The sequence below is a fragment of the Vicugna pacos genome, chromosome 3 (assembly GCF_048564905.1).
Source record: "Vicugna pacos chromosome 3, VicPac4, whole genome shotgun sequence".
NCBI lineage: Eukaryota > Metazoa > Chordata > Mammalia > Artiodactyla > Camelidae > Vicugna > Vicugna pacos.
In genome coordinates this window covers 4,689,043-4,830,605 of record NC_132989.1, presented here as the reverse complement: position 1 = coordinate 4,830,605, position 141,563 = coordinate 4,689,043, and the positions used below count along the sequence as shown (strand labels likewise).

The window sequence follows — 141,563 nt, the reverse complement described above, 5'->3', positions numbered from 1 at the left end:
ATATAAGTGGGGGACTGAAAGCTGATGGATTTACATTTTGAGTCAGAGGCAAGAGCAGATGCTGAGCATGAGAGGGAATCCCCCAGACGATGGGTCAGAGAGAGAGGGAATGCCTTGGAAAGCCTCAGGAATAAAGGACTAATGGAAGAGCTTTCCTTTGGTTTTTATTTTGAAAGGATGTGGGACTAAATGTGTCAAAGACGTCAAAAATGCTAGCCTTATTATGTGGCATCTGGGAGAGGCATCGCGTGCAAGCTTACTCTGGCCTTTGGCGTATGTGACATTGCCATGACCATCGCTGTTCCCTTGCCCACAGAAATCAGTCACAGCAGCCTGGCCACTGGTGTCAACAGCTTGTACTAGAGTCCTGATGAAAAGAGGCAAATACAGGCCAACATATGGGCATTCACTCCTTGGCTTTCTTCTCCAACATCACAGGGATAGTAGATTCTATCAAGGGAGGAGGACTCCTCCCAGGGCTGTTGCTTCCTAAGGGGTTTAAAGGTAGAGCTGGACCAGAGGAGTTGCTGGTGTGTTGACCAGCATGATCAACAGTGATTTTTGTGGTGCTTTGGGATTTTTTGACTCCCCTCTAATCTCTACTTAAACTTGGGAAGATTGACAAAGACAAGCGCCAGTCTTTGGTCTTTTCTTTCTGCATACTACCAGACAAAGGAGCTCACACTCCTGGGTAACGTGAGTTCACAGGTTAGAAGAAATAAACATCTGATAACTAAGAGAGCAACAACAAAGTGGACAGGACGTGCTACCTGATGCATAATGACCAGAATAGACTGTCAATCTTAATATCTATTAAAATATGCCATTTCTAGCAACATGGATGAACCTAGAAATTATCATGGTAGGGGAATTTGTAGACGAATATTACATGGTATCACTTATATGTGGAGTCTTTAAAAAAAGGACATAAATAAATTTATTTATAAAACAAAAAGATTCAGAGGCATAGAAAACCAACTTATGGTTACCAAATGGGAAAGGGTTGGGGGAAGGATAAATTAGGAGTTTGGGATTAGGAAATACAAACTACTATATACAAAATAGATAAACAAGAAGGTCCTACTGTATAGCACAGGGAACTATATTAAATAGATTGTAATAACTGATAATGAAAAAGAATATATATTTATGTACAACAGAATCTCTGCACTATACACTAGAAACTAACAACATTGTAAACCAACTCTACTTCAATTAAAAAGACGATCAAAATAGAATGTAAGACAAAAATATAATGAATAAAGATGTGGCTTACTGGCATAATAGAATGATTAATTCAATATCAACATATATCAAACAATAATAGATGGAACTTCAGGAGGAAATGAATACACAGACAAATCTTGTTGGAGAGTTAATCTTAGAAATTGCTGGATCAAGCAGGAAAAAATAAACAGATATCCAAGACCCTAACAGTTAATCATTTATCAGCTTCTGTTTATCTGGTTATGTCTTCATTTCTCCCTCTATTTTTGAAGAACGTTTTGCCAGATATGGTTGACTTTTTTTTTTTTCTTTTTAGCACTTTGAATATATTGGCCTGCTGTCTTCTGGACTCCAAAATTTCTGATGAGAAATCAGACAATCTTCTTGAGGATCTCTTGTATATAATAAATTGCTTCTCCCGCTGCTTTCAAGATTTGTTCTTTGTCTTTGCCTTTCGAAAGTGTGATTACAATGTGTCTTGATGTGGGTCTCTGAGTTCATCTCACTAGGAGTTTGTTAAGCACCTTGGATGAGTATATTCATGTCTTCAAATTTGGAAAGTTTTCAGTCATTATTTCTTCAAATGTTCTCTATGCCCTTTTTTCCTCTCTCTTCTTCTGGGATTCCCATGATGCACAAATTGGTCTTTTTGAGGCTGCCCCACAGATCTCTTAGACTTGGATTGCATTTCTTTAATCTTCTTTTCCTGTTCCTCAGTCTCAATGATTTCCATCATCCTATCTTAAAGGACTGCTGATTTTTTCTTCAGCCAACTCAAATCTGCCTTTGAATCCCTCTAGTGAAATTTTCATTTCAGTTATTGTACTTTTCAGCTCCACCAGTTTTTAGATTTCTTTTTAGGTTTCCTATGTCTTTATTGGTATTTCCAGTTGGTTCACACATCATTTGCTTGACTTTCTATACATCTTCCTTTAGTTCTTTGAGCATCTTTAGGACGGTTGTTTATTAAAGTCTTTGTCTAATATATCTGCCACTAAGTCTTTTTCAGGGATAGATTCTGTTGAATTTATTTTTTTCCTTTGAATGGGCCATGCTTTCCTGTTTCTTTGTTTGCCTTGTGGTTTTTATGTTGAAAACTGGACATTTGAATCTAATAATGTGGTAACTTTGGAAACAAAATTCCTCTCCATCCCATGCAAGGTTTTCTGTTTTATTATTATTTTCAATTTATTTATTTATTTACTTATTTATTTACTTATTTAATTTGTGTAGGCTGCCTCTGAACTAAGTTTTAGCCTGAGGTATAAACCTAATGTTTTCTTATAACTTTTCTGGGCCCTTTCTTGGGTCTGCATAGTCATTTTCTAAGTTTCTCCAATGTGCAGTTGTTTTTAAATACCCTAATCTTTTTTTCTTTAATACCCTAATCTTTAATGTCTGTCTCCTGAAAGGGGAAAAGCAAAAAAAAAAAAAAAAAGGGGATAACAAAAGGGTGCTGGCCCTTTTAAATCTGGTAGTCACTTGAGCAGGCGTGGGGAGAGGCTTGCAACAGTTGGGTGAGATTCAAGGCCAATGGCAGCCCACTTCCTTGCACTTCTGTGATTAGAAGCAGCAATCAGACCACAGATCCCTGATATTTGGAGAATAGGGTCCTTTTCACCCACCCTAGTTTCTACAAGCTGTGTGAAAACTGCTCCAGGGATTTGTGTACAGCTGCCTGCCATGTGGTTGGGGGATGGCAGGGAATGCGTAGTGGTTAGTATACAAAGAGCCAGAATTGCCTGAAATTTTCCACAATTTACCATCCAGATTTTCCCCCGGAAGCACAAGTCTTCTGCACACTCCAGCATTCCAAAATAGTTGCATCAGATGAATTCTGACACTACATTTGCTGTCTAGGTGGGGAGATAAGATTCCTGGTGCTTCAAGTCTACTCCTCCATCTTCCCCAGACCTTCAACTTTTAACATTTCTTGCAAGGTAGATCTAATGGCAACAAACTCCTTCAATTTTTTTGTTTGTCTGAAAAAGTATTTTTCCTTCACTTTTTTTTTTTTTTTTGCCTTTTAGTACTTTTCTAAAATTTGATTTTTAAAAGTTTCCTTCACTTTTGAAGATAATTTCTCGGGGTATGTCACCAACCAGTACCTCAGGTACTCCATAAGAGAAGGAGCAACTGGAAAGGGTGCAAATACCCCTATTCTGGCAGGTGACTCACTAGTTTTCAGGATCCAAAGTTTCCAGGACAAGGCAACTTTAATATCCTGTTAGTGGCACCTGGTGTTTGTCAGACTACTGACAGCTTCAGGAAGAGATACAATCACCAATCGGCTTGACCTAACCAGAGCCTGATTGCGAGGTCACTGTGTGTAGATGAATTGAGAAGTGTCCAAAGGTTAGCTTTGCTTCATTTAAATGCTAAAATGTCCCCACCCCTGGTAGGTGGAGCTTAAGCCTCATTAACATAATATATGATATATGTAAAGGCATGTTTCCAAACCACACCTATGTGAGATGACTTCTGCCTCCATGTAATGGCAAGGCTTTCCTGTTTAAGTATTCATCCTCTGTCCCAATAAAAGAACCAACTTTCCCGTGTTCAGGGAGATGCTGCTTTGGGGATTATTCCCAGTGTTCTCCTTGCTTGTGTGCCTGAAATAAAATTTCTAGATTCATAACTCACATGGTTGGTACCTATATGACTGGCTTTAGCTACCAAGCGAATGGACCCTTTGTCCTGCTACAGGTACAGAATTTTAGATTGGTGGGGGTTTTTTTCCTTCTCTTAATACCTTCAGTATTTTCACTCCATGCCCCTCTTGCTTGCACTGTTTCTGAGAAGTTGGATATAATTCTTATCTTTGCTCCTCTGTAGGTACGGTGTTTTTGCCTCTGGCTTGTTTCAGGTTTTGGGGGGGCAAGGTGGGGCCAGTGTCTTGGGCGGTAAAAGGATGAAAATAGAAAGGGGTTTATTAAGTTACACCGTCATAGACAACAGTAGGCACATTGAAGAAAGCTGCCTGTTTGAGCCCCGAGGGTCGGTTGTTGGGGTGTTTTATAAGGTCAGGTCACAAGGTGCCTGGTCGGCATGTGCACAAGTCTCTGATTGGTTGTAGGTGAGGTAAGAAGTTTAGGGTCTGTGAAGGGCGGTGGGGGTTATGGCTCTGATAAGGTGGGCTGAAGCAAGCCAGCCTGAGCTATTGTGAGATTAAGCATTACGTGGGGCTATTAGTTTGTTAGGGCATTTTGAAAATGAGTGGGCACATTCTGCTGTGCTATGATTAGGTCTCAGTGTTACGGTGAGCTAGGGCTTCTGCCCTGTGAATTTCACTCCTGCTTCTAAGCCCCGACTCCCCACTCCCCTTTAGGTGCGACAGGATGGCTAGAGCAGGCTGGACGTGGTTATTTCCCTTCCCCTGGGTCAGTTAGGCTCTGATAAGTTCCAGCAGGTGAGGCTCTGGTTAAATAGTTTCTCCTGACAGCAGACCTTGATAAGGAGAACCGAATGCTCTGATATATTGCAAAATGGTTCCCTTTCCTTTCCTTTCCCCCTGCTGGAAACATGGGGGGGATTTTTTTTTTCCTCTGAAATTCTTTATGATAACCTGGTTGAGTTCCAGGAGGTAATACAAAATTATGTGTGTAGGGCCCCAGGTAACTCGGTCCCTCTAAAGTTTTTATCGCTCGGACTTGTCCACATGGAGCCTGCAGCAATTCATCAATTACAGTTCAGGTCTCCACACCCCACCACTGGTTCTTGTAGACATTTCTGATCATGGATCTCTGCTCTGGTAAGTGTTGGGGGACACTGGGCAGGGCCGGTGACGCAGGCTGGTAGAAAGAGTACCAAAAGCAAGGGAAAGATTAAGAACATAGCAAAGTTTAATAGTTATGTTGCTATAGGCAACAGTGGGCCACGCAGGTGCGGGGAGCCCGCGTGTCCACCAAGTGTGAACGTGCAGGGTCTTCTACTGGGGAAGGGGCTGGGAACACAAAGGGATAGGGGAACAGCCTTCTGATCAGCTCTAAGTGAGGTAAGGGGCTTTGGTACATGGGAGGATAGTGGATTTATGACTCCACTAAGATGGAGACGTGAGCTGACACAAGCAAGGCAGTGAAATTCATGACTCAGGTAAGGGGGAGATGTGGGCTGTGACAAGTCAGCCGGAGCTGCGGTGAGACTAGCTATTTCCCAGGGCTGTTAATTGTGCTAAGGCAGACACCCATCAGGAGTTTACCTCCTGAAGAGGAGCAGGCAGATGCCCAAGGGCTGGTAGTTTGGGGGCCGCACGGCCTCAGCAGGCACCAGTCGGCACTGCAGTAAGTTGGGGTTCTCTATGTCTGCTGAAATAAATGCGCAGCCTACTAGTTGAGTTACGTTTTATTTGGCCGGAGGACTCGAGCCGGGATGACAGCCCCTCAGATGGCTCTGAGGGACTGCTCCGAAGAGGTAGGGGAGGAGCAGGATATATAGAAGTTTTATAACAAAGGCCAGGTAGTTGGAACAATAAAAGATTACTTGTTATCTAAAGAAAACTAGGCATCTCAAGTTAAAGAATTTAGGGCTTTTCTATGTATGGGAGGAAGCAAACTTTTGGGCTCACTGAATTCATCCCTTTGACAAGCACCTAGCTATCTAGGGCCAGTGTCCTGTCTTTTCTTATTCTGAGTCCCCTCAGAGGGCACCATTGTGAGTGGCTGCAGGGGGCCGGGCTGCAGGCCTGTCCTCACTGTGGGGTGGCGGCAGCCGCTGAGGACTTGATGGCTTCAGCATTCTTTGTTCACTGATATGGTTTGCAGTATTTTTCCGTTCACATCTGTATTACCTCCCAGTCTCTCCTGTTTTGCCCTGTGAACTCTCTTCTTTTATAGATCTAAGGAGCTGTTGAATTTTTAGTTTGTTTAGCTTTTTACTTGCTTGGATGGAGCAGTGATTTCCAATAGTATAGTTGATATACAATATTATGTAAGTTGCAGGTATACAGTATAGTGATTCACAATTTTAAAGGTTATATTCCATTTACAGTTATAAAATATTCACTATCCTCCCGGTGTTGTTCAATATATATATATCCCTGTAGCTTATTTTCTACCTAATAGTTTGTCCCTCTTAATCCCCTACCCTTATATTGGCCTCCCTCCCCCTCCCCGCCGGAAACCACTAGGTTGTTTTCTGTTGCAGTGAGTCTGCTGCCTTTTTGTTACACAGACTAATTTGTTAAATTTTAAGATCTCACAAATAAGTGAGGTCATACAGTATTTGCCTTTTTCTGTCTGAGTTACTTCACTTAGCATAATGCCCTCCAAGTCCATCCATTTTTTTTCATAAATGGCAAAATCTCATTTTTATGGCTGGATAGTATTCCGTTGTGTGTGTGTATATATACATATATACACCACATCTTTTTTTTTTTATTGAGTTATAGTCAGTTTACAATGTTGTGTCAATTTCCAGTGTGGACCACAATTTTTCAGTTATACCTGAACACACGTATATTCATTGTCACGTTCTTTTTCACCGTGAGCTACCACAAGATCTTGTATGTATTTCCCTGTGCTGTACAGTACATTCTTGTTCACCTATTCTGCATATGCCTATCAGTATCTACACATTTCGAAGTCCAGTCTGTCCCTTCCCACCCCCCTGCCCCCCGGCAACCACAAGTTTGTGTTCTATGCCTATTCCATCGAACTCTTATCCTCCTCTTCAAAAAGCTTAGCCTGGCTGGTGAGGTCTGGTATCTCTTCGAATTGGCATGGAGACAAACACTGTCTTGGTAATTGCCTCTTTTGGCTACTTCAACATATGCTGCTCTATTTTAGTCTCTTTTCTGGAATGACGGAAACATGGGAGCTCACTCCTTTGCACAGCTGCGAAAAGCTAATATTTGACAGTTGGATTCTAGCCGATTTCAGTGAAAAATATACATCCATTTGAAAGGGAAAACTCTCCTGTTTTCTCCCTACTCAGAACATTTCTGACGCCAAATGTGTAGAGTTTTTATTTTTTCTGAACCAGGCAATGTTCCCATTCTTTGAAGACACCAGCTGGATGTCCTATAATTTCATTCAAGTCTGACCCTATCTACCTGGAGTTAGTGTCAGGTCCCACAGGTTAAAGGGCTCGGTACCACAAGACTGCCCCTCATGTCACAAACCAATCACAAGCCCCAGTTGCCCCTGTGCTGTATAGATCAGAGGTTCCCACAAAGCCCTCCTTGGGTCTGAAAATTTACTAGATTATCAGCTTGTTATAAAAGTATGTAATTCAGAAACAGCCAGATAGAAGAGGTGCACAGGACGAGGTATGTGGGGAGGCATGCGGAGCTCCCATGCCCTCTCTGGGCTGTGCCATCCTTCCACATCACGTGTTCACCAGCCAGGAAGCTCTCCAGACGCCCTCAGTTAGGAATGTTATGGAGGCTTTATTACATAGGCATAATTGGCCATTAATGATCAAGTCCATTTTCAGCCCCTCTCCCCTCCCACAAGGGCTAGAGATTGGGGTGGGGGACAAAACAGATTCCCTTCCCCAGAGTTTTGGCTCCTGCAGGGTTTTACGGGGGCCACTGCACTGCCACAGTGGTGCTGCCTGGGTGCACACGAGAACAGAGAAATAAAGGGGGAATGTCCACTCTCTGCATGTGAGGATTTCCCCTCTGCCTTTGAGCCTGAATGAAAGGGTTTCTTCTGGGGCCCTTTTATATTGCACCTTGGTGCCCGCTGCCAGGGGACACCAGAGGGGGAAAAGCGGCAAACTCCTGATCAATTCTGAGTTTAAACTCTGGTTTTCTTCCCCCATCTGTCTGCTATTATTTATTTCTCAAGTCTTCAAACAGCTGCCCCTTGCCTTCCGCCCAGGTTGTACAGATGGACTGAATACATGAAGTGCATCTTCCTGCAATGTGTGTTCAATGATGTCTCTGCTCGTTCTGTTTTGCCTGTTTTCATTTTTAAGCTTGATTCCCCAGGGATAGCCTATTTAGCTTAGTGTTCAGCCAACGACTGGGCAAAAGTCGTGTCCACTTCCTGCAGATGGATCTGAGTGTGAGCAGGGAGCACGCTCCAGTTTCAGGCTATTGTCAAATCAGTCCCCGCATTGACTTTCATATGTGCAGGTGCCATCAGCCAGGTGTGTATGGGCGGCCTGGTGTCCCTGTGGTGTCCGCCGCACGTGCACACAGCCTCCAGTGACCCCAGGAAGCGCTGAGAACTTACCAGGCCCTCTGTGACCGTTTCACCTCCCAGATCTTCGTGTTAAACGTGCCAGCCCACCTGCCAGGCCACTGCTTGCCCCGAGCAGCCCCAGAAGCTCCCTGTGTGCCTGCCACCAAGATCACCACTTACCCTGACTACACTCCAAGTCAAGTGAGCCCCAAAAAGGGAAAGTAAAACTTGATGTTTCCGTGGGAGTAGGGGGAACAGCACAGAAGAAAGGATGGAGACACCTGGTCTCACCATTCTTATTCGGAGTTCAGAAGTTTTCAGCTGTAGACTTTTATCAATTTGTCATGTGCCTTTGATTAAATTCCAGGGCATGGAAGAGTGTGTGTGTGTGGGTGTGTGGGGGTGTGTGTGTGTATGTGTTTTACATTGCCCAGCTCTCATGGAGGCTTTTTGGAGAGAGGATTTGTCAGCCTCCCTATTCCATTATGCCAGAAGCCAGAACGTCTGGTAGCTAAAAAGAATTTTTTCAATGCCCCCAAGATTTCAAGCCTTAATTCCCAGGACCTATGAATATGACCAAACAGCCCTACTCTGATTATAGCATTAAACACAGCCGAGCTTAGGATAAAGAGATTATCAGAGTGGGCCTAATCTAATCACACAAACCCCTTTAAAAGCGTAGTTTCCTTTGACTGGTGATGGAAGAGAAAGTTGAAGAGATTGCAAGCCTGAGAAAAGCTGGACACACCATTGCTGGCTTTCCAGGTGGAGGGGCGTCATGTAAGGAGAAACAGGACAGCCTCTAGATGGGAGGGAAGCCAGCCAACAACCGGGAAATGAGGACTTCTGTTCTATAACAGGAACTGAATTCTGCCAACAACCTTGGAAATAGATCCTCCCTCTGATTCTCCAAGTAAAAGCCCAGCTGGCCAGCGCCTAGATCTCAGCCTTGTGAGACCCTAAGCAGAGAACCCAGCTGAGCCCAGACAGAATCCATCTACAGAATTACCAGCTAACAAAATTATATTGCTTTATACCACTATGTTGTGATAACTTGTTACGCAGCAATAAAAAAAACAGTAACTGACACAATATTGTAAATTAACTATACATCAATAAATATATATATATAAAACCAATATGGAACTCATAAAAACAAGTTTTCATTGCTCATAACACCCACATGGGATTTTGATCCCCAGGAACTTCCTTGACCAGCACAGCCAAAATACCTTCCCCAAACTGGTAACAGTAGTCATAAAATCTGATTAAAGTCAGAAGTGCCTTGCCAGGAACTTATCAGAGTTGAACTTGGATTATGAACTTATCTCTAAAATTATCTTTATAAACTTCAAGATAATTATGACAATTCTTTTTTATTATAAACTCCTCCTTGCTCACCTCCCGTGGGTGGAGAAGAATTACAACAGACGTGGTAAGAAACAGATCAGGCTGAGAGATTGAGCAATGAGAAAATTCAGGAAAAGCCTATTCAACCAAGATGGGCGCTTTCTCAGCAAGGATGTAGAAGAGTTCAGCTGATGCCTAGAGAGAGCCCCTTCTTTCAGGCTTCTGGACCAAGGGGTATACCCTGGACAGATCCCAGGGATGAACGCCCAAGGAAGATGCTTCACCCCCAATGTTGCTTCCCTGCTGCTCTGAACAGCACTCTGCCTCCTAATAACTGGCTTCTGTTGGGGGAGGGTGTAGCTCAGTGGTAGAGCGCACGCTTAGCAGGCATGAGGTCCTGGGTTCAATCCCCAGTACCTGCACTAGAAAAATAAATAAATCTAATTTCTCTCTTCTCATAATAATAACAATAACTGTCTTTTCTTTACTAAATCTGTAGTCATGAGCTCTGCTGAGAGCCCCTAGAGCAGAGCTTATCAAACTTTTAGAAGGATAGGCATTTATTCACTAAGTGGATAGTTTGTTAATCAATTACCCCCAAGTGCGATCAGCCTGTTCCCTAAGAGATAAGAGATTCATACAGCTATTTCATCATAGATCCTCACTCTACTCTTCCCAGCCTTGTGGGAAAACCCTCCCAAAACCGTGTTAGGTCACTGTCAGTCCTTACCGGCCTTCCCTCTGCTTCAGAGTCTCCCGGAAGGAGGTGGGACCAGTGGGGGAACGTCGCAGCGGTCAGGCAGGGGCTCGCCGCGGTGTTAACGTGAGCCGTGCAGGCTGAGCGATTACAAATGAGCAGAGGCGTGAACAGCAGTGCATCCTGGAAACACTTCTTCTAATTTGCTTTTAGTAATCTGCGTGATACTAATGTCCGCTAGTTATTTGCAAAAAAAGAACTTCAGAATGATGTTTTAAAACCCGAAACAAAATGTATCACTTTAAGTACATATTTCCCAACTTTTAACTGAGCTATACTATTCCCATACAAACTTAAGTTTTAACTTTTGAGATTTTGTTGTTGTTTCGTGTACAAGTCAAAACAATTTAAACGTTTTGGGATAAAAATGAAAAATGCTTAACTTAATGCATGGGATTGAAGTATTCTATCTTCATTTACTATCCCTTTTCCTCCATTGCATATTCAGTCCATTAGATAATCTGTTGAATCTACTTTCAGAATATATCTAGAATCCTACTATTTTTACCATCCCCACTTTTACCATCCTGATGCAAGCCTGCATCTCTATCTCTCACCTGCAGAATTACAATAGCCCTAAATGCTCTTGGTTCTCTTGAGCTTGCTCTACTCAGCAGACAGTCATCTTACATAACATCCCTCTTGTCTTCAAAATCCTCCAGCATTGGAGGCTTAACCCTCCCAGACTTCAGACAATGCTACAGAGCTACAATAATCAAAACAGTGTGGTATTGGCACAAGACAGACACATGGATCAATGGAACAGAACGGAGAACCCAGAAATAAACCCACACACCTCTGCTCAACTAATCTTCAACAAAGGAGGCAAGAATATGCAGTGGAGAAAAGACAGTCTCTTCAGCAAGTGGTGTTGGGAAAACTGGACAGCAGCATGTAAATCAATGAAGTTAGAACACTCCCTCACACCATACACAAAAATACACTCAAAATGGCTTAAAGGCTTAAACATAAGACAGGACACCATAAATCTCTAGAAGAGAGCATAGATAAAACAGTCTCTGACACAAAATATACCAATGTTTTCTTAGGTCAGGCAAGGCAAAAGAAATAAAGCAAAAATAAACAAATGGGACCTAATCAAACTTACAAGCTTTTGCATAACAAAGAAACCATCAACAAAGTAAAAAAACAACCTACCTTCTGGGAGAAAACATTTGCAAATGATGTAACCGACAAGGAATAATTTGCAAAATATACAAATAGCTCATGTAACTCAATAACAAAAAGCAAACAACCCAGTCAAAAAATGGGCAGAAGACCTAAACAGACAGTTCTCCAATGAAGACATACAGTTGACCAACGGGCAATGAAAAGATGCTTCGCGTCTCTAATTATCAGAGAACTGCAAATCAAAACTACAGTGAGGTATCGCCTCACACTGGTCAGAATGACCATCATTTAAAAGTCCACAAATGATAAATGCTAGAGAGAGTGTGGAGAAAAGGGAACCCTCCTACACTGTTGGTGGGAATGTAATTGGGTGCAGACACATACTATGGAAAATAGTATGGAAATTCCTTTAAAAACTAAAACTAGAGCTACAATATAATCCAGCAATCCCATTCCTGGGCATATACCTGGAGAAAACTAATTTGAAAAGGTACATGAACCCCAGTATTCATAGCATCACTGTTTACATGAAAGCAACCTAAATGTTCATCAGCAGCAATGGAATATTGCTCAGCCATAAAAAAGGATGCAATAATGTCATTTGCAGCAACATGGATAGACCTAGAGATTATCATATTAAGTCAGAAAGAGACAAATATTATAGGATATCACTTATATGTGGAATCTAAAGATATGACACAATGAAGTTATTTATAAAACAAGATTCACAGACATGGAAAAACAAACTTATAGTTGCCAAAGGGGAAAGGGTGGGAGAGGGATAAATTAGGAATTTGCAGATTAACAGACACATACTACTATATATAAAATAAACAGACAATAAGGTCCTTCAGTATAGCACAGGGAACTTATATCCAATACCTTGTAATGGCCTATAATAAAAAAAAATATGAAAAAGTATATACATACGTATAACTGAATCACTATGCTGTACACCAGAAACTAACACAACATTGTAGGTCAACTATACTTCAATCAATCAATCAATTAAATCCTCCAGCATTTCCCCACCTCACTCAGAAAAAAAGTCAAAGCCTGTTTAATCTGGACCTGCTATTCTTTGTCCATCTGCTCACTTTCTTGCTCACCTCCTGGATCTCCTCCTTGCTCACCTCCGTGCTCACTACACTCCAGCCCCAACTGGTCCTCTCATGCTCCTGAGCATCCAGGCTCCCCTCAAGGCCCTTGCATTGGCTGTTTCCTCTTCCTGGATCCCTCTTCTCCACGCCCACCCCCACATCCGCGGGACTCCCTCCCTACCCTTTCTTGAGGCCTTTACTCAAAAGTCACCTTCTCGATGAAGCCTTCCTTGGTCACCCTGCTGAAAACGTTTATTCCTTCCCGCACCAGCTCCCAAATTCTTACTCCAACTTTATTTAATTACATGGTCTAACTCCACCCATGTAAGCTCCTGGAACGGAGCCTCCGTGGAGGCAGGGAATTTTGTTCACTACCCTATCTTGAATAACTTGTCCGGTGCCTACTACACAGCGTGCACTGAAAGATATCAGTTGGGTTTGTGGTTGAATTCGTGTGAGGATGGGTGGCTGAACAAATGAAAACAGAACTTGGCTTAATTAGTAGTTATACCAAGCACGGCCACAAGATGGAGGTGTTCCTTATTAAAAGTTTATCCCCACTTGTCCCTTCTGTTTCTTTTCATTTTTTTTCCCCCTCTGTATTTACAGACCTTTACCTGGGTTTCTCACTAGTGTGTTTTGTGTGTATTTTTTCTTCTGTTTTGGATTTTGTGTCATTTCTTGTAGATTTGTATACGCTTTCTCTGTACACAGTCTCCATTTGCAGGATGGAACAACTTAGAACTGAAATAAATACCTCATTGTTTAACCTATTGGGTTTTTTTTTCTTTCTTTCTTTCTTTAATAAATGAATGATTTTTTCATTTTTAAATAAATAACACATTTGCATTTTGTCCTCATGAATTATTCTTATGAAGTTAACATAAATTCATTTGCTTTTTTGCTTCTGTGCCCTGAATAGGGTGTCTCCCCATCTCCGAGGGCAGTGGGTCTGAATGAAATAACAATTCAAATCTAATTATGTCCTTTTTATTGTGAAGAAAACTAGTGTCTTGTCTTGTGGCTTCTTCTTCAGAGGTAGCCAAGGCTCTCCTAGGGGAGAACGTCCCCCTTCCCCACTCAGGCAGCCGCGGGCAAGCCCACGTCTCACTGGCATTGCCTCCCTGCCACCAACTGAGCATCACATCCTGCTACGGACCTGCTGCCTTTTCTGTCCAAGTCTATTGGACATTTTACCTGGGATGAAAGCCTGTGAGTTACATCTCTGTAACAACAAAATACCCCACACAATGGGAGCTTATAAACAACAGAAATTTACTTCTCACAGTTCTGGAGGCTTTGGAAGTCCAAGATCAAGACACCGGCAGGTTCAGCGTCCAGTGAGGGTTTGCTTCCTGGGTGAGGGTTTGCTTCCTGGGTGGTAGACAGCCACCACCTTTCAGCATCTTCATGTAGCAGAAGAGTGAGGGAGCTCTCTGGGGCCCCTTTTATGAGAGCCCTAACCCCATCCATGAGGGTGTGAATGAAAAATATTGCTAGTCATATCAGTAAACAAAGGATGTGCGGCCATCAGGTCATCAACCGCTACTGCCCCATCCCCCCCAGGAAGGATGCGGACAAGCAGGTAGCCCAGCCTCTGCTGCCACCCCCAGTGGGGCACCCGGAGCGAACTCAGGATGGGAAAGAACGGGATACTGGCCCTAGAGAGCTAAGGTGCTTGTCAAAGGAATGATTTCAATTAGCCCAGAACTTTGCACCTTCAGATACATAAAAAAGTGCTAAATTCCTTAACTTGAGATGTCTTATGTTCTTTAATTAATGGTAACCTTCGATGTTCTGACGACCTGGTCTTTGTGGCAGAACTCACATATCCTGGCTCCTCCCCTGCCACTTTGGGGTGATGTGAGAAGCTGCCTTCCGGGTTCGAGTCCTCAGAAAGTCCACTGAATAAAACACAGCTCTCAGCTTACAGACTGCACATTTTATTTCCATCGAGAAGGGCTCCATCCTTATGACCTAATCACCTCCCAAATTTCCCATCTCCCAATCCCATTGACTTGGGAGTTAGGAGTCAGCATATGAATTTGGGGCTGACACAAATATTCAGTCTGTAACAGACACACACAAAAGAAGAACCATGTGAAGACGCAGGGACAAAGCAGCCATCTCTGAGCCCAAAGAAAGAGGCCTCAGAAGAAAGCAACCCCGATGGCACCTTGATCTCGGACTTCCAGCCTCCAGAACCGTGAGGAAATAAACGTCTCTTGCTTAAGGCACGCCGTCTGTGCGGCTTGGTTATGGCAGCCCCAGTGGATTCGTAATCCTGGGGTGCGGTGATTGATTGACAGGCAGTGGGCGCAGACCGTGCAGCCAGGTGGTCTGGGTCGGAGTCCCTGCCTTGCTGCTGCCTCTCCTGTCTGTAAAGTGTGTCTGGTGATAACGGTGCACCTTGCCCACTATAGCTGATGTGCCCTCTTCAAGAGTTAAACCAGCCCAGGGGTCCCCACAATTACCCCAAAGGTTTTCTTACAAAAGGCATCCTTAACTTACTTACTGCCTTTCTGGGGACTGAGGTGTTTACTTCCCACCTTACCTAGATGTGGGCTCCTCTTGCATACTCACCCCTCCCCCAAATCCTAGCTAGCTTTGCCTTTTTTTTTTTTTTTACATTTTTTTATTGAGTTATAGTCATTTTACAATGTTGTGTCAAATTCCAGTGTAGAGCACAATTTTTCAGTTATACATGAGCATACATACATTCATTATCACATTTTTTTTTTTGCTGTGAGCTACTGCAAGATCTTGTATATATTTCCCTGTGCTATACAGTATAATCTTGTTTATCTATTCTACATTTTGAAATCCCAGTCTGTCCCTTCCCACGCCTGGCCCCTTGGCAACCACAAGTTTGTATTCTATGTCTATGAGTCTGTTTCTGTTTTGTATTTATGTTCTTTTTTTCTTTTTTTTTTTTTAGATTCCACATATGAGCGATCTCATATGGTATTTTTCTTTCTCTTTCTGGCTTACTTCACTTAGAATGAAAATCTCCAGGAACATCCATGTTGCTACAAATGGCATTATGTTGTCAGTTTTTATGGCTGAGTAGTATTCCATTGTATAAATATACCACCTCTTCTTTATCCAGCCATCCGTTGATGGACATTTAGGCTGTTTCCATGTCTTGGCTATCGTAAATAATGCTGCTATGAACATTGGGGTGCAAGTGTCATCCTGAAGTAGGGTTCCTTCTGGATTTATGCCCAGGAGCAGGACTTACCGGATCATATGGTAAGTCTAGTCCTAGTCTTTTGAGGAATCTCCATACTGTTTCCCACAGTGGCTGCACCAAACTGCATTCCCACCAGCAGTGTAGGAGGGTTTCCCTTTCTCCACAGCTTCTCCAGCATTTGTCATTTGGGGACTTTTGAATGGTGGAGGTTGGCCACCCTTATGCACCAGCACTGACTACTTCCTCTCCCCGCCTCCCCTGCCCCCCCCCGATTATTTGTGCTCAGCCATCCACCCCATCACACACACCCCTGTCATTGTTCTCTGTGCATTAGCTCCTCATCCTTGAGAGAAGGGCGTATGTTTCACTGTTCACATCACTGTATTGGGCACACAATGGGAATGTGCATAAAATATGAGCCTAGTCAGTGAGTCCTGGGCAAATCGCCCCGCCCCTTGCCTCCTCAGCCCAGGGAAGAGAAAGCCCACGTAGGATTCAAGGAGCCTGTGCCTTGCTCTCTGGGGAGGGCTTCAAAGAGAAGGCAAAGCCCCAAGCCTTACGGGGCGCTATGCCCCAGGGTGAAACACACAACAGGCTGCTTCCGGAATTGTAGTCACTACAAGTGGGGCATTCTTTTCTGTTACACAACTTCACATGATAAGCTACCCCCTGTAGGAAGCTGAACTGGGAGAATCAGGGGGTCCATCTGAGCAGGCTAAGGCATGTCTCAGTCAGGCAGTCAGCACCGAAAGGACATCACAGAGTTTAGATCCTGTAAAGGCTCTCCCTGGACCCTCGGCTTCTTCAGAGGCACCCTATGAAGTGTGGCTGTGGCCCCCCGTGGTCAGGCACCCTGCTGTGTTGAGGACACAGCCCTCTGGACCCTCAGGACGTGCTCCTTCCTAGTCCTCAGCATTTAGACCAAACTTCACAGATCACTTCTGCCTGGAGCTTTCATCCCGGCACCTCTGCTCTGAGTGTGTGTCGCGTTTCCCAGGTGAAGAAGACACAGTTACACGTGGGACTTTACAAAGTGTGGGAAGGGCTCTTTTCGGGGGGCCCTGAATTGTTCACTCAAAAGCATTTTGGGGATGGGGAGCTAAGGATTAGGAGTGGAAATTGAGACATCTTTCTCAGGAAAGAGGTGTGTTCCGGGGCGGGGTGTGAGGAAGTCATCTCAGGCTTCCTCTGAAATGTGCTGCTTTGGGTGAGGAGAATGAATAGGATTTTTCCCTTGAAGCACTAACAAGTAATTATACACACACACACTTGAGTATCAACTCTAATTATCCTGCCATGTCTGGGAAATGTTAGGAAGGGGAGCCACCCGAGAACTCCAGCTTTTTCAGGTTTGTAGGATTATGGTTTGACAGGGCCTGAAAAATCAAAGCAAAACTTTGAGCAGAAAAAGACCAGTCAGCATCGATGAAGTGATAGGTGTCACCGGGGTGGCTGGATGGTTTCAGTAGCATAGCCAAAGGCAAAAGTCATAAATATAGGGCCATCTGCTAAGAGAAAAATCCAGAAGTTGGTCTTATCTCCCATCTGTCTCCTGTCCTAATCCACATCCTTTTCTATCTGCCTCCCTTGGAGGAGAAAAGGGTATTCAGTGCCCCAGAATCTCTGGCTTCTATTTTTAGCAAGAGAAGCAACAAACACAGCTCCCGCTCCGCTCCGTCCAGGGAGCAAACCTGGCTTCCCTCTGGTCCCGTTGTCTCCTCAGTTTCAGAGGGACCCCAGAGGTCCCCTACAATCTCAGATACACAGCTGAGACTGGGGTCCCTGTGCCCTGTGTCCTGGAGAGAGATGGCTGATACGGGGACGGGGGCTGGAGGTCAGAACTCATGTATTCAGCTAAAATGTTCCTGTGGCACCTGTTCTCTTCCTTTGCTTTGCTTCCTTGAGGAAACCAGAGGGAAGCAATGCAGACCTCCCCCCACCTTGAGATCAGGTTCTTTCTCCCCGGGGCTATGAAACTAAGGGCAGATTAGCATTGTGGAAACTCGTTACAGGTCTGTGCTTTGAAAGGCAAGTTGGAGTAGAGAGACTGACCCCTCCACCCACAGCCCCAGCCCTCCCCTGGATCCTTTGTGCCATCCCATTTTCCTCGCTCCTCCCCAACTCATCGCCAACTTACCTAGGCAAGGGGTGTCTCATCTGAGAGCCCTAAGCTCCCCTTCAGAATCTTCTCAAAAAAAGAAAAAGCATAACTTTCCTCCATTCCCACTGAAGTCTCTCTCTTAGCATTGAATCAGCTCCTAAAATACTACGAATCTTATGAACCCTTTTACAAGTTGATAGGAAACGAACTGATGGGGCCCCTTCTGGCTGTACAGTCCAATATTATGGTTATTTTCCCAATTTTTATCTGAATGGTACCGTCACTCTTTATCACAAATACATACTTTTATACCACTCAGGAAAATTACGCATCCTTCTGAAGATTTCAGAATGACACCATGCGAAAATTAAGTGTTTAATTATGGGATGGGGGTAACAGCAGTGACGGGAGTGATGATGAAAAACCAGACTTGACGTGTCACTCACTTCGTTGCCAGTGAGCCACGGCCCATTCTCCCCTCAGCTCCTCTCCCCTCCTGACAGATGGCTCCCTCCAAACCTTGGAGGGACAGCCAGCACTGGACTCTGGACCAGCCTTTGCTATACATGGTGGTTAGCCTCTGGGGTGGCCCCCATTGATTGCTATTTCCTGGTATTCATGCCCTTGTGTGGTTCCCTCCAATGCTGTATCAGAGGTGGTCTGTGCAACCAACAGGACACAGCAGAAGTGATGACATGTCACTTCTGAGATTAGATCATTAAAAAACTGCAGTTTTGCCCGCCCTCCCTCCCCTCCTCCTCCTCCTTTCCCCTCTTCTTCTCTGTCTTCTTTTTCTTTTTCAAATGATTGTTTTGTTTTACCCTGCCAAGTCTGGGACTAATTTGTTACACAGCGGTAAATAGTGAATTTATACTATATGCGCTTTAAGAAGATGAACGCCAGAATATCTGGGGATACACCCATGCCTGTGTCAAAAACCATGACACATTTTGTCTCTGTGCCACTGCAGGTGAGGAATACTGGCTCACAGGAAATGTCGTTCACAGTGTAGCAGGCGGGCCATTTAACGCCACTGGGAGGTGAGGACTTCTGAGGCGCTGAATGAAGAGAGAAAAATTTTTATCTTAAAGAATAAGTCAAAGAGCTGAAAACATTAGCCACCCCCGACCCAGATCATGATTATTCAAGGATTCCTGCCAACAACAACAACAAAAAAAATCAAACTTATTTACAACTGGAATGGCATGGAGGGTACAGGGGAGGTATTAAGTGGGAAGATGTAGCCAAAAGGATCTTATAGTAATTTGATGTTATCTTTTCCTCTCTGCCCTGGCTGGAGAAAGGTGCTTAGATAATGGAGAGAAGATAATCTGTGGTGTGAAGTGTACTGTTAAGAGAGTAAGGAATTAAATAGGTGAAGAATGACAACTTTTCAGCTCAAATGGGAAAGCAAATAATTTAAATCTACAGACTTACACTTAGAGTAAATCCCCAAGGCTAGTTTCAGCCACCCAGCTGTCATTCACCGTGCAGGAGGAGGACTTGTGTGCATCCATGCGCAGGGAGGAAAGGCAATCAGAGGGCATAATCAGTGGGCAGCTCAGAAGCAGAGAGATAGGTCATGGGAAGGTACTTAGAAGACAGAGACTTAGGGCAATGGGTTAGGAATCGGGTTGGAAATGAAGCGAGAGCAGAGATGCGTTGGCACTTCCCTTGGCATTCCCTTTGGTTACACATCTCATTTTGGCAGCATTGATGCTGGTTCCCAAACTCTGATGACTCCCCAGTGTTGCTGAGAAGACCGGTGGGACACACGGGCTTGAAGAACAGCCCTTCTCCTCGACAAATTGTGAGCTCCGCCCTGCAAAGAATCAAATCCTAGAAGGACTTTCCCCTCTGAGCCATAGAGTGATGCCTAAATGGGTAGCAAGTTATTAAAGAATTCTGTGCCTCCGAACACTTTGTTTTCACTCTTTCCACTTCTTCAAAAGAGTCTTTCTGCTTTGGTCCACGGAACGGACAAATGGAGGGATGGTTTGCTAGCATTTGTTAGAGTGGGAGTGTCATTTCTCAGTGAGGCTGAAGATGAATCAGGATCCTAGGATCGTCTATCCTTTTTCCTGGAACCTCCGTCCCTGCCACCTCCCATCACCCTACACGCCCAGCCCCATCCTGGTAGGACACTACATAGGGAAACAAGGTAAAATAGAAGATGCACAGGTGTAACAGAGAAGAACGAAAGTGACTCCACGCTGAAGCGGTTCCTTTAGCTCTAACCTTTGTGCCTGTTGCCTGTGCTAAGTCGTGCTGGTTCTGCAACGTCGTAAAAGAATGTTGCCTATGGCTTGACATATACATTATAGCCCATTCTCAAGGATCTGCCGCCCAGGCTTGACCTTTAAAGGTTTAAACATTTTTCTGTGCATCTAGAGATAAAAAGTTGCAGAACAGAAAATAATAATGTGATTTGTTGGAGATTTACAGGAACATCATGACCAGCTCTACACGGACAGTAAAAAGAACAAACCTCCAGGGTCTGGCCGGCACCAAGAAGTTTGCAAAAGCCAGCCCCCACCTCCCAATTTAGTATAAAAGAAGCTTGAATTTTAACTCCAGTAAGATGGTTTTTCAGGACACGAGTCCACCACCTTGTTGGTGGGCTGGCTTTCTGAATGAAGTCACCATTCTTTGCCCCAACACCTAGTCTCTCGATTTATTGGACGGTCATGCAGTATAAGGTTAGACTCTGTAACACAGGGAAGTGCGGAGCTGCCAAACACAGCAACCTCCTTCCCCCTAAGCATTTTCTTCATCTGTCCTGCGTGCCTGGCGGCGTGGGCGGGGGTCAGGCACAGATACCTGATGTCCTCAATTCTTGCCGGAAGCTGACTCAGCCTTGAGAGGCTTCGCAATTTATTTTGTCTGCGTGTCAGCACTGCACGTACAAAGGAAAAAGCTTGCACACTTGTAACTCTCAACGAAAAGAAATTAAAATTGTTCAAAAAGTCACTTAGGAATGAAGACTGTCGAGAATCACGGTTAATGTTTCCAGTAGCCAAACTTTCCTGAGAGTCGAGGAAGCCTGTTGTGAAATCTGTTGGCTGCTGGGCTGGAGGCCTGCCTCCCTCCCTTCAGTCCACAGTTCCTCCCCAAGGCCACCTAAGGCCCCACTCGTACATCTTCAGAAAACGACAAACATATTTTTCACACTCTGAATTTCATGTCTCATCTTCCATAATCACCATGAGACACCCCAAATAGTCTTGGGGGCAAAAAAAAAAGTTTGATACCTGCCCAAGAATAACTTCTAACCCCATTCTAAGCTTCTCCTCCTCAGTCTCTGACATGACCTCAAGATAATACATAAAAATCATGTGGTTGCTTTCTTTAAATAGAGGAAAAAGTTACTTTGCATGGCTTAATGCAGCAGGAACAGGCTTTGGGGCAAGGCCTTTCCCAGCTCTGTGGCTGAGTGCTGGTGACACAAGGTTCCAGTATTCAGAAACCTCAGTGTCCTGGTCTGTGCAGGGAAATAATGATGCCTGCTTTGCAAGGCGGAGGCGAAGGCTAAGGGCATGTGTGAAATGCCCATCAGGGTGCAAGCTTTGCCCCTGTCACACCAGCAACATGTGAGCAAAAAATGGACAGTTGTTTGGCAGAACAGGGCCAGTGTACCTGTCAACTTGTTGAAAGGCTGTGCACACATCAGTGTGATGAACATCTGAGAGCCAAATCATGAGATAAATGCTCACTGTGATTTGATTTCTGCCATCTCAACCCAGGAGCTGGCTGACAGGTGACCAGATGCCCAGAAGCACCCAGAGGCTTGGATTCTGGAGCCAGGAGATGTACAACAGGGTCCTCCCACACTTCAATAAAAAAAGGGTTGTATCTTTTTTTTTTTTTTCCTCTCCTCTAACTGGCATTTAGCCTTTCGTCCCATGGATGGAGTACACAAACCACAGCAAAACCACCCACTGTTAGAAATCACCGAGGTTTTCCTATTACATGTCATCTGGAGCAACTATTGTTTGTCCTCATCATCTACTTCCATATTATGTCCTTATCAGTCCCCTGCTGGAGCCTGGTGTCTGATATGTTAATAAAGAGTCGTATCTGTCACTATTCTCTACATTAGTAGAGGTTTATAACTGTATTTCAGTATAAAATTGACCCTTGAACAACAGGGATTCGGACTGCATGGGTCCACTTATAAGTGGATTGTTTTCGACAGTACTACACAACCAGTAGTTGGCTGAATCCATGGATGGGGAACTGTGGCTATGGAGGAGCTAAGGATTGGGAGGGACCACGTTTACAGAAGGCCAACTATAAATTGTAGACAGATTTTTTTGACTGCAGCTTAGAGTCAGTGTCCCTAACCCTCATGTTATTCAAAGGTCGACTATAATAATAAAACTATGTGGTTTAATTGTTTTCATGAGAAGGAGTCCATAGGTTCCTGCCCCGGTCCCCTATCACACACATGGTCACCCCCACTTCCGGAAATAGCGAAAGCAGGATCTCCCTTCCAAAGCGGCCCTCGGCCCTGATGCCCAGGAGGAAGGTGTGGTTCAAGGCTGTACATTTTATGATTCTCTTATTTCCTCAGCCCATTAAGCCTCTCCCTTTCTCCTAATGTTGCTGAGTCCAAACTCATTCTGTTCACTGCACGACAGGCCAATAAATCAGGAGACGAGGTGCTGGGGCAAAGAATAATGACTTTATTCAGAAAGCCATAAGACAGAGACAATGGGGGACTAACGTCCTGGAGAACCATCTTCCCCAAGTCAGAATTCAGGCTCCTTTTGTACTAAAAAGGGGAGGGGGTGTGGTTGGTTGTTGCAAACTTCTTGATGTCAGAATCCTTGGTTCTTTCAGCTGTCCATCTAGGTCAGGTCGTGATGTTCCTGTAAACCCCCGAAGACAAATGTTTTTCTCTGTTCTGCAACTTTTTATCTCTATGTGAATGGGAAAATTTTATACCTTTAAAGGTCAGAGCCTTGAGAATGGGCTCTCCTGTATGTTTCAGGCTATAGGCAACATTCTTTTTTTTTTTTTTTACAAAAGGTGCAGAACCAGCATGACTCAGCACAGGAACCAGAGCACAGGGTTACAGCTAAAGGAACACATCTAATACGGAGTCAGATTCGTTCTCATTAAGCTAATACTTCTTGCCCATGAATTCTTGACCAACTGAGGTGACTGGAGATAAGGATAGTTTCTGGCAGAGGTGGTGTGAGGCCTGAGGTCAAACAGTGTGGTCTTGGTCAAGAAGTTCACTAGTTAAATTCAACTGCCTGCTGGCCACCTGGCTCACAGTGTGGCCTCGCAACAGAAAAGAACAAATCAGACTCCATATGGGATCTGTTCCTTTGGCTTTAACCCTGTGCCCTGTTTTCTAGGCTTAGTCTTGCCGGCTCTGCACCTTTTGTAAAAGAATTTAACTTGAGGATGACAGCTGTCCACTGTCCTCTGGGAGCAGCTGTCAGCACCAGCACCAACTCCGTGTTTGTTCTCTTTACTCTTAAAAATCAGACAGTATTTATTATGATGCACTTGCTTCCTGACTAGACCCCTGGACTGTTCCAAGGGTCAGCCAAAGACTCCAAACCAGACCAACTGGTCACTGGGCTACAGGACTGCCTTTCTCAGAAGGCCGGTCACAAGAAGGTGGCAGCCCCTTTACCCAGACACGCTGTGGTCTCTCTCTGTGTCCTGGGGGAAGCCTGAGGTTGGAGGAGAGCTTCTGGCCCAGGGTGAACCCCAAGAAGCCCCTTCCTCGGATAATATCCTCCTCTTCTTGAGACATTTCCCCTGAGGGAGGAACTGGACACTTGAGCCACAAGTCCTCAGTGGGTCAAGGGAAAGGTGTGCTCCATCCCAGGAGGCGCCTGACACACGAAGATGTCAGAGCGGAGCCCCACGGGGGCTGATGCTCATTCGTAGTTTGTAGGGGAGACCTGGATTCCACCACAAGGCCGAGCACTCAGGAAGTGAACAGGCACAGTGAGCAGCCCCATTCCTAACAGACAGGAGACACTAAAGGAGGGCTGAGGAGAGATGGAGGCAGGAGCAGAGCGATGGGGACCAGTCCAGTCAGAGTGACCAACCAAGAGGGAATGACCCTCTGCTCTCACTTGGGCTGGATTCTATCCTTCGGGTTCAGCAAGAGGCCAGCACCCAGCCCCTGGTTAGGGCTTCAAGATTTGGGCCAGAAATGCTCTGAGCAGGTAGAGACAGAAACGACAGAAGGGTGGGTCTTCTGACAATGAAAGGTGCAGGCAGGGGGAGTGGGCATTGTTCTGGGAGGAAGGAGCAAACATCCGGTCTGTCATCCTGGTTTCTAGCGCCACATTGCTCAAGGATGCTGGGTGTGACCAGGAGGCCTGGGACGCTGGGTTTCAACTCAGCTTTTTCTTTCCTGGTCTTGTTTCGGTATGTGGTGTGTCAGAGACTCATTTGCTCCAGTGTGTGACCCTCGGTGAAGAATTACCCCCTGGGGCCCAGCCCTAAGCCCCTCGCTGACTGCCATGTTCAGTCAAGCAGCATGGGCGTGGCACCGTCACAGGATGGCAGACAAATGGCCCCTGCCCTCATCGCTTATCAGCCAGTTCCCTGTGAGCCTCAGGACAAATGGCACCCAAGTCTGACCCACCACCCATGCATGCGAGGCCATTGTCATGTTCAAGCAAGACATAAACACAGTCTCAGCCCTCCGACGGCTCCTCACCACCCTGCCCGTCCTCCCCATTACTGCCCTTGCTCTCATTCTTTGCTCTCTGGCTTCTTTCTCCAATCTCGGGGGAGCTCCAGAGTGTCACCTGCTCCCTTGATGAGGAAAATGCTGCAGTGAACACATTGAGAGCTCAGAGAGGAGGCCAGCCATGTGGAGCAGCTGTCACCTGCAAAAATATCAGAGTTTCAATGTGGCAGACCCCCCCATCCAAGGAGTGGGGGACAGATGGATGGAGTTCCAGGGCTGCCACCTGGGGCTTGCTTGACATTATACTTTCTAGAGTCATCCAGGGTACTTTGTCACTTTGGTTGATTCTGATGCCATGAGATTTGCCCTTAGAAACCCTGTCTCTACCTGCTGGCTATGATGTTAGAATGCCCATTTTCTGACCATGAGGCTGGTCCTGAGTGGGATGAGAGTGGCAGGCCCAAGTGTGAATCTTGCTCATCCCTCACCACTCCCTGGGTCCATAGTGTTGAGAAAGTTCAGACAGCATCCTGCTCCCTGGCCTAGGGATCGCGGAGTCAGACAGCCTAGGTTTGCATACTGGTTCTGCTCTGTGACCCTAGTCTGGTGACTCAACCTCTCTGTGCCTCAGGTTCCTCAATTATAAAACAAGGATAAGATGGAAGTGATCTTACGTGGCGGTTGCGAGGCTTACATGAATTAACGTATATACAGCACTCAGAGCAAACAACGCCTGATTCACTGAAAGTAGCGTTACCAAGTCCACACTCGTTCTGCTCGCTGCACGACAGGCCAATAAGTCGGGGGACAAGGGGCAAGGAATGGTGACTTTATTTGGAAAGCCGGCAGACCGAAAGGACAGCAGACTAATGTCTTGGAGAGCCATCCTTCTCCAGTCAGAATACAGGCCCCTTTTATTAAAAATAAAACAAAAGAAAAACAGGGGAGGAGGTGTGGTTAGCTGTTGCAAAATTCTTGCTGCAGGAATTCTCTGTTCCTGCAGCTGTCCACGTGGGCGAGGTCATGGTGCCCCTGTAAAACCTCCAACAAAACAAAGCTTGTTTTCTATTCTGCAACTTGTTATCTTTATGTAAGTGCAGAAGTGTTAATATCCTTAGAGGTCAGAGCCTTGAGAAAAGGCTCTCCTGTTTACCAGCCAGGCTAAAGGCAGCATTCATTTACAGAAGGTGCAGAGCCGGTAAGAATAAACCTAGAAAAGCAGGGCACAGTGGTTAAAGCTAAAGGAGCAGATCCAATATGGAGTCAGATCTGCTCTCCTCCATTACAGTAGCTACTATTATTTATCATCATCATTGAGCACCAGCTGTGTCTGAAATGCTAGGCAAGAGTGAATGCACACAGACCTTATCTTCAAAGAGGGAGAGTAAGAGAGAAGGACAAGGGAGTAGGTGAAGCTGTTCCCTGCGGATAAGGGGCACCCTAAGGAGGATGCTCACCCGGCCTGGGCACTGCCCACACACGGCGAAGCCTGTTGAGTCCTGTGAAGGAAGCCAGATTCACGTTCTCGGCTGCCACGTCCCAGGGGCAGGGCCAGTGGAAAGCACGTGTGCAGGTTTGAAACACAGCCTCAGAATCAGAAGCTCTGCCAGCCTCCCACAGGCAGGAGGAGCAGAGGGTTTTTCCTGGGGCCCATGAGGCCTGACAAAGCCCCCCGACCCCTGCCTCCAGGAAGGAAGCAGGAGGGTGCCCGGAGAACTCACTGCCCACAGGTCCAAGAATATCTGGGCTCCAGATGAACTGCCAGTAGCACTGGGCTCCAGGCCACCTCTGGGATAGACCAGAGCTGACCCAGGGAGGGACGGTCGCATCTTTAGCACCCAGGATGTGGATCTGTGGCTTCCTCAGCTGGGTGAAATTGTTGGGATGGGGACACTTGGCTGGGGTCCCTTGGGGCCAGATGCAGGAGCTGAGAGAGCAGGCGGGAAAGCTAGTGCCAGCCGGGCCGTCCTGGGGAGGGTGTGCTCTGCAGGGGACCCCACCTCCACTATCCTCCCCCCTCGGCTTTTCTCGCCTCTCTCTTTTTATGGCCCAGGCATGTGAGGTTTCACCCATGGGTTCTGAATAATGATTTTATTCTCTTCAGAAACCGAAAGCCAAATATCAGCAACTCATATGCAGGTCAAGGCAGAGAGCAAGTTCTGAGAGGTTTCACTTTTGTTCAAGCCCTTTGATCGTTTATGTATTAACACTTTGACATCTTCCCTAAAAGTTTATGACAGTCTATAAAACATACACATGTATAAAAGTCATATATAAAGATACTAATCTTTTGTCACATTACAGTTACGTGGTTCAAAGTCTGTTTTTTAACTTTCAATTTAGGGAATTTTTCCCATTAAAATGCCTTTGTTATCTAGAATAAAGTCTTGTAACTTCCTTTCTACAAGCTCCATGAGGTAGCATTTCTGTAACAAGAGAACAAATCTGACTGCATATTAGATCTGTTCCTGTGACTTTAACCCTGTGCCCTGTTTTCTAGGCTCAGTCTTGCAGGCTCTGCACCTTTTGTGAAACAGTGTTGCCTTCAGCCTGAAATAGACAGGAGAGCCTGTTCTCATGGCTCTCATCCTTAAGGATATGAACACTTTTGTGCCTATATAAAGATGACAAGTTGCAGAACAGAAAGTAACCTTTGTTTTGTTAGAGGTTTTGCAGGGACACCATGACCTGACCCACGTGGACGGCTGCAAGAACCAAGGATTCCTACACCAAGAAGTTTGCAACAACCAACCACACCTCCTCCCCTTTTTAGTATAAAAGGAGCCTGAATTCTGACTTGGGTAGGATGGTTCTCCAAAACATTAGTCTGCCACCTTCTTGGTCTGCTGGCTTTCCGAAGAAAGTCGTTATTCCTTGCCCCAGCACCTCATCTCCCAATTTATTGGCCTGTTGTGCAGGGAGCAGAACGAGTTTCCATTTGTAACTCAGTAACATTTCCATCCACTTTGTTTACTCTTGTGTTCTCAGCATCTTCAGTGCTGTTAGCGCTCAGTAATATTGGTGAATGAATATCCCTGTTATTCTTGATCTGAGAACACCAATTTTCTATTATTTTATGCTTCCTAGTTAACTCCTGAAACATGTACTCATCATGTGATGATAGATTGCAACTTTACAGGCCATATTTCCTGAGTTTAGCCTTTTCTTCCTTTAATAATACTTTGATATTTCTCTGAAAGAAGTATCAAATACGATCAGTTTCTGAATTCCTGAAAGGGGCTACTGTTACCTGCAATCATCAGGTTTTTCCTAACAGTCCTGACTTTGTAATTAGAAGCCAGCTGTATCCACTACAGACGTGGCCAGGTCTCCAGCTACACTGAGGGCGTTACAAACATACAGCTGTTCGGCTCCAGGCAAAGCACTCTACCCCACGGCCACCTCCAGCCTGAATTCCCTCAGTAGACATCCTCCCACAGCCCTGACAGCTCGGTATCTTGTCCGGCAAAGCAAACACGCAAATCTGAAATCTCCCCACTCCTTTCACCAGAGTCTGGAAAGTCTAAACAGGCAGGCACCTGACCCCTGACAGAACCGACAAGAACTGGGGTACTGCATGGAAAGACCTCTAGAAAGAGGTGTTCTCTCTACAGAGATATCAGAAAGCAGAGCAATACACACTCTCATACGCACTCACACACATGCACACACATTCACACACTCAGGAGATGAATTGGAAGGAAGGACGTGAGGAAGTCAGGGCAAACAGACCTTATGAAATAGGAAAACTTCACAAAATAAGAGAAAACCAATAAGAATAATGAGATGTAAAAGTGAGATGTTAAAAAATATATAAAGGTATATATGTATGCGTGTATATATATGTATGTATGTATGTGTGTGTGTGTGTATGTATATATATATATATATATATATATATATATATATATATATGAAAGAGGATGAGATGCGGCATGGAGGCAGAGGGAGGGAAAAATGCATCAGGAGGACCAGCCTTGCCCAGCCATCATCCTTGACCACACGACCAGCAAGGTGCCTGGAAAATGTTTGACTGAAAAGACAGGCACTATTTCTATTAAGGCCTAGACTTGCCCACTGTCCAAATAGGTCCAATCAGTCAATATTCAAGTGGCCCAAAAAGCCACCAAGTTGATCTTTGGGTCTTACAGGTCCTACAGCAAAATGCTCTGAAGCATCTGGGGTTGTGGTAGCCAGGAGCATGTTACAGGTGACAGTCTCCTGGCTTCCCTTTCAGGGAGATTGACTAGCCTGTTTGCAGAGGAGACTCAAATGTTGCATTTGGCTCTGAAATGTATGGTCTACACAATTACATGTGGACTTGTAGTCCCAGAATGCTGACAACCATGGGCAAGAAGGAAATTTAAACATGGAAGCAGGTTAAGATGTTGAATGTGCAACATCACTGATCGGCAACTTCAAGGTGGTCAGTCCCCTACTGAATGATTTTAGCAGGAGCCACAGACAGCAGCAGCTCAAGTTCCCCAAGGCATTAAGGGTTTTGGAATGTCCAGTCTACCTGGCGCTTCAAATTCAGCACCACATCTTGGATTTTACTCAGGCAGCTAAAGACTCTAGCCTTTCTCAACAAACTCCCAGATTCAATCCCATTTTAGTAACTTCAGCCACAAATATCCTAACTGGCCATAATTTATTTTCATATAGATGGTTTCCCTCCATCTGTATTAACAGTATGGAGGTAAATTTGATTTTATTAACACAACTGTATAGACGAGCAGCATTCTGGCTGGTGTCTCAGCTTAATCCTACGTACCCTCAAGAAATCTGTCTACCTTTCCAGCCTGAGGTCTGAACTCTTTGTCCCGCATCTAACCCAACAATCCAACAGCCAGGTCCGCAAAGCCACCAGACTTCTCATCCGTGCCCGTCAGCTCGCCATTTAGCCCACAACCACCAACAGTTCATCCAACTGGTAGCTCACAATCATCTGTGCATTAGTCAATATAATATTCAGAATATTTCAACAGACCCTCAAAACAAGACAGATTTAAATTAAATTTGAACCCCCCCCCCCAAAGAAATAATTCTTTAAAATGTCTGGGCTTTGAACCTCTAGCATTTCCTCTTTTGTCACCCACCAGTCTTTACTAGAAATCAGCCAACATTTACATAGCTGCCAGTCCCCAAATACTAATGAGGCAATGTCTTACAGTAGACATAAAGTCTGTATTTCAGATAAAGACACAAAGAGAGAACAGGTTATGTAGAATCAGCCCACACATCTCATATCTACAAAATCTGGACCCTCTGTTGCCTCCAAAAATACATCTGGACGAGTGATCACAGACTCTACCTTTATTTGTTGCCACATTTCCAGATGTCAAGTAATTGGCACCCACTCTACAACTTCTCCTCGAGCAATGGCCCCCCAGTTCAACACAAAACATCCTTTCAAAATTGCAGTTTCTGACCTGAACTTTTACCAACTGGTGTCCTCAATCTTTGAACTTTCTGAACCTTCAAATCTTCCAAACCTCCCTGATTGTTCAATACAGACAGAGTGTATACAAAAGCTCATAGGCCCAGTTTTCACACATGAAGGTAGACAAATAGAAGCATGGAACCTGAACATTACTGGTTGTTATAGGCTGTGTTATGTCCCTTAAAAATTCATATGTTGAAAACTTGATACCCATTACTCAAAATGTGACTATATTTGGAGATAGTGCCATGAAAGAGGTAGTTAAGTTAAAATGAGGTCATTAGAGTGGGTCCTAACCCAGTAAGACTGGTGTCCTTATAAGAAGAGGAGATTAGGACACAGACATACGCTGAAGGAAGACCGTGTGAAGACACAGGGAAAACACAGCTACCTACAAGTCAAGGAAAGGGATCGCAGAAGAAACCAACACTTTGATCTCACACTTCTAGCCTTCAGAATTGTGAGAAAATACACTCCTGTATTTCAAGCCATCTGTTCTGGACTCAAGACACAGAATATGGCAAGGGAACCCATTAACATTGTGCTTCTGCTACTTATGTGACCACCCAGCCTTAGTCCATTGTAAGTAGTGAGACCTGCCAAGGCATTTCTGAGCCAAAAGGCTCAATACGTTCTCTAAAGTCACATCCAAATTTAGGAGAAGTGACGTCATCACCATGGCAGAACAAGAGTTTTCTAACGTCTTCCCCTTAAGAACACTAATTTTGACAATCACCCACAGACAAGAGTGCCTTTGTGGACGTCTGGGAGTCCAGCAGAGAAATTTCCAGCACACAGTTGGAGCTAAAAAAAAAAAAAATCCAAAGGAAGCAATGGAGGTCTGTGATTCTTCAGTGGAAAAGCCTGTGCCCCCTTACAAAGTACAGACTGGACTCTTCTGGAAGGGTGCCCTGGGGCCTCAAGCAGAGCACAAACCCTCTGCAGCTCGACTCAGACTTTCTCTGAGCTCCCTGGGGTGCTTGGGTTTCAAAGGGGTTAGGGAAAGGGGGTGGGGAACAGAGAATCCTTTGGCCAAGAAGACCTCCGACCCTCAGGAGGAAAATGAATAAACAAGCAAACGAACAAACGGAAGCGAGATTCATCCAGGTAAGAAGTGACTAGTACAGAGAAGCCATAGAAACTACTCAATGTAAGAAATAAAAGATAAAATTTCGTTCTATTCTGTGTCCAGTTCCGAGGGGACGGAAAAGGGCAGGGGCACTGGGTCCCCAGCCCATTTCTCAGTTGAGGAAGTGTGACCATCTCCAGGCCCCCAGGCCACTGCGCTCACTTGAGACCCTGAGTTCTCCCAAGTCCTGTGTTGCCCCTTCACACCTGCCTTGAAGCCTGAAAAAGGTGACGCTCGAGCCCAAGTCCTCACTATGGCTGCAAGATTCTAAAGTGACACAGAGATGAAGAAAACAGAGGCATCCCAAGGCCAAGGAAGCAAAGAGGGACTCAACCAGCAATGCGCAAGTTAGTGACAGAGCAGCAAGCACTCACTATGGACCACGATTTCCATTTCCACTGGACACCCCACCCACCCCAGGACCTGCCTAGCTGGCTGTATGCAAGGCATCCGGCCTCTGCAAGCCTCAGTCTGCTCACCTGGACAACAGGGCTACAGCAGTATCCTACCTCCTTGAAGATTAAGTGTGGCACTGAGCCAGCTGTTCAGGGGGAGCTCTGACTTGTGTATCATCGCCACTGTTACCACCGGTGTCCCTTCTGGTGGTGGGTTGATGTCAATCACAGAGAAGTGGGGCCTGGGCCGACAGCTGGGGAATGAAGGTTTGTCGATGTGCTTCGACCCCCTGACTTAGTCTTATCTACCTCCTTCACAGACTCTACCCGGTTTTCTCACTCATCTTCTAGTTTTGCTTCTTCCCGGGCCCTCCATCTGGGTAGCATCTCCAGAAGGTGTAAGGTGAGGATAATGACAATTAGCTCATGGGAAATTGATAGCTCTTAGGACCAAGAGAATGGCTGGAATTCGAGACTTCATGACGATCCCCAGGGAGATATTTGAGCAGCAGGGGACCCTGGTTTCTGTGTTGGACAAACCCTGCCACTACTGTTAATCTGCTTGTGGTATCCACCTCTGAAGTCCAAGGACCCTCTGCCTGCTTCAAGGTTGATGTTCAGGGAAGCCTCCCACCTCATCTTCTGGGAAAGACCCACAGTGAGACCCTGGCACCGGAGCTCCAATGGTCACTCTTCCCTCTTCCTGAGATGCTGTACTTGAAGACTTACTTCTCTTGGTAACTTGGCTGGTGGGGGCACGTTTGGAAATACTGGAACTTCTGGATCACTTGACCCAAGTAGCTGGTCTCCCCAGCATGAGAACAACCATGTCCTGAGTCCACCGCCCATCCTGCTCAGGTTGTCCCTTCTCTCAACCCTCCACACTCCCACGCTCAGATCTAAAGTCACACTGGGACACTTAAGGCCCCCTGCAGAGCATCTCGTGACCAAAATCCCTCTCACAGCCTCGTAGGGCATATTCACTCACCCTATTAAAAAGAGACATTGGAAAAACTCACGTGATTAGTGATTTTAGCTTTTTTAGTTCATATTTCAGATCAAGAATTATTTGAAGGCTTAGTTCAGATCATAATTCAACCGAGAGGTGTGCGGACAAAGAATGTCACCTGACATTTGAGTAAACAAAGGATGTTGTGGCCATAACTCCACCAGCCCACCCCCGCCATTCTGCCCATCCCCTCTGGTGGTTTGGACAAGAGGAAAACAGAATACTGCCCTGGACAGTTAAGGTGCAGATCAAAGGAATGATTTCAATGAACCCAGACTCTTGCATCTTCCCATACATGGAAAAGCACTGGAACCATTAACTTGAGATGCCTGTTTTTTTGTGATTAACAGCAATCTTTTGATGTCCAACTACATAGTTTTATTTCAGCAAGAACTCTGATATATCCTGGGTCCTCCTTTACGTCTTTGGAACAGTCCCTCAGAGCTATCAGCGCAGCTGTATCCCAGGTTTAAGTCCTCAGTAGTCTTCCAAATAATTCTCCCCTTTTAGGTTGCGCTTTTTTTTTTTTTTCCAATGGGCAGGTGTTATATTCTTCTGTCTTCCTGGCCCAGGAAGTAGGGGAGAAGGGAGCGGGCTGGCAGGGCTTGGAGTCCAGTGGAAACAGTCCCTTGACCTCCCCCTTCCATGGGGCAGAGTTGTTGCTGGGTGGAGCTGATATCCCCCAGGGCCTCAGCTGCCCGTAGCTTTGTGTCCACGTGGTGCCAGGTAACAAACAGCTCAGCTCAGTGGAATGTGAGCAGAAGAGCTGCCTGTAACTTCCAAGATGGGGCAGTGAGGATGCATGTGGGAGCCTGGGGCCAGAGTGAGGTGGACTCAAAGAGGACTTTGACTGGACTGGAGGAATTGTTACACGGCCACCTCTGTCAAAACTCACTAGTCGGCACACATGTTTTATTATATGTACATCATACCTGAATAAAGCCGATTCTAAAGAAAATAAAATTACCTGGGCAAAACAGCTTTACAAACTGTAGAGTGCGGTGGGAAGACGGTGATTTGTCATTGGTCCAGCTGTACAACATGAGTATAGAATTCTTTGGAGCTCCTCAGACATAGGCCTTATCCCGGAGCTCAGGCTGAGACTAAGGAAGAATTGGCAGCCAAGAGCTTTATCGGGGTAGGAGGCCCTAGATCCGGGTCAGAGGGCAGGACTCCGGAGTAAAGTGTGGCCAGACAAGGAAAGGAGCGTAGACACTGAGCAGGAGTGGTGCATTGCCCTCTGCCCTGCTCTGGGTGAGGAGGCAGGAGCCCGCAGTGCAAATAGAAGTTTATTTCTACGGCCTGAGTTGCTCTCAGTTACAGCAGGATGATGGAGAGCCTCCATCCCCACTACTTCTCCGTTTAAACTCCCTCCTTGTACTGTTCTCCCACTGTCTTTCTACCTGCACCCTTCAGTCTGGGAGAGAAAGCGGAAATCCCGCTGTGTTCCTTCTTGTGCACATATCTCTGCCGTGGCCCTCTGTCTTCAGCCCTCAGCCTAAAGCCCGCATCCTTCCAACATGTGGAACCTCCTGGCATCTGGCCCTGCTCACCTTCAGTCGCCTTCCCAATTGTCAGCACCCTGATTTTCACTCCTGTCTGCAGTTCCCCCAAAGGACCACTTCTTCCCCACATCAGCCCTGAGCAGGGTGACTTCCAGGAGGTCCCAAGAGCAGGTCAGATCTGGTGACCTGGAGTCAGCAGCCATGTGAAGATAGATGTTAACAAGCTTTGCTGTGGCCTGTGTGGTCATGGTGGCAGCGGTCATGGAGATTCTGGGGAGGGGATGAAAAGGGAGAGGGGATCCTGGGACACAGAAACAGCTATAATTTCAGTGAGATTGGCATGGTCTGAGGGAAGTGGGCCAGGGCTGTGCCTTCCACATCCCTCTTTCTGGTGGGCAACCCCTCTCCCTAGAGCATGGGTTGAGGGGGTGCTTTCAAACTGGAGTCATCTGCTAATGGCTAGTATTTACTCTTTGCCAAGGAGAACTATGTTGGCAGCTCTTAACAACCCCATGCAGCAGGCATTATCACTATCCCTGTAGTACAGGAGGGAAACCGAGGCACGGAGAGATGACATCTATTGCCCAAGGTTCCAGGGCTAGAAATTAAAGCCATGATTCTGGATCTAGAGGCCATGCCCCTGACCACTGAGCCATACTGCCTGTGAGGCAGATCCTGCAAGGTGCATATGGATAAACACCTCCTCCTAGGCCATGTCACTGAGGCTCGCCCCTTAGAGCGTGCTGCATGGCCTCCGGGCTCTCTCTCCTTGTCAGCCAGCTGGATGCAGGACAATTAACTAAGAGCCCAAGAACCCAGGGGACAGGAGAACCATGGGATAGAAGGAGCCTGGCCCCTTCTCACTCTCAGAGGGGAGCTGCCCAGGACAGCTACCCAGTCAGAAACATCTACCTGGGTTCAAGTAACTGAGAAATCAACTTTCTTTGTATTAAACCCCTAAGTTTTTTGTGTGTGTGTGTTTTTTTTTGTTTTTGCTAAGGTCTATCTGTTACAGCAGCAGAACTTAGCCTATCACTAATTGCAAAGGAAAAAGCAGTGACTTTCTAGTGGAGAAAACTGGCCGAAAATCCACCTTAACCAAGCGATCAAGGTTAACATCACCAGTTGATGAGACGTACCAAGATCGCGTAACTCCCAATAAGATGCACTGAGGAGGGCACCTCCTTTCTGTGGGATTCTTGCCGAAAATGCATAACCTCAAATCTTATCGTGAGAAAATTTCAGATAAGCTCAAATGTCTCAAAAACAAGTAGCCAATAAAATAAAGACTCCAGAACTGTCACAGATTGTGGAAGATTGAGGAGACGTAACAACCAAATGCAGAGGATTGGATCCTGGACCAGGAAAAAAAAGGACATTAGCGAAAACCTGAATGAGACCTATTAGTCAACAGTATTGTTTCAATACTACTTTCCTGGCTTCAGTAATTGCAGTGTCGTTATGTAAAATGTGAACAAAAGAGGAAGATGGGTGTGGGGGTACTGGCAGTCTCTGAACCGCTTATGAAACTTTTTGATAAGTCTAGAATTATTTCAAAATTAAAAACCTTAAATAAGAACGAATGCGGTGATGAGTTTCTGCAAGATGGCCTTTCTGGCGGTTCTGCTCTTAATCATTGTCAGTGAGCCCAGGCAATAAAGACTCAAAGCGGTTTATACCTTTAAAAGTTTTTATTACAGAAAACCCCATTCTTCCGAGTCCAGCTCAAGGCCCCCCTTTATTTACTAAGCCTGGGCTTCTGGCCGTATGGAATTGAATGGTTTTCTCGTTCCCTGGTTAGCTGGTCTGGAGTCGAGGAATCTGCATTGGATTGTAAGTTCTCTGAGAGGAGGGGCTGGGGCTCTCCAGCCGTGTTCCATTTCCTACAAGGCTACGAGACACCTGGTCTTCGAGGTGCTGACCGCATCGTGTCCCTGCCTGAGAGGTTAAGCAGAAGAGTCTGCCAGCCTTCAGCAAGCCCTCTGCACCCTCCTTTGGGTCCCGTGGTGACGGCCCTAGCAACGTCACTGTGGGCCACAGTGGACCAGAGCCAGTACGACCGCTAAAGAGTCAAACAGCGATGCTGAGGGTCAACACACAGCATCACGAGGCGCAGCTGGGGCACCTCCTGAGTGTGAGGATGGGGACAGTGGCACGTCAGTCCCCAGAAGTGCAAGGAGGTAGGTAAAAGATGCCAGCAAGGTGGAAGGAAGAGTATGCTTCTCAAAAGCAAACTGGGCAGGGATCAAGGAGGTCCTGGGAGCCCACACGCAAAGCTGCAAGGATTGCAAAGGCAAGGAACTGAGAAGTGGTGCTGGATAGCAGCTTGAAGGAAGCCTAGCCCAGAACGTATCGTGACAGATTTGGGCAGCGAGTGAACCAATGTTTTAATAATAAAGAATGATGTGGCTACCACAGGGCATGACCTGGAAGGCTGTGACTGCTGTTCACTGAGCAGTCAAACAGGGGAGGGGAGGGTTGGAGAGGCGCCGATCTCAGAGCAGCAGCCCCAGCAGGAGAAGGCTGGCAAGGGCCACGGGGGTGAAGAAGACTTTAGAGCCGGTGCCACTGGTGGGACGGTGAGGGGCAATGGTCTTTGGGTTTTTGGTCGTTGAGGCAGTGGTGGATTTGTCCGCACACACTAACTTCTGCAAAGTGAGTTCTCCAAGCTTTGGCTTTTTAGTAGACAGGATGTGACAGGTGGCGTCGTTGATGTTGGAACAGCCTTTCAGCACTAATTTGCTCGTCTCTGTGAATGCAAAAGAGACAGTAAGGACATCACAACCCCTTTGTCCACCGCCCCCCAACTCCCCGGTCTTCTCAGTTACCTGCAAGAGCTGAAATGGGTCTGCTCCTGACACAGAAGCCTGGAGAAGGGGCCCAGGACTATGAACACCAAATGGTAATGCCATGGAGATCCCCTCCCCTCCCTAGTCCCACAGGAAACGGGGGCTCCGGAGGTGGGTGTGAGCCTGAGGTCACAGGTGAGAGCCAGAGCTGGACCTGGAACTCAAATCTCCAGTGTTTTCCTGAGCAGTTGGCAGGTGGTGAAATCTAGGGACAGGCTCAGACCACCCATAGTCTTCTGCTCTCAGTCCAGGAGGGAGTCAGCCATTTAGACTTCTCCTGGGCTCCCTTCCTCTAGGCTCTGTTTTCCATCCTTACTCCTCCCTGTATCTGAGTTCTCCCTGCCTGAGTTTTCTCTGAGAAGAGGGCATAACAGCCAGAGGGGATACAGAGAGACCACTGTGTTTTTACTCTAAAAACATGTTATGTTCCGTTTAACCCCGTTTTAAGGTGCAGGTCCTACGAAAAGACCAAGGGAATTTGCAAAGAAGATACAGTTGTGATTGCAGCTACCTTTTATTGAGTCCCTACTGTGTATCTACTGAAGGCCACAAATCAAACAGCCCTGGAGGAAGGGGCCTGAGGAGCTGACCGGCTATGTGCCAGAGGCGGGGCTGTAATTTGAGTTCAAGGCTGACTCCATACTTGCTCTGAGAAGGAGAAACTTCCAAATCCCAGTAAAAACAAAAGCAATCCACTGTTGCTTTAGAGTAAATATCAGTGCTGGAGGCTGAATTAGAGTGGGTTAGGAAGGTGTGTTGCTTGGCACATGTCTACAGTATTTTTTTTAAGTCAAAAACAAAAACAAAATCCTACATTTCCGGTAGCTTTGATCGGTCCAGCTTCCAGACCAAGCCACAGCCTGGGACTTCGCAGACACCTGCGAACGCGGTGAACAGGAAGAGCAAGTCCTTCTGATTCCGTGGTTGCCCTCAGACACAGCTTTAGGATGAAACACCAGAGCTGCATAGACAGCCCAGAGATTTTTAGAGTAAAAAGACCCTTAAATGCATATCCTAAGAGAAATGAGTCCATCTGAAGAGGCTACATACTATATGACTCTAGTTATGTGACATTCTGATAAAGGCAAAACTCTGGACAGGGTTTTGAAAGAAAAAAAAAAAGCAGAGGTTGCCAGTGGTTAGGGATGATTTGACAGAGCACAGAAGATTTTAGGGCAGTAAAACTACTCTCTCTGATACCATAACAGTAGATTCGTATCATTCTATATTTGCCAACACCCATAGGTTGTACATCACAAACAGTGAGCCCTAACGGACTCTGGATGATAACAACGTGCCAACACAGACTCATGGATGATAACAAATGTACCTTTTTGGTGGGGCATGGTGATAGTCGGAGAGGCTGTGTATGTGTGGGGGCAAGGGGTGAAGGGGAAATCTCTCTACCTTTCTCTACATTTTCCTGTGAATCTAAAACTGCTCTAAAAAATAAAGTCTATTTAAAAAAAAAAAAGTCAAGGGAAGTTCAGGGTAAGTATGATGTTTGGCCCCACTAAGAAATCTCCAACTACAATTAAGCATTGGTTTCCGATACTGTAATTGCCATTTTAAAGTTGGAATCAAATTGTCCCTGGGTGTTGGTGCTCTTAAACCCTTGTCCTTCGGAGCCACGTTTGTGGCAAAGACTAGCTGGCTGTTCGTTTTAGCTTCACGCCTCTTCCTTTCCTGCTGGGCTACCACTGGGTTACATGTCCACCTTCAGTTCCTCTATAGTCTGGGGTCCAGCCAGTGGAACGTGGGAACGATGCATTCACTTGTAAGCCCTGCCTGGAAAAGCCTTCCTGCCTTCCTCCATGCCCTTTCTTCCCCCATCTGCTAGCGAGATGCTAAGAATACAGCAGAGAGCTGCCAAGTCGTGGGTGGGAAGGGGCCAAAGCCTCAGGATGGAAGGAAGGTCCTGGACTCTGCAATGAACTGTTGCACGAACAGCAAAATAAACGTCTGCTGTATTGAGCCATAGGGTTTGAAGATTGCCCTTTCACAGTAATTAATTTACTCTGATTAATAAATGTATTATTCTTTAAGTATTCAGGCATGAATAACACTTGTCTGAATATTTAAAGAATTACATGTATTAGTTTTGTATTGCACGATGGTTACTTTGTGTCTCATATTGGTTAATATCAAATTACTTTCATAGAAAAGATCAACTGGTTGGATATCAAAGCTCAGTGTGACTCTTCCTTCCAGGTGACCCAAGCTGTCCTAAACCAACACCTCTCAGTGACAGGTCGAGAATGAAAGTGTACATATAAAAGGAACCAAGTTAGATGCACCCACATCTACAAAATGGCTCAACCCGTAAATAAGTAAATGCCAAGAGTGACCTGATGCCTAAAACGAGACTGGCTTGCTTAGAAGCCACAGTGAACAGCGTTCAAGAGAGGGACAGCCCAGGAGGGATGGCTCTAGGCTGAAGAGACAGAAACATCTATCAGCTCAAGGCTACATTAACAGCCTCACTATCTCAAAGGAATCTGACTTTATCCCTTCATCCTACTAACCTTCCCCAGTCCTTCTATGTTAACCCAGAATTTATGACTGAAGTCCCATGAAAAGGAATTGGAACGCTGAAACATACCATTCCATCCAGCGACTAGATTGACACACATTTCTCTGTTATTACATCTCAGGGGTTTCCCATCACAGGAAGCTCTATTAAATTCAAAACATGCAGGGCACTCTATGTTGCTGGACGCGTTTACCAGTGGAGGAGCTGGGTGGAAGAAGAGTCATTAACTCAGAAGTGTGTTATGACAGAGATCCTGGTACCGCCCAGAGGGGAAGGGCTGGAAGGGAATAGGCAGACACACTAGTCAGAGACCCGAGGAACGGAGCAATTGCGTGCTCAGGAATCTCAGATCCTGCCTTAAAAACACCAGTCACCTCACCCCCACATCCCATCAAAATATTTACAAGACACAACCTCATACACCTACCTTTACACACCAGTCAGTCTTCAAGAACTGTGGTCAGTGAGTGTGGTGGGATGGGGACAGGAAAGGTGAGATTTTGAGCTAAAAACAACCTGTAGCCAATGTCAGAATTAGTCAGCTATTCTGAACACTTGCCAACAGGTGTACAACTGTCATTCAATCTTGCTCTGAACAGAAGGACACAGGCCATTATTTAAGACTGTGACTGGGGAGGGGGGTGGGCGGGAATTATACAGAGACCCAGCTCTGCTAATAATGAACTCTGTGACTATGGCCACATTTTCTCTTCTTCACAAAGAAGGCTTCGGTCTTGACCAGCAGTTCTCAAACTGGGGTCCAGGAACCCGTGGGGAACCCTTGCAGGGAGTCTACTAGGTCAAAATCATTTTCATGGTAATATTAAGATACTCTTTGCCCCTTTTACTTTCTTTCTTTCATGAAAATACAATGAAGTTTTCCAGGAGCCAAATGACATGTGAGATTGCAACGAACTAAATGAACAAGCAAATCTGAGAATCCAGCTCTACTCCATTAAACCAGAAATGAAAGAGCTTTGAGGAAACATATAGCAATGCCACTCTCCTCATTAAATTATTTTTTTGTTTTGGAAAATAGTTATTTCTGTGTAAAAAAAATGTTATTAATGTTAACATGTAATGGGTTTTATTATTTTTAGTGAACTAATAGAGATTTCTAAATTTCTTAGCCTTGATTTTTAATAGAGTAAATATTGATAGATATAATCCACTAAACACAAGTTATTTGGGATCCTCAAAAATTTTTAAGACTTAAGAGTCTTAGAAGAGGGCCTGAGACCACAAGGGGTTGAGATTACAAATGAGCATCTAATCCTTTGCACACACCTTGGAGCGCTGTGATTTCTGTCTTTACTGAGAAAGGGGAAAGCACGGTAGTAATGCTGGTTTTCCTCACTTGTGTCTTAAGGAATTCTTGTATGTCAGCTGCTAATGCTGCTCAAATATGCACTGACGCACCTTGACTTAAGATATCCTGTGAGAACACAGGTGGTGAAGGAAGGGACGGAGCTGGGAGGACAGAGAAAGGGGCGCGCACGGCCAGCACCCACCTGCAGTGACAGTGACGTTACCGCACGGGCCTCCTTGGCAGCACTGGCTTACAAATACAAAGTTTTCGTTAGCCGTGTGGACACTGAAACTGTAAGCCTCCATCCCACTGCAGTTGTGTGCAGAGCAGGCCGAATTCTGGTAAAATATGAAGTTTCCTTCTGCACAAAGACAAACACAGATCGTCAGGCCTGGGTGCACAGAGTTCAGGGAGGGCAGAGACCCTGAAGGGTGACTGCTTCAGCCAAGGGCGGAAAACACCCCCTCAGCCCAATGCGATTTGGGGGATGGGGGACACTGGAGAGAGTTTTCTGTAAAAAAAAAAAATCCTTCCCCATAAGGTAGTATTATCAGGGTGTTATCAGAGATGCAGATTAAATTCCAGGTGGAAGGCAGTTGGGGAGCCTAGAAATGGGTGGTTCAGACTGATACCCCAGAGCCCATGATCAGTCTTAGAATCTCTAAATATAGCCAAGCAGATGGGATGGGCCAGTGTGCAGCACAATGTTGAACTTGAAGCTAGTCAAGCTTCTAGACCAGAGCTAGCCAATACGGTAGCCACTAGCTACCTGTGATGCTGTTTAAAATTCAGCTCCTCAGTCACACTAACCATATTTCAATTGATTGATAGCTACATGTGGCTACAGGACAGGCCATCACTGATACAGACATTTCCACCCCTGAGGAATGTTCTACTGGCAGCGTGGATGCTGTTTACAAGAAATACCAGAAATAGAAGAACAAGAGAAATGACACCACAAGGGAGCAAAGCTGAACTGTGAGACAGTTACAGGACAAATGGCCTTATTTCTCCAACAAATCAATGGGATTGAGCAAAAAAAAAAAAAAAAGTGATGTTAGCTATCATTCAACGAATTAGACACAGTGGACCTAACAGCAAAATGCAATGTGAGGACTTCGTTTGGATCCAAATTCCAACGCATCGTCTATATATAACACATCTTTGAAACATTTGGAACATTTTTGTTTGTTTGTTTGTTTTCCTTTTTTTTTTAATGTTTTTGTTTTGGTGGGGGGTAATTAGGTTCATTAATTTATTTATTTTTAGAGGAGGTCCTGGGGATTGAACCCAGGACCTTGTTCATGCTAAGCATGCGCTCTATCACTTGAGCTATACCCTCCCCTCTGAAACATTTGGAACATCTTTAAGGTGGCGTGAGTATTAGAAGAAATTAAAGGATTGCAGCTGATCTTCTTAGGTGTGATAGTGGTGTGGTAGTTACATAAAAAGAAAAAAGAAAGAAAGAAAAAGTCCTTATCAGAGATGAGTAGTGAATTGTTCATAGGGGAAGTAACATGTTATCTAGGTTTGCTTTAATATACTACGGGGAAAAAAAACAGCTAAAAGTTTGTTGTTGACACAGGATGATGGTTACGTGGCAGTTCATCATAGCTTCTTCCTGCTTTTGTATATGTGTGAAATGTCCATAATAAAAAGTTAAAAATAAATCAAAGTGTGCTGAGAGAGAGGTAACAATCATGCCAGCGGAACACCCTGAAAGAAAGCCTGAGAGAGAGTATGTTGGATCTGGGGTAGAAAGGAACAGCGAGAAGAAGGAAGGCTGGTCTAGAATGAGGTCCCAGTTGGCGACAGCAACTCCAAGGAGCCACAGGGCTTGTCTGCTCGCTTGGCTCTGCCACTGTGTTACCGTCTGACCCCGGCTTGTTGCTTCTCCTGGGAGGTGACTTCGTGGCCCCCCTCCCTGCTTGCGCAGCTCAGCCTTGCCCTCGGCCTTCCTTTCCTGGCCCAACTCCCCAGTTCCTGCCCTCCCCAAGTGTCGGAAATGGGAATGATGGTCGCCCCTCGGCTCACCTACAGAAGCGATGGTCAAGAAGGAGGTACAGCTGGTGCTGACATTTGCAGGACATTCAGTGGCATTTGCGTTGACACAGGAGTTTCCCCATGAATTACACTGCAGACATTTCAGGGATTCTGGGGACACAAGATGTCTGGCATCGTCAACATTCAGGAGACATTTACAGAGTATACTTTGGACAAAGCATTGCAGTAACTTCAGGGTCAAAAAGCAACTCAGATGGTATCCCTCCCCTCTGGGCTCCCCCCCCCCCCCCCGCCGCCAAACTTCAGGCTGTGAGATGGAGCCACCCCAGTTAAGTTTCTCCCCCCATCCGTCATTCCCCAATGGGAAGACCCAGCCTTGACCCACAGCACAGTGCGACCAGGAGTAGCGCGCACGGAGTGAGAATGTTCCGCGCTGACCACACCTTGACATGAGAAGTCACATGAGAGGGTCCCAGAGGACCAGGAGGAAAGACAAGGGGTTTTCATCCCAAGAGGGGGCCGCGTGGTTTCCCTCACCTACAGCTGCAACCGTGAGCAGTGCGGTGATACCCGCAACGAGGAAGCCCTTCATGGTGCCGGACCTGACGTCTTCCGAGGACGAGGACTGTGGCCGCAGAGCCTGAAGCCTGAAGAGACATAAAGAAGGAAGTCTGGGGGTTCCGAGGCTACTGGGGAGTGACATTCCCTAGGGTTGCAATCACACGTACACAGCTTCATCCTTGTCACAGAAAGAGTCAGCATCCTCAGCGGGGGTCACAGAGCCGCGATGCAGGGTCCACCCTGCCCGTAGACCTACAACAGTCCGGATTTCCCCAATCCTAGACACCTGCAGAAGGATCTACACAGAGACAGGAAACACAGCCGGGGGCCTTCCTACAGAGCCGCTGTGGGAAGGAAATGGGCAGGCGGACCCACTGAGGATGGGGGTCCAGGAAGAAAGCTGGCTCTCCCCTCCCAGAGCGTGATGTCCATCCTGTGGTTGGTATCTTGCCACATTCACACTTCGAGGCTCTGTCTCTGCCATCATAACTCCAACAGGCAGACATCTATTCTGTTCCTAGCACTAAGGTGCATTGATTCCTGTAATTCCTCCCTCCCAGCAGGCAGGCACTATTATGAGCATCACCCTCATTTCAAGGGGAAATCAAGCCTCAGAAAGGTTAAGTGAAGCATTCAAAGTCAGGGTCGCACTCCTAGGAGGTGTTACAGCTGGGTTTGGTCCAGGCCCCTAAGCTCCACTCCACACGGTCTCCGTGACTCCCAAAGCCCTGGGGCCTGGATACACTCAACCCGCAGGGCTGAAATTAGAGGCCCGCGCACACCGCTGACCGGCGAGCCTTCAATCTCTCTGCACCTGCAAATCGACTCATAGCTAAGATTCATTTGTATTTATCAGGATCCTGAATCAGACCTCCCAGAATGTCCACTTGCCCCTGTATCAAAGCAGTGCGGAAGGGGAACCCGGCCTCCCTCATCGTTAGCTCATTTATCCTATAAACGGTAGCCATGAGCCACAGATGGCCACTTACATTCAGATTCATTGGAGGAATGAAAAGGAAACATTCTGTTTCTCAGTCACCAGCCACGCCGCACAGGTGGCCGCCGTGTGGGCCAGTGCAGGTACAGACACACCCTTCCCTGCAGACAGCCCCGGTGCGCGGTGCGGCCGCGGAGGCTGCAGCCCAGCCCCCAGGTGGGCAGCCGGAACTGGCCGATGGAGGGGTGCTGGAACTGGCCGATGAGGGGGTGACGAAACTGGCTGATGGAGGGGTGCTGGAACTGGCCGATGGAGGGGTGCTGGAACCTGCCCGAGCTCACCCAGCTTGTGAGGCCAGCACTGGGTGCGCTCCGGGTCCCTCCCGGTCCGACGCTGAGTTGCACCGTGATAGCTGCCCGCTTGCTAAGGAGCACCCCATCTTCACCTGGGAGCCCCAGCCCGCCTCCTGCCGCCCACCTCACCGAGATGTGCACACACCGCGTATACACCCCCCCCACACAGCACACACATAAACACACACACCCCCACACTAACACACCCACACACACATCCCACACACACACACACGCACCCCTGCACCTATGCTCCCCTAGTTAACTCATCAGGGGTTGGTGAAAAGGAGGAGGAGAAACCAGCCCATCAGGGGAACAGAGGGCCTGTCAGTTAGCCAGTGGCCCCGCCACTTAGAGATCCAGGGAGAACAGATAACGTACGTCTGGTGTGGAGCGCGTGGCAGTTCCTCTGTGCGCGGAACCTTGTATCCTTCCCGGCCCAGTCACCTTCCAGGCCCGGAAACCCAGGACAGAGAGAGGTTCAGGGGTCGGGCCTCCTGGGAAGGGACGGGGAAGCCTTGTGGGGACGGGGGAAGAGGAGAGGGGAGGGAAGGAGGTGACCTTAAAGAGGCCACGGCAGTGACATCAGTTAAGCAGACAAACCGCCTGAGCCCTTGGGGCGGAGCCCTGACGATTAGCCCCATTTCCAGGGGGAAACACTGGAGGCCCGGAGAGGTCAGGACCTTATCCAGGGACATGCAGCAGAGAGACAGCACCTGGAGGTGGTGGGGCCCAGAGCCTGGCTCCCCACCTCCGTGGGAGAGAGGGGTCAGCGAGGTGGGGGTCGGGGCAGGGGGCCCCGTGGGGCAAGTGAGAACGAGAGGCGTGTGTCCACCGCTTTGCAAAGGCCTTCCCACTCCTTCTATCCTTGGATATTTTCAACAGTCTGAGAGGGACCTACCACAATGGCTCTCACCTTCCGCACAGAGGAGCGAGGGCTCACAGAAGCCATGAGAAGGACAGAGCATCACACACACGGAGCAAACCTCAGCACCTCTCCGCTCTAGCCGCCCCTCCCCTGAGCACTGCCCAAGGAGCAGGAGCCATGAGATGCGCTGTCCCCCAGCCCGCCCTGAATGCCCCGCCTCTGCTTTCAGCTTCTCCCAGCCTGAGTCCCACAGCCCAGCCCCAGCCCCTCACCTTCTCGGTCTCGGCCCAGAGATTGCCCTCCAGAGGGTGGGTCCCGGCAGAAGCTTGTAGCAGGGGTGTAAGGGACCTTATATAGCAGGTAGCTGCAATCAGAAAGTACAGCCTCCTCCAGGGAGGGGCCTCTGAGCCAGACTGGGCCCCGCCCAACCACAAGTGATGCTGGTCAACTCGCTGAGGCCTCCAGGAACTGAAAGCAACTTTGCTCAAGACCTGCCTTTGGTAAAATGTGCGAGGGAGCCAGGTGTGTCCCTGGTATCATCTCATGTTAACTGAGGCCCACTGAACGGGTTCCATGACTGGTTAATGGATTACAAGCACCACCTTACCCGAACCTGGTGAAGCAGCCGCCTTTACTAGCCCATTTACAGATGGGGACCACCAAGGCACATGAGGGAAACATAACAGCTTGTCCAAGGTTACACCGCTGGGGCAGAGTCAGAACTCAGAAGCAGGTCGTATGGGGTTTGTGCAGCTCAGGAAAGGGGCTCGGGTCCCCTCGGGCAAGTGTCTGAACTTCACTAATTCTCAGGCTCCTCCAGCCAAGATGAGGATGTGCAGCCTCGCAGGGTGGAGGGGCCATGAAGCCTCTGCCTGCAGGATGCCCTGTGCAAGCTGTTGCCCCCTCCCAGACCTCAGGCAGCTCATCTGCCAGTGCCGTCCTGGTGAGAGCTCGGGGCAGCCCAGGTCCCTCCCAGCCCTACTACTGTGCTGTGCCTGCTCCTGGATTTGAGTGCGAACCTGAGTTCCCTGCCCTCCTCATCATTCTGCTGTTCCTGCCACATCAGACACTCACCCTCACTCACACACACACACACACAGACACGCACAGACACACACAGCAGGTAGGGAACTGAGGATGCAGGGGTTGTGGGGTGCGCATCACACCGACACCCCCAGCTGGCAGTCAAACCTGAGTTCCCTGCTCTTGAAAAATACTTCTTGTCCATCTGATGCCCACTTTGACCTTTTCTGTGGGTCATGCACTCATTCAACAAACATTCTTGGAGCACTCACCATGTGTCAAGCCTGCTCCGGGCATTTGGGAGGTATTTGAGCAAAGAGACAGAAACTTTGCCTTCCCGGAGTGTAGTCTAGAGGGGCAGATCTGACACAAAGAAAGTGATAAATGAGCAAATTACAGGGTAGGCCAGAAGGTGGTGACTGATCTGGCGAAAAGACAGAGAAGAGCGAAGGTGAGGGATGGACAGTCCTAGGGGCAGCGGAGGGGGCATGTTTGGTTTTACATAGAGAGGTCTGCGGTGGTCTCATGCAGAATGCAAAATCTGGGTCATTTCAATCAGCAGAGCCTCTGGCCATCTCTTACTCTCTCTTCTCTCCCCCTGCAGCCCCCACGCTGCCCATGATAACATTTTCCTAAAAAAAGGCAGCTCCCTCTGTAACAGAACCCTATTCAGTCTTCACTCCAGCTGCTTGGCAGGGCCCAGTGGGGGACGTGGGAGCAGGAGCAGCCAATCGGATGTGAGTGGGAGAGGATCTGAGGATACAGGAAGTGTTGCCTTTGGGATAATAGCCCCAGGGGCCTCTCCAGTATTGAAGCCGAGGATGGACTGGAAAATCAGGCTGATCCATGTTCTTCTTCTCAGAAGACACCTGATACCCAGGCAGATCCGGATCGGAATCCACACTTTGCTCCTCCTGTCCCATAAGTTACTTATGAAACTGGTTTGCAGGGCCTGAGCTCCCCATCTGTAAAATGGGAACACCGGACCCCTGAGGAAAGGCCTGCTCATCATTTCCTCCTGGAATCCTTACCCCATTCCACTGTGGTCTTTCCAGTGTCGTTTAACAGTAACACCACGGGGGCACATGATCACGTGTGATGAACTGGGCTGTGCGTGACCACTTGCAGCAGAGCCGGGTCTGCCCCTCCCAGGGCCCTGGACAAGGTGAATATCATTATCCCCCTGACAGCTGGGGAGACTGAGCTACAGAGAGGCCACTCTGACCTCTAGGCCTTCAGACACCAGGGCCAATAATCTTCCCACTCTAACACGGCTTATGTGGGACCAGCCTCTGCCCCTGGGGTTGACAACAACGACTCAGCTCTCTTCCTCCCTGTTCCGGGGTCACCGCTCTGTCATCGCTGAGGAGCTGTCAGGGTCGGAGGGCTGGGAGCATTCACGAGGTATTATATGAAAGCATGCCTCTGAAGCAGAGCCCCCTCTGACTAGCCAAGAAGTCCAGGGACCCAAGAGAAGCAGGCTCTCAGCACAGTCCAACCTTTGTTCTTAAAACTAAGGACACTGGACATGCCTGCGGCACCCTGGCTCCATTATCCCTTTAGAAGAGGACAAGGCTGGCTGTCCTCATGACCACTCAGCCAGGCAAGCTGGAAATCACTCAGACCCCAGAGAGTCATGGTGGGGTGTGAACCCAGAACCACTGTGGGAAATGGGCTTCTCCCAATGTTTCCCTTGACCGTTAGCGGACAAAGCTTGGAGGTGAGCTCTTGGAGGAGTCCACTCTGTTCCGGAGTAAACATGGAGAGATGTGCAGGATCGGGGCAGGATGGCCAGAGCTGGAACCCCAACAAGATATCCAAGTTGAGAACTGGGCAAAGGGTCCAGTCAAGAACCTCCATCCCTTCTCCATCTGCCCTCTGTGTTTGCTTCAGGGAGCTTTCATGGATTGGCTCGTTCCTACAGCTTGGCCCTGTGAGAACAAGATAAGAATAATGAAATTACTGTCTTTAACATTCCTGACCTGCAGGCACTTTGGGGTGGGGGGAATGCGCATGCCCTGAGGCACGCGCCCTGTATAAGATGATGATCCACTGAGTCAAGGGTTCTCCATCTGTCAAACGGGAAGAGCAATGCCACCCACTTCTTAAGAGTTATTCTCAGGGTTAAAGGGGATACCCCGGGCAGACACTTAGTATACACTTACCGTGTTGTAGGAGCTCCCAAAACAATGACTCCCTTTAGAGTCACCTGCTCCAAGAGCTTGAACCAATGCACCGCAGCCCAAGTGGACACACCAGGTCACACAGGGCAGGGGCTAAGGTGAGGCCAGCCCCAGTGCACACACCTGCCACCTACCAACTGATTGAGCCTGGACAGTTACACAGACGTTGCACACTCTCTGAGCCTCCAGTTTCCTCACCTACATCTAACGTTTCATAAAGATTAAAAGGAAACACATGATCCTCTTGCACGGAGCATACACTATTAAAAATCTGGCTGAAGGAAATTTTGCTGCTGTTATCATCAACTCAGTCCCTGGAATTTACCTGGGCTTCCTTCGTGTCACTGAATGTGTCTAGGACCAAATCAGTAATCATCTCAGGAAATTTTCAGTATGACCATTTTCCTAAAAACTTTCGGCTCTAAGTATATTTGAAGAATTGCTGCATCCAAAAGTATAAAACCAGTTTGTATGTTCATGTATGACTGAAAAATTGTGCTGGACACCAGAAACAGACAAAACATTGTAAACTCACTGTAACTCAATAAAATTAAAGAATAATTGAGATTTGTAGATACTGACAGGTATATATAGAATAGATAAACAAGTTTATACTGTATAGCACAGGGAACTACATTCAAGATCTTGTAGTAGCTCACGGTGAAAAAGAATATGAAAATGAATATATGTATATTCATGTGTGACTGAAGCATCGTGCTGTACACCAGAAATTGACACAACATTGAAGACTGACTATACTTCTATTTAAAAAATTAAATAAAATAAATAAAAAAGTAAAACTAGTTTGTCTATACAGTCTACTAATGGGGACTTCTGCTGGTTTGAAGATTTGTGATGGAAACAAAATGGTAAACTGAGATAAGAAGGAATGGGGTCAAGGTGGGAAGACCTCTCCGAGAGGTGAGGAGGAACAAGGCAAGGGAAGAGGGAGGTCAGATGGTTCCTAGAACAGGATCAAAAAACGTGAGCCAAAGAGGCTGATCAGTAAAGAACACGTCCTGCTGAAGGAACTGAGCAAAGGAACACCAGTGTGCTGAAGAATCATGAGATCAGAATCACACCTGACTGAGCTCTTTTCAACATTTTATGTTTGTTCTAGTCATAAGCAATTCAGATGAAGCACAAAGAGCACCAGTCTTTGATAGCAGGAAATGAGCGTTCAGAACCTAGTTTTGCAATGTACTAGCTGTGTATTAACTTTTCTCCATGCGTCACAATGTCCTTACAAAATGGTAAAATTAGTAATACGTACCAGTGATAAAATGGATGGTGACCCCCTGCCCCTTACGCGTGAAAGAGAGTAGAAAAACAAGTCGCCACCAGATCTACCGTTCCTAACAAACGTGGTGCTGAGCACTGGCTCAGGAACAAATCCAATATCCCTCACAGATCATGCCAAGGGTATTGCGTCCTCTTGGAGCAGAGTCAAAGTCATGTTCACAGGGAGAATAAACTCTCTTAATGTAGGACTGAATTATGGTGCCTTGAGAAGAAATATTAAGACTCAGTTTTGCTTTCTAGCAATGAGTGAGGTAATCTGCAAGCATCCTCATTGTTTTTTTTTTTCACACCTTTATTATGGTATGATTCCTGTACAGTAAACTACACATACTTCAGATGTACAATTTGATGAATTTTGATAGATGTGTACACCAATGGAACTACCAGCCAAATCAAGATACCTAACTTTTCCATCACTCCCCAAGAGGGTGCAAATTTTGAATTTCCAGTTTATCCTTTCCCACCCCCTTTACCCTCTGGTAACCATAAGTTTGTTCTCTATATCTGTAAGTCTATTTCTGTTTTGTAGATAAGTTTGTTTGTGTCCTTTTTTTAAATTTCACATATAAGTGATATCGTATGATATTTTTCTTTTTCTTTCTGACTTACTTCGTTTAGAATGACAATCTCCAGGTCTATCCACATTGCTGCAAATGGCATTATTTTTTATGGCTGAGTAGTATTCCACTGTATATATACCATACCTTCTTTATCCAGTCATCTGCTGATGGACATTTGGGTTGTTTCCATGTCTTGGCTATTGTAAATAGTGCTGCTATGAACATTAGGGTGCATATGTCTTTTGAATTAGATTTTGCTCCAGATATATGCCCAGGAGTGGGATTGCCAGATCATATGGTAAGTCTATTTTTAGTCTTTTGAGGAATCTCCATACCGTTTTCCATAATGGCTGCACCAAACTGCATTCCCACCAGCAGTGTAGGAGGGTTCCCTTTTCTCACAGCCTCTCCAGCATTTATCGTTTGTGGACTTTTGAATGATGGCCATTCTGACTGGTGTGAGGTGATATCTCATTGTAGTTTTGATTTGCATTTCTCTGATAATTAGTGATATTGAGCCTTTTCTCATGTGCCTATTGGCCATTTGTATGTCTTCATTGGAGAATTGCTTGTTTAGGTCTTCTGCCCATTTTTGAATTGGGTTGCAGTTTTGTTTTTGGTTTTGTTTTTTTTTTTTAATATTAAGCTGTTGAGGGGTCTGCACTGGACCCAGCTAACCCCTCCCCTGCATATCTCATTCTTTCTCCCTTCAGAACCAGCTTCCATTAACAGCTGGCCAGAGCCCAAGGTGATGGCACTGGTGAGATTCCAGAAAGGGAACAAAGGATGGGGCTCTGTGTCCCTTGGGAGGCAGTGGAGTCAAATTTCCCTGGGGAGTGGGAAGAAGGGAGAAGAGAGACAACACTGGAGGCTTCACAGGAGACAGAGGGAGGGATACCAAAGAGGAGAGGAAAGAGGTAGACTCAGACGAAAGAAGGACCATCCAGGACCCTCTGCCTTCCTTCTGCCTCCTCTGTGAGACCCAAGACAGAAATGAGTTGACCCAGGCTCCTTCTGGATGTAGTGGTCTACTACGCCCACCAACCTGTCACGGAATGCACCTCCACGAGGGGACAAGACTGCTTCAGAGAGGTGTGACAGTCACTTTCTAATCACTCTGGTGACAGACATTAGTGGCTTTCTTGTTTGTGTTGTCCTTTTATGATATGTACTTTTCAACGTGAAATCTAGAAACTCTATGGCACCTTCCAAATATTAGCTTGGGAAACCATGGGACATACCCTTCCTTGCCTCAGTTCGTCCTAAAGACAGAAGGTAGAATGGTGAAGAGTTATGAATGACCGGCAGGACCAAAGGAAGAAAACCAATCACAAGGGCTACTGAAGACGGACCAGACGTGAGGCTATTCCTGCATCACTGCCAAGGCTGTGTCTATTTGCTCACTGGGACAGGGGCAAGATTCCCATGCCCTTGGGACTCATTCGAATGGCATGCTCTTTTAGGCAATATCATGCTGTTTCAGAAACAGGAAATGAGTTACTAAAGGGTGAAAGGGTGAAAGGGTGAAGGGTTTACACTGATGTCGGTGGCAATGAGGAAATATGGAATATAAGGCTGGTTTCTATTTCTGACTTTCATGGGCTATGTGACTTTGACCCAAGTGCTTCCCCATTTTGTACACCAGGAAAGACACAGATAAGTCCAGAATTCAGTCTAGTTTCAGGTGTATTGTTCTGACAGAACCAACTGCTCTGAGGCTTCAGTTCCCAGAACTTGAGTCTGTCTTCTGAGTACAAATATGGCCATTGAGACTGGGCAACCTGACTTTACTGCAGACCGTGTGCAAACCCATCACACAAGGCCTTTTAAAACGATCTCATGGGTTAAAATGGGCTTAAAATGTTCACAGGGGAATAATAAAAGACAAAACCCCTGATCAAAAGAAAACCTAGTCAAGGAAAATTCATATTTCAAAAAGTGGGTTCCACTTCAGTAATTACACCTTAGGACCTCTGTGGGCCCCCCTCCCCAGTGAGATACACATAACTGGTGAGAATTATTAAAATTATTATTATTAAATATTATTAAAAATTATTAAATATAAAATTATTAAAATTACAACCATGTAAAAAAAAATCTCTGAAATTCCAATAGAAGTTGGAATAGCAACCATAAGTAAGTCGAAATGTGGCTATATTAATATTACACAAAAAGGATTTTAAACTTAAAAATACTGCTGGCGATCAATGGGGACTTTTGAAAGAACAGAAAACTAACAAGATGGCTATTGAGTTGTTCAGGCCTGTCCTTTAAGCTAAACTGATCTTCTGACAAACAGGTCCCCCCCCACCCCCGTGCACTCTTTTCTTAGAATAACTTAGTCCTTTTTGACCCTAGAGGTCTTGAAAGCCAGTCATGGGCTTAACCTCAAGAAAATGGGCAGCCTCTCTTAAATTCCTCCACAACAAGAGCAAGTTCTTATCAAGATGAAGAGAATGTAACACCCTGTAAAATGCCCTGTTAGCACCTTTTCTGCTCCATCCAGTTTTTCTATAAAACTTCAAGACCTCAACCCCAAGATGGGCTCAGAGTCTTTAAGGCATTCACCTGCTGTGACGCCCTTTGCCTGGCAAAGCAATAATGCTCTTCTTTTCCATCCTCCCAAAACTCTGCCTCTGACTCTCAATTTGGCCATCAGGGTACAGAGGCCAGTTTTTTGGCAACAGTTTCATAATGATAAATATATATGATCTATTTCAGGGAGATATAATAGAAATGAACAAATGGGTACTTAAAGAATACATAGAACATACAAGGATATATCGTACAATGTGAGGAATATTAGCCAATATTTATAATAAGTAAACATGGAGTATAACCTTTGAAAATTGTGAATCCCTTTATTGTACACCTGTAACTTATATAATATTGTACATCAGCTATAGTTCAATAACAAATTTTTTCAAAGGGAAAAATCAAAGAAATACAAATGTTTTTACTTCTCAAAATGAAAAGTAGATTTGGATAAGTGGAGAATGGTAAACTTAATTCATGGACTCATGATTCAAGGCTGTTTTTAAAATTTCTGGTTGCTTTCCCCCGGCTACCAAAACAGTTTTTGAAGATTATTTTTTGACTCAAGGTTTTAGCTTTGATGCTTCTGATGAAACAATACATACATACATACACACATGCATGCATGCATGCATACATACATACATACATACATACATACATACATACATACATAGGCAAATGAAGGTATCGACATTCTCCATTATAGACCAGCCTGGAGTTTGCCTTTTGTTCAGAGCATCAGAGGGAAATATTCACAAAAAGGAAATCAGCCAATAATGCGTTAAATGATATAAAACAAACTTAACATGTCTATGAAAGTAATTTGCTGGCTAGACTGTAGCTCTTAGATATGAGCATTGTTAACATTATTAAACCCCACCAGGGAGAGGAACTTGTCAACACCATCTTGCCTCGAGCTGCAGTAATTCAACAGAAAGGGCACCTGAGCCCTGACTCAGCCAACAAGCAATTACAAGGAACTGGGGAAGAAGCAATGTGTGAATCACCGAGACTTCAGGGAGGGAATCACACACACCGTCCTCCCATAGAATGTCAAGACTTCGGTGTTTCTAAATGAAACACGACATACCTTCATTTTGAAGAGTGGCTGGAATCCTTTCAGAGCAGATAAAAATTACATTTGAATTGAGGCCCTTCCAGCTTCTTTACCATCTTCAAAAACATTGGCCTTTGGTGGCAACTTCAAGCTGGAAACACCCAAAGGTCTGGAGACAACAAACACATTGTTATCATCCAATATTCTAAGTCAGCTTCCAAAATAAGGTCTAACTCTAAATGTGGCAACAATTTACACATAATGTTTTATATAAAAATGCTAGAGAAAACATAAAACTTTTCAAAGATTTAACATATATTTATACAAATACCAAGTATAATATAAGCAAGATAAATTTAAAATATTAGAGTTTATATTCCTAAATAAAATAACTTAAGATCCATAAATGATATATGAAAGATTGAAGATTGATCTTGGAAATTACTGAATTTCCCCCTTTCTCTCTCTCTCTCTCTCATAAAGCCTTTTCCCATGGTGTCAAAATGCATATAAATATTATCTGTAACCAAAAAAACTGCTTTTTAAATTATATGAAAACCACTTTGACTATTAAAAAAAAGAATACGATCTCAAAAAAAAAAAAGGATACTTGTAGCAAAAAAAAAATGACAAAATAAAGAGAGAAATGACAATTCAATAATAATAGTAGAGAACTCCAATGCCCCACTTTCAATAATGGATAGGAAAGCTAGAGAGAAGATCAAGAAGGAAATAGAAGGCTTAAACAATGCTGGACATCAGCTAGACCTCTATAGAAGACTCTACAAAACACCAGCAGAATGTATTTTCCATTTAAGAGCATACGGAACATTCCCCAGGATAGAGCATATACCACACCGCCAAAACAAGCCTCAATAAATTTTAAATGCTAGAAATAATATAAATTGTGTTCTCCAAAGACAATGGACTGAATTTAGAAATCGACAACAAAGAAATTTGGGGCACTCATTAAATGTGTGGAATTTAAATAATATACTTCTAAACAGCTGCGTCAACTTGGCTGGGCCATGGTACCATTTGGCCAGACATTTTTCTAGATGTTTCTGTGAAAGCATTTTTTTTTAAGATAAGATTAACATATAAATCAGCAGACTTTGAGGAAAGCAGATTACCCTCCATAATGTGGGTGGGCCTTGTCCAATAAGTTGAAGGCCTGAATGGAAAAAGACTGAGCCCATCAGTGTTGTGTTCATAGAAACAGCCTTCTTTTCTAATGTAAGCATGGATTGGGAGAGATGAGAGTTCTTGGGAGAAGAGCATCACAGAGTATCAAGTCTACATCCCATAATAGATCCAGACTAATATCTTCAGTATTTGCAAAACTGACTAAAAAAGTAATATTTTTATATACGTGAAGACTATCTCGTACATGGTTTCTTATGTTATTTTTAAGCTATTTGTACCAAATTAGATTTTTAGCTTGGATTAAAATTAAATTGGTTTTGATAAACCGAAAAAAGAAAAGAAAGAAAGAAAAAAACTGATTCCCTGAAGAAGAGGGAACTCGCCAAGCAGACTGCCTTTGGACTTGAGCTGCCAGCATCCAATCTTCCACACCTTTTCTAGTAGGCGGCCTGAGATGAACCTCTAAAAAGGGTTTGCTATTCACTTGACCCAGAAAACCCCAAAAAGTCATGCAAATCGAGAGGTTCAAGTCTTCATGTTCACTTTAAGAACACTCGTGAAACTGCTCAGGCCATTAAGGGTGTGCATATCCGAAAAGCCACCATGTATCTGAAGGATGTCACTTTACAGAAGCAATGTGTGCCATTCTGTCGTTTCAATGGTGGACTTGGTAGGTGTGCCCACGCAAAACAGTGGGGCTGGATGCAGGGATGATGGCCCAAAAAGAGTGCTGAATTTTTACTGCACATGCTCAAAAGTGCAGACAGTAATGCTGAACTTAAGGGCTTAGATGTAGATTCTCTGGTCACTGAGCACATCCAGGTGAGCAAAGCTCCCAAGGTGCCGTGCAGGACTTACAGAGCTCATGGTCGGATCGACCCTTACACGCGCTCTCCCGGCCACGTTGAGATGATCCTTACTGATAAAGAGCAGGTTGTTCCCAAACCAGAAGAGGAAGTTGCTCAGAAGAAAAAGATATCCCAGAAGAAACTGAAAAAGCAAAAACTTATGGCCCGAGAATAAATTCAGCAAAAAATAAACGCAAATAAAAGTTAAAAAAAAAAAATCTTCCCCAGGTCTCCAGCCTACTGGTTTACACAATTTTGGACTTGCCAGCCTTCACAATTATGTAATCCAATTTCTTACAAGCTGTTTCTCTCTCTCTTTTTCTCTCTCTTACTCTCTCTATCTGACTATATTTTCTATCTGACCTATTGTGGGAGAGAGAGAAAATACTATGAGCAATTGTATACCAACAAATTTGTAGACTGAAATAAAATGTCTAAGTTCATAGAAACATACAAACTACCAAAACTGATGCAAGAAAAATAGAAAACATGAATAGACCTATAACAGATTAAGAAGATTAAGTCGGTAATAAAAAAAAAAATTTCCAACAAAGAAAAGTCAAAGACAAATGGCTTCACTGGCGAATTTCACCAAACATTTAAAGAAGAATTAACACCAATTCTTTTCAAGCTCCTCCAAAAGATAGAAAAAGAGGGGGCACTTCTGAACTCATTCTGAGACCAAAATTATCCTGGTATCACATCACACACACAAAGAAAACCCCAACTATATACTAATATTGCTTATAAATATTAGCAAAAAAAAAACCTTCAACAAAATAATAGAAAACTATATATGGCAGCATGTTTAAAGGCTTTCATATCAGGACCAAGCAGGATTTATTCCAAGTAAGGCTGGTTCAACCTAGGAATATCAGTCTATGTAATACACCACATTAATTGAATAAAACAGCAAACACATAGACTTCCACATGCAGAAAAATGAATCTGGATACATATCTTACACCTTTCATAACAATTAACTCAAAACAGATCATAGACCTAAGTGTAAAACACAAAACTATGAAACTCCTAGAAAATAACATAAGAGAAAATTAAACGACCATAGGTTTGGTGATGATTTTTTTAGATACAACACCAAAGGCACAGCCCATGATTGAAAAAAAGTGAGTAAATTGGAATTCACTAAAATTTAAAACATTTGCTCTGCAAAAGACACAGTAAAGAGAATAAAAAGAGAAGCTACATAGTGGGAGGAAATATTTGCCAACACCTATCTGATAAAGGACTGTTTTCAAAAATATACAAAGAACTCTTAAAATGGTGCAATAAGAAAGTGAATCAACCAATTCAAAAATTGACAAGAGATCTGAACACACATCTCACCAAAGAAAATATGCAGATGACAAATAAACATATGAAAATATACTCAACATCAGAAGTCATTAAAGAAAAGCAAATTAAAACAAAAATGAGACACCACTACACATCTATTAGAATGGCTAAAATCCAAAACACTGACAACACCAAATGCTGACAAGGTTGTGGAACAACAGGAACTCTCATTCAATTGTTAGTGGGAAAGCAAAATGGTAGAAATAGGACGCTTACATTAATAAGTCTACAGTGTACTCATTGAGTAATAACATCTCGGGGGAGGGCAGGTAATTAGGTATTTATTTATTTATTTATGTATTTATACTGGACATTGAACCCCAGACCACGTGCATGCTAAGCACGCACTCTACCACTGACCTCTATCCTCCTTCCCTCCTTCAAGAACGTCTTTATGTTCAGAGTACTGGATCAGGCACCAGAGATCCTGTGTTTTGATAAAAATTCATATATTTGAGTGCTTATTTTTCTCCATGGAGGTTTACATTTGTTAGCTGGGAGCCTGTATGTAGATTCTATACACTCAGTGAGTACTCAGAGAAGTTCTCTAGGGTAAGCATTATTATTATTTCCACTGTAAAGATAAGCAAACCTGGGGCTCACAGAGGTGAACTAGCTTGCCTGAATGTAAATGACATAAAAGTAGACTTACCATATGACCCAGCAATCCCACTCCTGGGCATATATCCAAAAGGAACCTTAGTTCAAAAATACACCTGCACCCCAATGTTCATAGCAGCACTATTTACAAAAGCCAAGACATACAAACAACCTAAATGGCCATCAACAGACGACTGGATAAAGAAGTTGTCATATATTTATACAATGGAATACTACTCAGCCATAAAAATGATAAAATAATGCCATTTGCGGCAACATGGATGTCCTTGGAGAATGTCATTCTAAGTGAAGTTAAGCCAGAAAGAGAAAGAAAAATACCATATGACATCACTTATATGTGCAACCTTAAAAAAAAAAAAAAGACAAATGAACTGATTTACAAAACAGAAACAGACTCACAGACATAGAAAACAAACTTATGGTTACCGGAGGGAAGAGGGTGAGAAGGGATAAACTGGGAGTTTGAGATTTGTAGGTATTGACCAACATATATAAAATATATAAACAACTTTATACTGTATAGCACAGGGAACTATATTCAGTATCTTGTAATAGCTTATGGTAAAAAAGAATATGGAAATGAATATATGTATATTCATGTATGACTAAAGCATTGTGCTGTACACCAAAAATTGACACAACATTGTAAGCTGACTATACCTCAATAAAAATAATGGAAGGGGGGATCCCATTTAAAAATTACAAAGAAAATGAGAAAAAAAAAGATGCAGAAGACACAATGAATCTGGAGAGGAGGAGCCAACATCCCAGATAATAATGAAAAATGCCAGACCTTCTACCCCAAGGCTGGTAGGAGTTCCCAAGAATGGGAAGAGGAGGCAGGGAGTAAGGAGATAAAGACATATCTGAGTATGCTGACATTTTAGGGGTTATCCACTAAGATCTACTTTCTGGCCAATTTTTTCTGTCAAGTCAATTTCCAAGAAATACTGAGAGAGTTTTAAGACATCAAATCATCTCTGGAGAGAAATCTCTAGCTTGCTGTGGACAGCCCCATAAGAGGCAGGTCCTGGGGTTCAGATGATGTTAGCCCCTTTGTTCCACACCCACCTCATCCTCCCATTTCCATTTCCACTTTGTGGAGATGTGATCAAAGTGCTTAGCATTCAGTGTGCCTCCATAAATGGTAGCTGCTAGTGCAGTAGCATAAGACATTGTGTTCCATTATATTATTGTTTATCGTCACTACCTGGGAGTTAAATCGTAAGTTCTGTCTGCAATGGGCTGAACCAGATATTTATAAATTCACATCAGACAGAATTCCTTCTGCGCCAGAAAAGACCTTTGAAATTTTTTGACCAGGACGAATTTTAAGAAATAGATTTCACATTGCAAATCAATGTATACATACACACTGAAACCTGAGCAAGACCCTGTAGGTCCTTCACTTCTTGTTTGTAAAAAAAGAAAAAGAAAAAGAAAGAAACCTTAAGCCTCCTAGGCCTTCCCTGAGTTCCTAAGAGCAATTTAATCAGAAAAATTAAAAAAGGCAAAAACGAAGGAAAGCAGCCAAGTAAGACAAAATAATAATAGTTTAGCCATAAAACAGAGTCAAGGACCTTTAGTTCCTCCTCAAGGGCTATAGATAATATCCTAAGCCATATCCTAGAGTTGTTTTGCAGATTCTAAAGTCCCCAACAAGTGGAAAAAGTTAACCACAATGCTGACCACTAGCACATAGACCCCAGACCAGTTGGAACCAAGAAGTTGATAATTATGATATGCAAACATCACACTGTTACCTCACCACCAACAAATCAGAAAACTGTCTCCAAGTTGACCAAGCTCTCTGTGGCCCTCTCCCTCACACTGTCTTTAAAAACCCTTCCCTAAAAGCCATTCAGGTCTTTATGAATGGCCTGTTCTCCTTGCTCAACACCCTGAAATAAATGCTGTACTTTCCTTTATCACAATCCAGTGTCACATTGGCTTTGTTTCACGGTGGGTGAGCAGACCTGAGTTCATTTTAAACACAACTGAAATATTTTCAGCTTCTTATTTTATTTTTTAAAACAACTTTACTGTGGTGTAATTTCTATACAGTAAACTACACATATTTCAGATATACAATTTGATGAATTTTCATAAATGTGTATACCTATGGAACCACCAGCAAAATCAATATACTTAACATTTTCATCATTCCCCAAAAAAGTGCAAATTTCAAACTCCCAATTTATCCCTTCCCACCATCTTTACACCTGGTAACCATAAGTTTGTTCTCTGTGTCTGTGAATCCATTTCTGTTTTGTAAATAAGTCCATTTATGTCTTTTTTTTTTTTTAGAATCCACATATAAGTGACATTATATGGTATTTTTTCTTTCTCTTTCTGGTTTACTTTAATAGAATGATGACCTCCAGGTCCATCCATGTTGCTACAGATGGTGTTATTTTCTTCTCCTGCCAGGAAACCTGCACAAGCCTCGAGTCCGGCCTCTCTCACCAGGGGGCAGACACCAGTAAGAAAACAACAATCTCAAAGCCTGTGGAAGGAATCCGCAAACACAGGCCAGTCTCTGCCTTGGGACCAGCTGGACTCCGGCCCTTGGGTGACAAGAGAGGAGTGTGCTGCTGGGATGCATAGGACCTCTCCTACAGAGGGCCACTCTCCCAAGTGGAAAAATGTAACTAACCTACATAAAAATAAACATAGAAACCTAGACAATATAAAGTGGCAGAGGAATATATTCTAGGCAAAACTACAAGATAAAATCCCAGAAGAAAAAAATTAGTGATGAGGAAACAGGCAACCTACCTGAGAAAGAGTTTAAAGTAATGATTGTGAAGATGTTCAGAGAACTCGGGAAGAGAAAAGATGCACAGAGCAAAGGTTTTAGCAGAGAGTTAGAAAATATAAAGAATACTCAAACAGAGTTTAAGAATAAAACAGACCCACAGACATAGAGAACAAACTTATGGTTACCAGGGGGTAAAGGGGGTGGGAAGGGATAAATCGGGAGTTTGAGGTTTGCATCTCTTGGAGAATAATGGAAATGTCAGCTGTCTTGATTGTGGTAGTGGTTTCATAGGTGTATACATCTATCAAAATTCATCAAATTGTATATCTGAAATATGTGTAGTTTACTGTGCAGAGATTATACTATAATAAAAGTGTTTTTAAAATAAGATACAGGTAGAAGATTTGACACAGAGAAGAGGACACAGCAGTGCAACAGTGGAGGCAGACGCAGAGATTGGAGGGAGGCAGCCACAAGCCAAGGGATGCCAGCAGCTACAAGAAGCTGGAAGAGGCAAGAGAGGGAGTCTCCCCCAGAGCCTCTGGTGGGGGTATGGCTCTCCCAACACTTTGATGTCAACCCAGTGAAACTGATTTCAGGCCACTGGCCTCCAGAACAAGGAGGGAATAAATTTATGTTGTTTGGAGCACAAGTGTACGGTAATTTGTTACAACAGCCATAGAATGCCAATATAGGCAGTGTTCCTAGGAAGGAAATAGATTTTTGTTTCTTCTGCTAAGTACAGACTTACAACGGTTGGACTTGTGATTTTTCGACTTTACGATGGTAAAGCGATGTAATTAACAATGTAATTGTTTTACAAAGAAATACACCTTCAGTAGAAACCATACTTGGAATTTTGAATTTTGAACTTCTCCCAGGCTAACAACTTGCAGCACAATACTCTCTCGTGATGCTGGGCGGTGTCAGCAGCACCGAGCTCCCGGCCAGCCACGCAGTCACAAAGGTAAACAACCGATATGCTTATGACCGTGCTGTACCCAGACAGCCATCCTGGTTTTCACTTCCAGTACTATATTTGATCAATTACATGAGCTATTCAGCATTTTATTATAAAATAGGTCTTGTATTAGATGATTTTGCCCAACTGTAGGCTAAAGTAAATGTTCTCAGCGTCTTTAAGGTAGGTTATGCTTAAGCTACGGTGTTTGGTAGGTCAGACGTATTAAATGCATTTTTTACTGATGATATTTTCAACTTACAGTGGGTTTACTAGGACGTAACCCCATTGCAAGTCAAGGGAAAGCTGCACATGTCTTTTTTGTGTGTGTGTGAGCAGAAGAGGAAAAGATTATAATCTAACTCTAAATGTATCAAATAGAAGCAGATAAAACAGGATGAACCAGGAGGAGAAGGGTTCAAGAGTGTGGCCCACAGGCAGAAAGGAGCCAAGTCCTGAGAGGAGAGCTCACCACCCAGACTCAAGGTCCTCACAAAGATTCTCTCCAGGCTTCTCTTCTCTACTGGACCTCAACCATGGCCTCTCAAGACTCGCACGAAGCACCAACATAGCTTCTAACAGCTCAACACCACATCCCTAGGAAGACCTAAACTTAAACTCAGAGCTTCCAAAAGAATTGACAGTTCTAGCCAGCACCTGGAGGTAGAATCCCTGTGTCCCAACCCAGGTGGGAGGGCAGCAACCTAACTTCCATAAGCAGCAGTTAGCAAACCAAGATGGGTTTCACATAGACCAACACCCTTTTCACTACTTTTGTAATTTTTCACTTCCTTGTCTCTGCTGAAGCCCCTCACCCCTCAATTCTCCGTCCCTACCCCCTCATTCTCTCTTAAAAACACCATGTCACCTCTCAGCAAATTGAAGACCAATCCACGCTGGACTCTTTTCCCTACTGAAATTGTATATTACTGATTAAAGTTTGTCCTTACCACTCTAATTAGTGCCTAGCTTTCTTTATCTTTGACACCTCCACCTCTTGGTGACTGGATCTTTCAGGGACCCTGCTGACTATAATAAAAGACTGAGGAAGGGTCCAGCTTGTTTACCTCTAATAGCAGGTCAAGTCTCCTTATGGTATTGATCAGATTCTTGGACACACAGTGCGAGCCATGTCAACACCAGAAGAACACAACTGGGGAAAGACTATGTTGTATAACAAAACAAAACAAAAACAAAACAAACCTGTGAGGACAGCGTGGACTTCGAAGTCTTACTGACGTGTCTAACGGAGATCGCCTAAGGAAAGGAAACAGTGGGGTAGTTTCAAACCACCTGAGACCACACACCTATGTCAGGATCCAACGAGAGCTATCTGCTTAGGTACCCGGACCTGGAACCATGGCGGGTAGGATACCATTTCTGCTTTAAAAGTTCTGGTAAGATTACAGCACAATGGGGAGGAATGAGAACAGTGATATTCTTAAGACCTAAGGAGGGCAAACCCTAAGAAACAGTAGGACTAAAAGGAAGGCATAAGAAGGTAAATGATTGTCAGTCCATCCCTGGCATTAGAGCAGTTAGGAGCGGTGCAGCTGTCCCCATCCTGGTGGACTCTGTAATTCTATAAATCTGAGCATATCTTCTCAGTACACTGAAATTTACATTGAAGTATCTCACAAGAAACTGACACATCAGGCTGTGACTCTCATTCAATATACAGAAATGTTTTGTTCATTTTACAGTTGATGTTTGTGCATTTGGGAAAATGTAATTTGTTAAACACATGTGCAAATATTTAGATGATTGTTGACTGTTATGTTTTTTAAAAAAAAGGCTAATCATTTGTTGTCATACGATTAGTGACATGGGCGTTAAATAGCGTGCGTCAGGCGTCAGGCAATATGAAATCCTCTCTGCTGATGAATTCTGGGAGGTGTGAGGTGTGAGTCGTGATGCACAACTTTACTTTTTCCTTATTGGGAAGAGAGAGAGGCCGGGAGGAAGGGAGTTTCCAGAGTTCCGAGGGGAAAGGAGGGGTCGAAGACTTCTCTGCACTGAGCCCCACATTGTGAGTGGCTGGAGGAGAGAGCCCCAGAACCAGGATCCGCCCTTCCCTGGGGTCGGGTAGCCAGGAGTGGGGAACACTGGATTTTGTTTCTCTCTCTAGGCGGAGCAAGTGGGGCACCATCTGAGTTCAAAGAGCAAGGTAGCAGGGCGAGGAGGGGGATGTGGTCGGATGATCTGGGCAGTGCTGTGTTGTGGAGCCGGGGGTGGAGGGCAGCAGCAGTGGCCCCGGAAATTCAAGCTGACTTCTGACCTGGCTGCAGTCAGCCCAGGAAGCCCTGGCTGTCCTCCGCCATGTCACACCCTCCTGGACGCCACCCGGGGCTGAGCCTGGCTGTCCTCCGCCACGTCACACCCTCCTGGGCACCACCCGGGGTCTGACCCTGGACCACCCTCTGGTAATTTATGGGCACTAGGGGAAATGTTAGAAGGGAACTTCCCCTAAGGCTTGGGCTCTTACTCTCTGTGTGGCCTTGGACCCACCGCTGGACTTCACACTCCTCATCTAAGAATGAGGTAATTATCCCAATATCTCAACAACCCTTCCAATTCCAGCTGCCTGCGGGGAGGAGTGCATAAATTACAAAATTTTACTCTTCATTCAGCACTCATTTAGGGAGTTCCAAATGTAAGGATGTGTAGCCCTTAATCTTAAGTTTAACAAAAACTCAGAGACTTAAAAAATAAATTATCACACTGTACGTGGAAGTCCAGTTCCTTTTGGTTCTCCTAAAACCCTCAGACTTCTCCAGGTTTGGGAAAAGAGGAGTCTGGCAGTCTGAGATCAGTGGCGGGATTCAGGGTGGATCTCTCCATGGCCTTCTGGTGTTTTGTATGTTGACCCAATCCCCTGGCTTCAACTTTCCAAACCACTGGCCCTCGGGGCAATGGTCTATCCCCAGGCAGGAGCATCTCCATCCCCTGAGCTGGGACACTGTTCTCTGGTTACCAGCTCTAATACCAGCAGACCTTTTTGGAGAGTCATCATTGCAGACCACCGTATCTTTAAGCCTCTCACGTAGAGTGTGGTTTCTCATAGATCAATTCCATGCTCTTCTGCTGCTCCAAAAAGGGGATTCGTCTGCAAACCACATTTTCTGGGATTCTTTTTTTTTTCTTTTTTTTTTTGCTCATTGACTTCCAATCAAGTTCGGCCAACGGGAAACTACGGAGGGATGTTGGAGGCGGGATGAAGGGAGAAGCCCGATTATTTCCTCCTCTGTCTCTGTTTCAGGCAGTATCTCCAGCTGTGGCGACATCTCCTTGCAGCAAATCCAACATGTCACGTCCCGTCTTCCCTACATGTACCAGTTCAGGGCCTCTGGAGCCCACTGCAGCTGCGAAGGGGCAGAGGCAGGACTCGACAACAAGGCTTCTGATTCCAAACACCCCCTAGACCACAGCTTACCCCCAGCACCTGTCCCCGCATGCACACTCCGGCAGACCCAGCTTGGGTCTCCAGAACATTCGACAGTGGTCCCAACACATGTGTTACCCACTCTTGGCGTAGTTCCCAGGCCACTCCAGAGATCTCAGGAGGCACTCTACTACCCCCCTCCCCTTACCATTTCCATATGGGTGGCATCTACTTACAGGAAGGCCAAGGGTAGGCTGAGGAGCAGGCTAATTATTAATAGTGTTTCCCAGTACACTTGTGATGGAGTTACTGTGAAAATCAGGGGCCCCCGCATACAGAAGGCCATCTCCAGAGAATTCCTGGCAACGACCCTGCAGTCAGGTTACAGAGCGCTGGAAACCCGGCTTCCTCAGTGGCGGTGAGGGGTGGGCAGAGTGCCAGTCCTCCCTCTCAGCTGCCCTTTGGGAAAGGGGTGCTCTCAGCTGAGTTTGACATCTATCACCTGGAAAAAATAACCCAGCATCATACAGACACACACATTCAGCCCAGAAAACTGAGCCTTCTCCTAGGGCAGACACTCTCACAGTGTTTTCTACAGGCTTCCAGTGAGCTATGGGATGTGTCCAAAGCAGACTTTAACAGATAATAACAAGAGCCTCCCCCACTGGAAGGGGACTCAAGGTCACCCCCTCCTCAGGGCTGTGCCTCCATCCCAGAGCTGTCTCTCTCCTGAGTACCACTTCCGTAGCTCCAGCTGAACCGAGATATTGACGGGGAACTGAAACGCAATACCAGTCCAGCTAAGCTCATTGCTTCCCATTCTCTGCTTCTCAAACCTGCTCATTCCCCTATCCCCCCAACCATTATAGGCAATGATACATAATCCAGCCAGCCAGCCACACCAGAAAGCAGAGTCACGGTAAATTGCTCCACTTCCTATGAATCTTTCTGGCCTTTTAGCTGGGACATATAACCGCCCCAAGCCAGGTCACCAGCCCACAGTTTTAATTTCTGCTGATGTTTCCCTCTTTAAGAGGGAAGAAGGTCAAAGAGCTCCTTTCTAGACCCAAAGGGGCCAGCACGTACCTGTCCTTCTCTGTGGTGGCCTCTCCACCCTCCATCTCACTCCCTCTGCCTCCCGCTTGACCCCACATTTCTGACATGAGCTAAGACTTGTTTGAACAGCAATAATCCCCATGCTGGCCAGTTACTCCCCTCAAATTATTTCCACTCATGTAACCTGCCTGGCAGATTAAGGTGAGGACAGCAGGGTCCTCAGAGAGCACCGGAGGAGACAAGTTCACACACCCATCCGTGAGAGAAGGCGCGACCAGAGTGCGTGTCATTGTGGGAGCAAACAATTTGTTTCCAAGCCCTCCAGCTTATGCTTCTCATAGCCAGCACCCAAATATGGTCCTTCCTGCCAGCTGCACCCACGTGGGTACCCATCCAATGGAAGCTCACGAATTTCTTTCTTCCCACCAAAACTGCTCTTGGGAGCCATTTGAGATCTGCACTCACACCACTCTGAATCAGAGCTGCGGAGTTCCTCCCCAGCCCCAGGGACTTGCACACTGTCACTGTGGAGGTTTCCAGGACGGAAGGGCTCCCCTCTCCTGCCTCCAGGAGAGGCTACTGCAGGCCAGCATACAGCGGTACACCGTTGCCCTGTGCGGGGAGCAGCACCCTGTTTGCAGGAAGCATGGGCAGAACAAAGAGACATCACATGCCCAACGAAGCGTTTTGTAAACTGTGGTGACCCACAGCCCTGAATGGTTTAGCACGGGCCCTGTAACAACAATGACAGGAGAGAATGCCATCGTCGGGGGGGGGGGGAAGCTTCCTGAAACAACAAACACACAGACATTGCATTGCTCACATTCCTTGAGCCCTGAAATGAGAGCCCATTACTAAAGCCTTCTCCTTTGACTCTCAGAACTGCAGTGTCCGTGCTGCACGGGGGCACGTGTGACAAATGTCACCTCTTACCAAAGCAAGTGCTGTGGTCATACTTCTGCAGACAGAGTGGGGACAGGCAATCCAGCTATACCCGGGAGGGTTGGAAACAGAAATATGTAGTGTGTGGCTTTAAGGACCACAGTGCTGGGCATTGGAATCAGAAAGACCTGAATTCAAACTCAGCCCCTCCTTGTTAACTCTGCAACATGTGCTCATTATTCGGCCTTTTCAAACTTCAGTTTCTTAATCAGTAACAAGAATAGCAGCTACTGCTACTCATTGGTCATTTACTACATGCCAAGCATGGCGCTAAATGTGTTACGTTTCACTGGATTGATGAAGAGTGACGAGAAGGATGCTATCATGGGAGGAATAATCTTTCTTATGGCAATGTCATTAGAACCAAATGAGTTAATGTACACAAACCATAGTTGCTTCAAATGCTACAGTTGAGTCCAGCTCTGGGAAAGGTATGGTAGGAGGTGGGGAAGAGGAAGGGTAGGAAGAGCTCAAAAAAAGAAGTAGGAAAAAAAAAAAAGAAGTAGAGGACATAGACGTCACCTACAAGAAGGTTATAGACAGTTGGGAAGATAAGACATGCATGTGAACCAGAAACCCGTGAGACAGTCTCCCTGCCCTGGGAGAGTGGGATTTCTCTGCGGAGGACTAGCAGGTTTTGAGGAAGTAGAGAAGAAAGAAGAGGGAACGCCACACTGGCGGGGGAAGTAAGCCAATATATGAAAACAGGTGGAGATTCTAGCGTCATGTGCTGGTGAGGGCACGGAGAAGAGTTCCTGCTCTTCCACGCTGTCCTCTGCTATCTGGGGACACCCCATGAGTCATCTCCCTGACAGATCTGGGCTCTTCGCATGGTTTTAATTAGCTCCAGCTAGCACCAGACTCAGCATTTGTCTGATCCAGTCTCTTCTTTTTTAGATGAGGAATCTGAGGTTCAGAGAAGATGCAAAACTTGGCTGTTGCTGAATGAGAACTAGCCAGGTCCAGTTCCCTGTAACACCCATTGTCCCCACCACTGACCGCCATCAACATCAGGAGAGCCACTTACTGAAGAAGTGGCAGTAATGGTCCCTGGGCCCCAATCAGAGTCATCTTCCGTCCCCCTCTCTCCTCGACAAGTGACCCCTTCCGTAACTGTATGGGAAGGAGAGGGAGGAAGAGAGGGGTCTCCAGGGAGTAGGACCGAAGCAACCGGAAACCTGGCATGGATGGAAACAGACAAAAGACTAAGAGAGAAGCAGCTGGATGGAGAGCTGTGTGCACTCTGGTTCATGGCGATAAATGTTATTAACATCGTGTCACACAGACACGGACGCTGGAGCCAAAGACATTTCAGTCTGGAAGATTGTCTACAAGGATGGCCAGTAAGCATTCCAAGAAATCGATATTGATTCAGAATTAAGTGGAACTGAATTGGATGAAATTGACAGTCACAAACTTGATGCCTTTAATCCTTCTTATTATTAACTAGTATCTTCCTCCTGGTAATCATAAGCCTTTATTTTTCAGATTTTTTTCCCTATTATGGAAATGAAAATAAAATACCAATGAAATTTTTTGAAGTAAATAAATGAAAAAAATAAAATGAGCATCAGTCCTCTGGCTTACATGCACCCTCAGGCCAGTTTCTCCAGAATGGATTGCTTTTCTATAGACCCGCTCAAGCACCTGCCCTCTGGCAAATTTCTCTGCCATCGACTGGCTGCGTGTTTCTGTTGCTTTCTGTATTTGCTACTTCTGCACCCCTTACAGTCCCATTTCCCTCTTTTAATAGTTCACCACCTTTCACTAGTTAGTAACTCTGTATTAAAATTTCCCTGTTTAAAAAAAAAAAAAATCAGGAGAGCCAGGTCTCCCCCTACCTGGCAGCTGCCCCGCTTCCCCAGTTCTAAGAGGAATAGACAAGGGCTTGCTCTTGCATTCAAGCAGGGTCTAGGAGACTGTATTAATATTTCCAGAGACTCACGGAGCTTCCCTGGAGTTGATTACTCTTCCCTGTCTCACTGAGGGCAGGCTTGGCCATATGACTTTCTCTGATCAATGAAATGTGAGCAAACTTTCCAGCAGAAGCCACTGTGTGTGACTACTGTGTGGTTCTCCATTCTGTCTCTCTCATTCTCTTTTTTTATTGTGTTAAAATACACATAAGATAAAATTTACCATATTAACCATTTTTTATTGAAGTGTAATTGATTTACAATGTTAGTTTCAGGTGTACGGCAAAGTGATTCAGTTATACATACACATACATACATATTTTATTTTCAGATTCTTTCCCATTATATGTTATTACGAGAAATGGAATATAATTTCCTGTACTAAACAGTAGGTCCTTGTTGTTTATCTGTTTTACATATAGTAATATGCGTCTGTTAATCCCCAACCCTTAATTTATCCCTCCCCTCCCTTTCCCCTTTTAACCGTAGTTTGTTTTCTATGTCCATGAGTCTGTTTTCGCACATTAACCATTTTTAATTGTACAGTTCAGAAGTGTTAATATCCATGTTCTCATTTCCCTTCACCATGACTACCAGGAATTCTTCAGATAGGATCTTCTACATCAGCCTGGGTCCCAGGTTCAGATGACATGGAGGAGAAATTCAGCTGACTGTGAGCAAGAAATACATCTTCGAGGTTGTAGCTTCTGGCACCTTGAGCTTGCTTGTTGTGCCAGCAGTACCCAGCCTCTCCTGGCCGATATGCAGGATAACACGCTGTCGTTTCCAACTTGCTGTCCACACTGCTGCCTAAGACCATGAAGGTCCCATGCCGTAGCATCTGACTTGTCCAAAAGTAGAAGATACTGTCTCTACCCTCTAAAACCTCAAGATACAGGATGCAGACCAGGAACGGAACAGCTGAAAAGCAAGGGACGAGTGTATTCATTAGCATGGGGCATGTTCAAATGACCTGATTCTCTGGGCCTTGGAGGGAGGGTTTTCTTGAGAAGGGAGTCTTTTGAGGCAGGATGTTGCATCCAGTTTTCTCAATCGAAAGAGAAAGGCAAGGAGGAAGAAAGCCAGGGCAGGGGGAAAGGAGTTTCTTAATCGTTGACAATCATCCCAGGCAAGAAGTTTCTTTGCTGCCTACCCCTGCTAACATGCGGGTAGACACATAGCAAAGAGATATGATGGTGTCAAGTCCAGTTCCCGCCTGGAACCACCCACCACTTGCACAACCCCTGGCAGCCTGCCACCCAGGAGAACAGGGTCTGAGTATCTGAGGCCCCTGCCCCTTGTTGACAAGAGACAGATGGTGTTTGTACTTCTCTCAAGGACAGACTTGTGTCATGTGAAGGTGAAGGAGGAAATAAAGGCTCCACAAACATGCTCAGTCCCTCTTTATGGCACCCACTTACATACCTGGCAGCTGTCCAACTCATCAAAATCCCATTCTTCCTGAATATGTGAAATGGATGAAAAATTACTTGGGTCAAAGTTCAAGGAGCCAGGGAAGGACCTGTAAATGACAGAGTCAAGCAGAGCATGGGCAGTGTCCCCAGTGGAGGCCACCCTGGAGAAGGGTGACCAGTTATGCGCCTCCCCTTGGTCTTTGGGCTCCTGGTAGACCCACCAATGTCTACTCTGCCCTTGGTAAGAGCCTATGTAAGGGCATAAGGAAAGCATAAAAGCTGTTGGTTTTCTTACCTGGAGTCTGGAGCCAGAGCACCTGTGTTCGAAGTAGCTAGAACAGCACTGGCATGACTAGGTCTGAATAAGACTTAACGAAGGGATAGACTGGGATTTCAAAATTGTAGAATAGATAAACAAGATTACACTGTATAGCACAGGGAAATATACACAAAATGTTATGATAAATCACAGAGAAAAAAATGTGACAATGAGTGTGTATATGTCCACGAAGGACCGAAAGATTGTGCTGAACACTGGAATTTGACACAACATTGTAAAATGATTATAAATCAATAAAAAATGTTAAAAAAAAAAAAAAAGACTTAACAGCAGCTGCTGCCACCGCACTCCCACCCATCATTTCCCAGGGAGCTCGTGATCCAGGAGTGCAGACGTGCAGGGCTGGTCTGAGCCTGGGGCTTGGAATAAGTGAGAGTCAGATGAGGGCACGGACCCTTGGTCTGTGGAAATCCTACTGCTTGGGGCCTGGAGGGAGAATAAAGAGGTGGTTGTCGTGTGTGAAGAAACCACCAGGCCAACCATGAGGATCCTATCCCTGAGTCCTAGCTTTTTAGTTTAGTTCAAGAAGTGGAGACAGAATTCATCACGTATGGGGCCAGGAGTGAGGTGTCATCTCAAGGCCCACGTTTGTTCACCTGAGAAGTGGATGAGTCAAATAAAGGTGTACAGCCAAGGGTCAGGTGAGAAGGGGCAGGGCTGCAGGGCCTGACGTGCAGGGCACTGTGCATGATCTTGCACCACCCTCAGCAACCCTGCGAGGAAACCCTCGGAGACCAAGGTTACAGGGACAGTGCAGGCTGGAATCTGGGCCCCCCATGAGGATGCTTCCGAGACTGTTCCTTAATATGAGTTGAGTCTCTGCACCCAACTGCCACGGGGATGTGAGAGGAGATGAGTAAAAGAGGGAAAATGTCACCCCAAAGCTTCTACTACTAGTTCCAAAGCATTTTTCCCCACTCACTAATTCACAGGGCCAGAAAGTGTTTCCTGGCTCCCATTATAAACATGAAAAGGGGCATAGCAGGGTAGGGGACTTGAATTGTGACTTGAAATGTTACTGAGTCCAAGTTCTTACTGCCTGCTGCATGACAGGCCAATAAATCAAGAGACAAGTTGTTGGGGCAAGGAACAGTGAGTTCATTTGGGAAAGCAGCCGACCGAGAAGATGGTGGACTAGTGTCCCAAAGAACCATCTTGCCCACGTTTGGATGCTAGTTTCTTTTATAGAACAAATACGGGGGAGGTGAAGAGGTAAAGTAAAAAGACGATAAATTGTTGCAAGTATTTCCTGGTTCTGGCCAGACTCAGACTGCAGAGGGGATGTGTTAATTTCTTGTTTCTTGCAGCCATCCACAGGCAGGTCTGATCAGGATGTTTCCTGTGAGCTAAGCAAAGGTATTTTAGCTTAATGCTCAGACATGGGAGGCAGGGTTCTCAGACATGGACCATTATGAATACTTTAATCTACAAGCAACATCCCTTTAGTGATTAACTTGTAGTAAGAAAGCAATAGGATGCAAAGTTTAAAGTAAAAGAAACAGATTCAAGACAGGATCAGATTTGCTCTTCCTTATTACAGAGTTAGGATGGAGATGTGGAAGTCTTCCAGATAACAGAGTGAGCCTAGGTGTCTCTGAGTGGGGACTATGAATGAACCAGTTTGGACAGGGTGGTGGGTGTGTGAAGCCAAGAGCAAGAAGGCGTCTTAGATTCAAACTATGAAGGTAACTAACTATCTTAGTTTCTTTCCTAAGGCGGCCATAACAAAGTGCCACCAACTTGGCGGCTTAAACAGCAAAAAATGTATTCTCTCACAGCTGTGGAGACCAAAAGTCTGAAACCATGGTATCGACAGGGTTGGCTCCTTCTGGAGGCTCTGAGGAAGAGATCTGTCCCATGCTTCTCCTGGCAGGTGGCAGCTGGCAGCTGGAGCAACCCTTGGCTGGTTGATGTATCACTCCAGTCTTTGCCTCCATCTTCACATGGAGCTCCTCCTCTGTGTGTCCCTCTCCTCCTCTGATGAGGATGCTAGCCATATTGGAGTGGGGTCTTCCCTACTCCAGGATGACCTCATCTTAACTGAACTAGTAACAGCAGCAATGACCCTATTTCCAAATGAGAGCACGTTCTGAGGTATCAAGGGTTAGCACTTCAACAGTTCCCTCTTGGAGGACACAACTGGACCCGTTAACAGGGACATAAGCCCCTCAGTTTCCCACTCTCCGTGCTCCAGTCCCCCTCCTCCGGTCTCTCAGTTCTGTCCTTTTTGGTGCCCATTCAAACAGTGAGCACTGCTCTTCCAGGGACATATTCATTCCTGTACGAAAGTGCTCTCTCTTGGAATATAAATTGGTAGAACCACTGTGAAAAACAGAAGGGAGTTTCCTCAAAAAAATTAAAACCAGAACTACCGTAGGATCCAGCAATTCCACTCCTGGGTGTATACCCAAAGGAAATGAAATCTGTATCTCAAAGAGATGCATGCACTCCCATGTTCATTTCAGCATTATTCACAACAGCCAAGACATGAAAGCAACCTAAGTGTCCGTGGATGGATAAAGAAAATGTGATATGCAACTTAATATCAAAAAACAAATTACTCAATTTAAAAATGGGCAGAGGACTTAAAAAGACATTTCTCCAAAGAAAACATACAGGTGACCAACAGACACATGAAAAGATGCTCAGTATCACTCCTTATCAGTTAAATGCAAATCAAAATTACAACGAGGTATCACCTCACATCTGTCAGAATGGCTATCACCAAAAAGGCAACAAATAACAAATGTTGATTAAGATGTGGAGAAAAGGGAACCCCCATGCAATGTTGGTGGGAATGTAAATTGGTACAATCACTGTGAAAAACAATGTGAAAAAAAAAAAAAACAGTTCCTCAAAAAATTAAAAATAGAACTACCGTGCAATCCAGAAATTCCATGCCTGGGTATTTACCTAAAGAGGAAAAAAAGAAAAACCCACAAATTCAAAAAGATACACACACCCCTATGTTCATTGCAACAGTGTTTATAATAGCCGAGACATGAAAACAACTTAAATGTTCATCAACAGATGAATGAATGAAGAAGAGGTGAAGCGTAGATATATATACAATGGAATATCAGCCAAAGAAAAGAATGAAATCTTGCCACTTGCGACAATGTGGTTGGACCTACAGGGTATTATGCTAAGTGAAATAAGTAACGCAGAGAAAGACAAATATATGATCTCACTTATATGGGTGATCAGAAAAACAAAACAAACAAAACAAAACCGAAACAGACTTATAGATACACAGAGAAAACTGGTGTTTTCCAGAAGGGAGGGGGGTACAGTTGGGCAAAATAGGTGAAGGGGATTAAGAGATAGAAACTTCCAGTTTTAAAATTAAATGCCATGAGTACGTAATATTCCACACAAGGAATATATTTGCTAATACTACAATAATTTTGTGTGGTGAGAGATGGTTATTGGATTCGTTGTGATTATTTCATAATATATTTGATTGTTGAATCACTATGTTGTTCGACCAAAAATACCATGACACTGTACATCAACTATACTTCAATAAAATACTCCAATTAAAAAAAAGAAAATGAAGTATGTAAATATGTATATAATTATATGTATAATTATAGATAAATACTATTCAGACTACTCAGCTGTTAAAAAGAAGGAGATCCTGCCGTTTGTGGCAAGATGGATGGGCACTGTGGGACCTTATTTGGTATCCAGGGCCACACACTTGGGAGAGGAAGCCCTGGAAGGAGCTTATGTCTCCCCCTTTTGACCTTGGACACATTCTTTCTCTGTCACACCTCACGGCCCTGACACACTTCTGTCATAAGAGCTATTTGTGGTAGAGCTGAAAAGGAGATGGAAGTCTCTGAGGAGAATGTTAAGGGCCGTCCCTGACTCAGGGTCTGTGTGCCGTGAGAGGAGTATTCTCAACTGAAACTGAGAGACAATCTAGGACTCAGACTGGATCGGAGGTTTGGTCCTTGCCCACCCTCTAAGATGTCCAGGGTAGAAGAACATTCAAATTCAAAGAGACTGCATGTTCCATTCCTGATCACTCAAAGATCCTTATCTCCAGGGACGTCTCCTCCTTGGGAAATGGGGAACCCTGGTCCCCCTCTGTGCTGGTAGCAGTCAGTATGATGGGCCACAGGCATGGAAGGATCTCTGGGACCTGTAACTTTCCACAGCGCCACCCAGCCAGGGGTGGGAGAGGCTCATGATGGAGAATCAGGGGACTCCGTCAACTTACTCCTCTCCAAGGCTAGGACCCTTACTGGAACCTCTTAGACCTGATCGCAACCTAGAACTGGTGTGTGGGATGACAAGACTGGACTTGGGTGACCGAGTGAGGTAGGGTCACCATGAGTCAGCGTGGCCAGATAGGTCACTGTGGATGTGTGAGTGGGAAGAGGGCAGAAGGGAGGGAGAGAGGGAGGACGAAGCCATGTGTGTGAGTCACCTGCCATGTTCCGGGTCTGGTAGGCAGCTGGAAGACCCTGTCTCCCAACACCATCCTTTCCCACGTAGAATCGTACCAGGAAATGGTGGTTTAATTCTGAACTCATGTGTAATCATCATGCCCTGGGTCCAGGAGGTTCTGGGTACTCCTGAGACCAAATTACAGTGGCACCCAGGTGAGAGTTCTACTTCTAGCACACTAGTGTGAAAAACACTGCAGACAAGTAAACTAGTGAAAATTACTAACTTGTAAAGGTAAGTCTCTACAAAGGGCCTGAAGGACATACAGTAAGTGAAGAAACAGTTATTCAAGAAAACCTACTAAAATTCAGTAAAAACAGTTCAAACAATATTTGAACCAAGAGCCATGCGCTAGTGAAAGGGGATTAATAAAGTGGCTGCACTTAGGCCAACAGATTGCTTATTGTTATGCTTGCCCTTAGAACGGTCAACTGACCTGACTGACCGGTGGCTACTCACAGTTCCAGGCCCATTGTTAAAACTAAAGCTGTTGATCTCACTGTTTCTACTTTATTCCAGTCATCAAAAGTAATAATCACGCTTGGTCTCAGAGTTGATCTCCAGGGAGAAGGTCGCGGGACTGTAACCTTACAAAACAGCCTGAATGACCAAGAAGACCGTGCCTTGGGCACTTACAAGATAAAGAGATGAGAAGAATGACAGCCACTAGGCTCTCTAGACTTGGTGCCCTGGAGACACCATGACGCCATTCTGAGTCTTATGAGAAGAAAGTTAATTCTGTTGATTGTTATCAACGCTTTATTGTTTAAGCTATGGCTATGTGATCGCTCTCCCCCATCGCCAAGATGCGCTCACAGTTTTGAAGGCACTTTGCGAGGCACAGCAATAAAGCTGCCTCTTTTCTTCTAAGCTCTAAGACCTTGTCACTGAATTATTCAGCCCATCAGGGAAGGGGGCTGATCTTTCGTCAAGACTACCCCTCTCCCAGCTCAGTGAGATGGAAGCCTCAGTCTGGACTCGGGACAGCCAAGAGCACAGGGCTCCTTCCCACCCCTGCTCCCTGTCTCTTCCTGGGAGAGACAGAAGTCAGCATTTCTTAGTCTCTTCTTGCAAAGAGTAAGTTCCAGGGGAGAATGGCTGAAAGGTGTGGATTCCTTTCTTCATAATCATCATTCCTGGAATGGAGGCTCTACCTTGAGAATACTGCAAATACCTGGTCACCCCTGTCCCCTCTCATGGGACAGGTTTCCATGCCAAGAGAAGCAGCCTGAGGAATTCTGAAATTGATGCCTACCACCCCACTGAGCACTCAGCTCCGAATGCAGGAGTGTCATTCAGAGAGAAAGAGAAGCCGGTCACTGTCCCTACCCCAAGGACCAAGGCTGTGGCTCAGAGATCTTTGTCTGGGGAAAAAAAGCACAGCAGAGAACAGAGAAAGAAGACCAGAGAACAGAAAGCTCCAAGTTTCTCTCCAAAGAAACGGACTTTCTTTGCAACAGAGTGAGAAATGTTGAAGGTGGTGGTGAGAGGCAGCTGGGAAGCAATTGATGCATTCATTGCAGATACAGGCTAAGCTACAGGATGGTAGGAGGGGTGCACTTAAGATATACTTGGGCCCCATGGCCCTGGGTGGGCAACTCACAAGCTGGAGAAAAATTATATTGCAGAGGCCCACACACAGGAGAGAGGGTTCTGAGCCCCACACCAGGCTTCCCAGCCTGGGGTTCCAGCATCAGGAAGAGGAGCCCCCAGAACATCTGGTTTTGAAGGCCAGTGGGGCTTAATTGCAGGAGCTCCATGGGACTGGGGGAAACAGAGACTAGTTATCCACAGAGGATGTCAAGGCTTTGCTCCAGAATCTTAAGGGTTTATGCTCTGATTCGCATACAGAGACCTGCCTAGGATCCAAACTGTGTCCCTGTCTGCCACTGACACAAGTACCGATGGATCTGCTGGATCACGTGATGTAAGTGGCAGCGTCGTTTGCCTGGCATGCTGTCTGCTACAGAAACTTCTCTTGCTCCAGGCTCCGTTTGAAACTAGCAGCTTTGTAATTTATATTTCCTCCAGGTACATGCCCAGGAGGGGAATTGCTGGTTCTATATACTGGATCTATCTAACTATAATTTGAAAAGAATCATACAGCTTGTAGCCTTTTCCCACTGCCTTCTTTCATTTAGTAATACATTTTTTAAGTTTCTTCTATGTCTCTCATGGCTTGATAGATCTATTTTTTACTGCACATTTATTTTTTAATTTACATATACGTACTGTTCATTGTTTCTAAGAACGTGTAGAGCATTAGCTTTTTAAACTTGCATAGTTATCAAATCCACTTTAACATTCCAAGCTCCCCAAACCTTTGATTACTCACTCCCTCTGCAAGTACACCAAGGCAAGTCTAACACTTCAAGTTTATTCACTGTGCGCCCCCTTTCGGTCCATGTATCAGTCAATAAACCAAACTTTTACAGTCCATTCTAACTCCCTACACTGCAACACTGATTGAGAATCTCTGCTTAGTGGGCTCTTATCAGTAAATTTGGACTGATTCAATTTTAAGTTCCTTTCACCATCATCCCATACCCTTTACATCCATTTCTACACATATTCCCCAGATTTCTGTCCCTATAAATTGGGCAAAATCAAGACTACTGTTGTGCCATTCTTCATTTCTGTTACATCACTTTTCCTTTTTATTTTTTTCTGCTAAATTTTCTGTTACATCTAGCCTTTCCTTTTTTTTTTTCTTCATCTTTTTTTTTAATTGAGGTACAGTCAGTTTACAATGCCGTGTCAATTGCTGGTGTACAGCACAATGCTCCAGTCATACATGAATATACATATATTCATTTTCATATTCTTTTTCACCGTGAGCTACTACAAGATCTTGGATATATTTCCCTGTGCTGTACAGTATACACTTTTCATCTATTTTATATGTAACAGTCAGTATCTGCAAATCTCAAACTCCCAGTGTATCCCTTCCCACCCTCCTCCCCCACTGGTGACCATAAGTTCGTTTTCTATGTCTGTGAGTCTCTTTCTCTGGTCATATTTTACAATGTTTTCTCTTTACGGCTCTGAATCTTTACCATATAAGTCTCTTGGGGTTCCTGGAGCTAAAGCCCCCAAGTGTAAGGGGTCCCCTAAGGCTGTGGTCCCAGGAGTTTCTCAGCCTCACACTGATCCACACGCAAAGTCCAGCAATCCATCACAATTACCGTTTAAAGGGCAAGACGGTATAGCTCAGTGGTAGAGCACATGCTTAGCGTGCACAAGGTCCTGGGTTCAATCCCCAGTACCTCCATTAAATAAATAATCTAATCACCTCCCCCCTCCAAAAAAAAAATTACCATTTTAAGTGTTCCTACCAGGTTGTGGCTCCAGTGCCCTCTAGGTTAACAGATCTTGGCTATATCCTCTGATTTGCCGGTCTCTCCAGATTTTGGTTAGCAGTTTGCTCTAAAACTCGGGTCTCTGATGAATCTAAGAAAAGTCATTGATTTTCAGTTTGTCCTGCTATTTCTTGGTGCATGGATAGAAGTGTGAGAACTCCAAGCTCTTTACATGTCCGAGTTGAAATTAGAAGTCTTTCAGATCTGCAGATACTGACTACTGTATGTAAAATAAACAAGGTTCTACTGTATAGCACAGTAAACTGTATTCAAAACCTTATAATAACCTATAATAAAAATGAATATGAAAAACTATATATGTGTGTATATATATGTATATATATAACTAAATCACTGTGCTGTACAACAGAAACTAACACAACATTGTAAACCAACTATATTTCAATTTAAAAAAATCCTTCCAAGGTAGGGATCCTAATAATAGTATATTGCTACATATTCAAGAAATTGGTTTTTGTTTACTTATTTAATAAATCAAGTTGGGTCTAAGAATTGTATTATGTATTAATTTGTTTTGCAAAATGTTAGGCTTCTTCAAAGTCAAATTGTTAAAGTGCTGTCATTCCTTGAGTGGCTGTGCCCTGCCCCCTTCCCTCCTGTCTCACTCTGAAGAGGTAGGGGGAGAGGTCAGTATTACACATGGTTTTAGTGAAGGGGGGCACGTGCAGTCAAGCACACATTTTGGCAGAGTCTCACTACTAGTCACAAGGAGCAGATAATCACCATTACTAATTATAGTGCTTTTCTAGATATGAGATGCAACAATTGGGGCTCATAAAATCTTCTGCTGAAAACATCAAACTATCTGAAGGCCTGTTCTGTGAGTTTTTCCCAGCGCACAGAGCGCCTCATTCCTGATCTCCATCCTGAACTCCTTTCAGTGTATGTTGGAGATCAGCAGATACATCAGCTCATGATTTGATCCTTGTAGAGGTAGAGGGCAAGTTCCAATTTTTAGTTGACACTAGAGTGCCTCACCAAACCCAGATAAAGATTTCACTGACTAGATTACTAGTTTATCATAAAAGGGTATAACTCAAGAAAAGCCAGGTTGAAGAAACACATAGGGCAAGGTATGTGGGAGGTAATGCAGAGCTTCCATGCTCTCTGGAATCTCCTTTCTCACCAAAATTCCATGCATTCACCAACACAGAAGCTCTCCATATGTCCTATTTGGTTTTTATGGAGGATTTATTATACAGGCATGATTGGTGATTGATTGATTGAACTCAATCTCCAGCCCCTCTCTCCTCCTAGAAGGTTGGGAGTGAGGTTGCGGGGTGGGTCAGACTTAAAAGTTTCAGCCCTCTAATCATGGAAGCTGGTTCCCCCTGACAACCAGTTCGCACGCAGCCTTGGGTTACCTAGGGGCTTTCCAAAAGTCACCTTATCAACATAACAAAAGACATCTTTATAGCTCTCATCTCTTAGGAAATTCCAAGAGTTTTAGGAGCTCAATGCCTGGAACAGGAGCAAGGTCTTCCAAAACAGATATGTATATATCAACTGAAAAAGTGCATCACCTAAATGTTGAGAATTCTGTTTTATTCAGTGGACTTACTGAGGACTTAAGCCCAGGATACAGCCTCTAAGATAGCTCTGAGGGACTATTCCAAAGAAGTAAGGGAGAAGCCAGCATATATAGGAGTTTTTGCTGAAAAAGTATCATATAGTATCACATCAAAAGATTACAGCTAATCACAGAAAACAGACATCTCAAGTTATTGATTTTAATGCCGTTCTGTGTGTGAAAAGACACAAGAGTCCAGACTCATTGAAATGGTCCCTTTGATGTGCACCTTAACTATCTGGGGCCATTATTCTGTTACTCTCCATCCTGAATTCCCCTCAGGGTGCCCCAGTGGGGGCGGCTGCAATGGCTGATGCCTTTACGGCCACAACATCCTTTGTTTACTAAAATAGCAGGGGATGCTCTTTGTTCACAAATATATTCACCTTCCTGGGTCTTTTTAATAACACAGACCAGGCAGTGTGGTGCATAATTAAGCGGAAGCTCCTTTCTAGCAGGAACTTTGTTGCAGGCACAGCAGCACAGCAGTGGGGCTCCAGAGGGGACTGATGACTTCACCCCTCCAAGTGTGACACACGTGCTCAGGGACTCTGGCCCCAGACCCGCTAAACCTGAACTTCTGTTGTCAATGAAAAGTTAATCAGTAGATTTTAGAAAGAAATGGAAAATTTTATTTGAGCCAAGTTGAGGATTATAACCCAGGAACAGCATCTCAAAGAAAAAAAAAAAACAAAAGTTCTGCCCATCAAAATCAAAGCACAGTTTTTAGGGATAGAAGGATGTACATCAAATGAGGTATTATCGACAGTTTACACAATCCAGATCGGCAAGTAGAAAGTGGGGGGTCGTGTGACCCCCTCCTTGCAAAATCTAGAAGGATGGCTCTCTTTTAAGGAGTTGTCTTGTAGATGCTAGGATAATGTTGCTCTTCTTACGACTGAGCAGGCATTTCTGCTGATGGGGGAGGTTTGGTCAATGCATAATCCAGACACACAATGCACAGTAGAAGAGAGAGAGGCGGTCAGGTCAAAGGGCAGAGAAATTTTGTGTCTAAATTTTTCTTCTCTTGCCATTAAAATATGAATCTTATTCCATAGGGTGTTAATAATGTCCCCGTGTGATTTGTGGAAATGACCACCTCAGAGGCACAGATCAGACTAAAGCCACTTAACGTCCCTAGTGCAATGTATAGAGCTTGGCTGGAGCCTGAAGACCACCCAGTGTAAAGGGGGCCTTTGTGAGGCAATTCAGAAAATGTTAATTTGGCCTAATAGATAAAACCAAGAAATTACAATGGCACTGTGCTTATGTTGCAAAGGCACTATTTTTCAGACATGGGTTCTGAAAACAGAAAGCACAAACCCAAACTTCTGCCACTTCCCCTGATAATGTTTATGGCCACTGTTTTTTTTTTTATTGTTAAAAAGACAGAGGCCCAAAATGGAGTCACTTGCGCTAAGCCCACACTGCCAAACCACGGCTTAATGCCTCACCTAACTGCAGTGCCAACCTTCCCCACAAACGTAGTCTGAACCAGCCAGCTTGGAATTTTCTGTTCAGCACACACAGACCCTTTCCATCTCCAAAAGGAAGATGAGGTAATCTGCTCTTCCCTTATGCCTTCCCCTGTCTGCCCACAAAAGCCTTCCAGTTTGTACAGCTCCTTGGAGCTCCTCTCTACTTGCTAGAAGAGATGCCGCCCAATTCATGAATCATTCAGTAAAGCCAAGTAGATCTTGAAAATGTACTTGGCTGAATTTTTTTGTCATTTAACACAATCTATGGCCTAAAACACCCAGAACCCCCTCTTCCTGGGCACACTGTTAAGTTGCACTTCCCACTCCTCTGAAATTAGGCCAAGTGACCTTGCTTGGCAGATAAAAAGAGAAAGAAGTGACAAGTTTTAGGAGCCCTGCGTGCAATTTGTCGCATCCCCTATGCCAGCCAACTCACAGCCTCCATGGGCACCAGAATCACCTGCAGGGCCTATTAAACAGATCCTGGGTGCCACCCCAGAACTTCTGATTCAGTACCTCTGGGGAGCTGGGGCCTGAGAATGTTCATTTCTAACAAGCTTCAGGTGATTTTTTTTGTTGCTGATCTGGAGAATATACTTTAGGAACCAAGGTTCTAGAAAAATCCTCTCTGGGCCAGCGTCTCTGAGTGCTACCTCCTTATTGAGCCATGTTTAAGACAAAGGATGGGTGACAAGCAAATATTTCTTCTGTTCTCATTTCACTGGAAGATTTTCATGCCCAAACTGAAAGAGCACATCTCACAAAGCATAGAATTCTCAAAACGCACAAGTCCTCAAGAAGATAATACTGTTTTGGTTAGAGAATGGCTTGCTCAGCTTTGGTTGGGTTCCAGGCACACAAATCGTCGTGGAATTAATGGTACAGAGCTGCCAAGAGGTCCTGGGACACATCTGAAGGCACACCCGCCCCCTTGGTCCTCTTCTACCTGGTAATAGGACAGCTACTTCCAAGATACACCTCTACAGTCCTCTAAAGGAAGATGACCTTGTGATGACCAATCTAATTTTTGCTAGTATAACTTCATTGTTCCTCTCCCTTCAGGTTATAAAAGTCCTTCATTCCGCACAGTTACTTGGAGCTCTTTTCCATCTGCTGGATGGGATACTGACCAATTCATGAATCACTGAATAAAGCCAGTAAGGTCTTTAAAACTTACTGAGTTGCATTTTGTTTCTTAATAGCTCATAGAATCCAGCTTCCTGTTAATTGGATATCGAACACTGTTGGAGCCAAAGGAGGGTGGGGCCAGCCTGAGACAAGATTTAACACTGATTTCTCTGACACCAGAGCCATAAATCTCTGTCCAGCAGGCAGCCGCAGAATGTAGGCAGCTCCAGGAATGGCCCCACCCCTAGGCACCTTAAGACAGGTCAAGATAAGTGAGGGCTATAAATCTGAACTGGACTCAATTAATGTCCAGGCACCTCTGCACACCGTCTCTGCTACAAGTTCTGTCAGCTGGCGTGTTTTCCCCTTCTTATCGCTGAGGTCCCTCCCTCCAGCTGAGTGCACCTGTGTACCTCCATGTCTCTCTTCCTCTTCCATTCAACTCCTTTCATCTTCTCCAATTCTCGTGATGTTTTCTCTTATGATTTCATAACATTTTCCGTTTATGATTCCAGGTCAACTTGCCTCTCTCAGATTCTGCCTTTTCGTCCATCACATTCTCTCTGGTTATGCCTTTAAAATATATTTTTAAAAAGTAATTCAGTTCGGAAAAAATACAAATAACGAAAGAGTTTATCCAAGATGGCAGGAGGATTAAATACCTGGCTGCATGTTTTTTAACCTTGAGTTTGTTTTTTTGTTGTTGCAGACACAGCTTCCCTCTCTCTAAGGGAGACCATCCTAAGGCCTCATGCTTTTCTGGTTATTGACAGGCCCCTTCCAACTGGGTGGTGTGAATGAAAACTACTGCAAACCGTATCAGTAAACAAAGAATGCTGAAGCCATCAAGTCATCAGCCAGTGAAGACAAGCCTGCAGCCCGGCCTCTGCAGCCACTAAAACTGGGTGCCCTCTGAGGGGACCCGGAATAAGAAAGGACAGGACACTGGCCCCAGATAGCCAGGTGCTTGTCAAAGGAGTGAATTCAGTGAGCCCAAATGTTTGCTTCCTCCCATACATAGAAAAGCCCTAAATTCTTTAACTTGAGATGTCTGGTTTTCCTTAGATAACAAGTAATCTTCTATTGTTCCTACTACCTGGTCTTTGTTGTAAGAACTCCATTATATATCCTAGCTCCTGCCCTACCTCTCGGGAGCAGTCCCTCAGAGCCATCTGAGAGGCTGTCATCCCAGCTCGAGTCCTCCCGCCAAACAAAATGTTAACTCTCAACTTTCAGGCTGCGCACTTACTTCAGTCGACAGTAGCCATGGTCCCTCGGCTAACTGCGACTGTTTGAGGGAGAAGGAAGAACTTGTGACTTGAGGGTTCAGAAAGTACGTCCAGTGTGGAAGCAGGGCTTGGGTAAAGGTCAGCTGGACGAGGACCAGGTGGGAGAAAAGCACGAACGCCTGCTCTCACCCCAGGGTGCAGGGGCAGGTGGGCTCCTGGCCTCTCTCTCCAAGGAGAGTGGGAGCCTGAAACCCCAGCAGCAGCACTGAGGTTAGAAGGAGGGAGAGGAGATGCTCTTCGAGGTCCCCTTATCCTTCCCGACAGGCCCCAGGACCCTCCTCCTGGGAAGCCCTTCGTGTGAGGAGTTCCTACCCTTCCTCCCACTCCTTCCCCAGCCCCCAACCCCTGTAAAAAAAACCCTGTCTTACCTCCAAAGAAGGCGCGGCTGAAATCCCCTCCTGGTGGACGTGGAGCAGCCCCTGCCCTTCTGCCTGTTATCACAGAAGTCACAAGCAGAGGAAAAGGAAGAGGGCAGCGCAGGCCTGTGAGATGAAGCCGCAGCTGTGGAAGGAGCGTCTCCTCTTGCCAAACTCCACGGCCCCAATCGCCATTCTATCCTAGATCACAACGTTCCTCTATCCTAAATGGGAAAGAAACTCATCTTGACACCCCCTCCCCCAACTACGGTGATGTATGTCAGCTGGTTTATCCCTGCTGTGCTGTGAGCGCCACCTGCCGGCTGTGGGGAAGGACACACCACCGCCCAGCACTGCAAGTTCCTCCACCACAGTGGACAGTCATCACCTCACAGCCAAAGCAGCAATGTCCAGCTGTCCTCCACTGCCCTAATCAACCCCAGCCTGGAAGTTCTCATGCTCTGACTTCGAACCCCCCCACTGTCTCACATTCTCCACCAAAACCCCTCTGACGGGCCCCAGCCTTCCCCACTAACCATATAATTTTAGTGATTTTGGTTTAGACAACCTCAGAAATTATCTACCCAGTTCAGCCTCTCTTCTTGCAGACTGGAACACCAAAGCACAGAGGAGCTGTGTGGGCTCATTCAACGTGCGCACAGAGCCTCGTGGCAGGGCAGGGCAGTGATGCCCTCTCTGGACAGCGCGATCAGGTGCTTTTCAATCCTGCGTTACGTCTACCCCCTTCACACTGGAGTGCCCCAGTTTAGATCATACATGACATACAGTCACTCTACTGAGTGACATGGAGTCACAATGCCTACTGCACCATGTTGACTGTTGAGGGAGATGGAATCAGGATTGACCCCAATAAGTCAAAAGCGCTTTGAGGAACTTAGGTGGGGGCATTGATTCAGACCTGGCTGGAGGGCCGGGGAACTGGAGCTCAAAAGGCCCACAAGGATCAGCAGGGCCTCCCAGACAGAGAAATTGCTTAGTGCTTTGCTTTTATGCTTCTGTAAAACAGCCTGCTTTAGGGAAACCGAAACTAACCCCTTCCCACCCCGCAGAAAAACCTAAGACCACGTGATTTCTTTGTTCCTAAAACCCTGTAAAAGCTCATACAAACTTGCAATCAGGGTCCAGAGCCGGGAATATTAACTCCTCTGGGCCCGCCGGTGTAAATAAACCTGAGTTCTCCAACCCTCTGAGTGTCGCTTGGTCTCTTGACGGGATTCAGCTTTCTGTAACAGAACCAGGAAGGCCTTTGGTCAAAAGTCCACATGAGCTGAGCCTCAAGTCACAGGCAGAAATCTAACAAGTTAAGTGAGAAAACTTGTGCGGAGAATATACGCACGTCTGTGGGCAGATGTTTGGTGGAGAGTGCTGTGTGCCAGGCCCTGAGAACACCAAGATGGGGCACACACGAGCCCTAGGCTGGAAGAGCTCAGGACAGATTTCAGAAGAGTGAGGCATGGGGACAGGAGGACTGGTAGGAGAGGGTGGGGCTGAGGGGCTGCCTGTTACCTCCTCTCTAGCCTATGGCCAGGGGCTGGTTCAGAGCTTCAGAGAGTGGGCCCCATTTCCGATGCCCCTGCTCTCTTGCCTAACCTCCCAGAGCCCTCCTTGACTACAGCCCTCAGTAGTTATCTAGTTTTCACTGCTCCGAGTCACCAATTACCTGTGTGCACCCCCGGGTTCCTTACCTGGATGTCCCACCCACAGTATTATGCTTTCTAAATAAGCCCTAACACAGTGCGCCAGTGTTTTGCACTCTGAAAGATCCTGGTAAATATTCTTAATAAACTATACACATCCTTTTGCAAGCCAGTGAAACGTGGTCCCCTGTTCCCCTCAATTCAGGCTATGGTCCAGAATGATGGTAGGCAGAAGACTAAGGGATTTCCCAAAGGGGAAATGGAAGGCGGCAGAGGAAGGGCAAGGGATGGGACATTAGGGAGGACGACAGAGGAGGTGTGTGAAGTCTGAGGAGACAGGGCACATTAACAGGCACAGAACATCTGGTCTCAAATGACGGCCACCCCAAAAGACCTGGCCGTTTTCAGACAGCTGACTTTTCCAAGGACATGCAGAGATGCAAGAGGCCCCTGTGGGGCCAGACAGGGATCAACTCTGGGGTATGGACCCCAACCCCCACCCCACCATGTCCCCAGTCCCCCTGTCAAGCGTCCAGGAGGCGAACCTCACAGTCCTGCGAAACTAACTCTGTAATTGCGTGCAGCACTTAAGACCCAGATCGCGCCTGGCCCGCTTTCTGGTGGTTGCTGCCCCCTGCCGACAGAGCAAGACCATGACAGCCTGAGAAGCCCATCAAGGCGGAGTAAAAACCGGAATGATTCCTCAAGAGGGAAAACCAACCCGCAGTGAGCTCTTTATAAAGAGCCTCCTTGTCTAGCACAAGATGGGAGGAGGCTTCCTTACGTGAATGCCATTGCATCCTGAAGCTTCAGGAAACTGCAGCGTGGATCATTGTAGCTGTCATCCATTGACCTGGCATCATGCTAAGCACGCTGAGATGTTCTCATTTTACAGGTCATAAACATCCCCGGGCTGTGGATACAGATACTGACCTCCTAACCATGGTACTAACAAAGTACAGATCTTCCTAGACTTACAATGGGGTTACAAATCGATAAACCCATCATTCAGTTGAAAATGCCCTAAATCAAAAATGCAATTAATACACTTAACCAACCTTAAATGTGCTCGGAACACTTACATTAGCCTACAGCTGGGCAAAAACATCTAACATAAAGCCCATTTTATAATAGTGCTGAGTACCTCATGTGGCTTATTGAATACACTACTGATACGGTGCAACACAGAACGGTTGTGTGGATACAGAATTGCCGTTCGCCTTCAAGGCTGTGTGGCTGACTGGGAGCTAGCTGCGGGGTACCCACCGCGCAGCCTCAAATCACTAGCCCAGAAGATCAAAATGCAAAAACTGTTTCTGCTGAATGTGTGTTGCTGTCACACCATTGTAAAGTCAAAAAAATCAGTAAGTCAAACTGTTGTAAGTCAAGGACCATCTATAACCTGGGGGGGTGGGGGTGGGGTATAGCTCAAGTGGCAGAGCTCATGCTTAACACACAGGAGGTCCCAGGTTCAATTCCCAGAACCTCTTTCAATAATAACTGTGTAAATCTAATTACCTCTCCCCACCAACCAACCAACCAACAACCTTGAATAAATTTGGATTGGGGAAGAGGGGTCACAAAGGCATATTTTCTGAGCCCAGCTACGTACTTAAGGGTGACACAGTTCAAAAGAAGTCGTTACCACTATAACATATGACATGGCACAGAAATGGGCAAGAAGACTCCACATCTCCCATAAACTGACCATCTCTTGCTTACTTTAAAATTCCTTGACCATCCTGGTATTTCTCAGCTCCCTTCCCCCCTATAAAACTTCCTAAGAGCTGACTACATCTACCCTCTTCTTTCTCACCTCTAGTTCCTTAACTCAGGTGCTCAGGAGTTTGGACTCAGAGCCCGACTGCCTCTATCACTTCCTACAAGGCTAGAGGCTGACTGCACACTCTTACATGCCTGTATTTTCATCTGTGAAAAAGCAACTGCACATTACCCCGCAATGCTGCGGGCACTAAATGGGTCGATGCCTTTGCCTGGCACACGAGACACACGGTGAGTGCAACCCACTGCCGTCACGTTAGGGCTGGGGTAGGCATATTGGCCACGGCAGCTTTCTTCCACATGAAGGAAGTGCCGTCAGCTCTCACCCTCCCATTCTCTCTGCACTGTTGCCTTACCTGGTAGGTGACTTTTGCAAGAAAATGGGTGAGCACAACCAGCCCTTCTTTTCTGGGGCTCCTTTGCACCAGGAGCCTTACGGGTGGGAAGTATGACCCCGGGGAGTCATCTCAGAAAGCCCACTTTCCAAGGACAAAGGCCATGCACTACCTGCAGCTTTTCCAGTGAAAAGGGAAGTATTTGGCACCCATTACCTTACCACACTTCACTTCTTTCTCAATTAAGGTAAGAACTCAGGTCAGGACAGGCAGTCTCACACCTGGACAGCCTAGTTAAAGGGTGCACAGTGGCTCGTAATGGCCTATCTACCATCTGAGCTCACCAGGGTGTCTCCTCTGTCCTCCTGTCCCTCCAGCTTCTGGCTTCCTACTCTTAGGGGTCCCCAGGACGCCCACTTCTCTCCAGGTTCTATCAGCGGGTCTACCCATTCCTCACTGGCAGCGCCTTCTCCACCCCTTGGCTGACTCCACCCTCACCTGGTTGTACACGCAGGTACAGCCTGGTGGCGCTCAGTCCAAAGCCTTCACTCTCCACCTCCACAGCTCCTGAAGTCCTCACCTCTTCCCCTACCTGATCCACCAGACGTGAAGCCTGTGGGTCCAAAGGTACTCAAAACCCTCCTGACCCACAACGGGTCAAGTCCTGACATGGGAGTCACCTATGACCTATGTTGAATTTTAACTTCAGATAGACAACAACTTGGTGTAAGTATGTCCTAAACATTCCCGGGGGGTGGGGGTGGGGTGTAAAAATACTATCTGAAATCTAAGTTTACCTGAGCATCCTGTGTATTTATTCGCTAAATCCCACACCCTTATGTACGTCCCTCCCCTTTCCTCATACTCACATCCAGGATTGGCACCCCGATGCCTTCTGCACCACCAGTGGCTGACATCCTCTCCACGCTGCGGAGCCTTCCTGGCTAGTAGGCCGGTGGGGAGGGGATCTGCAGGGCACCGGTGACCTGGTGTGTGCTCACCCCAGCACCATGGCCATAAGCCTTCCCTCCCTGGGTTTGGTCCATCTCATCCTTCACCTCCCTGACTTCCCCCATCAGAAGAGCACATTTCACCCTGCTCCTCCCTGCTCTCCATCCTCGCCGTTCTCCCTCTCCCTCCCAACAGGGGCAATGAACATTACTGTTACATAAACTATTTTATTTAAATAAAATCGGGGCAGACCCTTTTCCCCCATACACACAGGCACATGCATGCACGCACGCACGCCCACATCCTCCCTCTCTTCCCTCCACCCATGGCCACCTCAAACCTGGAGGTTCTCATCATGACCATCCTACCTCGACCCTGGGACAGGGGGACACCTTCCATGCGAAGGCCCACTCCTCCCCTGGTCAGTGGCAGCAGCTCATAGGCCTAGGCACAAGGTCTCCTGCCCAGAGTCCAGCTCTCAGCCCTCCCGGCGTGGGACAGGATCAGTCCTCCAAAGGCACCCAGATCCAGTGTAGCTCCCCACCTTTCCCCATACACAGCGTGGGAGCACCGCCAGACACGTGGAGCTGCTCCCCACGGAGGGCGAGCCCCCTCACCCCAGGCCAGCCCCTCCCCATATCAGCAGAGGATCTACAGCCAAACCTGAGCATTCCCCCTTAAGGGATCCTGGACTAGGTATTGTTTGGTTTGGGGAAGAGCAATGGAGAGCAATTGAGCACCAAATTCCCTAACTCCAACCCTGTAGGAGGGTGCTGAGATTTGGCTCTGCATCCTCTACCCAGAAAAAGTAAATAAACCTAACCCCGCAGCAGGACTGGCAAGGGTTTCAGCCACCGGGACTTCACTACGTCCCCACCCCATAACACGGACCTGCTAGCACCTTGGCAATGTTAAGGGCCCAGCCTAGAAACGCGATGCACACGGGAGTCCCCTGTGTTGACACTGGGGTTGGTTTCACCTTCCCTGACCCCAGTACCCCTCAAGTCCTGCTCTGAGGCACACACAGCAAAGCAGCTTAGGTCACGAGGAGGGAGCGCTGAAGGGACCAGTGGTGTCTCCCAGAGGCAGAGAGTCCCACAGCACATCTTACATGTTACACACAGGCAGGCTGGGACAGGACCAGGACAGCGGGCTGCCAGGAGAGCTCAGCAGCATCCGTAGGGCCCACCTGGGAGATGGGGAGGTGGGAGGGGCACCTGTCCGTTCACTGAAAGCTGGGGAACCAAGATGCGGGGACTCGGGTCCAGCACCCACCTTCTCTGATGGCTTCCCTGTGCCTTCTAGATAAATTTCCCTGAGGGGGGAAAATCCAGACAGATGGAAGAAGTCAGAAGGGGACAGCAAAGGGGATCACACAGACAGTGAGGAGCCAGCAGGAGGAGAGAGCCAAAGACAAGCCTTCCGAGGGGGTAAGGCAAAGAGAGGGGCCACCCGCGGGAAAGCCAGACACGAAGAGCCACGCCGACCCCTCTGAGGGGGAGCTGGGAGCCTGAGGGCCCTCCCCGGGCCAGTGGTGGTAAGAGTCGCACCAGCCACCCTGAGCGGGGTGGGGGGCTACAGGCTGACACTGCGCTGGTGACGGCCCCCGCGGCCTGCGCCGTCACTGCCCCGGCGACCCCCGCCCCGGGAACCCAGCTCCTGGCCGTCCAGACTGGTGTGGTCGGAGAGGCCCCGCAGGTGCTCTACCGAGTCGCACTTCTGCAGGTCCGAGGCCACCGTGCGCAGGCTCAGCAGGCTCAGAGTGTCCGTGTCGCGCGCAGGCCCAGGCCCCAGGCTGACGCCCTCCTCCAAACCCCCGCCCTCGGCCCCCTCGATGATCCCGCTGTCCCCATCCTCGCCAGCATCGGGCCCGGCCTCGGCCCCGACGGGGGAGGAGCGCCGCTGGCCCGCGGGATGCGCGGGCTGGCCCCGACGCCGCGCATGAATCTGCTCGCTGATCTGCTCCAGGTTGCGCAGGGCGACGGAGTAGCGGGTCTTAGCCTGGGCCACCTGCTGCTCCAGCTCTGTCACCTTGGCCTTGTGCTCCTGCAGAGGGAGGGACAGAGGGGGGAATCTTCTGGACAACTCTCCGAGGCCCCCAGGGATGCCGAGTCCTGGCAGCTGCACTCAGCATCCTGCGCCTCTGCCAGGTCCGGCCCGACCCTGCGCACCACCAGTCACCAATCCGCAGGGCTCCAAAGGCCACACCCAGTCCCTCTTCACTCCTCCTTCTCAGGTCCTCCTTCCCCACCGACCTGCCCTGCTCCTGCCTGACCTTCCAGGGCCTTCTTCCCAGGTCTTCATTCCCACCCACTCCCCCTCCTCTCCCCACTGTTCCTTTTCCTCTTCCCTGTTCCCCCCCAATTCTCACTTCTTCCCCTTTACTTCCCTTCTCCGCCAGCATCCACCCTCCCCATCATCCCACATCCCACTCCCGCAGGGTCATTCTGAGCTCTTGCGCCACCACCCGCCCCACCACACTGGCCTGGGGCATAGCCCAGAGCAGCAGACCCGTGCCTCCCTTTCTATGCTTGCCCCTCCCCAGCTGTCCACCCAACCCTCTGCCCCCACTCAGCTACCTCCAGGATCTGGCTGAACTGGGCCTTGAGCTCAAAGTAGGGGCGGCTCTTGCCAATGGCGCGCCGGAGGGTCTTCTGCAGGGCCTGAACCCGGGCCTCAGCCTGCTGACACAGCCGCGTCACCCGCTGGTGCTCCCGCTCACCACGAAGCCGCTCCTCCTCTGCTTCGTTCACCTGGCCCAGTTAGGGTAGAGGACTCACATCACTGAGCTCGGACCCACACTCCAGCCCCTATAGTCTGTCCCAGGCTGCCACTCCGAATGTTACATTGGCAGGAATCCCCCACTGTCTGCAGAGCCCGGAGAGGGCAGCGAGCTCCCGAGACACAAAAGAGAACAGTGAGTTCTTATACCTGCCTGTTGTTACCTGCACCACCCACCTCTCAGCCTTACTGCCACCAGGAGGTGCGGGGGCCCTCTGGACCACTCGTGAGCGTGTAGGGAATGTCCGTCTGTGAGCACCCGTGCCACAGCCACGGTCCTCAGAGTTCCCTCAGTGCTGGGGGCTGGGGCTGGGGGAAGGGGAGAGCCTCGCTGTGGGGAGCCACCGCTCAGCACTGCGTTCTCCAGACGTCCGTGCCTGAGCAGGCAGCAGGCAAAGGCTCCAGCCACCACATCCACCAGGACCAAGGAGCTGGCCTCACCATACCCTGGGCAGATGCGCGCTAGAGCCGCACCACATCCTGCCCCACGCAGCCTGGACAACCCCTCCCCCAGTGCTGTGTCGTCCCTCTGTGCGAGCTCCAAGTGGAAGCGGAGCTCCTGCTTTGGGCAAGGCCATGGGCCTGAACTAAGGGGCACACAAAGAGCCTTGAGACAGGACCACTCCTCAGAGGCTGACACTTACTGCCAAGGACTGAACGCCTGTGGCCCCCAAAATTCTAGCATGGAAATCCTAACCCCTGAGGTGATGGCAGTGGAGGTGGGCCCTCTGAGACGTGATGGGGTCATGAGGGGAGAAAGCTCACGAATGGAATTAGTTTCCTTATGAAAGAGCCCCTGGAGAGCTCCCAAGCCCCGTCAGCCATGTGGGAAGACAGTGACCAGACAGCTGGCTGTCTAGGAGCCGGGAGGCAAGCCCTCAGCAGACGCCACATCTGCCTATGCCTTGACGTTAGAGACATGGACGTGTGTGGTGTAAGCTGCCCAGCCTCACTGTGGGGTTGTGACGGCCCTAAAAGACTAAGACACTTGCCCTTTACGAGGTGAAGGTGGCAGGCTGGAGCGGATGCCAAGGGCCCTCCTGCTCCCTGGTCCCCCACAGGGCAGCTCGGAAGTGATATACAAGTTACACTTCAAAAATCAAGGTCTAACGGCAGAGCTCAGAAGCGAGAAAGGGAGAACATTCTGAAAAACAGAAGTGACGGGTCACAGCTAAACGTAACAAAGGCACTGAATCCAGAGCATTCAGTAGGAATGAACCGCTGGGTTAGTCCCACATCTGGAAGCAAAGGTTCAAGAAGAGCCCAGAAAGACATCCTAAGTCAGAAGGAAATGTACATGGGACACACTGGACGCCAAAAATGGGCAAAGAGCTAACAGGTTTTCCCTAAAACCGAATCAAAGCTGAGGGAAGGCTGCAGGAGAGAGTGAGAAAAGATGAAGGGATGACAAAGAAAGTGCCGGAACCAGCAGAGGGGACCCGCTGGCACTGCCTAGCTCACCTTGCAGGTGGCGTGGTTGAGCATCTCCTGCCACGTGGGGTCCAGCCGGTTCTTGTCAGCCATGACACCCTGCTCGGCCACAAACACCATCTCCCGGGCAGCGTTGTGCATGCTCACGGCCCGCTCGTACCGCAGCGCTGCCTTCTGTGTCTCCTGCTGGGCCTAGGGGAAAAGGGTCGTCAGGACAGGGAGCCCCACAAGAGACCCCTGACTGCCTATGGAGACCAACCCTGGGCAAGGACAAGAGAAGGAGGAAGGCCCACTGCAACGCTGGCTTTACTTCCCAAACTGCACCAAGGATAAGTGCCAAGAAAGTAAAACTCTACAAAGAATATTTTGTAAGGATATAGCTAAGAGAAGAGATACGGGTACATAGAGAAGGGTACTGCCAAAGGAGGCTGAGTGTGTAAAATCCAGCACCATCAAAGGCTGCTGGCCTTTTGCCCTGGAGAGAAGAAAAATCCACACCACTTCAGCGGGAAGGTGCTTAGTTGCTGATTGATACAATCCACTCCAGTCCAGCAGGTAAGTGAATGAAACTCACCAACTTGAGTTCTCAGTTACAGAGAACTGGCTAAAAAAATAACAATACACCTAATATAAGGAAATATTAAACAGCCCTTAAAAATAATGGCATGGATGATACTGACTGACATGAAACCACGTCGTAAGGAAAATAAAGGAATAAAAATAGTGCATGTTATCCTGTTTTGGCAGAAATATATACCAAAAAAAAAAAGTTAAGGGGTTATCTGTGCTGTATTAACCACATTTTTTACTTTCTATATTTGATGATGCTTTGACACCTTGGAAGCCATGCTGGTCCTCCGAGGGCGAGCTAACTCCCAGAGACGGTGAACTCCTGCTAGCAAACCTTTCATGTGCAAATCAACCAATCCAAAGCCCACACCAAGGATGCGAGTTTCAGGCCAAGGGGAAGAGTGGGCGAGGCAAATACACCCAGGAACAAGCTTGTCAAGTTCAAGGCATTTTGAGTGTTTCCTGTATTCTTTGGTCTTCTGGAGACCTTCGCTTGCAGCCGCTTTTATCTAACACTCACACAGCAAGCCCGTGTTTCCCCTGCCCTAAATCACCAGAGGGCCACGTACCAGAAAACTGGAGAGAACATCCCTCTAGCCCAGAGCCCACTAGTTTCAAACTAGCCTACACTGCTTTACCCATTCCTTCCCGTGGAAACCAACCACAGTAAAGGTCTACGATAAAAGCTCTGGGCCGAGCGTTCCCCGCAGGCTTGCTGCCTCCTCGCCGGCCCAGGCGCTTCCCCACGCAGCCCTGCACGATGCGGACTGTCCTTTCTCCTTAGGAGATGTAAGTAATAGGCTCTTCTTTCAAAGCAGTTGTCTGTGTCTGCCGCCTCACCATACTTGACTAACACAAGTCCCAGGTACAAAAATCATGAAGCATAGACATAGCAGGATTTGGGGAGATTCTGGTTCTCTTGTTTTATAGTTACAGGTTACAGTTACAGTCTTGCAACAGTGAACTGACATCACTTGTGTAAAGAAAACAATTAAGGAGGAAGGGTCAAGGAGTGGAGAGGTAAGCCAAGAGAATAGATACATGAACCACAGGGAAGAGAAGGGAGAAAAGACATTAGAAAAGGTGTTCCGTCTCACACCCCACACAGAGATTAGGGTGTGGGGCCCGGCTCTGCACGCAGCCCCCCGGGAGGTGGGTCAGCGGGCAGTAAGTACCTCCTTAGCCAGCCGCCGAGCCTCGTAGTAAGGCCGGGCCTTCTCGATGCAGCTCCCCAGGTGGGAGCCCTGTGTGTTGAGCTTCCTCGCCGACTCCTGCAGGATCCTCCGGTAGGTGGTCCTGGCCTCCTGGCACAAGGAGAGGGATGTGGGCAGAGGGGATCACGCATGTGGGTCCCAGCCCCTCTTATCTCTCATATACGCCCCTTCCCCAGCTGCTGGACAGGAAGAGGAGGCATATGAACTCCAGAGCCAACCCAAGGGATGAAGAAAAGGAGCCAGCACTCACATCCAGCTGCAGCTCCACCTGGTTGATCTCCTCACTGGCCTGGTTCAGATGCTCCAGCTCCTCCTGCCACAGAGAGGGGCAGCAAGTTAGAGCAGGTGGAGGTAAGCAGCCTCCCACGAACCAGGCGGGGTAGGAGCACAGTGCACAGACAGAAGGCCCAGCTGACCAGGGAGGGGGACAGACAGGGGAGAAGGTCACTGTCAAGTGCCTCCTTGTCAGAGACCTAAGATACAGCCTCCTGTGATCCTCACAACTCCACCTCTGTATCAGGAAGTAAAAGCCCCCATTTTAAAGATAAGAAGACTGAGGTTCAGACAGTGAACACACGTACACATGTAGTGAAGTGGCAACAAGCCTGTGTCTCTCCATCAGACTGCACCACCTCCTCCTCACTCCCCAGCCAGGAGTCTCCTCAGACCGAAGTCTCTGACCCAGAGAGGACAAGACCCCGCTCAGCACACATGTACCACACACTTAGCACAGCTCAGCACCATGAGGCCTGAGAATTCAGAACACAGAGAGGTGGCAGCTCGCAGCCACAGGCCCTCCGGGGCGTGAAGGACCATGTGAGGGGTGGGCATGGCAGGAACTGGGGATCAACAGGAGAGAAGGTGCTCAGGCAGGCAGGCTGTGAGGTGAGCAGCCGGAGAGGCTGAGGCACAGGGGAGAGGATACTAGGGCTTGTCCCAGTGGCAGAGGGAACCCCTCAGAGCCGGGTGCCACCTGGTCTGCGCTTTAGGAAGGCCGATCTGGGCCATGCAGAGAAAGCTTGGAGACAAGGAGACAGGGAGACAAAAGTGGAGGCCATCTGTAGGTGGGAGAGGGGAGGGCAGATCCCAGGGAAATACAGGACGCAGAATCATCAGGACTGTGTGGACAATTCAGGTTAAGATTAGAGCCTCCAGGCCTGCTTGGGCAGTGGTGACAGCGACCCCAGGTCCCCACACAGCAGATCCTGTGGGAGGGAGGGAGAGCCTCAGGAGGAAGTCACCAGGCGTGCTGGCCTGAGGGCCCCAGCGGCCCCAGGGCTGGCAAAAGCAGCGACAGAATCTCCCAGGGCCCTTCAGTGTCAAGGCAGAGGGCAGGGAGGGCACAGCCTTGAATCGCCTCCCTTCCCCTCCCCTCGGTCAAGTTCCTGGAGGCCAGGGAGCCGAGGACAATCCTGAGGAGGAGCAATGCACAGAGAAACGCCCAGTGCCCAGCTACAGGATTCCCCTCCCGGAGCCCTGCAGCCCACGCACAGGCCAGCGGCAGCCAGCCTGGTGTCTGTCTGCCTGCTGCCCCTGGCCCAGGCGCGACCTGCACTTGGCAGTGGGCCACACTGCTCCCGCACATGGCATCTGGCCCTCCCAACCACCCGGTGTCTGATCCCCCTTCAGTCATTTTTTTCTTTCTGTATCCCAGTTCAAGCTCTAAAAGATCTGAGTCAGCAAGTAAGGATCCAAAAAACCAAGTTATTCACCCTAATTACAGTAAGAGGTGGAACACAATGGAAGAAACAAATAACAAAACCAGGAAGAAAGACAGGAGAATACACATACCACAGCAGTGCAGACACTGCCTCAGGGAGGGCCACAAATGTGGCTCTCAACTTGCCAGAGCAGAGCTGTCCAACAGAAATATATTATGAGCCTCCTATGGAATCTGTAGTTCTCTAGATGCCATATTTTTTTTAAAAAAGCAAAACCAAAGAGATGAGCCTGCAATAACACATTTTATTTAACCCAATATATCCAAAATATCGTAATTTCAACATGTTATAGCAACATAAAATAATTACGACCAACATTTCTACATTCTTTTTTTTTAACTATGCCTTTGAAATCCCACGTGCATCTGACTTTAGGGCACACCTCAACTTGGGACAGTGGCGTGTGGCTTCCAAAACTCACGTAATAACATAAATTAACTATACCTCAATTTAAAAAAAAATACTTAAGTGCAGGCAAGTTGCTGCACATGGGCAATGTGATCAGCCACACAACCCACACAACCCAGTGCTCATAAAGCAACAGCAAGCCACTGTGGAACCACGAGCAGCCTCCAAGGCTCAGAAGACGCCAGAGGAAGCCCGAGGGCAGTGCCAACACCCCCCAACACACAAAGCGCTGCGTTTCACAGTGCTGTCCTAACAAGGATGTCACCTTCATCTGATGAGATCGCCACAAAGGGCCCTCAGAAAAAGCAATTCCTGTCAGGGTGAGGGGCAGTCCTCCCTCTGTGGGCCCAGCCTTCTGGGGCTGAACTTGGCTCACAGGGGGTTTCAGACAATCAAAGAGAGGAGGTGACCAGTCCTTTCAGCAGCTCCCAATGGAATATTCTTTCTCAGCTTATTCACATTTGACAGACAGGAAACAGTAAGACAGGGAATCAGAGACAGAAGTGGGACTGGATCTAGGACCTGACCTTTTATCTGGCCCTCCTGATACTGGTGACCACCCTCCTAGGACTAAGGATGCCCGTGAATGGCTGTCTCAAAGACATCAGTACCACCATCGAGGAGAACCACAGCCCTGGTAGGAAAGCACTAATTGTGGGGGAGAAGAGAAGGAGGTGGGCGGAGGGCACGCTGCAGTATTCCTGTGGGTGAACCAAGGTCCAAGCCTGGAGCCCACTTGGTTCCACAGCCCAAAGGGCTCCCAGACCCTGACAAGATCATTAGAGGAGTGAACAGCTCGATGCAAGTCATCCTCACTGGAAAATGAATGTGAAAGGCTCTGGCTGTGGGCCCACAGAAGCAGGCACATCTTTCCATACAGAAACTCATACCTGCGAAGCACCTCCAGCAATGAAAAAAAGCCTTTTGCTGACTCTGAGGTCTGCCCCTTCAGAGTCACAAAGCTTTTTCTAACAAGACAAGGAGACGGGCGAGCAGAGCAGGCTGGAGGCCAGGGTGGGAGCAGCCAGGCTGGGGCAGACCCAGGACAAAGCAGAGCAGGAAGCCAGCAAGCACCCGGGGCTCTGTTCTAGGCTGTTGGTGCCACATTCCATTTGGTCTGCTCCACCAGGGACTCCTGGCATCTGGCTGAGATGGAATGCGAGGAGGATGAGGTCTGAGTCAGCGTGCATCATCCATCAGAAAGCCTGCAGCCAGCAGGGAGAGTGACCTTCCCGGAGCAGACCAGGCACATTCCCAGGACACCAGGCCATGGAGCCAAAGGCATGGATGCTCAGGCTAGAGACGCTCCTGCCCACCTCGGGCAGGCCACTAAAATACTCACGCCCAAAACGGAGTATCATCTTTAAAAACTGTGAACCACTACATTGTACACCTGAAACAACTTAGGTAATACTGTAAATCAACTATACCTCAATTAAAAAAACAAACACAAAACTCAAGCCCACAGTCAGTCAGCAGGGCCAGGGTGAGATCCATAACCCGAAGACGCAGAAATAAGGTAAAAACAACCGCCCTGCAAAAGCTAAACTGACACTTTGGCAGAAGTCACAAAGTCACCCTGAAGAGTGTGAGGAGGAGGAGGTCAGTGGACGCATCCACTTACTTGGGGAAAGAACGTGACCATCACAAAGAGGCCCGAGAAGTCACAGGGGAGGAGAACCAGGCCCCTCCTAGTACTGCCCTCCTCCACTCCTTCCTGCCCCTGGGACCCTGGAGCTCTCAGAAAACTGAGGACCAGCCTGGAGGCCTCAGAGAGTATGTCCATTTCAAGACACAGTCACATTCAGTTGACTTCCCTGGCAGACAGCACACTCCGGGCAGGCCTGGCTTCCCTCCAGCTTCAACAGGGATCCCACCAGACAATGGGGGGCACAAGCTGCCTGCCTGCCAAGAATCCCCACTTCCCACGTCAGAAAGAGCCTCACCCTAAGGGACCATTTCTGGCCGTTCCAGAAAATACCTGAACAGGGTATCTCCAGCTCAGCGGACTCACCCAGGCTGCATGTTAGAACCACTTCTTGCCCCACCCAGAAGGAGAATTCACAAGTCTGGCACGGCTCAGGAATGGGTGTTTTTCAAGCCCCAGGAGGTTCTGATGGAGCTGTGGGTACAGACCCACTGAATGCACTGATCCAAAGTTCTGAAACGCAGTACCAGGATAACATGATCCTGTACACTGTCAACACTAAAAGGGACCTCCAGACACACACCTCTATCTTTCTCTCATCCAGAAGAGCCCAAACCCAGAAGATCCAAATGCCACCGGCCTCCTCCATGAAGGGTGCCCCTCACACAAGGCTGGCTCTCTCACGCAGCAGGGAGACGCTGAAACCCTGCTGAGAACAGAGCACTGGCCCAGCCCAGCTTCATCAATGAGGGAGGCCTCTGCAAGACTTTGCCTCCCTACATAACCCACAACACTCCACAATGTGTCTCCCAGTTTAGCAAGAGACTAGGGTCTGCCTACCTCCCCCCCAACCCTGCCCGTTCCAGTAACACTGCAAGGTCACTGACGGCCGGGTGAATCTTTCTCCTGCTCAGCATTCTCTGGCCCTCAGAGCTCACACCAGACAACTGTCTACGGGGACAGAGATGTTCTGCTTGTGCACTGCCAACAGCACCTGGGGAAAGGCACTTTTGCTTTTTATTTAATCGTAATTGATTTTATTTAAGTTATCCACACGCGGCTGGCGGCTACTTTATTGGACACCGCAGCACGAGGGTGCCTTTTCATCCTACCACCTTTGCCTGTGTGGGCACTGGAAAAATATGCAGGAGCAGGAGAGACTGAGCAAAGAAGCGGGAGTGGATTCTCCTCTGGAGTGGGGCAATGAATGCTGCAGGGAAGTGTGTGAAGGGCTTCAACAAAGCCCTCCTCCCTGACATGCAGGGGTCTCTTTCCCAAAGTGTGACCTACAAACTTCCACCAAGAGACAGGAAAAGGGAGCTTGTGAAAGAAAAGAATCAGAGCGGGAAGGAGCTGTGCAAATTAGCTAGACTAACCGTTCACTTTACAGATAAAGAAACTGAGGCTCGGAAAGGTTATGTAACTTGCATGAAAATCACATCATTGGACTAGAGGCTGCTTGAATCTCAGCCCAAGGCTTTTTTCACTACAACTTGTTTCCTTGGTGTACGAAGAATCTACAGTACCAGCAGGAGAAACTGAGCTGTTTTCAATGTAATGCCCATGAAACACAGCAGAAATAAATTACTGACTCATGCCAGCAAACAAATAGTTCACCACTGCTCCACTGTAAACATGGACACAGCTTCCCCACACACATCCTGGGAACCCCAACCATGAGAGGGCAGGAAGGATGCTAGAACCAGCTTTGATTTCTTCTTGACTCACTGAAGTACTCTAATAAAGGTCTGTTGACAGAGAAGCCTGGGAATGTGAGCCCTGGGACACTCCTCCTCACCTACAGAGGCGTGAGCCACCTCCATGTCAGAATCCTGGAGATGCTACCATACCAAATGGCAGGCTCAGGCCCCAAATACCCAGGACCATCCTGACCTTCACCTGCCGAAGCAGCTTCTCCAGGGAGCCCTTCTCTGTTGCCGCCTGGAAACTGCAATCCAGCTCAGCTGGCCATGTATCTACTCCACGTGGTGCCTGTCCTCACCCACTGCTCCCAGGTCTCCTTCACAAAGTTCTGCCCCTCTACCAACTAGCCAATTAATGCTCCAAAACAATAAATCAGCTCTTCCATTCATCCGATAGACCCAACATCCTCAGAGCCAGAAATCTGTATTATGAAGGACTGACCACAGCTCATACATGTCTCTGAACACATCAGATTTCCTCAGAGGCCTAAGCCTGATGTCACCTTTATGAGACATGAAAAGTCTCACCTTTCACAAATGTGAATGTCCCTGGGAGGCACTGATGAGAAGATGAAAGAAGGGAAAAGATTCAAAACTGCCTTCTGATCTCAAAGTCATCTCACATCCCACTCACGCTGCATCTCCGAGCCAACAGCCCCTTTGCTTTTTTTTTAAATATTTTTATTTAAGTATAATCAATTTACAATGTTGTGTCAATTTCTGGTGTACAGCACAATTACTTCAGTCATGTAGAAATATACATATATTTGTTTTCATATTCTTTTTAGCCATAAGTTACTATACGATATTAATTATAGTTCCCTGTGCTATACAGTAGAAACTAGTTGTGTATCTCCCTTTGTTTACTCGGAAAAGAAACAACAGTTCGACTGTCTCCTGACCTAAAGTGTGCTTCCTGCATCTGCTGCCAATTTGTCACTTCACTTCATCAGGGAAGCCTTCAGCAACATGCCCCAGGCACTCAGGCCCGGCCTTTCTCTGTACTCCCACTGCACACAACTCTTGTGGCACTAGTCACACTGTGTTGCAATGATTTGTTGACAAACTTGTTTTCCCTTCCTGCCTAAGTGCACTGGGAAAAGAGTTAAGTCCAACCCCTCATTTATCGGACAGCTCTTCAGAAACACTGGCATCTAAGCTCCCTGTGTCTCCCCTAGCTCAGTCTTCTCACCTGTATTCTAGGATCCAGCTCTTCTTCTTCTCTTGGGGACAATTTGGCTTCACTGCTGTTGCTTCCGCCTCCTCCGGGCTCCTCTGCGACAGGGCTCCGAGGGACTTCATCCTCTACAACTTCCGGCCGAAGCTCCCCCTGTGGGGTCTCCCGCCCCCCTGGAACCTGCCTGAGTTCAGCCATGCTGACAGGGAGAGGGCAGAGCCCTATGCATAAGAGAGGATTGACATGCTGGGACCAGGGCCCCAGCTTGGGGCTTACTGGGCTCTGGGTGGACAGAAGGGTTTCTCTTCTCAAAGGGCAGATAGAGAGGGCACAGGAGGGATTTCACACTCGGTTAGAGACCAAGATTCAGGTTGTCGGTGGGGTCCCTAGAGCTACAGCCTTGTATGTGCAAAAGTTCTTCCCTCCCCGTCCCAAGGAGTCCACTAGGAAAGACCCGGAGCAACAGCTCCGAGGCAGGGGGCAAAGGGGGCCTGGATCCTGGGCCGAGGCCTGCGAGAAGGAGCACCATTCGGGAGGGCGGAGGCAGGCGCCTCCAGGCTGTGGTGGCAACTGGAGAGAGACGGCTGGGCCTGAGCAGAGGCTGCGGGATGAGTCTCTGGGGAGCTGCAGGGGAAACAAAGGCCCAGTCCATAGTCAGCACTAGAACGTCGGCCACCAGCTCCTTTCAATCCCTTAACCTCCCAAGGACTCCACTCTCTTCCCCGCACACCCCCACGTTCAGACCAACCCCTGAACTTTCCCGCGTTCCAGGATCTCTCGCCCCAGCCCCTCCCCCACCAGCACCTCCCAGACTTCCCTCTGTGCTCTCATCCTCCCCACTATCCCCCGGCTTCTCTTCCGCCAGCCCCATTCCACTCCCCCCTCCCCCGGCTTTGCAAATCACCTTGTAACCCCCAGCCCCACCCCATCTCCTCTTCTCTCTCCAACCCTGCGGACAATCCGAGCCTCCCGTTTCCAACCCCACTCTTCTGCAATCCCGAGGACCCTGGCCCCAGACCTCCTACACAGCCGGGCGCAAACCCACACACCCCCCGCGAACCCTTTCCAGTTTTACCTCAGTTTACCTTCCCGTGCGCCGAGGTTCTGCACTGCAAACAATCTTCCCCCGCCCTCCCCGCAACAAGCCGGTCCAACCAAATACGATGTGGCCGATAGGAAGCGGAAATACATCATCAGGTAGCAACGCCCCCCCCGCCCCGCCCCGCCCTCGCGCCCCTCCCTCGCACGCTCCCCTGCTAACCCGGCCACATCTGGATCCCCAACACTCGTCCCGCCCAGCCTTCGGTTTCCGTACAAAATGGTGCCTCACGGCGCGCAGGTTCGCCGTACGTCGCCTCCAGCCCATCCTTCACCAGGGCAAAATGAACTTGAAATGTGGGCGTGTGTGCTGAGAAAAAACTGGGGCAGGGGATGAAGGTCGAGAGTCCCTGGTGGGCAGGGAAGTGCTAGAAGTAAAACGGAGCGCGGACAATCACCGCAGAGAGAGCGCTGCCATCTTGCTTTACGGCCCCCAAAGCCACTTCCGGGCCCGCCCAGGAAGTGGGAGGTGGGCTTGTGGACTTCCGGCGGCGGCGCTCCTGGAGGTCCGAGTGGGCACCTGAGGTCTCTGCTGCTGGATTGTGGCGTGCTCTCCTCACGCAGTTGAAGTAAGCGGTACGCTCAGTTAGTAACGGTGTCTAAAGGGCAAATTTGATAGGTAAATGCCTCTGCTCGAGGCCTGCCGCCGCCAACACGACGGCCCCTCAGCGAGCCAGGCCGTTTCCCACTGAACGTCGTTGCAGTGCGGTCACTGACTCCCCCATGAGCAGTCGTTAGAAACTTAATTAATCTGAATTCAGGGTTCTTGTGCGCTCAGTGCTCAACAGCCCGCGAGGAGGAGGAGTTGTTACATGGTTTTGTGCGTCAGTGAAAAAACCTGACCTGAAATCACCACTTCTAGGTGTCGCCAGGAGACGCTTAAGGGAAAGGCTTCAGGATGGACGTTTTATTTTTGCCAAAAAGATCTAACCTCCTGTGAGCCTGCTCAAGATTTGCCCTGGGGTGAAGAAGGCAAATGGATTGGATTTTCCTTCTTTCCTTTGGATCCTGTCCTTCCAGTCCCTCGTCCCATGAATAACCACATAAATTTTTTTTTTAAGTAGAACCAATACATTCTTTTTTTCAATACATTCTTTAAAAAGTGATTTAAAAGAAGTTTTTCCACAAAATTGAAAATTTTATTTTTAAAATTCCAGAAGTGACTTTTCTCACTTCAGTGAATCAGCGAGACCCTGAGTAACAGTTGTAAGTGGACAGATCTGATGGATAATAATACCTCAGTCTTCTATCACATTCCATTTTGCTATTAAGGTTCCATATAAAAGCCATGAAAATTACATATGGAAATTGGAAGCTATTTATTTGTTCTTTTCTTTTGTAAAACTGAATTTTACTGTAATGTATTTCATTTTACCCATCATCTTCTGTGTACCCTAGCCTGAATTTTCTGAGCCTTTCCTATTCAGCACTACTACAGTATCTACTGTCCTTATACCTTGTCCCACATCATCTTTTCCTCTATGTATTCATTCCTTAGCCTTCATGAGCTTCATATTGTCACATATCTCTTGCACTTGGTGGGAAAACATCTCGAATACATATAATGCCCAGACAGCCCCTAGATCACATCCCGGGGTTCAGTAGCCTCCCTGATGACTCCACTGGCCTCTGCCAGGGTTAACTCTCACTCGCTGAGGCCAAATGTGATCTCATCTTGTACAGATTATAATACAACCCCCAGCAGTTTTTTTTGCTGGGTTTGGATAATGTTTCAGGCAGGAAGAGGTTGGGGAGCACTGTGCGCTGACCTGTTTTATTGAGGCCAGAATAGCATGATGAGTTAAAAATTTTCTGTAGAGCAGCACTGTCCAATAGATATACCTGCAGTGATGGAAATGTTCTGTATGAGCTCTGTGTTGCATGGTAGCCACTAGTCATATGTAGCCATTGGGCACTTGAACCTAGTATTATTAAGGAATTGCGTTTTTACTTAATTTAAATAGCCACGTGTGGCCAGTGATTTCATTATTGGGCAAGGCAGTTCCCATCTAATCTCTTTCAGGCACATACTGAACTTTCACATCTTTAATACAAAACAAAACAAATGTCTCTCAATTTCCACCCTCATTGGTCTCATCTCCACTTCCTCACCTCCCATTTACTTCTGTAGTCTGGCTTCTGCTCATGCCAATCCACAGAAATTGCAGGGAGAAGCTCTGAACATCACCAAATCACTGATACCTGACACTGGGTTGTCTCTTCTCTCTTACAGTTCTTTAGTTTCTGAATCACACTTGTTGTGGGTTTCCTCTTATTTCTCTGACCTGTTGGTTAATTCCTTCATACAGTGTTCTCACCTGGGTGAAGGCAGTGTGCCAGGAGTTTGCATGTAGCTTATAGTCTGTGGTGCTCATTTTATAAATCAGTGATACTCAAACTAATCAGGCTGCAACCCAGAAACGAGTTTCACCTTGCAACCCAGTATACATATAGGTTTGTAAATATATTCGTAACAAAAAGTCTCAGGGAAAAAATCTTAATATTCAAAGCATGTTAATATTTGCTACACTATTTTTTAATGCTGATGGAGACCTATTCTGTTGATTTCATGAGCGATTCACAGTTTAAAAACCCTGCCCTACATGTCAGTGCTTCCCAGACTCTGATGCGAGTCCCTGACCTTCTCATGCTGTCTGGTTTCTCTGAAAGCCCTCACCTGAGTGCATGGCTCTGGCTCCTACCCAGGGCTCCTTCCTTGGAACTCTGTCTCCATCCAGATTCCCCACAGATCACATTTTGAGATCCAGCAACTTCTCAGACCACTGGCCAGTCCGAGGGTTGCCTCTTGTAGGGTACAAATCTGATTTCACTCCTTTTCTCAAATCCTGCTGCTTCTACTATATTTATTTTGTTGGTGAATGGTTCTAATCATCCACCCATTTACCCTAGGGAGAAACCTAGAAGACATTCTAAATGAATCCCCTGTCTTCACTGTGCATGACGTTAAGTATCTCAGAGAGCTCACTCTTCTCCATTTCTTTGCCATTGCTTCAGTGTAGACCCTCACCTCCACGTAGATAATATACCTCAAGAGGCTCCTAAATTAGCTCTGTAGAGTAGAACGTTGAGTGATGATGGAAATTTCTACATCCATTCTGTTCAATGTGGCAGCCATGTGTGGGGTGCTTGGGAACTTAAAATGTGGCTAGTGCAACTTAGGAACTAAAGTTTTAATTTAAGTTTAGATAGCCATATGTGGCTACTGATTAATGTATTGAACAGCACAAGTCCAGTAATCTCTCCACTACAAGTGTACCCGCTTCTAGTCCCTGAAACAAATAACCAACTAGCCCCTGTTGACTAAACTAGTGAATGACATGAAAATACGAAAGCCACGTAAAGAGGTTAGTAACACTATCAGTTACTAGGTCATGTCTCAGTGAAATAAAGTTTTCTCATAAATTCTTACTGGTAACTTAATCTCTTCACGCAAATAGTGTAAATTACCTTCATGTTTAAAAACCTTTTTTTTAGTTTGTTTTTTCCTACCAACAAAAACTACTTTTTTATGTTCTTTGATGTTTACGCCACTACCATCAATCAAATATGTAATAAATACTACCATCAGTTGCTAATTAAACACATTAGTTGACTAATGTATAGTGATAGCAGATTCAGTAGATGCCTAGGAGAGAGGTGGGAGAGATTACAAAGTGGCACACATAAACTTGTGGGCGGTTGGTATGTTCTCTGTCTTGACTGTAGTGAAGATTTGATTTGTGTACACATGTCAGCAGTTTTCAAACTGTACATTTCAATATGTGAGACTTGGTATATCAAGCATACCTCAGCAAAGCTGTTTTTTAAAAAGTCTGGTTGAATACTTGCTCCCAGAAATATATCATGTAACTTACTAATAAAGGTTAATGAAAGGGACAGCCTGTAATTGTCAAATCTCTGAATTATTTCTTCCCTTTTTAAATCAACTGAGTTTTTCAGTCCAGAAGTAAGTTTTTCCCCCTTACTTGCTGATCTCATTTGATAATAAAACACGTGGTGTTTATCTCGTACCAGGCACTGTTCTGCATGGTTTATATCTATCCATTTGATCCTCATCACAACCAGCTGAGGTATATTGTACCTCCATTTTACAATTGAGGGGACACGAGGTTAAATAACTTATCTAAGGTCATACTCCTGGTGCTGTGGTCGTAGTGGTGCCGGTCTTTGAACTCAGACAGTCCCAGTCCTTAGGCACAATAATAGACTGCCTCAATTAAGCTTCATGAGGAAAAGTATTTAGAATTATTTAAAATCTTTTCAACAACACATTATATGTTAATTTAAATATATCTGCTTAGAATTTAAATACCCTAATCTGTGAAAATAACCCAAAATTTCAAAATATTTTCTCAAGATGCTACAAGTTTGCATGTGACACTAGTTTTATCTGTATTACAGCTCTTACTTAGCCTTTAAAGTAGCTTCAGTCATAAAAACTGATTTTATCCCTACCTTGTATTTCACTTGGAAACTCATTTTCCCTGAAGGTTCTGCTTCATAATCTCATTTTCTATATCTTTGTTTTTTGTTTGTTTTTTGATAAGATAAAAATCTTATTAAAAACTATGACAGTGCAAAGTTATATTAAAATGAAGAATTTAAATTTTTGTCATCCCCTTTTGAATACATGTTATTTTATTTTTTTGTTATCTTACTTTATTTTATTGAGTTATAGTCAGTTTACAACGTTGTGTCAATTTCCAGTGTTCATTTTCTATATCTTATTTTATGAACCACTGATTCCTAGATGTGAATTTTGAACATGACTTTGATCTAACATAACTTTTTTTAAAAAATGTTGTATTAGGACAAAGAAATGTCATCATTAAGGACTAGGACATCATTAAAGACTAAGAAAAAAAAGTTTGTATTTTAAAGAAAGTTGATGTTTAAAATCCTCTCAACAAATATTCTATTTTTACGCTATACTGTACCAAGTTTATACAGTTTACCTGTATCTCGTTTAGTATAGCTCTTCACAGTTGACATCTGTGAAGTTATTTGGGAAAACACTAGAATCTACCATGTTCTAGAGGCCAAGGTTTTTTTTTTTAAACTGAAGTATAGTCTAGTTACAATGTTGTGTTAATTTCTGGTGTACAGCATAGTGATTCGTTTATACATATATATTCCTTTTGGGTTTTTTTTATTATAGGCCACTACAAGGTATTGCATATAGTTCCCTGTGCTGTACAGTAGGACCTTGTTGTTTATCTGTTTTATACATAGTGGTGTGTATCTGCAAGTCCCAAACTCCCAATTTATCCCTCCTCACCCCCTCTCCCCCTGATAATCATAAGTTTGTTTTCTATGTCTATGAGTCTGTCTCTGTTTTGTAAATAAGTTCATTTGTGTCCCTCCTTTTTCTTAAGATTCCACATATTAGTGATATTATGGTATTTTTCTTTCTCTTTCTGGCTTACTTCACTTAGTATGACCATCTCCAGGTCCATCCATGTTGCTGCAAATGGCATTATTTTATTCTTTTTTATGGTTGAGTAGTACTCCATCGCGCACGTGCGCGTGTGTATTTATACACGTATGTATACCACATCTTCTTTATCCAGTCATCTATTGATAGACATTTAGGTTGCTTCCATGTCTTGGCTATTGTAAATAGTGCTGCTATGAACATTTGGGTGCATGTATCTTTTCAAATTAGAGTTTCCTCCAAATGTATGCTCAGGACTGGGATTGCTGGATCATATGGTAAGGCTGTTTCCAGTTTCTTTAAAAATCTCCATACTATTTTCCATAATGTCTGTGCCAAACTACATTCCCACCAGCAGTGTAGGAGGGTTCCCTTTTCTGCACACCCTCTCTGGCATTTATAGTTTGTGAACTTTTTAATGATGGCCATTCTGATTGTTGTGAGGTGATACCTCATTGTAGTTTTGATTTGCATTTCTTTGATAATTAATGATATTGAGCATTTTTTCATGTGCCTATTGGCCGTTTGTATGTCTTCACTGGAGAAATGTTTATTTAGGTCTTCTGCCCATTTTGGGGTTGAGTTGTTTTGGGTTTTTTTTTGGTCATTGAGTTGCATGAGCTGTTTGTATATTCTGGAAATTAAGTCCTTGTCAGTTGCATTGTTTGCAGATATTTTCTCCCATCCATAGGTTGTCTTTTCCTTTTATTTATGGTTTCCTTTGCTGTGCAAAAGCTTATAAGTTTAATTAGGTCCCATTTGTTTATTTTTGCTTTTATTTCTGTTGCCTCAGCAGACTGCCCTAGGAGAACATTACTGGGATTTATATCAGAATGTTTTGCCTGTGTTTAAGAGGCCAATGTTTTTGTTGAATATGGGACTGCAATTGGAATGCTTGAATGAAAACAGTGTATATAGTAAGAAAGGAACAAATGAAACAGTATCCTCTGTCTTTATATCCCTAGTAACACAGCAAGCCTTCCAAATCTGATTTTAGACATTTTGAATACCAATTGGGCTCACATTTCAAACAAGAGATTTGAAATAGTGCTCTGAATCATTAGCTCTTTCAGTTGCCTCTCAACTGCCGTGTAAATCGTGTCCTATGTGCTTGTTTCATGTGCCCATAACCAACAGGATTCTTTACTTTTACATCCCTCCTTTCTGTCCTTATCCCTCTTTTTGAACCACAGACAGTGCCCTCCAGCCCAACTCAACAGACTTATGCTGCCATGATGTTATCTGACTCATTCCAGCATTGGGTACAGACCACTACTTCCTCACACGGTACCCAGTGCCTGACCCCATCCTGACCTCCCCCACGAAGCCTTTCCTGTTTGCCCATTCTGCAGCTGCCTCCTTTTGGAGATTTGTTTTCTAGGGTTCCACTCTCAGCCCCCTTCACATCCACCTGCACCCTCTCTGGGAAATGCCATCTACTCTCACAGCTTTTTCACCTCTAACTGCCTAGTGTTTACAAACCCACATGCACCATGACTCCTCCCCTGCCCGCTGAGGGAAACCCAAACTTGATTGTGGCATAGATGCCTCTAACCACACTATAAGGGCACACGATGTCTTATTCATCTTTAAATTCACATTATCCAGCCAGGTGCAGACTCAGTGGTCCCTTGGTAAAGACTTGTGGAAAGGAGACATTCCTCTAACTAACCAAATTTCTTTGAGTTTCCTTTCTACCCCCTCTTCTTCCTAGAACTCTTGCCCTGCCCTACTCAGGATTCTGACCCTCATCTACTCATACTGTGTAGTCAGTCTAGAGCAAGAGAATGTCCACTCCTTTCTTGTTCATTCAATCCATCTGCCTCAATCCAGTGCCTACACTGGCAGAAAGGTCCCAAGAGGTGGAAAATTATTATCACCATTATCCACAAACCCTGATACAAAAATCTTGCCTACTTGTTGAATCTATGACGTTTGCAGATGACCTACGTAAGAATTACCCTTTTCTTCCTGTTCTATATTTATATCACTTTATACGTGGCCCATGGTGGGATGACCAAGAGTCTGTGGAAGTCTGCCCTCCCACAGTGTGTTCTCAAAGGACTCAGTCTCTGTTTTGTGTCCAACCCTCAGCTCATTCCCTAGGCCGCAAGCAGGGATTCAGAAATGTACACTCAGTAAGACTGTGCCCTCAAGCTTACAATTTGGTAGGGGAGATAAGATACGTACATGATTCTGAAGTATGTGGCAAAGGATGGTAAATACAGGGACAGTGTTACGTCCCTTTGTGGCCTGACAGGACAACAGATTTTCAATAGATAGAGAATTTATGGATGAACAGTTTTTGCGGTTGGGAAGGAGATACGGCTTTCATTTTGAGGTGGGTTAACATTGGAATAGAGCCATGAAGGATAAGCAGTATTTTTACAGACAAGGAGAGGCAAAGGAGTGAGAGGAGTGTATTCCAGGCTTAGAGAAATGTAGAAGGTGGGTGGGTAGTCATCCAGTTTACTAGAGGGTTGGAGAGGACCGACTGCAAAGGTGGGTTGGAACAGGTGGAAGATGGCCTTCGTGTCACACCAGGAGAGTAAACTTCATTTTGTAGTTAATCCAAACCTTCAGCAGTATTTTGAGTGGGAGTATGACACACACACACAGCTTATTTTAGGGAAACTGATGTCACAGTTCACAGCTGGATCCCCCAGTGCCCAGAGTACTGCCTGGCACATAGTAGGCCCTCCATAAATGCCTTGAATATTTATGGGACCACACTGAGAGCTGTCATTTATTGATGTAGATTTGTAGGGAAGGACAACCATTTGGATCCAGTATTTTTAAGTTGACAAAAATGCCCGTAACTTCCTTCTCAACTTTCTTTCTCTCACTACATTTGTGATTACTGTTCCAACTATCATTCTTCTCTGTGATGACTCCTATTAGAAACAGAAATCCACCTTCTTGTATGTCCTCTTCACTGAGTTCTTCCCTCCATAGCTACACAAAATAAAGTTGTCTGATCCAGCCATTGTTCACACGACAGTGTGTCAAGCCTTGTGAACAGTCATCATGTACAGGTTTCTCTTTTCCAGGTAAAAAGTCCTCAGCCCGTTCACCTATACGATGTATTTATCACCATCCTCGTCACTCCTCTGGAATTGGCTAAGTGTGGCAATGTCCCTTAAACACATGACATCAATATTGAACAGTAAGTCGAGAAATGTGCTAATTAGTCCATTTTTCTGGCTCTAAAGTCTCTGGAATGATCCTCAACTAGTCATCTACCTAAAACTACCTTAAAATGTCCGGTATTTTACTTCAGGCACATTTCCCATTTCCGCATCTCCTACCTCCATCCCTTCCCAGTTCAGTCCCTCATCAGCCTAGGCCTGCATCCTGTGTCCCCCTTTTCCACTTCCTTGCCTGCTGCTTCCAGACCTGTCCTCTTACACCATGCTGCCATGTGTGGGTCAGCAGACACTCACTGAGCCTTTGTGATGAGCAGGCACTGTTTCAGGGCATTGTTTATGAGGAGGGCAAAGCCTTCACTCAGCTGTGACAATATGCAGAGGGGTGCACTGTAGCACGGACTCACACCCAGGGCTGAGGATGGAGACGGGCATTCCAGCATCGGTTTATGGAGATGGCATTTGGCCAACATTTTAAGAATGGGTGGAATTAAACGCAGAGTAGAAGAGCATTCCAAATTCACCAGAAGCTAGGGGGAGAGGCGTGGAGCAGATTGTTCCTCATCCTTCCTCATCCATTCTTCCTCTTCCCCAAAGGGCCAAACCTGCGGACACTTGGCTTTAGACTTCTAGCCTCCAGAACTGTGAGAAAATAACTTTCTCTTGCTTAAGCCACTTAGTTTGTGGTACTCTGTTATAGCAGCTCTAGGAAACTAATAGAAGCCCCAAACTAGGAACAACCCGGATGTCCATCAGCTGTATTTATTCAGTAAAACAGGTAAATCAACTATGGTATATCACACAATAGAATACCTTATAGTAACAAAAATGAACTAGCCACAACCACACTCAACAACATGAATTTTAAAATGTTAAGCAAAAGACTCAAGACTTAATAGCACGATTCCATGTATATAAAGTCAAAACTAATTTATGGTGTCAGGATTATGGTTACTCTCTGTATGGGAGCAGAGACAAGAAGTGGGCCAAGGGTCTTTTGGGGTTCTGGAAATATTCCAGTTCTTAATATGGGAACGGGTTGCATAGGTTTTTTTCAGGTGATAAAAATATTTGATCTGTACACTTATGAATTGCATATGTTCCTGTATGTATGTATATTTCAATAAAAAGTAGAAAGAAAGAAAAAAGGGGGCAGATGAGTGTTCCAGGCTGACCCCGGGGAAAGACTTGAGGGATTTAACTGTATACTCATTTAGGGAACCACTGAGCAGAGCAAAGGGGTTAGAGTTCTGGATGGGTGACAGAATATGTGGTACTAAGTGACCTCGAGAGGAAGATAAGGGCTGGTAAAGAAGTGTACTGAGAGCCATCATCTGGCGTCTGATAGGCAGCCCTGAACAGGGGACGGCCACTTTCCAAATGCGTTTCTGGAAAACAACACTAATAGCACCTCTCGGTGGAAGACGACACTGCATAGAGAGCTCAGCCAGCAAGCGCTTGGAGAGAGAGCTGCCAAGTGGGCCAGGAGTACCCCCAACCGAGGCAGTGCGATTTAGAGGGATCCGTTAACCTGCGGGAGCCTCGTTGGCAGGGCAGTGGCGAGGATTAAGCCAACAGGTATTAAGTCTGGCCTCACTGTAAGAAGTCACTAATTTACTGCCGGGACTGTTTCGGTGGGTGGACCCGGAGGCCACTCCGCGCCGGACGCCCGCTGCCCCTGCGGCAGCACCCGCAGGGACACAACTTCGGCTGCCCAGAGGGCGCGCGAGCCTCAGGAAGACCTGAGGCTGCACCCCTGACTCCGCCACCGGGCCGCGAGGCGGTGAGTGTGGCTCAGTGCCTTTCCCTCTGATTGGGCGAGAAGAGGCCAGCGGGCGGAGACAAGAAAGGAGGAGGCAGGGATTGGTTAAGCCTGGGGAAAAGGCAGGGCCTTGGCAAGAGAGTCCCAGGTTCCCCCCGTGAGTCCCGCCCCCTCACTGGGACTGCGGCCTAGGCGGGCGAGGCTGAACTGTTCCCGCGGAGCGTTCTTAGCGTCTCCCAGTCTTCCAGCAACCGCTGACGCGACCCGCGTGCGGCCGACCACTGGCCAACCCGGGAGAGCAGGGCTAGAGCGTGAACCCCTATCCCGAGGCGCCTCCCAGCTCTCCCCACTCGGCGGCCGCGCGCTCCGCCAGCTTCTTCTCTCCTTCCCCGCCCCAGCCCCGCAAATCCGGGGGTCGGCGAGCCGGCTGAGTGGGAGACGCGCGGTGTCCGAGGAGCCAGGCGGCGACCGGTGAGGGGACCGAGGGGCTGGGAGGGAGGGTTGGCACGGGGCAGCGGTCCCCAAACTGTCGCCCGGCTTCTTCCCTCCGCCCCAGGCTGCTCGCGTCTGCCGCCGTCTAGAACGGCGCCCCGGCAACAAGTGACGCGGAGGCGCCGCGGAGCGAGCGATTGGCCGGCGCGTGCTCGCGGCCGCCGCGCGGCCTGCTCCTCCTCCCAGGCCTTGCCCTCGGTCTGTCCTCACCAGGCCGCCCTCGGTGACCTTCGTGGCCGGCGGCGCCACGACGCAGACATCGCTAGGCTGAGCCGGATTAAAAGGGCAGCGGCAGCCACCAGGCTCAGTCGATGCTAAACGCCCGCTACTCTCCACTTGCCCTTCGGGTGGGCTGGCGCCTGGGCCCGAGTTGCGGGGTGGGGACTTTCTAACCGAGGCCCTGTTCTCCAATACTAGGCACCAAGTATTTTGTTTATTTGGGGAGGAGGGTAGTTGGGTTTATTTATTATTGTTTTTTACTTTAATGGAGGTACTGGGGAATCGAACCCAGGACCTCATGCATGCTAAGCACGCACTCTACCACTGAGCTATACCCTCCCCACTACTAGGCACCAAGTCTTAAAATGAGTAACCAACGTCACTACTTACTCTCAAAGCTCCCGGGATACGGCGTGGGTCCACGAAAGGCCCACGCTGCTCTGATCCTGTGAAGGAGGCTTCTTTGGGGGGTCGGGGGAAGGACTTAAAAGCTCTTGCAGAACGCTTAGGATGCCTTGGAAGTAGGGGTAGGAGTCAGACCCCTTAGTCAGGGTCCCTCCTCAGAGGAACTGTCCTGAGCAGAGAAAATCCTAAAACCTCGGCAACCACAGTTCTCAGACTTAACACCTTCCCTCTTTCCATATGAAGCATTATAGTAGTTTTCTTTGCTGAGTTTTCTCAGGCAGCAGTGTTAGCCATCCAAAGCCCCCTGTCCAAGGTCATACAGCTGGTAATTGAAGACCCAGAATTTGGAGGCTTGCCTCTCTGGTTTCCACTTAATAAACCAAGGTACAGTATTTGCGGTATATGCAGTGGATAGGGCTATGGAAGATCAGAGGACTAGAGAGACAGCCTTTCCTCCAGGAACATAATGTTTGAAAGAATTGTATTCCAGATTAATACATCGTTTAAAAAAAAAAAAAAAGTCCAACTTCTTGCTAAGCCCCGGGAGGGTGCAAAACACCATATAACCCCTTCCCTCATCCCAGTTCTGGGCTGCTCTGGCCCCTCCGGGCTGTAGTCTTGCCCGTGTGTCAAAGGGACCTAGAGAATAAACTACCTCACTATGTATGTTCTCCCCCTATCAATATGCATGACTTCTCCACACTTCTCAGATTTCACAGGAAAATCTTTGCAAAAGAAACCTGCAAAAGGATCCATTTGAACCGTGATCAGGCTTGGGCACTTAGGATGTGGGGGGAGGTGTCATTCCTATTTCCACCAACTCCTTAAACATGTCACACTGGATCTGAAGCTGGAAAGGGCAGCTTCTTCTAAAGTACGGGACCTTGTTTCTGTTATGAGGAAGAGGGAAGTGAGGAGTGGCCACTTTGGTGCCCTGGATTTCATACCCCATCCTCACCCAGAAAAGAGGCTGAAACCTTTTCAGGGTGGCTTGGGAATCACTGTTTCCTGTTACTTTCACTGATTATTCAGAATAAAGGCAAGTAGGGGGCTGGAGGAGTGAGGGTGAGGAGGGATTATTGGAGGAGAGCCTTGAATGAAGGGTGGGGGGAAGGGCTTTCAGGAAGTCGAAGGGCCCCAAAAAGGGCCAGTTAAACTTTTCCATCCACCTGATTGCTCCCGCCACTTCCCCCCAGGAGAGTGAAAAGTGGATTATTTGCTTCTATCTGGATGTACATTTCAGCCATCTTTAGGGGTGTCTCAGAGTCTAGAGACTGCAATGTCTTTAAGGCTGGGGCGACGGACTTTAGGGCTGGGGCAGCGGTAGGGGTTGAGGAGATGTGGAGGTTGTATGGAAAGGCCAGCAAAGAGTCTCCTCTCCAGAATGCAGCTACCACTCTCCTCAAGGGTGATCCACAGTGGAGCGCACAGAGTGAGCCCTGGTCCCTGGGGCTGCCTGGGGCTTCCTGCTGTGCTGCTTTCTGTCACTGGCTAGGGCCAGGAGTGGCTTGGGACTGTCGGGGAGAGCCAGAGACGGGCCACCCAGCCTGCCATCCCCCTCCTATTCCTGAACCTGCTTACTGCCCTTGAGCTAGATGGCTCTGCCTACCCGCAGGGAACCTCAGGTCACATAGGGATAACCAGGAGTACCCATGTCATGCAGTGCCCAAGTTCCAACCAGGTCTTCTTTCAGACATTCTCTTTCCTGAAGAGCAGCTGGGCCCTCTGGAGAGGGTGGCCAGGGCCTCATATCTTGGGAGATGAGAAAAGTGGCTGTGTACTCTACTGCGGCTCTAAGGATCAGAGCAGTCAGTGACCTCTTCCTATGCAAACCTCTCCAGGGACTGTGAGGTGGCCAGCCTCCCTTTATGTATTATTCCAGAATTTGGAACACCCATTTGGCAAACACTATCCAATAAAAATAAAACGTGAGCTACATTTGTACTCATCACTTTTCTTAAAAACAGGTGGAATAAATTTAAAAAATATATTTGATTTAAACCCAGTATATCCAAAACATTATCAATTCAACGTATAGCCAACATTAAACATTATTAATGAGCTATTTTGCACTTTTTTTCCTACTAGGTCTTTGAAATCAGGAGTGTATTTGACCCTTACAGCACATGTCAGTTTGGACCAAACGCACTTCAAGTGTTCAGCTGCCACAGGTGGCTTGGGGCTACTGTAGTGGACAGCACAGCTGGGACAGCTCTCAGCCCCACTCTTGCAGCCCAAATCAGTTTTATCCAACTCTGGTTTCAAGATGGAGAAATTGCAGGGGGAAGGTGTAGCTCAAGTGCTAGAGTGTATGCTTAGCATGCATGAGGTCCTGGGTTCGATCCCTGGTACCTACATTAAAGAAACAAATAAACCTAATTACCTCCCCCACCACACACACAAAAAAAAGATGGAAGTCCAACACTCTTGTGAACAGTTAGATATGGCATGAGATGCCTGCAAGATCTGTTAAGGAACAAAAATAAAGTGATATACGAAACTCGGAAGTTTATCTTCATTACGAACATTTTTGCCATTAGCTTATCTTCTTAGTACATGTTTTTATTGGTTATATGTGCAGTACTTATAAATATCTGTCTTTATTAAATTCTTGGAAGGTACTAAACTACTATAGTATTGAACAATTAGGACCTTTTAACAGTTCACACATAATGACCCTGTTCCCTCTTTCCAAGCCTTCCCTGTACTTATGGGGTTTGTTTTTTTTTTTTTGCATTCTTTTTTATTGAAGTATAGTCAGTTTACAACATGTGTCAATTTCTGGTGAACAGTGTAATGTTTGTCTCCTGGTACTTATTTTTTCTCCAAAGAAATTTGATGGTATAACTTCAAAATTCAATCAGGAAAATCGTTAGGACAGTTCAGAAATTGTTCTTCGTTTGGCACAGTGATGTTTTATTTTTCTTTTAGATTTCCCGCCGGGCATAGACCCTTTCCTTCCAGGCAAGCTCCAGCATGGGGTGAGGTACAGAAGAGAGACCAGAAGCATACAGCCTGGCTGGCACTCAAGCAACAAACCTGCACCCTAGACCGGGCTCTCTTACGCCACATCTGTAATGGGGGGAAGTGGTATGTTTGTTTATATGTCATTTGTGTGTGCGTGTTTATGTTTGTGCATGCGTCTTACTTCCTTGGGCATGCGCCCTGGAAGGCAGTATCCTGGCAGAGGGTGCGTTCCCAGAAACATGGCCTTAGAGGAGCAATTGTCTCCAGAGACCCCCAGGTGAGGGGGAACACTCACCTAGGCATAAGCATTAGCCTCTTTAGCCTTTGGGATCAACCACTGACTCTTGAAGGAAGGTTTTATTCATAGGAAGGCCAGCATTCCTTTGAATTTGACCAGCTAGAAATCAGCAGCCTAAGCAAGTGTCTTGGCTGAAAGCTCCGTCTGGAAGATCCGAGAGGCTCGCTCTAAAGTCTGCTCTCAGGTTGTAGAGAGGCTCCTGTCTCTGCTTGCAGAGTTTGTTTAAAGCTCATCCTCTTTGAATAAGATTTAAAATACTCCAGATCCACCCACCACACACACACACACCAAAAAAAAAAAAAAGTGTGTGGGGTGGAGTGTGGAGTCAGGTGAGGGGAGTGTCGCAGATGAAACAAAATGCAAAATGTAGGTAGATGCTGCAGGTGAGGGAGTGACTTGTGATACTATTCTTGGTACTTTTTTATCTTTGCAAGTGTCCATTTAAAAAACTACCCTCTTCCAGGAAATACTTCCCTCTTCTTTCTCCTCCTGTGTCTGTCCCCTCTGCTTAGTTTAAATTCACATTGTCCCTCTTACTTCACTGCTCCTGCAGGGCGGAGCACATCCTGCTCCAGAAGCACAGGAAGGGAGCATCCTGCATCCGCCACTCCCGTCCAGTGCGGAGGGGAGCAGAAGCTCCAGAGCTCACCCCTGCAGGTTTGTGGCTATAAAGGCTTTTTTTCAGTTGATCCCATTTGGATTCAAAAGATGAGGACCCCTTCTATGGGCTGTTTTAACGACAGCTCTGTATTTAGGATGAATTTACATCTGCTAAGAAGAAAATGACTGGTGACTATTTTGTTTGCTTCCTCTCTCTGATCTGTTGGGTGACATGGCCTATAACTGATAATGACTGTATCTCGTCTCCAGTGTCCCACTGAACTGGGTTGGGGATAGATCCACGGGTCCCGAGGGCTGGCGTCAGTGGTGAGGCCGGCCAGGTGAGGAGGGCAGCCCTATTTGTGCTCTAAATAGAGGGCGCAAAGGCTGACCCTGCTGCTGGATAGCTACCTGGACCAACTTATCAGATGGAGTCAGAGATACCATTTGAGATCAAGAGGACAGAGCAGATCCTATTCCCATAAAGGGGCTTCTTTGCTACTCCAGGTTCTCAGATCCCTGGAGCTGGGGCAATGAGGAATGTCTGCAGAATGTTTCCAAACAACCAGGATGCTCTGAGAATTGGAAAGGCTGTCCCTTCCTTCTCCTCAGCCTTCCCTAAAAATGTGAAAAGCACTTCCTGGATAATGCCATGAACTTTTGATAATATTCTTTGTGAGTTATTCATGCTTCCTTTTCACGCCTTTCCTGGGTTGTGAGTTGCTTTCTCAAGGCTAGGCCAGGAGACTCGGATTGTGCACTGGTGTGATGTGGCTGTAAGGTGCTGCCCGGAGCCACGGAGTAGCACTTTCAGGGTTTCTCAGACACCTTCCCTTGCTCAGGCCTCCGCCCTTTCTGAGCCTTTTGCCCAGGCTCCTGCTGCTGGATAAGTTTAGGCTTCATCTAAGGCCCTTCCGGTCTTTCCAGCCCAGGCCTGGCTGCGTTTGCACTGGTGACTCAGGAAAGCCAGGTCTCTGGAAGAAGGTGCTGGTGTGGTCTAGGCCCAGGGGACTTCTCATTGCCTATCCTTCCTTGGTCATTTCCTAGGGCATCTTCAGGCCCAGATCCCTGGTCTAAGACCATAAAATAGGCGAGGCCCTCAACCTCATCCCCTTCCTCACAATGTACTGGAGGCAAGCTCCCCTCTGAGTCCGTCCTGCCCTTCCTAGTGGCACAAGGACCCCCCTCCCCATGATTCTAGCACCCTCAAGGCTTTGCCTCCTCTTCGAGAATGGGAATTCAGGGGATGCCGTAGCTGAGGAAGTTACAAAAAACAGGGAGCCTGTACTTGCCCTTCCATTCCCCAGGGTGTAGCTGGGGTGACAGTGACCTTCTCCCTGCAGGGCTCACGGTACATGGCACATCTAGCTGCCGCTCACCTCTGAAAAAGCCACAGCACCTGCCCATGAGAGAAGGAGCCCTGGGATCCACAGACCAGTTGTCCAGGCCTCTCCCTCTCCCCTCTGCTACAGGTCCCCTTCAAGGCCTTAAGAAAAGTGAAAGTAACCCACAGCTCCAGGACGTGGACCCCGGAGTGTGAGTGGGACACCGCACCCGGAGGGCGCCGGGGGCCTGGCCGTCACCATGCTGGCCGCATCACAGGCCGCAGTGGGCAGGCCTTACACGTGCAGTGAGTGTGGCAAGAGCTTCCGCTACAGTTCCGTGCTGCTGCGGCACGAGCGCGCCCACGGTGGGGACCGCCGCTTCCTTTGCCTAGAATGCGGAGAGCGCTGCCCGCAGGCCAAGGACCTCCGGGCTCACCGACGCGCCCACGCGGGCCAGACGCTCTACATCTGCAGCGAGTGTGGCCAGAGCTTCCGCCACAGCGGCCACCTCGACCTGCACCAGAGCGCGCACCGGCGGCGCCGCGGCCGCCTCTGTCGCTGCCGCGCTTGCGGCCGCCGCTTCCCGCACCTCCCCGCGTTGCTGCTGCACCGGCGCCACTGGCACCCGCCTGAGCGGCCCTGTCGCTGCCCGCTGTGCCCTCGTGCCTTCCGCCAGAGCGCGCTGCGCTTCCACCAGGCGCGGGTGCACCCGTGGGGGACACCCGCCACGCCCGCGGCCGCGCCCCACCGCTGCCCGCAGTGCCCACGGGCCTTCCGCAGCGGCGCGGGACTTCGGAGCCACGCGCGTGCCCACCGGGCCGAGCGCGCCGGCGACTCCCCGCGCCGGCAGTCGCGTGCTCCGGACGCGCACCGGTGTGGCGTGTGCGGCAAGAGCTTCGGCAAGAGCTCCACGCTGACGCGACACTTGCAGACCCACTCGGGCGAGAAGCCCTTCAAGTGCCCCGAGTGCGGCAAGGGCTTCCTGGAGAGCGCCACGCTGGTGCGCCACCAGCGCACGCACACGGGCGAGAAGCCCTACGCCTGCGGCGCCTGCGGCCGCCGCTTCAGCGAGAGCTCCACACTGCTGCGCCATCAGCGCAGCCACCAGGGCGAGCGGCCGCACGCCTGCGGCACGTGCGGCAAGGGCTTCGGGCAGCGCTCCGACCTGGTGGTGCACCAGCGCATCCACACGGGCGAGAGGCCCTTCCCGTGCCCGGACTGTGGCCGCTGCTTCAGCGACCGCTCTGACCTCACCAAGCACCGGCGCACGCACACCGGCGAGAAGCCGTACCACTGCGAGGTGTGCGGCCGGCGCTTCACGTGCGTGTCCAACCTCAATGTGCACCGGCGCAACCACGCCGGCCACAAGCCGCACAAGTGCCCTGAGTGTGGCAAGGCCTTCAGCGTGGGCTCCAAGCTGACGCTGCACCGCAAGACGCACCTGGGCGAGCGGCCGGCCCAGTGTGCGGAGTGTGGCAAGTGCTTCAGCCACAGCCGCTCACTGTCACAGCACCAGCGGGCGCACACACGGGCTCGCGCCGCCGCCGCCACCCAGGCCATGGCAGGCACTGCCCTGATCTATGCTGGCCAAGCTGAACAGGAAAAGCCGGGACTCTTTGTGTCTCAGTTGAGAGAGACTTGCTGAGAGGGTTCTCAGGAGTGGGCTAGACAAGCACTTACATGCTGCGACAGGGCGGGGGAGCAACTGGCAGATGGGGGTCTGTGGAAAGGCGATGTGGCCTGTCGCCTTTCTCCATCTCTGTTGCTGCGCCCCTACGCCTCCTCCCCTGGTTAGCTCTTTGCCTATTCTCAGCCCTTCCTTCGCCGGCTCTGGGTGTTGTGCCAGGAGAACCTCCCGGACCCCAAGTACTGGTGTGTCCGAGCGCTGCTTCTCTGCTCTCAGGCGTCTCCTGTTATCCACCAGGGTTCTGTCTTTTTTTGTCCCATCTCCTTTTTCCAGCCCCGAGTCTCTGCTACCTCTCCTTTCCGGGTACTCCTGATGTCCTGCTGCTTCAGGTAATGGTCATCACAGACGTGGCCAGAATCACATCCCACCCGCCCCGTGGCCTTCCTGCCTCTTCCTTCCAACTTTACTCTCAGTCTCTCTGCTGCTCTCTCCCTCAGCTTCTGAGAGATGGGGAGTTTGCAGGCAGAGAGATAGTGAGAGAGCTCCCCTCACTAAACGGTTATCTCCCCACCAGAAGCACCCAGAAGGGTACTTCACACCACGTGAAGGTGGGCAGAAGCTCTCAGCATGGCCCACGGGCCAGACCTGATGGTGTACAAATCAAGGTGCCTCTCAGGACATTAGCCCTGGGACCCGGGCCAAGAACACAGGGGTCTATAAAGCCTGGCACTGCCACATGGAGTATGAATATGTTTTATACCTATCAAGCTTGGAGCCATGGTGAAACAGCTCCACAGAGGTGACAGCGCAGGGTGGAAAATTCCCTGGAATTAGCCAGAGATTTTTTTTTTTTTTTTTTTTTTTGCTTGCAGGTGGTGAAATAAAGAGTTGTCTGGGTTCCAGATGCCAAGGGCTTCCCTTTGTCAAACTTGAGGCCCAGCAATCTTGCATGTGTGGCCCCCTCATTTTTGCACTGGAAGGCAAGACCCTTCAGGGGCTTATACATTTGGTTACAGGAGAGTACCAGCGGGGTCCATCACATGCCTGTATCCCCACCCCAGCACATCCCTCTGGAATGATCAAGCACTCTCCATACTATCGGCCTGCCTTGCTTGAGTGCAAGAGCAGGTGTAACACTCCACAGGAAAGGCGCTGCAAAGTGCCAGTGCAAACTGAGAAAGGAGGCCGGGTCCTCGGGGTGGGGGCAGCTGGGGGCCTGCACTTAGGATGCACTCAGGCACATTCTAGCCGAGCCTGCTAACAAAGGAATCAAGATTCCTGCACCTGAGGTGCCAAAAACACTTGCTTTGCCCACACAAGTTCATGTAAAATACTGGGTTTATTCTGTCCTTTAGGAAGACTAAAGTCACCTGGCTCCCCTAGAGCCCCGTCTTGCCCCTACCCTGCACTCCCCATCACCCTAGTTTCTAGGGACCAGGCATCTGGCTTTTTTTTTTTTTAGCTGCTTTTCAGTCCCTGGGGCCTGACTCTGCAAATTCCAGGGAATGCTCTCTGCTAAGGGAGCAGCGTGGGAGCCTGAGGAGCCAGAGAGGGGCTGGACCCCTCCTCTGCCCCCAGGGATGCAGGGGCAGAGATGCTGGAACAGGACTCCAATGGCCCAGATGATTCTTGTGGAGCCAGGAGCAAGGCTGGGTGGCTCTTGCTGCGGTGAGCTGCCACACTGTCCGGCTTCTCGAAGCGCTTGCCGCAGAACTCACAGGGGAAGCGCAAGGTGGCCGCCGTCTCCGCATGCTTGCGCCGGTGCCAGTTCAGGGAGGCCTTCTGGCGGCAGGTGAACCCACAGATCTCACACCTGGGCCAGGGACAGCAGAGGGAAGGCAGGGGCCTCAGCGCATCTTGGCTTCCCTAGGGCTTCCTCCTGCTCCCAGCCTCCCAAGTGTCTTGCCAGCACCTCCCCATTCCCACCTATCCCCCCAACAACCCCCCCCCGCGCCCCGGCCCCACTCCAGGCTCCCCTCCCCACACTCACTGCAGGGGTTTCTCTCCAGTGTGGATGCGCCGATGGATGACCAGGTTGCTGCTGGTGCGGAAAGACCGGGCACAGAACTCGCAGATGTAGTCTCGGGTATCTGTGGGCAGATGGGGGAGACCCCAGCACCCATCCCCAGGCTGTGGGCCCTCCTTGGACCACCAAAGGAATACGGTCCCCATTCAGCCTGCATATCACACTTCTCCCAGCCCCCCAACAGTGCCCTGTGAACTGTCAGCAGCCCTGTGGGTGTCAAGAGCCAATCCCCTCTCCTTTTTCCCTGAACCTGCTCCCCCCGCCAGCTCTAACAGCACCTGCCCATTGCCCATATAAAGCAGTTCTCACAGGCCTCCTACACCTCCAAGCCTCAGGGCCTGCAGCAGAGAAGCCATCCCGTAGACCCCTGACCCACCACTACACTGTACACCCTGCCATCCAACCACACAGGCACACCTTCGGCCTCCATCCCCATCACTCTCCTGTGCAGCTCAGGCTCCAGGCCCTCTCCGCAGCCACCACCACTGCTGTCAGTTTGTTTTCTACATGTCGGGCGCTCCACTCCCCTTCTCCCTGACCCTCACTGACCTGGTCTCCCCATCCCTTCTCAGCCACCACTCCCAGGTCAAGCCCCATTACTGCACCACCTTGAAATCACAATTTCAAGCATCCCAGTTCCAGCCAGGACCTCCTACCTTTTCCTGTTTCAGCCTGTCCCATGCTTCCAGGCTGCCAGTCCAGCGGCCCGCTGCCTTCCCACCATCCTCCTATTCCCCTCCTCGCCCAGCTTGTATCTTTGTAGCCTTCCTTGACTCACGCTAAAACCCAAACCAGGATAAATACAACCCCTGGCCTGCTCCAGGCTGGCACGTGTGTGCTGGTGGGCATGGAGCGGGATAGCGAGGTGGGGTGGGGATTGGGGGCCAGAAACACAATGTACAAATCACCCCCACCCCCCACCATCCTCCCCAGCTCTACTTTCAATCACAACCACAAGTCTCACGCCCCCCTATCCCACCCCCTGCAATGCCTCTGCATTTCCCTGGTCCGTTCCCCACTTTCTAGAGTCCACAAGGGCATTTGCCACAGGACTTCCTCTCTCCACCAGCCTCGCTCAGCAGTGACCTTGTTTATAAGCCACCAAGAAAAGAGAACCCAGGAGAGGATGCCCACGCCCTCTTCCCACCTAATCCACCAGCCAGCCTGCTTCTGTGCCTGTGTGCGGCTCCCCTGCGGCTGCCCTCCCGCTGTGCCCAGACACACCCCGCCTCACGGACTTGAGGTTGCCCGCCCCTCTGGCAGCAGCAAGCCTTTCCTCCCTGTGGGTTCATTCCCATCTCTGTGCCCCAAGCCCACAGCCCTCCAGCTTAGACCCACTTCTCTGCTTGTCTTCATAGCAAAGCTCCAAAGAGTGGTCCATGCCTGCTGTCTTCACTTCTTTAGCTCCTCTCTGCTTTGACCCCTCTCTGTTCTGCCTGTCATCTCCCTTGGCACATACCATTTGGTCATCTGGTCAAGGATGGCTTCCCCCCAGCCTTTCTGGGGGCCTGTCCGCATCCTCCTCTTACGCAGCTCTGAGGCAATGGCGCAGCTCAGCCCTCCCTCCTCCTGGAGTACTTTCTCCACTTGGCTCCTTCGTCTGCCTCACTGGCCCCTCTGCAGATGCCCTTCCCACCTGCCCCACTCAGACGTCTTCTCTGCCCACGTTCACTCCCTCCCTGTAGGTGCCATCTGCCCACGGCTCCAAATACCACCCATGTGCTCATGATAAACATATCTTCTTCTTTCGTCCAACATCTCCTCTGAACTCCAGATTCATATTTTCTGGGATACCTAATCAGCATGTTCCCAAAAAACATCCCTTCCCTGAAACCTGCTTCTCCCACATTTTCAGGAAATCCCATCACCAGTCCTCCAAGTCACCCCCGACTCCCCGCTGCCAGTCCTACCCGTGGACAATCTGTCCTTCCTACAGCAGTCCTGGTTCCCTCTTCACTCTCCTGTCAGCCTCCAGCCACTTCCCACCAGCTTGGCTCCATGCGTCCAGGTTGGCATCGTTACGCACTGCACATTTCCTGTAATGTTCCCTATCCTCCACATGACAGCCACAATGCTCTTTTTTAAAGTCAGTGTCCTTCTGCTGTTCAAGACCCTGAGATGGCACCAAACTCATCTGGCCAGGAGCCAAGCCATCCTGATGGTGGTCTTAGAGGCCCCCACTACCTATCTGACCTCTCTCCCTTCCTTTCTAACCTCCTGGCCTCCTCGCCACTCCTGGAACATGACACACAGATAGATACCAGTTTAGGGGCCCTCACACGCTGCCAGTAAATGTGGCTAAGCCTCCATTCCTCCCTCCCTTCACTTAGGTCTTTGCTCAAAGCACCTTCCATTTCTCCAAAACCAGCTCCTCCCTCTTGCTCTCCTTCCTTCCCCTGCTTTCACATCCCTTCGGAGCGCGGTATCACTAGAGTGGACACCTTATAAAATGAGGGCTTTATTCACTGCTGTATCCCAGCATCTAGAACAGTTTAAAGCAGGCGGGTGCTCAACACAGGGAATGCAAGATGGGTGTTTAGTTCAGCGAGAGTTACCCCACAGAGAGGTGTGGCAAGACCTGGAGATAGGAGGTGATGGGCCCCACTGGGGGGTGAAGGGGCGCACAGAGGGAGGTGATGGGACCCACAGTGGGGAGGTGAGGAGGCATTTCCACCACTCACCACTGTGCAGCTTCACATGCTCCTTTAGGTGTTTCTTAAAGTTGAAGGACTTCCCGCAGGCTGGCTCTGGGCAGGAGAAGGACTTTTGGTGGATGTGCTGGTACTTCTTGTGGTGCTAGGGAAGGAAGCAAGGGACACCACCAGAGCTGACCCAGCAGGCGGGGCTCCTCTGTCCTCTCCCCAGGCAGTTCTCCTTGGTCACCACCATGAACATGAGCACCCCGATCCCATTCCTTCCTGACCCCAAACTCTACCCTCACCCTATCCTGCCCTCAACTTCCATTATCTCATCACCTTGTCACAATGGCACCTTGCAAGGCCCAGTTTCCTGAACAATGGGCCATTCTGGTGACACTCTTGGTCCCCTAACCATGGACTTGCCATCTGCCGGGGTAGGAACACATTTTGGGTGGATCTGATTACCCTCTTTGATATCAGTATTAACATACAACCATATCATTCAGATTGGTTTTTTATTAATACCTCACCACGGGATTATAACATTTTGACCTAAGTCTGCTTTGAAAACACACACATACACACACATTCTTTCTCTCAACCTGGAACAATTTTAAGGGTAGTGTGTTCTTTAGCCTTAACTCCTGGTATTTCTGGGAAATATTTCTCTCTTTATCTGGCCTAATTTCGCATCCTGGCTTACTCAGTTGCATGGGTTTTCCCCTTCTCCATAGTCTGACTTTCCCATAATTAAACTGTCTCCTTGGTTAACAGGCTCCAGTATGTCTGACCAGCCCTGCTGAGTGTTCTTCTCAGCCCAGAGCTTCACCACCACTAGGGGACCTTCCCCCTCTCCCAAATCCCATCCACCCAGGCCTCACCAGCCCTCTGGTCTGGGTGCTCTCCCAGCCTCAGGATCTGCCCTGTGAGGGCTCTGGCTGAGACTCTTCCTTCTCTGTGCCTCAAACCCCTCCTGCAGTGGGGCTGGGGACAGGACTGTCTCTCAGTCCTCCTGGAGTGAGGACCACCCACTTGAGCCAGCAGGGCAAGGCAGCCCGATGCACTGAGGCACCCCGGCACCGTCACACACTAGCCGGGGAGCCTTGGGCAACGCTTAACCTTTCTGTGTTCCTCGGTTTCCTCATCTGCAAAGCACAAATCGCATCAGCACCTACTCTATAGGAATGCTGAGAAGATCAAAAGACTTGACACACATATCACGTCTTAGGACAGTCACTAGCACCAGGAATGCCACCATCATCTCCATGTGGCCCTCGGAGGGCCTGTGCAGCAGGTGGCAGTGGGCGGTAGCTGTGTGCCTGAGGCTTGGTTTGCTGCCTTAGCTCCCAGTCACTGGTTTAGTGATTATTAACTGTAGCCAAGCTCTTCTCTTCCTGGCTCTGAATCCCCCTGCTAACACCCCTCCTTCAGCCCTCCTCCTCCACCCGTGAGGCTACACAGAACCCAACGCGCGCCCCTCACACCCTCACATTCAAATACTGCCGGTTGGAGAAGATCCTCCCACAGCCAGGGAAGTCACAGGGCAGCAGCTCTCTTTTGGCAGCTTTCCTGGGGGAATAGGAAGCATGAGGACTCTGGAGGGCTCTCCTCCACCTCCCTCCTCTCCGCCCCCTCCCCAGAGCCCCTTCCCTCAGTCCTACCTAATTCTCTTGGGGCCAATCTGAGCAGTGTCCTCATCCCATGCCGAGGCCAGAGCAGACTGAGCCTGACTCCCAGGGCTACGGGCAGCAAAGAGGGAGCGGAGGGCCTCGAGGGAGGGCCATGTCCCAGGATGCCCCTGCCCTCTGTCTCAGCCATCAGGTTACCTGGCCAGGGGCTCAGTCTGCTGGGGTGCTTGAGGCATCCCACTGAGTTCCGGCTGTGTGCTGGCTTCCACAGGCAGAGGAGCTCCAGGACCCAGAGAGGGTGCTGATGAGGATGGCGCAGCAGCAAGAGGGGCTGGGACGGTTGCAGGGGCTGGGGGTGTCTCCCCCTCCTTAAGTGCATGGGTGACAGGGGAAGGGGGTGGTCTGGGGGCATCAGGCTCACTGCTGAAAGAAGAATGAAGAGGAGGGGGGTATTATCTCCCTGGATCCTCAGCCAGCCCCAGCCCACTCCCAACCCCTAAATTGCAGAGATCCCAACTCAGACCAACCCTACCCCTACCCCAGGATCCCTATTCATACCTGCTTTCAGCCTTGATTCTCTCCCAGAGCCTAACTTCACCTCTTTCCACCCAATTCAAAGCCTCTAGTTCTTTTTGCCTTCCCCAAAGCCTACCCTGTCCCCCCCACCAACAAGGCCTTCCCTCAAATCTGCAAAGTTCTAGGTTCCCCAGCCAGCCACTCCCTCCCTCCTCCCACTCTGCTCAGCATCCTCCCTCAGCCCCAACTTGCTCATCTGGGGAGGAGCTGTAGGTCCACGGGCTGGCATCACTGAGCATCTCCTCTTCATCCTCATCTTCCTCTTCTCCGTCTCCTTCTCCTAGGGAGGGGAAGGTCTCCGGTGGGGGTCCCACCCCTCTGCAGGTCCAAGGAAGGCAAGCCTGAGGTCCTGCTCCCTCACTCCCGTTGTCCACCCAGGTCTACCCAACCTCAGACTCACCTGGGCAACCTGGCCTCCGGAGTCCTCTCATCACACTCAGATTCCAAACCTGTTGGCACAAATAGGGTCAAAGAGAAAGGAATTTGGGACTTGGGGGTTTGAGAACTAGTGCAGTTCTAAGGTCTGAAGTGTTGGGGGGACTCTGAGGAAGAAGGAGAAAGAAGGGACAGAGCCTACTGGAGTGGGAGGAGCTATTTTAGAGATGGTACATTCACATGATTCCCCCTCAAAAACAAAGTTTAAAAAGGTACACTCTGGAAAAGTCTCCTTTCCAATATTGTACCCCAGCCACCTCGTTCTTCCTGCAGGCAACCTGGTTTCCCTTCCTGAGATATTTTATACATTCATAAGTACATACAAATATATATTCTTTCTCTCCTTATTTTTCTACTAATGGTAAAATACCATACATCCTATTCCGTATTTTGCTTTTCATACCTAAAAAAATATTTGAGGACATATTTCCTTGTCAGCATAGCATTTTCCCATTGAGAAAGGATTGTTTGTAAAGAATGGGGTGCTGAGCTACAGAGATGGGAACACTTTTCTTTCCTCCATAACTCATCTTTCCCCCAGCCTACCTGCAGGGTCCTGCACATTCCCGGCCTCTGGGCACCAGCTTCTCTGACCAACACTTGTTAGGGGGACCGGACTGGACTCCTCTGGAGGTGTGGGGCCTGAAGAGGGGCCCCAGGAGAAGGTGTGGCCCGCTGAGCACTCCCACACAAGCCCCCCATCTTGGCCCCCAGGTCCCCGCAGCCCAGGCACCAGGCTGCACTCTCGGCTGTGAGCATGAGACAGGAGCACCAGATACTGCAGACCCTTCGGGGGCACGGGCTCAGGACCTGGAGCAGGGGAGGCAACAGTCAGGGTGAGCTAGGAAGCCCCACCTCTCATCCTGGAGCGCTCACACCCAGACAGCCCTGTACCCCAACCCCCTGGGCAACCCTGGTCCCTAATCCAGTTTACCATTCTTCAGAGCCCAGACCCCAAGACTTTGAGATATTGCTCCCTTCTCCACAGGCTGCCCCCATCAAACTACCTTGGACTCCCCAATTCCCTCATCTCTTCCCAAACTCACTCAAAGTTCTCTCTAATCTAATTTCTCGGTCACAACACTCCCGGTTACCCCCTCTTCCCTCTCTGGCTCCTGACCCCCTACCCTTAGTCATTCCCTACCCACCTGCACAGAGCTCGCAGCCTGACGAAGTGTACCTGCCAAGGGGATAAGAGGTAGGTCAGTTGGAGGCCCATGTAGCCAACTGCCTTCAGCTCTGGGCACTCACACACTTAAAGGGTCCCCTATCCTCTGGGGACCAAGCGGAGCGGGACGGGACCCTGGGAGGACACAAATCACACTGGCCTTATTGCTGAAGTGATAAATCGGTTGGTGATAAGGAGCAGCGGGCCACCACTGGGAACTGGGGGGAGACAGGTAGGGTTCTAGGTGATGCAGCCTGGATGCCCTCCCCCAGAGCCCTTGACCCAGCCCCTAACCGGTCTAGCAGGAACTTGGCCAGCTGCGAGTGCAGGGAGAAGCCCAGCTGCTCCTTGAGGAGGCACCACTGCTCCATGTGGCCGCCCAGGCGGATGCGGCACTTGCTGCGACGGGCATCCAGCTGCCGCCGCTTCTCCCGCCGCCTGCAGGACGCGTCCGCAGGCGACGCAGCCATGAGCGCCAGGGCCTGCAGACTGGAGGAGACACGCGTGTGGGCCGACCTGATCTGGGGCCAGAGTCCCCAGCTCCATCCTCTGCCAGGGCCTCAGTTTCCTCATCAATGAGTCGGGACAGAACTAAATAAACCATTGCAATAGGATTCGCTACCACTGGGCCAAAACAACCTTTGCTTATATTACAGGGCGTGTGAGCCAGCGCTATGGGGTGGGTATCGAGGGGATGGGAGTTACGGGGTCAGCATAAAAGTCAGAATGACCCGATCCCAGGCCCACTGAAGTGTAGACCTGGAGCTATGGGTAAGGAAATTTCAACTGGGGCGGGGCTGGGGGGAGGGGGGTAAGGTAACAGTTCCATCTTGAAAAGGGCGCAGGCCTTTACTGGTTGATGAGGGAAGGACCAGGTCGTGTGCATTGCGAGAGCTCCTTATAGTCGGGATGATGTGGGTGGAGCCCGGGGAGGGCGGGGCGGGGGTCGGGAGGGTGCCCCCCACCCCGTCTCCGGCGGCCCCACTGATCGCTCACAGTGCGTGGGACGGGCCAATTCTAAAGACAGCTCGCAGGCCGCCCGGAGCTCCCGCCGCGGCCCACCCCCCACCCCGGCCTTACCTGTACGCCCCCACCCGCCCTCATCCCGACTGCGCCTGCGCCTCCCCCGCCTCGCGCGCAGGCCCGGAGAGCGGCGGGAGGACAGGGGCCCACCTCGCGCGCGCGGCCGCCGTTTCTCTTTTAAGAGGAACCCGTCCCCCTTCGCGTCGGTGGCTCCAGCCCGGAACTGGGGCCAGGGCTTGCGGGGGAGGGGAGGGTCGGAGGCAGGCGGCGGGCGCATGCGCACTGGCCGCCCAGCGCAACGCCTGCTGGGAGCCGTGGTTCCCGCAAGAAGCCCACGCTCGTCGCCGAGCCTTTGGGGGTTTGTGGGCCGGTCGCTTCCTTGATGAGCACCGATCATGGGTGACCAAAGGTTTGGGAAAATGGAATAATTAGGGCCAAGCTCTCCTCCCATTCGCCGACCCCAGCCCGTCCAGCCTGCCCAGGGACATGGTCTCTGCAGTTGTTCCTACTTTGTACTTCAACTTCAGGCCCCCCTCCCAATTGCCACCAACAAGCTAACACGTGCGGCAAAATCGGCTACCTTAAAAACCAATTAGAGCCTTCCCTGGACCCCCAAGGCAACCACCACCTATAGCCTATTCCCTCTGCTCCCGTCAGAAGTCGTCTGAAAATTTGCCTAGATTTGCTGTGGACTCTTCCGCACCTTCCATTCTCTCTTCAGTTGACTCCGATGAAGCTTTTCTCTCCACCGAGCCACTGGAATGGTGCTTCTCAGGGCCACTTGGGGCAGCCACTTTGCTAAAGGCAGTGGTCAGTTCTCTGTCTGCCTCTCTACCCTTAGAGGAACATCTGACAATGTTAGATATTTTCCTCCATGCACCTCACCCCCCACCCCCCACGCCAGACTAGCTTCTGTGACTTCACACACTTCTGGTTTTCCCCTCTCCTCATTGGCTTCTCCTTTCCTTTTTTGGATCCTCATCCACTGTCCCACCAAAATATAGACTGAGTGTCCCCTGGCTTGGGTTTGGTCCCAGAACCAAGTCTTCTTGTTTCTTTCATCTTGTTTGATCTATTGGGCCCCATGGCTTCAAATACAGTGATGACTCCCATATTTATATTTCCAGCCTAACTTTTAAGCTCCAGACTCACATCTAACTGCCCACTTTACATTGATAACTGAGTTACAAACTTAGAGAACAGTGCCTGGCACATAGAGAGCAGTGACAAAAGCTAGTGGATATTATTTTCTCAAACATGACTGTGGCCAACACATAACATTTAACAATCCTTGCCCCCTCTTCCTATCTCAGTAAATTTTGCCATCATCCATCCACTTTTCAGGATAAAAACCTGGGAATCCTCCTTGACTCTTCTTCTGTGATATTAACATCACATACATCAGCTAGTCCTGATGACACTGTCTGCAGAAATAGATCTTGAATTCAATCCCTTCCGGCCCTCTCCACTGCTAAAACCTTATTCCAAGTCACCTGCATTAGCTTTCTGTGGTTGCCATAACATTACCACAAACTTGGTGGTTAAAAACAGCAGAAATTTTTTCACTCATAGCTGTGCAGGTCAGAAGTCTTAGTGTCAGGGTGTCACCGGGGCCATATCCTCTGTAAGTGTTCTAGGGGACAATCCTTTACTTGCCTATTGTAGCTTCTAGTGGTAACCTGGCATTCCCAGACTTGTGGCCACATCACTCCAATCTCTGTCTCACTGGTCGCATTGCTGCATCTTCTTTTGCCTGTATCAAATCTCCCTGTGCTTCTCTTTTATAGAACATTTGAGAAGACATTTAGACCCACCTAGATAATCCAAATAATTGTCTCATCTTGATATCCTAAAACAGTCACATCTGCAAAGTTTTTGCCAGATTGATCTGCTTCCTTCCACTCTCACAAAGCAGGGAGGAGCAAACCTGCTTAAAACCTTTCAGTGGTCACCAGGCAACCCAAAATCCTCACCATGACCTCAAGGCCTATGTGGTCTGGCCCTGTGCTGCTTCTCTGGCCTCCCACGCCTTTTTGCTGTTTCTCAAGGGTTCCAAGCGTGCAGGAGGGGGAGTTCCTTCTCTCTGGAGCACCCACTCCCCAACTTCTCATGTGGTTGTTTCCTTCCTATGTAAATCTCAGCTCCAAGATCACGCACTCAGATTCTTTTTATCATTTTCTGCCCCACTGCCCTCTTCCATCTCCTTCATAGTACTCATAGTTCTCTGAAATCATTTTAGGAACTTATTTGCTTGTGTGTTTGTTGTTGGTATATGATAATTGTTGCTGTCACAGGCTTTCCTTCTCTGTGGCCTAAACAGCCCAAATGACATGGTGTCCAGGCATAAGCTACCCTTAGGATGAACCCAGTACATCCTGCCTGTATCACACTCTTGAATTATGGTACCAGTGACTCAACAAGATACTCATCTGCCTGGTCTAAGGTAGGAAGAAAGAATACCCACCTTATTCCAGAAACTTTACTCATTAATGAAAGTCCTTCATTAATCATAAGAGGAGGACACCATAGTGGACAAACAGAAAAAAAACTTTATTCTTTCCCTTCATTCCCTTAATAGACATCTGCAAAATCCTGGTTCCTCTGTCCCATGGATGAAATCAGAGCAGGTTCCATAACTCTCAGTCACTCTTAGATAATAAAAAGTCCTTTACTTGATGTGAGACCCAAGAACACTCCTTGTTCTCTCAGTCTGATACTGTTCAAAATAATAAAATTCTAAACTCCTTAATTCTCCTATAACCCTCTCCAAAGAAATCCTTTTTTTTTTTTCTTTCTTTCAGCCTCTCTTCAGTTTCTTACATCACTGAAGTAACAGATGAGCCAAATCTCTCAAAACAGTCACCCTCTTTTGTTATGTCCTGCAGAGAAGCACTAACTTCTTTGGCTTGGAGGGGAAGAAGGGATTCTCTTTATTTGTCCTCTACCTTGGCCCAACCTGAGACTGGCATTTATTTTTCGGGGACTCTAGACGGCACCTTAGCCTCCTTATCTTCTGCCCTGGGAAAAGCCAAATCTGATAATACTGCAGTACCCTCCTGAGTTCTCAATATCGTCCCCCCAAATTGAAAGCCACCTTCCACTCCCCTAGACCAAGTAGGGAACAGCCAGATTGCTCCAGTGTTGTATTATCAACCCGCTGCTCCGAAATCCTGAGAAGACTCATTTGGAGCGGAGAAGGAGCACTCTACAGGTAGTTTCTGCCTTAAATTTCGAGTCCCAAAGACATCATCAATCCTGCCCAGGCCCCACGTCTATGCAAGAGACTTTCCCTCCCCTTTGCTCTCCCCGTCATCCAATCAGCGTCCGGCGCCTGTTTTCTCCAGCCAATTACTATCTCCGGGAGTCCGATGCCTTTTGTCCTCGCCCCCTGCCCATCAGTGGGCGGTGCCTGCGTCCCGCGGTCAATCACAGCCGGGCATGGCCGGGCTTGGCCCGCCAGGGCCCCCTGTGACGCCATGTGGGCGGGGCGGGACGGTATATAAGAGATGCGGGGCGCCTCTCCGCTTGTGGCCTGGTGAGCCGCCCACCCTTCTCCTGTAGTCCTGAAGTCCAGCCCAGAAGGGCGCAGGACATGAAGGAGAAGGAAGCCGGCAGCCGGGTGACTCGCCGTTGGAGATGTCGCAGCAGCAGCAGCAGCAGGGGTGCTCTCCGTCGCTGCGGCAGGGGGCACGGCGGAGCGCAAGGCGCCGGTCGAGGGGCGACATTGTGTTCCAGGTGCTGAAGCAGCAGGTGTCCAGCGACGCAGTGGTCGTGCTGCACGTGATGGAGCGGGACCTCTTCAACCAAATGGCGCGCGGGGTGACCCGGCTGAGGGGAGAGGGCGCCGATGTACACGGCGAGCGCCGGGCCACCCGTACTGCTGAGATCAGCGCCGCACTCCGGTTGTTACTGTCCCCGAGAGCTGCGCTTCATGCCCGCTCATCTTCCTTACAGGCGCGTGGCCGGCGGGTGGCCCGCTTGCTGTCCGCTCTAGTCCGCAGGAGGGGGCCCTGCCGGTGGTCCCTTCGGAACAGGCCCCGCTGCCGAATGCTTGCGGGAAGTCGCGGACTTACAGATACAGCTCGGTTATCATCCAGGCTGTAGCAGGGGTGCATGCACCTGGGCCTTTGGTTTATTAAAGAAGAAATGAAGGTGTTTCCAGAGTAAAGGAAGGGACATTTGAAAATCAGGCAGGGATGTCATGGGTTCAGGCAAAGGTCCAAGCAGACGTGGGAGGTTAGAATCCAGGCACCTGGACCACTCCTTATGTCTCATCCCCTGTTGAAGATGGAAATAAAGAGAAATCTGATTTGCTGTCAGTAGAACCTGGCTTCTTGTGCGCTGCGTTGTGGGAGTGGAGGTCTTCCCTGGCTGGATGTGATGGGTAAGAAGAGCTCAGACAAAGATAGGGTTCCTCCAGTAGGGGAAGTGCCCTGTCTCCTCCATCTGCAGTCGAGCATTTCTCCTCTTAGTCATCTTCATTCCCATTGCACTGTTGTCCTTGCATATTCAAATGGAGATGAGAGGTAAAGTCAGAAGGGCAAGTAGGGGGTGTTGACAAAACACTGGCCACCTAAGCCAGGCTTACTAGGGAAAGAGGAGCCTGAGATTAGGACTGAGGTTAAGGGGGAATCTTTCCCACCTCCACATAGGCCCCCTGCATTTTTCTCCTGCTATTTACTGGCAAGCTGGGACTCTCCATCCAGAATTCCTGCTCCTGCTCCACTTCCTGTTTGTTCTTTCCCCCTCATCTCTGTTCTCTCCCATTCCTGTTTTAGTCTCTCCACTTCCTGTCATTTCTTCTGTTTTATTTCTAACTGTCCCCTTTTCCTCCTTTCTGGCCCTCAGTGCCTATTCTTGCCTCCTTTTGTTTTCTGTCTTCTCTTTTCCTTGCCTCAGTCTTTATGTTTCTTCCTCTGTACCTAGAAAATTTCACATTTGGGCCAAAAATAGATCCAACCGATCTTCTACTGCCATCTTCCAGCATCAGGCTTCTAATACAGAAGAACTGGTGAGCTGCCAACATCCTGAAGTCCTTTCTCCTAGTTCTGTTCTTGTTGCATTCCCTTCCTTGTCTGTTCAATCCACTCACTAGACCATTTTTGGGTGGTTCTCAAAATGAACCATCTTTCCTTGCTTCCACCCATCAGCACCTGGTGAATCCCCCCCCCCCCCCCGCCAAGACTGTCCATTCTAACCACATCATCAGACTTCTAACCAAAGTCTTCTCCTAGTTGAGAACTGAAGCCACTTCCACCAGTGAGAACTGGGAAACATGGTTGGAATTCCCTCATTGTCAGTCTTCAGTTTACTTTCTCCAGGAGTATCTAAAACAGCTTGGGGCTAAACTTCCCATTTGGAGCCCTGAGCAGAGACTGCATTCTGCTGGGTTAAACTGTTGGGCTTCATGCCTCATCAGCCTTGACACTCTTTAGGCTTTCTCTGAAATTCATGCAGAGGCTAATCACATCATCTCTCTTCTCCTAGGCCAAAACCCTAATGAAAGATGCTCTACCTTGAGAGCTAAGTAGACAGGACTTGATCACAAGCAATTCTTAAGAATCCCAGAAGCTCGGCTGTGAGGGTGATCTGGCTGCGACATCTGTCACTCCATTGATCGCCAGGGTTGATTTGGCTGATCTGGCTGGCTAGGCGGGTGTCCCCTTCCTCCCTCACCACTCCATGTGCATCCCTCCCGAAGCTGTGCGCCCAGTCGAAGAAGACGACCATCCCCGATAGAGGAGGACCCTTTTTCTCGGTCAAGGGTATACGAGTAGCTGCGATCCTCTGCTAGAACCTCCAAACGAGCTCTCAGGAATCCCAGAAGCCTGCTATAGCTGTGTGCAAAAATGGTCCCCATCAGTGTCCTTTCCATAGCCCTGTGTATCTAGAAGTCCTGGGAAAGGAAAGGAAATAAACTTCAAACAGCCCAGTAGTAAAGCAAGGTGAAAAATGTATTTAGTAGGTGAGGACACGTGATAGGAAAAACTTTTGTTGTAAGGCCTGCCTCTGGTTATGCCAAACCTCTCCCTGGAGCGTGGAGACTCCTAGCATAACACCTAAAACAAAATGCTTGCCCCTCAGCCTTCTCCACCAGGAAAACCCGAGTCTGGCTATTGTATCTGTTGAGACGACTGTTTCAGGTTTATTAACTGAAGTCTTGATTTTCTGAAGGCAATAGTTTCAGACTAGAAAGCAAAACGGAGAGGTTTCTGAACTACCTATATCTCCCTCTACCCTTCTTTCTCTATTTTTCTTCACAGTACTTATCACTCCCAACTTATTCTTATTCTTATTAGTATTCTTATTCTTATTCTTTACATCTTCCTTCCCTGGAGTGTGAGCTTCTTGAGCACAGATATTTCATCGTCTTCTCTGCTACATCCCTGGTCCTTGCCCTCCAGGGTCTCAGAGGATTTTCAGGGTGAGCTAGGAGGGATGAAGGCAGATCAAGTGTGGAAAAGGCAGCTAACTCACTGGGAGTCTGTGAGGTAAGGTCAGGCTGGGCAGAAGTTCCTGAGGGCCAAGGAGGTCACCAGAGGAATTAGTATATTATTTTGAGGGTTGTGGAAAATGCTCTTCCCCTTCTTTCAATGCCTGTGTCCTCTTTCCAGTGAAGGCTCCAATGTGAGAGATATGATCACCCCAAATTTGGAAATGAAAAAGAGATTATTAGTGACAAAGATTCCCTCTTGATCAAAATATAGTCAGGCTCCTCTGAACCTTCCTTTCTTTTTTTCTTTTTTTTTTCTTTTATTGAGTTATAGTCAGTTTACAATGTGGTGTCAATTTCCAGTGTAGAGCACAATGTTTCAGTTATACATGAACATGCATATATTCGTTGTCACATTCTTTTTCCCCATGAGCTACCACAAGATCTTGTATATATTCCCCTGTGCTATACAGTATAAACTTGTTTTTCTATTCTATATGTATCTGTCAGTATCTACAAATTTCAAACTCCCAGTGTGTCCTTTCCCACCCCCTCCCTGAACTTTCCTTTCAACTAGGCCTTGACCTTGGGTTTCCATGTCCTGCCTTGCGGAGTCTGATTTTAATAAGAACCCTGCTAGATCAGTCTAGTGAGAATCCCCCCACCCTTAATACCAGATCACTCTCCACAACTAATCAAGTTCCTCATTCCCCGCCATTCCCCAGGTGGTATCTGATGACCCCGGCCTGCCTTCAGCAGAAATCCTGTTACATCAGTTTAGCAAGGATCTCTCTACCCTTGATAACTCTTCTTAACCATTTTCCATCCACTGACCCTCAACCTGCTCCTTGGCTGTAAGTCCCGACTTTTCCTTGCTGTATGTGGAACTGAACCCAGTTCTATATGAAGTCTCTTTTCCTCTATTGCAATAGTTCCTGGATAAAACCTGTTTTTACAGCTCTAACTACTGTTCAGCTCTGATTCTCTTGGATTCTAGGTGTCCTTACAGTGGAGTGCTTAGCGTAGTCTAGCAGATCTTTTGGGGAGTATCTGATTCCATGTACACCTTTGATTGGCTTCTATTGACTTGACTATTTTACGATACTCTGTGGGTAGAAGTTAACTTATAGAAAACTGACAATAATGCCAATCGTTTCTGTCTAAAACCAAGGGCAAAGATTTCTATTGACAGCAATACAAATACAGTTTGTCAAGAGTTGTATCTGATTTATCTCTGGTAGAAACAAACAACCCCAAAGTAGAAACCATACCTTAAACATCACAACTTATTATCCCCTTAGTATATTAATCTGCCTTCCACCTGCTGCAATCTATTTTCAAGATTCCTTTGGCTGGCTGATTAAAAAAAAAAAATCTCTTCAAAATCTCCTTTAAATTGGTTATAGCAGCATGCAGGGCCCCACATTAATGAGTTGAATAAAATCTTGACATGTGTACATCATACATATATTTTTCATGGGAGTCCTGTGTTCTACTTTTTGAAAATTAGTTTTAGAAGAAGTCACCGCAGTGAGGCCTTACTTGACCATCAGAGTCTAAAAATAGAACTCCACCCTTTCAGGGCCCTGCTTTTGTCCTCACAGCCTGCATGTTTGTGCTGTCCCCTTCACTAGCAGTCAGCTTGCCAGGGCAAGGGGCTTGCTGTTTGTTCGATGCTATATCAGTAAAGACTAAATGAATAAATGAGTGAGTCAGTGAATGAGTGAATGAATGGTATGTGGTCTGGAGCACAGGAGTCAGGACTCTCCATGTGATGCTAAAGCACATTTACTGGCTTTGCACTGTTTTGAAAACTGCTTCCCTGAATTTTTTTTCAACTAGGCCTGACTTCTGGACTTCAGTGTTTGTGTCTCCATTGTCCAGTTTTAGAAAGATTCCTGTTAAACATGTTTAACCAGAATGCCCCATCCTTGATATCTGATAACCCTGAATATATAATGGGTTCCTTGTCCTCTACCATCCCCCAGGTGATGTCTCATAAGCTAGCTTACTTTCAGCAAGAACCACGTTAGATCAGTTTGGATAGAATTCCCCCTTAGCAATTTTCCATTCACTGACCCCGCCACCACTCTTTGGCTATAAATTTCCACTCTCCCTTGTACTTCGGGTTAAATCCAATCTCTCTCCCCAACTGCAAGACCCCATTGCAGTGGTGTCTACACCTATCGTGATAGAGCCCTTGAATAAAGTCTTCCTTTCAGTACTTTAACAAGTGTCGTAGATGAGTAATTTTTTTTTTTAAACACCGATCGCCCATTATCGCTTAACCACAGCTGTGTGACTTGGCAGAGGAAGAAGGGTGGACGTTTAAGGATGGATATGCCAAGGACAATAAGGCAGAAAGCCCTAATGATAATGAAACAACAGCAATCACTGTCACTCTGTGGCAAGCCTATTTCTACATGCTTTCCATGTATTCCCTCAACAAACCAGTTTCCCCAGCGCGGGTCGGGAATGTGCGGCGGGAACCCAGGATCTGGCAGTGGCGGGTCGCCCGGATGGGCTGCAGTCCGGCGCTTTTCTCTTTGCCTTTGATGCTATAGTTTCCTGCCTTTGCTGAGCCAGGTGGTCACAAACCCCTCTGGTTTTCCGGCGGGATTCTCCTTGCTTCTGTAGGTTGGTTCGATGCCCGGCCCGCGCGGAAAGGTGAGCGAAGCTGGGAAGTCTGGAGTGCATCGCAGACCCGGCACCCTCCAGAGCTCAGAGCGCGGTTCTCCAGCGCTCCCGCTGGGTGGATCCTGGGACAGCCTGCCTGGAGAGCCCGGGGAAGCAGCGCAGCAGGCAGGCGCAGGAAGCAGGCTCAGTGCAGGCCGCCACCAGCCAGCGTGTCAGGATGGCCGAGTGGTCTAAGGCGCCAGACTCAAGGTGTGCACCTTGCCTGTGGGCATTCTGGTCTCCGAATGGAGGCGTGGGTTCGAATCCCACTTCTGACAGGCGCATTTTACCTTCTTCCCTGCAGGGATGTTGGATCCTTCTTGATCCCTTTTCTCCGTCTTTTCGTTTTGTTTTCCGGGAAGGCGGCCACACTCAGACTAGCGATCGCTGCCGTTCCCTACTGCCTGTTTTTCTGATTTGCAGTGGTTGAGCGGCCGCCTAGGTGGACGAGGGAGGCGGGTTAAATACCCAAGGTTCATAGACTCACATGACTATAGCCTATCTACGTCACACCTTTTACATTTAGTCTAGCTCGTTAAGGAGGCGCTTGCCGTGCGCTCCCTGGTGGTCTAGTGGTTAGGATTCGGCGCTCTCACCGCCGCGGCCCGGGTTCGATTCCCGGTCAGGGAAAAGTGGTTTTTTTTTTTTTTTTTTTTTTAACGTTTTCAACCTTTTACTTAGAGGAGAAAGAAATAATCAGAAGCGGGCGTTAATGTGGTTAGTGAGGGCTGGCTGCGTTTGAATCTTTGTCCTATGCCTGCAATACCTTAATTATGAAGGGAAGAACAATGCGGGAAGAGCTAAATGATACAAAGAGAGAAACCTGGGGCTGCCACAAAGGCTAGGTCTTCTACTGACCGGGGTTCAAAAGTCTCGCCAGTGTCTAGAAGACCATTAGAACAGCACATGTCACCTAGCAGGGTGGCTCAAGAAGATCTTAGCTCCTCACAATGGCTTGGGCAAATTTTGCTCTGAACAGACATCTCAGATTTTGCCTTGGGTGCTGGGCTGCCAGTGTGACCAACTGTTTATCCTAGAAGAGTCAGAATTGGCCTCAGGAGTGATTGCCAAATCAACCAGTTGTTCATCTAGAGCATTCCAGACTCTACCTCTGACACCAAGCTGGTAATGATAATGTCCATCCTGGGTGCCTCAGACTTGTTTTCTGGTGCTGGGCTGCCAGGTAGGTAAGCTAGTCATCTTCTTTGTCCCCAAATTGTCTGTGGCTACTGAACTGTCCAGTTATTCACCTGAGGTGTCCTGAGTGTCCTGGTCTTGGCTTTGCGTGCCAAGCTGCCAGATCAATAAGGTGTCCATTTCGGGCTTCCCAGATTGGCGTCTGGTGCCAGGCTGGCAGGTCCATCAGCTCTTTGACTCAGGCATCCCAAACTTGGTCTCAGGTGATGTTCTGGCAGGTAACTGGCTGTCCAGTTTGGGCATTCTGGATTTGGCCTCAAGTGTCAAGTTTCTAGGTCAATCAGATGTCAATCCTGGGCATCCCAGGTATCCTAGACTTGGCCTTGTGTGTCAGACTGCCGAGTAAACCAGCTGTCCATCTTAGGCACCCCAGAC

At 47.7% G+C, this 141,563-nt stretch overlaps 4 protein-coding genes, 2 non-coding genes and 1 pseudogene across 23 annotated transcripts; 4 read left to right on the top strand and 3 right to left on the bottom strand.

Annotated features, from left to right (window-relative positions):
• Nucleotides 1-28,977: 28,977 nt before the first annotated feature.
• LOC116277610 (TGF-beta-activated kinase 1 and MAP3K7-binding protein 2-like) lies at nt 28,978-29,670 on the top strand (annotated as a pseudogene).
• Nucleotides 29,671-35,817: 6,147 nt separating this feature from the next.
• On the bottom strand, nt 35,818-45,878 carry LYPD8 (LY6/PLAUR domain containing 8). Of its 2 annotated transcripts, XM_072949661.1 has the most exons (7): nt 45,821-45,866; nt 45,062-45,177; nt 43,367-43,476; nt 42,860-42,979; nt 41,028-41,186; nt 39,586-39,720; nt 35,818-36,883 (listed from the first exon to the last, which is right to left on the bottom strand). In XM_072949661.1, exons 3-7 carry the CDS (start codon nt 43,419-43,421, stop codon nt 36,630-36,632), a joined length of 723 nt encoding a protein of 240 aa, XP_072805762.1. In that variant the 5' UTR covers nt 43,422-43,476; nt 45,062-45,177; nt 45,821-45,866; the 3' UTR covers nt 35,818-36,629. The 2 variants fall into 2 exon arrangements, with proteins under 2 accessions (XP_072805762.1, XP_031527984.1); XM_031672124.2 differs by lacking the exon at nt 45,062-45,177 and having other exon boundaries at nt 45,821-45,878.
• Nucleotides 45,879-69,418: 23,540 nt separating this feature from the next.
• SH3BP5L (SH3 binding domain protein 5 like) lies at nt 69,419-103,202 on the bottom strand. 8 transcript variants are annotated; one of them, XM_072952877.1, is made up of 15 exons: nt 103,069-103,202; nt 102,009-102,617; nt 95,587-95,649; nt 95,298-95,426; nt 93,583-93,744; nt 91,920-92,093; nt 89,259-91,386; nt 87,057-87,185; nt 85,744-85,858; nt 84,627-84,838; nt 84,219-84,257; nt 83,383-83,542; nt 73,834-73,868; nt 70,626-73,277; nt 69,419-70,121 (listed from the first exon to the last, which is right to left on the bottom strand). In XM_072952877.1, exons 2-7 carry the CDS (start codon nt 102,189-102,191, stop codon nt 90,916-90,918), a joined length of 1,182 nt encoding a protein of 393 aa, XP_072808978.1. In that variant the 5' UTR covers nt 102,192-102,617; nt 103,069-103,202; the 3' UTR covers nt 69,419-70,121; nt 70,626-73,277; nt 73,834-73,868; nt 83,383-83,542; nt 84,219-84,257; nt 84,627-84,838; nt 85,744-85,858; nt 87,057-87,185; nt 89,259-90,915. The 8 variants fall into 8 exon arrangements, with proteins under 8 accessions (XP_072808978.1, XP_072808969.1, XP_072808952.1 ...); XM_072952868.1 differs by lacking the exons at nt 73,834-73,868; nt 84,219-84,257 and adding an exon at nt 78,749-78,863 and having other exon boundaries at nt 70,626-70,722; XM_072952851.1 differs by lacking the exon at nt 84,219-84,257.
• A 63-nt stretch (nt 103,203-103,265) lies between these two features.
• On the top strand, nt 103,266-122,241 carry ZNF672 (zinc finger protein 672). Of its 7 annotated transcripts, none has more exons than XM_072952822.1 (5): nt 103,266-103,660; nt 111,597-111,712; nt 117,502-117,660; nt 118,389-118,492; nt 119,779-122,241. In XM_072952822.1, exon 5 carries the CDS (start codon nt 120,020-120,022, stop codon nt 121,403-121,405), a length of 1,386 nt encoding a protein of 461 aa, XP_072808923.1. In that variant the 5' UTR covers nt 103,266-103,660; nt 111,597-111,712; nt 117,502-117,660; nt 118,389-118,492; nt 119,779-120,019; the 3' UTR covers nt 121,406-122,241. The 7 variants fall into 7 exon arrangements, with proteins under 7 accessions (XP_072808923.1, XP_072808925.1, XP_072808941.1 ...); XM_072952824.1 differs by having other exon boundaries at nt 103,266-103,667; XM_072952840.1 differs by lacking the exon at nt 111,597-111,712.
• Nucleotides 122,242-122,707: 466 nt separating this feature from the next.
• Nucleotides 122,708-131,144, bottom strand: ZNF692 (zinc finger protein 692). Of its 4 annotated transcripts, none has more exons than XM_072952801.1 (12): nt 131,033-131,144; nt 130,154-130,348; nt 129,840-129,871; nt 129,238-129,501; nt 128,657-128,705; nt 128,449-128,574; nt 127,879-128,103; nt 127,714-127,791; nt 127,543-127,621; nt 126,095-126,209; nt 123,378-123,477; nt 122,708-123,200 (listed from the first exon to the last, which is right to left on the bottom strand). In XM_072952801.1, the coding sequence occupies exons 2-12, from the start codon at nt 130,327-130,329 to the stop codon at nt 122,903-122,905; spliced, it is 1,542 nt and encodes a 513-aa protein (XP_072808902.1). In that variant the 5' UTR covers nt 130,330-130,348; nt 131,033-131,144; the 3' UTR covers nt 122,708-122,902. The 4 variants fall into 4 exon arrangements, with proteins under 4 accessions (XP_072808902.1, XP_006219450.1, XP_031527980.1 ...); XM_006219388.4 differs by lacking the exon at nt 131,033-131,144 and adding an exon at nt 130,940-131,002; XM_031672120.2 differs by lacking the exon at nt 131,033-131,144 and adding an exon at nt 130,856-130,918.
• A 9,019-nt stretch (nt 131,145-140,163) lies between these two features.
• TRNAL-CAA (transfer RNA leucine (anticodon CAA)) lies at nt 140,164-140,269 on the top strand. The gene is made up of 2 exons: nt 140,164-140,201; nt 140,224-140,269. It is a non-coding gene; the product is annotated as a tRNA-Leu (tRNA).
• Nucleotides 140,270-140,549: 280 nt separating this feature from the next.
• On the top strand, nt 140,550-140,621 carry TRNAE-CUC (transfer RNA glutamic acid (anticodon CUC)). Its single transcript has one exon. It is a non-coding gene; the product is annotated as a tRNA-Glu (tRNA).
• Nucleotides 140,622-141,563: the final 942 nt, after the last annotated feature.

Coding starts and splice junctions, on each gene's coding strand:
- LYPD8 (XM_031672124.2), bottom strand. CDS start 43,421: ATGAAGGGCTTCCTCGTTGCGGGTATCACCGCACTGCTCACGGTTGCA. Junction 42,980..43,366: donor GCTCACGGTTGCAGCTGTAG/GTGAGGGAAACC, acceptor TTGTGTCCCCAG/AATCCCTGAAATGTCTGCAG. Junction 39,721..41,027: donor TAACGTCACTGTCACTGCAG/GTGGGTGCTGGC, acceptor TCTTCCACCCAG/CTCCTCCACTGGTAAACGCG.
- SH3BP5L (XM_072952877.1), bottom strand. CDS start 102,191: ATGGCTGAACTCAGGCAGGTTCCAGGGGGGCGGGAGACCCCACAGGGG. Junction 95,650..102,008: donor AGCTGGATCCTAGAATACAG/GTGAGAAGACTG, acceptor TCTCTGTGGCAG/GAGGAGCTGGAGCATCTGAA. Junction 95,427..95,586: donor AGGTGGAGCTGCAGCTGGAT/GTGAGTGCTGGC, acceptor TCCTTGTGCCAG/GAGGCCAGGACCACCTACCG.
- ZNF672 (XM_072952840.1), top strand. CDS start 120,020: ATGCTGGCCGCATCACAGGCCGCAGTGGGCAGGCCTTACACGTGCAGT.
- ZNF692 (XM_072952801.1), bottom strand. CDS start 130,329: ATGGCTGCGTCGCCTGCGGACGCGTCCTGCAGGCGGCGGGAGAAGCGG. Junction 128,575..128,656: donor CCGGAGGCCAGGTTGCCCAG/GTGAGTCTGAGG, acceptor TTGGACCTGCAG/AGGGGTGGGACCCCCACCGG. Junction 126,210..127,542: donor CCAACCGGCAGTATTTGAAT/GTGAGGGTGTGA, acceptor TTCCTTCCCTAG/CACCACAAGAAGTACCAGCA.